The sequence below is a fragment of the Equus caballus genome, chromosome 15 (assembly GCF_041296265.1).
Source record: "Equus caballus isolate H_3958 breed thoroughbred chromosome 15, TB-T2T, whole genome shotgun sequence".
Taxonomy (NCBI): domain Eukaryota; kingdom Metazoa; phylum Chordata; class Mammalia; order Perissodactyla; family Equidae; genus Equus; species Equus caballus.
In genome coordinates, this window is record NC_091698.1 from 67992123 (window position 1) to 68136301 (window position 144179).

Sequence of the window (144179 nt, forward strand, 5' to 3'; positions counted from 1 at the left end):
CAAAGAAGAGCCAAGAGCAAAGAATAGATAAGACATTTCTAAAAAACAAGGAAGACTTACCCTACTGGATATCAAGACTTATGAAGCTATAGAAATTAGAACTGTTATTGGTGTAGGAATATATTAATAGACCAATGGAATAGAAGAAAGAATCCAGAAACAGACCCACGCACTATAAATATATGACAGAGAAGGCACTAAACAAAGGCAAAGGAGACGGTGATCTAGTCAATAAGTGGGACTGAAAAGTTGGCTTCCATTAATATATAGAGAAAGAGAATGGATCCCTATTACATACAGAAGTGAATTTCCGATAGAAGAAAGATTCAAATGTAAGGGGAACAATTTAAAAAATCTTTTAAAAGAAACTACAGAATAGCTTTATGAACTCAGATTAGGAAAGAGTCTCTCAAATAAGTCACAAAAAGCAGAAACCATAAAGGAAATTATTAATACATTTTTCTACATTAAAATTTTAAACTTCTACTCATCAGAATTCACCTTAAAGAGAGTGAAAAGACAAGCCACGGTTTGGGAAAAAATACTTGCAACATATGTCACTGGCAAAGGATTAGTGTCCAGAATTTATGAAGGACACTAATGAATCAAGAAGAAAGAGAAACATCCCAATAAAAAAAGAGACAAAAGACATAAACAGGCACTCGCAGAAAAGGAAACACAAATGGCTAATGAACAAATGAAAAGATGCTCAGCCTTTGAGCAAAGTGCAAATCAAATCTACGAGACACCTATTTCATACCCAACAGGTAGGCAAAAATTTAAAAGTCTAACAATAACAGATGCTAGAAAGAATGTGGAGCAACCTGAACTCTCACACCTTATCATTGTGAGTATAAACTGGTGCAAGTATTGGAAAACAATTTGTCATTTCCTGGTAAGGGACAAGATTGGCATGCCCTGCAACCCAGTAATTCTACATTCATGTATATACCCTAGAGATTATATCTATATCCATAGCCATATCCATGTCTATATCTACACCTGAAGACATGTACAAGAATGTTTCATGCCCCATGTTGAGAATAAGCAACCCAAATATCCATCAACACTAAATGAACATGCAAATTTTGATATGTTCATTCAATGCAACACTATACAGCAGTGAAAATGAACAATAGCCACACACATCACTATGGCTGAAGCTCACGAACAATACTGAGTGAGAAAAGCAAGACAAAGAAAAATATATTGTGTTCTCTCATTTATATAAAGATCAAAACCCTGTCCCTGTTTAGGGACACAGATATGTGTTAGTCAGTGCCCCGGCAAGAAAGAGATGGTACACTCGGTGGGGTTGAGGATATTTTATTAAATTGACTTTCCAAAAATGTGAGTTGGCTTAGGGCATGCATTCTCAAAGAAGGCGACGAAGAGGGCGAGAATTGGTTCTTGAAGGCAAAAAGAAAATTATTCACGGAGAAAGCACAGAGATATGTACAGTACGTAAACAGATTTACAGTATGCCTGTGGTATGAAAATTTTATAGTGGTGAAGATGCTTAGGAAAGAAAATATCTGAAAAGCCTACTTAGGAGGCTGATAATGAAAAAAAGACTGAGAAACGCTAGGTTCAGAAAACCAACAAAGATGGTGCAGTACCCGAGGGCTGGCAAAACAGTCAGGTGTTTTATGGTCCCCAGGTCTGAAGGGGCAAGGAGAGGCCAGGGAGGGAGGAGCTGTATGCAGAGGGCTGCCTGCCCTTTGGTGGAGGAATTTACAGTGGGTGGGTGGCCCCGTGGGGCAGGGACTGGGGAGCGAACACCCTGACCTCATCCTCTGATCTCCCATCACCACTTCACTTTGGCCAAACCCATTGGGAAACCAAAGATCAAGGGAGCCCCCAGGTGTAGCCCATCCATGGAAGCCTCAGGAGGGGCACAGGGCAAGAGGGAGAAGATTAGAGAATGGATCTAGAGGAGGAATGGAAATTACACAGCAAATACATGTGGTAAAATCATAAGGGACAGAGGTACCATTAGCACACATTTCAGGACTGTGGTTTCCTCTGGGACAGGGCAGGCGGGTGGTGCAGGGGGCTTCAATAATATTGGTAATATTCTATTACTTTGGTTGGCTGGTTGGTTCCCAGGTGCTTGCTTTATTCTTCTTCAACAATACATATATATTATTGACATTCCCTTGCATATACAATCTATTTCATATAATAGTTTTAGAAAGTTAACATGGTGGCAACTAGGAGGGTGAGGCAAAATGAACAGAAGCAATCACTGGACCGGGACACAGAAAAGGAGGATTGGAATCTAGGCTTTACCACTAACTAGCTGTTTGAGATTAAGCAAATAAGTTAGCTTCTTTGATGAACCCTGTTAGAGGCTGAGGAATCCTGGTCCTCCACCCCACATACTCCCAGGGATTTTAGGATTAAATAAAATTATATACAGTATGTGGAATCATGTGATACACTAACTGGTGCATAATATATATATTTTTTCCTTGTCCCTATCGTTCCTATCCAGTTCTATATCCTGGTGTTTACTCCCTTACAAGTTCCTGTGCTCCAGCCAACTGCATTCCCTTCCTGACCACCGACCCTGGCCCCCTGTCCAGACCCGGGTCCATGCCCTGTGTCTCCACCCCCCCCACCCCCCCCACCCCCCCCCCCCCCCCCCCCGAGCCTTCCTTGTGTCAATCAGCCTGGCTCAAGCCCCACCCCCAAACCCCATCCCCCCGGGACATCCTCTCTTAGGCTCCAGCACAGTGTCTCCCTAGTCCCTTACACATTGCAGCCATTAATAAAAACAGGAATTAAGATATTATCACAGAAGCTCTCATCAGATTCAATTGGGGCTATTATTGATCAATTTGGTCATTTCGAAAAATATTTGAAAAATTTGGTCACAGCAGATAAGACAGTGAAACACCCTAGCCTTAAACATCTTATTTTAACTTAAAACATACAGATATGGGTTTATTTGCCAGTCTTTTGATAAAGAGGCTAGGCTTTTCATTTGAGCACGAGTTCTTCATCATCTTTCTAGCATCGTTCCAGTTTCTCTAAGGTGGAGCAAGAACACAGTCACTTAAGAAGCCCAAGGTCACACAGCTTGCAACAGACCTGGTACCAGAATGACTTTGTGTATCCCTCAGCACAGTGCTGATCGGAGGAGTGTCCTATAAATTTAGTGGAACTGCACAGAGCAGCTTGGACTGGTGCCCGAGGAGGGTTGAGATGGCAACAAAGAGGATAAGCTGTGAGATGCAGGCAGGTGCCAAAGAAAACTAGACTTCAGTTAGAACACTGCCTCTGGTGGTCATCTCCAGATCATGTACTGGGCACAGCTGCACACACACACACACACACACACACACACACAGCCTCAACCAGTGCCTGTCTCTCTTACACCCGGTTGCTCATTCTGGGACTCAATGCTTTTTTGGTGTGTGTGCTAGGGGCCGGGTTCAGGAGGCCGGGGAGGAGAGAAGGACATAGACGGTGAGAGGGACAGGCTTTGGCTTCCTTCCTAAACACAGCTTCTCTGACATCTCCGGGCCCTTCTTTGTGCAATCTGGGCTCCAAGGTGAGAATCTAATCCATGGCTATTTACGTCTTGACTTGGCGCTGGGATGCGGACAAGCTCCAGCAGAATTAGAGTTCATAAATGTAGTTTCTTAGGACCATTGATGCTTCAGGTGAGAGGCTTAGCCAGTCCCAAGGAGACAGTCAGTATCCATGTGTGTATGTCTCTGTGTTCACATACGTGTATGCATGCGTGTGTACATGAGTCTTCCCCCGACCTAGGCCGGGCAAGCACAAGTTGTACAGGAAGCCCCTTCCAGTTCGTGGCTCTTAGAATGTCAAGGTGCACGTGCTGCTGTAGATTTTATTGTTTCCCACAAATAATACTTAATAAGATAAATAATAAGGTGAGCAGTATTTATTTATCTTATTTCCCCCACATGGGCGGTGTGCTCCCAGGGTGCAGGGGAGGCCAGATTTGTCTTGGCTGGGGCTGCCCAGGGGTAAAACATGGTCCCCGCTGGGCCTTCCCCGCCTCGGTGCTGGCAGCCGGCTGTGGGAGCACATGGGCTGCCGAGGGGACCATGGCAGGGCCGAGACACCCTTGCCAAAGCAACTGGGGCAGAGAGGTGGGGGGAGCAGTGCTGAAGAAACCCTTTGGCACTCCGTTTTCTCATCCTCCTGCCCACTCGCAGATCCTGATTCAGGAGAGTTGGAGCACAGCTTTACAACTGCTGCCCAGCAGGAAGAAGAATGGAAATTCCTGGAGTGCTCCTGATTAGTACTGCATGAGTATTAATCATTTATTTCCTGTTAGTATGATTTAGGTTCTTGAGAGATTTGGGCTGGGCAGCAAGAAGCCGTCTTTTGAGAACAAGGGTAATTCAAGCCTGGATCAGAAGCTCTTAGACGGTAGATCCCTCTAAAATAGCATCCTGATTTTATAGATGTTCAAACTATAGCCCAGAGAGGTTTGCTGACTAGCCGTAGGTCACACAGCTCATTGATGTGAAGCTTTTTTTCATGAAGCCTCTTTTTTCAAGGACTGAATCATTCAGAAAATTTTCATTCATTTTTACACTAAATAAAGAGCAAATTAGCAATTGGCTTCTCTATTTACTAGCTTGGGACTTTGTGCAAGTTATTACCTTCCCTTTCCTCCTCTGTAAATTGGGATAAATAACACCTCCCAAGATAACTGGAGGAAGAGAAAATTAATGTGTACAAGGCATGTATCTCAAGTGTTCTGAGGGCTTGGTAAATGCTGGTCTCTCTCCTTCCCTCAGTACTCATTTTCCCTCCCTGCCGTTTAAAATCACAATAAACAGAAATAAAATAAGTTCACACCCTCTTTCATAGACAGGCTCACCTCAAATCTGTATTGTAATGAAATGTAAATAGAAATGTCCCAGGCAGCCCAGATAAGTCCGAGGCATTGTGAAAGGCATTGTGGGAAGGACACTGGGAGCAGGGGCTGAGGCTGAGGGGTGGGGAGTGGACTTACTGAAGAAAGAAGTTTCCAGATGGAAGGTCAAAAGAGACTCTCTTCCCAGTTAAAAAAAGACATGTGCTCAAGGAGGAGAGGTTCCGAGCAGGAAGAGGGGATGACGGTGACCGCAAGAGAAGAGCAACAGTGCTCCCTTGCCCAGTGAGTACTTGGAATGCCATCCGTGGGAGTCAAAATAAGCAAGGAGGCCGGTGACGACTGAGCAGCCCACAGGTCCCGGGGGCAGCAAGCAGAGCACTCAATGTCAGTCCCCAGGGCAGGAATGGGAGCATCAGAAGGGTGGGGGCTGCCTGGGGATGAAGTCCAAGGAGAGACATCCCTCTCCAGCATCATGAGCTAAGGGAGGACATGCCCAACTGGGTCATCTTTGGCAGCGTGAGAAGAAAGAGGCTGGCCAGGTTTCTATACCAGCCACTGAATCAGTGATTCTAAAAACTCTTTCTTGTTCATTACGCTGCTTCTTACAGTTCTCGTGCCAGAGATGCTTGGCAGTGAAAAGCAGACGACTTGATTTGTGTAATAGATATTTTCACATACAGCATACATAAAAAACAAAAACAAAAGTGTCATAAAAATTTTAATCTGGTCTTTTCGTAGCAGAAATGGGAAGCACAAAGCTTTCATTATTGTGTTAACTCCTGCAGGGTCTGTAGAACAAAGCAGAACATTCATGGAAAAGAGTGTGTCACTGTTATGCAAAATTGGACTAGGGGACCACTTGGAGCAGAAATGCAGACCCAAACGCCCAATGTGGGTGGACCACCCTTCAAGCGCACTTGAAGCCCATTCCAGTCTCTTCTTGGGAGCTTTCCTAGCGGAGCCCCAGAGGCACATGATGACTTTAGCTGAGCCTCCCCAGGCATAGCGGTTTGTGGTAGACAATTCAATAGCCTTTGACCACCCAGGTTCCCAGGTACCCATTTCCTCCGGAAATCATTATAGGGGAATCTCCCCATGGCTGTGCTTCACTCTGCCACTTGGTGGCTCCGCTCTGTAGCTTCCTACCCACAACCCAAGACCCCAGAAAACTAGAGTTGAAATGCCAGGCACCAAGGTTGCTGCAGCCATCATTCAAATCCCCCACAGAGACTAGGGGCCCTGAGGCACCGGCACAGGGCAGAATGTAGCATCCATACAAAGGAGAGAAATGGAATTTACCAATCCTAGATGCCAATGATTTGATGAAGGCAGCATCCAGTGGAGAAATGGAAATGCAAAGCAGGTACTGTCCCATCCAGCCACCTGGCTGAAAGGACTTAGGAGAGATGGAGATCCTTCTGGAGGCAAAGTAATGCAGCCAGGAAGAATTCTCTGAGCCGAGAGCACAGCTCCAGCCACTTTTTAAGAGGTAGGAGAAGAAGAAAGGCATTGTGGCTTGGCTGGAGAATACGTGTTCATTCAGCGCTTACTGCTCTTGTCACTCACCCTGGTGAAGGCTTCTCATTCTCTCCCCGCTGCTGAGTACAACTCTTACTATGCTTCCAAAATGAAGTTTATGGCCTCCTCAGATGAAGAACTTGGGTGAGTTCCTAGGACTTTGCCAGGAGTCTGGAGCTATTCGTGAGTACCATTGCCACATCTCTTCTTAGACCACTTCTTCTCACTTCACCCATCTCTGGCCAATCCTCTTTGCCTTTAAGGTGCCCCTGCTTGGGGCAGATGGGTATGTGTCTTCTGTGGAATCAGGGGACCAAATGAAAAATAGAGCAGGTGAAGGGAGAGCACTGAGTTCCATGAACCAAAGATGAGAGTCTAGATGGATGAAGCCAGGGAGATAATGCCAGGACAACAGGGACTTCAAGCTGGCAGGCAGGAGGGTGGCCATGGAAGAAGCCAGCAACATGGGCTGGCTCCATGACCCTGCCCAGGCTTTCCACAGGAGGAGGCAAGAAAAGGCTGCATTTACAGGCCTCCCCAGCCATCCTGGCCCCCAGCACAGTTGTGGGGCTCTCTAGGTTCCTCAGCTCTATCTGGGGCTTCTGAGGACTTCTTCCCAGATGTGAGGGCTTGTCTGCTGTCCCTCTTAGTTCAAGAAAGTAAAGCCTAGAGTTTGGGGACCAACTGTCAATCTTTAAAGTCCTCTTTGCCATTTGTCTCCATTGGCCCACAAGGTCTCTCATGCAAATAGGATCTGTAGGCCTAAGTTCAAGCTATTTTATGTGCCCTGTCTCACCCCAGACTTTTACTACTTTACTCATTTGGCCATTTTCTTAAGCTGCCAGTTATATTTTTGATAATTGTAGCATATAATATAAGTATTGTTACTCCGATTAGGTAGTAAGGTGCTTTGTGTTTAAGAATGGAGCACTTACTCTGTTCTAAATGCTTGGCTAAGTGCTTTATATGGATTATCTCATCTAATCTGCATAACAACCCTGTGAGGGAGCTTTCATAATTTATTATCCCCACTTTTCTGGGGGAACTAGGGAACAGAAATGTCCACAAACTTGCCCAAGGCTCTGGCTCCTGTGTGAGTTTGAGCAAGTTATAACCTCTCTGCGCCTGTCTCCTCCGCAGTCGAATGGGATCAATAACAATACCTACCTGACAAGATTGCTGTGAGAATTATGAGCTGACATGTGTAAAGTGCTCAGAAGAGTGCCCGGCCCACATGTGTTTATTAAATAACAAATGATCTTCTAAATGGCGGAGCTGGATGTAACCCTGGTGTGATTGCAGAGTGCACATCCGTAACAGCGCACCGTCCATTTCCTTGTGTCCTGTGTCCTGTTCTGCTTTTTCTGAAAGCTGTGGTAGGGATTTGATTTCCTCTTTACAAAGACAGGGAGACTGAACTCTGGAAGTGAGCAGTCCAGGGCCACGCATGAGTTTCTCTCCCTGAGAATTCCTTGCTGACAGTTCATGTATTCTCATGGGCCGGGCGCTGCTCTGAGCACTTTACACACATTAACTCACATGGTTCACATACAGTCTTAGGAGGCAGGGGTTGTTATTCACCCCATTTTACAGATGAGGAAACTAAGGCACAGACCAGCCTTGCCCTGCTGTCATATTTATCCTCTACCTGAGCCCTCCCTCAGGCCTAAGGCCAACCAGTTCTGTCCTCAGGTCTGGAGCAGGAGCTCTGGGCTGGTGATCCAGGGACTCGGCATGAAGGCATCTTACTGAGGGACATCTGTGTCACCTGTTGTCCTACCTTTTCTGCCCTGGTCTGTGACCGAGCCCCCAACTGGACCCCAAGTTTTAATAACTGCCCTGGCCTAACTTCCATGCATGTGTCAGACCCTTCCAGTCTGGCCCATCTCTAGGGTGATCAACCATCATGGTTTGTCCAGGAATGTCCCAGTTTTAAAGCTGAAAGTCCTGTGTTACGGGAAAATTTTCAATCCTGGGCAAACCAGAATGATTGGTCACCCTGCACACTCGTAAGCCTGCAGCCATTTGCTGACTCAGTGAAGTTTTGCTCTTAGTCATCCTTGCATCTTCCTCTAGCTCTCCAGAGCATAAATCCCTTCTCCAAAAGATCCCCCAAATCATTTTAATTTAGCAGCAGTTGCATCACATCTTAAATCACAAGAGCATAAGGAACACGTTTAGGGAGACTTTCTTTCCTGATGAAGGAGATCTGTCGGGTTTACTTTTCCAAAACACACTGACGAAGCGTTACTAGTCAATCCAGCATCTCCTCTCAGCCCTTCACACGTGACCACCACCAAGCTATTATCTTATTTTCCTTTCACATGTTCTTGCTGCTGATGGTTTCCCTTCAGCCAAAGGCAAGAAGCATAACGCAGAATAAGGAGATTGGGACTTGGCATTAGGGAAACTGTGAGTAGAAGAAAGAACATAGACTTTGGAGGCAGAAAGACCTGGGTGTGAACCCTGCCTCTGATGTGCCATTGTATGTCTTTGTGCGAGTTACTTAACCTCTCTGAACTTTGTCTGTAAAAGGACAATAGGAGAAGATCAATGATGATGTGCGCACAGCGACTTGCATAGCGGGGATGTGATAGATCCTAAATGACTGATGAAAGAGGCCACAGCTCAAGAGCAGAGCTCCCAATGGACCGGCAGGATCCTGATCCTAAATGGGAGTTGGGAGAGATGCTGCTGGGTGGCTGGTACATACCAGATGGTCTCTTGGCCAACTTCTTCTCTTTACCTGCAGTATAACTTCTCTGGGGAAGACTTATTCCAAACTCCCAGGATTCTGTACTCCTTCATACTACTTTTCACAATCTGAATTCAAAATTTACTTGGGAAATTATTTAATTTCCATCTTTCCCACCTGACCACAATCTCCCTAAAGGCAGGGACCGTGTCTATCTTATTCATGGTTGTAGATTCAGGAGCCAAATCAGTGCCTGGCACACAGTAGGCATTCAACAAGTGCTTGTCAAATGAAATGAGTGAATCAATCAAATGACCATCAAAGGTACTAGGTACAGGTATTAACTCTGGAAAGAAGCTTAAGCAGTAGTAAGCCACTAGATGGTGCTAATATCCTGTCTGTAAACTCTGGTGGGCTTTCAAAACGAATTCTGGGTGGCAGACTCAATTTCCAATTTGAATTGGAAGCGATTCTGCTGAGATTATAACATCTATTTTTTTGTTGAGCACCATGCTCGGCAACTTACAATGCGAAATCTATAGTTCTTACAAGAACCACAGGGGAATGTACCCCATTTTACACATGAAGAAATAAATTCTCAGTAATTTTAAGTAAGTTTTCTAAAGATACACAACTTGTGGGTGACAGAATAAGACTCTGAACCCAGGTCTGTCGGCCTCCAAGCTTGTGTTCTTTCCAGTATAGCCCAGTGCTTCCACTTTAGTGGTCTGATGCAACCAACGAACGTGCTTCCTGCCGTGACAGTTTCCCTCCCCCTCCCCAATTTTTCCCCCTCACCACTGGTGGTTGTTTTATCACATACCCAATCAGAACTCTCCACACAGTCACTGACTTCTAAAAAGTCAGTTTACAGGGGAGGGGACATGGGAGGCAGAAGAGAGTCGATGCCTCTTAGACCAGATGTTTAAGTCTTCGGCTCATTGATACTCTAGGTGTAGCACTCTGAGGAAGGAGTTTATCAATCTCCAGTTTATCAATCAATCCTCCATAGCTCTTAGTTCAGCATCTGTGTTGCACACACAGGGCTGAGCAGACAGATGGGCTTACAATCTGGTCGGGGATGTGAGACACGCACATATGGGACATGATACGCTGCAGTGCCTGAGTGCCTCGTGGATGATGGATGTAATAAGAGCACTAGGAGTTCCGAGGCTGGAAAGATTGCTATGGCTGGAGTGGTCACACATCTGAAAGTCATGGTTCACCTTCACAGAAAATGCATTGAGGGAGATGCGTGGCAAGTAAACTAATCCCTTTCCACTAAAAGTGTGGATCAAGGACCAGTAGCTTTGACACTCCCCGAGAGCTTGTTAGAAATGCAGAATCTCGGGTCTCATCTCAGACCTCCTGAACCAGAATCTGCATTTTAATAAGCTCTCCAGACGATTCACACACTTTAAAGACTTTTGGGGACTAAGCATTTGTATTCATATGTCCCTTTAAAATGAAATAATAGTCTAACTAAAACACATTTTACTATCACTGTTTAGTTTTAACTTTGGGTTCTAAGTTGCTTTTAAAGGAATGGTACTGAGCACTCTAAATTTCTGCCATTCCTTTCTATACAAACCTATGGAGAGTCTGAATAGCTCCATTTTCTGTGGCCTCATTTATTATTTATTATTATTATTTATTAACTGGAAGGAAAGCTCTTATCCAAAGCCCTTTGTGTATATTTATGCAAGAAGAACTGTTGTCCAAGAAACTAGGCCTTGAAAAATCCTAAAGGCTATTTTTTAAATCATGGAAGGAAGTTTACCTTATGTTCAACATAATTTGGTACATTCTAATTCTTTGCAAATTGCTAACCTGTGTTTGGTACATGATGAATCCAGAATACTGGATCAAGTCTCCTCAGGTCACCCCCTACGCCTCCACACTGTCCTTCTGTCCATCATTCTGGGTAAATGGAAGTTGTTAGAATGTGGAATTGTGACAAGTCTGGTGGAGAAAGTTATACACTTAGACACTAGCATATGGAGAACACTTGACTTAACACCTCAACAAGAAGTGATAGTAACCCTATGTCTAATTGTGGTCCCATTTCTCTATCCACTCATGGGAACTGGGTGAGCCCATTGAGAAAGGCAGCATGGTGTAAAGAAAAGAGCGCAAGAAAACCAAGTCAGGAAACATGATCTCAGATCAGACACGTGTTAGCTGTGTAATGTCAGTTCTCTGCATCTCAGTGCCCCATCTATAAACCTGGGAGGTGGAACTAGATAATTGCTAAGCTCTCCTCCTGGTTTAGCATTATTTGAACCTAGTTAACTAGGCGTTAGAGCATGGGTAGTTATTCATCAAACCCAGATTATATACAACCAACTGGAAATGGCCTACACTATCCTTACTGACAGATAGAAAAGTTGAGAAGGCTGGTTACCATAGCAATTCACCTTCATGGAGTCATTTATAAATTCAGTTCTGTAAAGTGACGATATTATGTACTGGCACCTGCAAAACTCCTTAATATTTCCTTTGCTTCCATTCTTGCCCCAGGCTACGGTGCCAAGAGCTGTCCTAATCTGGAGAGGCAATCAGAGTTCTCAAGCTGCCTTTCGGTCTGCTGGAACAGAAGGTGCTGACAGGGGTGGGAGTGAAGGCAGGCCTCCTTTTAGTTTACTAATTCTGTAGCCGCCCTTCACAAACTCCAGCAAATATTTGCGATGTTGCAAGGTGTTACGAGAAGTGAAAGGCAAGCTGTGATTCAGCTGGTATGAAGACTCTGCAAACAAAAGCGAGTGATCTGCTTTTGCCGCAAATTATTATTTCTGCCAGAGCCCACAGACTGGAATACTAAGAGATATTTCTGCAAGACGTTGCTATCATACATACTGGATTTTCCCAATAAGACCAATTTCAAATTAATTGTCCCAACTTGTGGACCTTAGACCCCTGGGAGCTATGGAGTTACCTCAGAGGATCTACAAACCCATGTGCATGTTCTTCTGTTGACTGAATGAAAAATGTGCTCGTCCATGAGGATTACTTCTCAAATATGCATAAATGTTGCTAATGATTAATAAAAGAAATTAACTTACGTTACTGAATTTATCTTAGCTTTTTGTTACGTATTTTCTTAATCTACTGATTCTAAAGGTAGAGTAAATATCATGCTTGAGTTTAAGAAAAAAAATTTTTTTGATGTTGAAATTCAGTCTTGACACTTGTCAGTCATTTGACTTGATTCTTGGGTCAGAGAATATGGACCCCTTACCATTAGGAGAGAAACTTTCCCCCAGTTATTGGCTCCACTTTCATGGCATATCTTGAATAGTATACTCACCATTTCATTTCTAGAACCTTAAAACCTGTTAGAAAGACATTTAAGTGGCTAGTTGAGCATTGTCCCTCTATGAGAAATGTCATCCCTGAATAAAAAATATGAGCAGTGGATACATTTCCTTAGTCCACAAATTTATATAAGAAATAGAACCTAATTTTTATTTCAAGCTTCCATTTCTTTACATTGTCAGAAACTGAATATCAGTGAATTCGTAGATTTCAGCCTCCTCTTTCTCTGTGATTGTGTCTAGTTTCTGAGAGGGGCTTGTGGAGTACTAAGGTATGCAGTAGGGAGGGGGAGTGGAGGGAGTGAGGACTCTGGTCCTCAAGGTCATCCTTCCACACTGGTACTTATTGAGATGTCTTCACCCTGTCTGCATGACCCCTTCGGGTCCAGCAGCACCCTCCATTTCTCCAGCATTCTCTTGGGCTTAAGGAGACGAGCTTCCATGTGTCACTGGGACATGGAAAACTTTGTCAACCTGCCTAAGGCCTCTTCGGCAGGGACCCACCATGCACCCATTTCTTCTCTGAGGTCTTGCAACCTTCCGGGGGTTCCACTGAGGATGCAAAGAGCATGTCTTCTCTCTTCCCAGACTCCATAAAAACATCTGAGATTGTGCCCTGTTCCCAAGGTAAGCCTGGAGAGTAGCACATAGGACCTACCACATTTCTGCCCTTGGTGTTTCCCATGACTTTACTTCATCCCCCCAGGAATAGGGAACTCTTTTCTACTCTCATTATCTTTTCTTCCAAATATTTTGTCTATGCTGCTAGTTTTTTCTCCTCCTTCTTCTTCTTCTTCTTTCTCCTAAGGGCATCTTCTAAAACCAAAAGTCAGGAAGACCCTCTTACTTCTCTCCTCTTACTATCATACCCCTCGTCTGCAATAAGAAGCACAAACTAGACTAGCTCTCCGAATTGGGGGAAGGAAGGAGAGAGAATGTGGGGGAAAGGGATCAGCTGCTATTATTCTGCCACATATACAAATTAATGTAGATTTCATGCGTCCAGGGCCTGCGAGAAAGGAAGTCAGCCCCAAATGAAATCAGACACTCAGCAAAAAGTAAACTTTTATAGAATAATTAAATAAGCCCCCCCAGCAGTGGTGGAGTTTTCCTACAGATTCTTTACATTTTCTGCAGTGTGGCGTCCAGAGCTAAGTGACTTATAGACACAATGCTGAAATAAAGGGATCTTTTCTAAGGATGGTGCGAATGAGGGAAGCTCCCTCCGTGGTATATGTCGGCTCTTCAGCTAGTCAGACTTGGGTGTTGGGAGAGGAAGGGTGGGATGGGAAGAAAGGGGAGGCAGCTGCACACCTCGAGGCTCCCCTCTCACTCAGGCTCTCCCTGGAACTTCCCTGCCCCAGGGGCTGTTGGAAAGGCAGCTACCTCTAACGCAGTCTTCCTTCCCAGGGAGATCTGAAGTCACTTCATTCATTTATTTATTCTTTCATTCAAAACCATTGAATTCCTATGCTGGGCTACACACTAGGTGACAAGTAATCCTATTGTGATCTTGGTGAATTTATCTAAGAGTCTTGTTGAACAGAAAAGAAATGGTCCCTGGATTTAAGGATTTTATAGTTTCACCGGGGGAGAGAGGAGCCCACGGAAAGACAGGTGAAGGAGCAATCTCAACATTAGGGTGGGGAAAATGCAGGTTGCAGTGGAACACTGAGGCAGGACACCTAGCCAAGCCTTGAGGTGTCAGACAAGTCTTCCTGGGTAGGACAAGAGGAAACAAGTGGAATTTGAAAGAAGGAGTACCAGGGCTCCGGGGGCAGGGCAAGCTCTGACAGGCCAGGCCACAAGCTAGAACACCTCTTAAGTGGGAAAGGGCTCAGGTAGCAGCTGATCTGCCTCTGAACCAGCTCAAAATTTCTAGTAGCAGTGCTGCCTATTTGGTGATTATAGACACGCATCTTTCTCATTCAAAAGAGCTAATGGTTGCAGGCCTAGGCAAGAAGTTTCCATTTCCCTGTTTCTCAAGTTGTGTGGTTGAATCAGGAGCTTAGGGGAGGAACACGGGCTTGGAGGGTCCTTTCCAATGCAGAAGCCACAAACGCTCTCCTCCTTTGCTGCTTGGAGAGAGTAGCAGCTGACTTAAAAGATCCTATATTTCAGGCAAAGAAGAGTTTGTTGACAAACCACGTAGGAGGCACCAGAGTGCTAAATTAGAGCTTTTGCAAGCAATGTCTTTTTATCATTAAACTTGTGGTTCAACCTCATTTGTTGCAAACAGGCTGCCTTAGTTGAATAGGCTCACCTGAGTATGGGGTGAACCCCTTGAAATCCAGGTTTGTTGCCAATGATTCACAAAGAAACCAAATTAATATTTGTTTTACAAAGGAAGGATAGTGTAAGAAGGTAGGAAGCTCTTTGGCCCACTAAATCATGAAATGGGATTATGTTTCCCAGCTGTGAAGAGTGAGAATTAATATCCTGTGTGGGGAACCTCGACCACATCACCTATAGGCCAACTTTATGTCGTGGAAACAAATCAAAGGACTGCATTTGGAGAAAGGCCTTACCGTTCCAGATCACACAGGAAATAATTACGTATTATTATTCTTGAGTGAATGGAGTGAGAAAATAGAATCCTTGGGTAAATAACCAGAATAGACTAAAGACCTTTGTGTTAAACTGTAAACAATCATCTAGATCAAATTACTTAATAGTTTAGTCCATGAATGTAGAACAATATGTGTTTTAGCTTATGCCAATAAAGCAATCTTTAGAGATGTCTAAGTGACTTCTGGCCCTAAATTTAGTCCATAAAGTGATTAAGGAATTAAGAAACAATAAAAATGGCCTGGGAAGATATTGTAGACACTAACCTTTTACATCAACCCAAGGTTTTTCCAAAAATGCTGTCATTTCTAGAGATATCTAGAACACGGGTCAGCAAATTTTTTCTTAAAGGGCCAGGTAGTAAATATTTTAGGCTTTGCAACTCTGCCATTGTATATAAAAGCAACTCTAGACAAAATGTTAACGAATGGCCATCGCTGTGTTCCAATAAAACTTTATATAAAAAAATAGGCAACAGCCTTGTGGGTGGTAATTTGCTGACCCTTGATCTTGAACAATTGTGTAGATGTAGAAAGATGAGTTCTTTTGGAAAAATCATGATGAAAAGTCATAGAATGACTTTTCTCAGATGAAAAGTCCATAATGCTTTCCTATTGCCTTCTGGATCCAATCTAATTTCCGCAAACCAATATTTTAGGCTTTATAATCTGGTTGCAGCTTGCCTATTTATTATTCATATCTCCCATGACCCTTCAACATGAACTTCAATTTCAACCAGGTCAGTCTCCCATATCCTCCATTAACATCTCACTCTTCATTCCCACTTCTATGTCTTTGCTTGTTTCTGTCCCCATCACTTCTCCTATTAATTAAAATATCTCCTCCCTGTGTCAAAATCTAATTATAATATTATCTATAAGAAATAGAAATCTGGGGCCGGCCTGGTGGCACAGCGATTAAGTTCGCACGTTCCACTTCGTCAGCCCGGAGTTCACCAGTTCAGATCCCGGGTGTGGACATGGCACCACTTGACAAGCCATGCTGTGGCAGGTGTCCCACATATAAAGTAGAGGAAGATGGGCACGGATGTTAGCTCAGGGCCAGTCTTCCTCAGCAAAAAGAGGAGGATTGGCAGCAGATGTTAGCTCAGGGCTAATCTTCCTTGGACAAAAAAAAGAGAAATAGAAATCTAATATTATCTATAAGAAAGAGAAAGAGTGGGAGGGAAATGAAGGCTATATCTGTCCCCTTCCACCTGACAGCCTACATTCCAAAGTAATAGTCAATGTCTGGTGACCCTTAAAAACATGACAAAACTATCAAAATTCTATGAAATTGAAGCTTCTGGACAAAGATAGCAGAATGAAACACACATCTAATTTTCATCCTTTTCAACTTCCCCACATAAACTGCATTATAGGTATTTTTTGCAGGGTGGTGTAAATCCCAAGGATAAAGAGAGTGAAAGAGGATACCAAAGGGACCGAATTCTGGAGGATAGAGAGCAGACAGACGAATGGTAATGGACTTGGCAGACTTGAAAGATCAAACTGTAAACTGACAGTAAGTCAAGATAAAAACAAATCCAATATGCACTCCAGAATCCTCAAAAGACTCAAGGGTTGATGCTACCTCTGCAAGTGGGGTGGATTGGGGTGTTGAACTAAAAAAGACTAGTTGAATGAAGGCTGTTTGAGGAACTGGTGGATTCCTGGATTTCTCTGCTACCCTTCTTCCACACCACTGGCCGATTGCCCCTCACACACTCTGGCCAAAATCTAGAGGTTTAGGTTCCAGAGACAGGAAAACAGATTTTGTCTGGATGGAACACCAGGCACAGTCGAGGGCAGGTGTGAAGAATAAGTGAATGCATGTACATTGAATACTAAGGCTTTCTGCTCTCTTCCTCTACTTTATGCTTCAGGCAGAGAAACTAGAGGATTATTTTGTGGAGAATAAGACCATCTCAAGAGGAAATATCTAAAGATCCTGACTTCAAGAGTCCCCTCACAAATAGCCCAGAGAGATCATCCCGTATCAGCGATTCTCGACTGGAGGCATATGGCAATGTCTGGAGACATTTTTGATTGCCACAAACTTCGGGGCTGAGGACGGCAGAGGCCAGGAATGCTGCTAAATATCCTAAAATGCACAATAGAAGCCTCCTACAACTTATCCAGTCCAAAATGTCAGTGGTGAAACTGTTGATAAACTCTGCCTTACTTGAAATTCACGGTCAACTGGTTCCCCAACACAAGTAGAGTTTTCAGTAGTCTTCCCACTTTCCATGAGCAAGCAGAAAAGAAAAAATGACCAGATATCTGAGGAAAACTTCTAATAAGGAAGATAGAGATCTAAACAAACAGATAAAAGCAACTTGGAGGAAACAGAGACTCTATAGGAAGCACAAAACTCTAAATAACTATACTTGACTTCCACTTATGACCATGATGGACCACCAGGGACCAGATTTACCTTCCAGCTCTCAACTACTTTCGGAATCCACAAAATACTGGAATACGGCAAATAATGCCATTTTTGTTTCTTCCTTCTGATCTCTATACCTTTTCCCCTCTTTGTCTTGTTTTATTGCACTGGCTAGGATTGCCTATATAATATTGAATAGATGTGGTAAGAGCAGGCATGCTTGACTTGTTACAGATTTTAAAGGCAATGCTTTTAACATGTGATATGATATTTGTTCTGGGCTTTTGATGTTACCCTTTACTAGGCTGAGGAATTTATTTTTATTTTTATTTTTTTTTTGAGGAAGATTGGTCCGAGCTAAGTACTGCCAATCCTCCTCTTTTTGCTGAGGAAGACTTGGCCTGAGCTAACATCCATGCCTATCTTCCTCTACTTTATACGTGGGACGCCTACCACAGCATGGCTTTTGCCAAGTGGTGCCATGTCTGCACCCGGGATCGGAACCGGTGAACCCCAGGCCACCAAGAAGTGGAACGTGTGAACTTAACTGCTGCGCTACTGGGCCAGCCCCTAGGCTAAGGAATTTCTATTCTAGTTCACTGACGTTTCATTATGACTGGTTGTTGAATTTTATTAAAAAATGATCATAGTTTTTGTTTGTTTGTTTGTTTTTTTACTAATTTGTTAATGTGGGTAGTAAATTAATAGATTTTTCTAACGTTGGCTAATCTTGCATTCCTGGGATAAACCCACATTGGTCAAAAAATAATATTATTAACTGTTATGCATTGCTGAATTAGTTTTCTAATGTTTTTCATCTTTGCTTATGATTGACTACGGCCTGTAATTTTCTTTTCTTTACGGTACTTGCCTAGTCTGGATAACACGGTTATACTAGCCTTATAAATGAGTTGAGAAGTATTCCCATTTTTTCCTATTGTTTGAAAAAGTTTGCGTAAATTTGGAATTACTTGTTATTAGAATTTTGGCATAATTCGCCTATAAAACCATCTCATTCTGGTATTTAACTTCTGATAAAATTTCTTTAATGATTATATGATCTTTCAGATTTTTAATCTATGCTTGAGTCAGTTTCAATCATTGTTATTTTTATAGGAAACTATCCATTTCATCTAATACTTTTCAAATATATTGGCATAAGATTGTTCATAATATTCCTCTTCTCTTTTTAAATTTTTGCTGCATCTATAATTATGTTCCATTGTTTATTCCTAAAATTAACTATTCCTGACCTCTTTCTTCATTAGTCTTGCTAGAAGTTTTAGAATTTTACTAGTCTTTACAAAGAACTGACTTTTTGCTCTGTTGAGCTGTTTCTTCTATTGTATTTGTTTTACATGATTCATTTATAATCATACTTTTATTGAGTCATTCTTCCTACTGTCTTTGGATTTGTTTTTCTAACTTGTTTGATTTTTAAGTCATTAATTATCAGACTTTCTTCTGTTCCTATATAAACATTTAAAGTTACACATTTCCCTCTAAATTCCACGTTAGCTGTATCCCACAAGATTTGAAAACATATTTTCATTATTATTTGATCTTAAGTATCTTCTAATTTCACTATGATTTTTTGACTCATTATTTAGAAGGGTGTTTTAAATTTCCAAATATATGGTTTTAAAATTATCTTTCTGCTGTTAATTTCTAACCTAATTGTACTGTGATTAGACACTGGTTTTTCTGATAGCAAATTTCTGAAAATTTAGACCTTATGGCTTAGTACATAATTTTTTTTCTTTGTTTGCTTAAGAAGAATGTGTATTATTCAGTTATTGGGATGGTGTTTTATATATGTCCATTAGATGAAGATTGTTAATTGCATTCTTCAAATCTTACTAAATTATCTTTTGACTGCTTGTTTCATTAATTGCTGCAAGAAGCGTGTGAAATCTTCCACTACAATAGTTTTGTCAACTTTTGCTTTACATATTTTGAAGCTATATTATTAGGAGCACATAGATTAAGAATTTTTTTAATCCTCTTAGAAACTTGAAACTTTTATCTGTATGTAATATTTTTTTATTCTCTAGTAATTCTTTTTGCCTTAAAGGCTTTTTTTTTCTATATTAACGTAGCCACACCAACTTTCTTTTAGTATTTGACTGATATACTTTTCCACCTTTTTATATAAACTCTCATTTGGCATATAGCTGGAACTTAAAAAAAAAAGTGACAATATTTGTCTCCTTTAACTGGAAAATTTAGTATATTCACATTGATTGTGATTAGAGATATATTTAGATTAATTTCCTCCTTCTTTTCTCTGTATTTTTTTCCCCTTTCCTTTCTTGGCTTCTTTTGGATTAATATTTTTTCCTTCATTCTGCATACTTCTGGTTTAGAAATTATGTACTCTATTTTATTCTTTGTTATTTAAGAAATTTTAACATGTATTTTTAACTTGACCAAGTTTAAAGGTTGTCGATATCTTTTCCTTCTTGAATACTTAATCCAATCAATCAAACTATATTCTATTATTTTCTAGTATTTTAGTTCTTATTAACCTCACAAATGAGATATTATCACCTTACATAATCAATGTTTGTCTATAGACTATATACTTGCCATTTTCTGGGACTCATCGTTCTTTCTTACATTTCATGTTTTCCTTTGAGCTCATGTCTTTCTTCCTGAAGTCTGCTTTTGAAATGTTCTCTAGCAAGGATCTGTTGGTTGTAAACTTATCTGCTTGCCTAAAAATGTCTATTTCATGTCTGTTCTTACAAAACTATTACGAAAAAAATGAAATATTATCTGTTCTAAAACTTTGGATGTATGTCAGACCTTTTTCCTCTACCTTTCATGTCTCAATTTTTATTTCATATTTTTTGTCTCTGAATCTTTGCGCTGAAGTCTCTGGAAAGATTTAAATTTTTTCCCCATCTTCCCAGGGTTAAGGCCAAGATAAGAAAGTATCTCCACTGCCCTTCTCTGTGGATATGTGGGGGGATTCTAGCAAACCCACTGAAACCGTCACCTTGCAGGGCTCCATGCTTTATGCACATACCTCTCTTCTAACCTCCCCACTTTTCTCACGTCCTGGGCTTTGTCTTCCACGCATTCGATGTCTTTTACAATACAGGCTTTAGACTCTTGCAAGATTGGCAAATACTCCTTAAGACAAGCACTGGATTTGGTGCTAGTTTACCCTTTGAATTTATACTTTCCCTTTGTTTCTGGTCTCTGAGGATCATCATTACTTTCTTGCGAGTTTAACTATATCCATATTTTAAAACTACATACATATATCAGTTTTGTATACTTACATGAGATGTACATATGTAAATAAATATTTTCTAGGATTTTTATTGTAGGCTAAGTTTCTCTGGCTATCTTGTTCATAATGTTGTTGGAAACTTAAGTCCATCTATTTGATCTTTAAGTTGCTAAAATTGCAAATCTTTTAGCATGACGGAAAATTAAAAACCAAGAAAGAACACTATCGCCATCTGGTGGAGAAACCTACATCTAAATGAGACCCACGGTGACTCACCTCCTTCCCCTTGCCCCCCATATTTAGTCAACAAGTCCTGTCAAGTCTTCTTTTATCAGATCTTTCAAATTTGTCCCTTCATTTCCATTCTTCTAGTACCATCTTAGTCTACTTCCTAGGTTTTTTTTGCCAGAATCTTTGCTTTTGAACCAGCCTCTCTTTAGTCAATATTCTTTTAGTTTTTGCCTTGTTCCTATTGTCACACCTTACTTTTACAGTTTACAGTAATTTGATGGGTTGTGTATCAGGTTCTTGTTTATCAGCAAAGATTTTGGAACCAATAACAGCAGTATGACTAGAGATGAGAAAGAAGAGTTCCAATAAATGTTAGCTGAATTGAAAGAAGTATTTAGTACTATTTGCTCATTTGCAAAATTTATCTGGGAGGCAGCAGATACACAGAAGTTTCCAAGCTTTTTTATTCTGTAATAACAGACTGATGGATGACATTTATATGTGTAATTCTTCTGTGGACTAACCTAGATTTTTTTTAAAACTTAGAATTATTTTTAATTACAAAATACATGACCAATATTTAAAAAATGCAGAGTTTTGCAAATGAGTAATTATACTGATGATGTTAGGAGCCAGAGTTTTCACTGTGGAAGATCCAAATATGGAATGGGGAGAGGCAAGGAAGAACCCTGCAGGGTCGGACTGTAATTGGAGATATCAATAAACTTGTGATTTCTAAGATATATGTTTCCTACCTCTTTCTGTTAAAGGGGCCTAGAGGCAATGACAACCCAGCAGCCCTGGATCTTAGTATCTAAACACTGCTCTCCACTAAAAGAAACTAGAGATCTTTGGAGAAATGGCTGATTCAAGGGCTGGGTGGGGAAAAAAAAGAAACCCACGAGATAAACCAGAAACATCTTGTGCTAGAAAGTAAGGAATTTCTCAAAGAATGGTAATAACACGTCAAAAAGACCCAAGAGCCAGCTTGAAAGGTCTCCCACTGGCCAAATATGGGACAATTTGACATCAAAACAAGTGAGAGTAAAAGACTGAATAAAATAGGAATCCATGAGTTCACACTAAGATAAGCTGAAAAAAGAGAAAGCTTTTCCTTAAGGTAGAATGCCAATTAATAAATGTAAAAGGAATGACAGAATTGGAAAACCACCATCTGGTAACCATCAAAGTAACAATTAATTCAGTCAAGAAACATCACTGGATGCTAAAGTGACTGTGTGAAAGTTTGCTGAGAAACAGTGTATTTATAGTCTCAAAGTATCTCCCTACAAAATGCTTAATAGAAAAAAACTGAAACCACAGTGGAGAAATCTAGCAGAACCACCTAAAACAAGCGATCAAAACTAACATCTTGTAATGGGACAACCGACATCGTATGACACACTGAAAAGGACACAGCATCTCTTCTACCTGCCAAAAATGCTTAAATTCAATCTAATCATGAAGAAACACCAGAAAAACTCAGATTAGGAGATATTCTATAAAATAACCAACCTATGTGTTTCATGACCTTGACATTTTTGAAAGACAGATTTAAGAATTGTTCTAGATTAAAGGAGACTAGACACATGACAACTAAATGCAACGGGTTATTCTGGATTGGATCCTAGACCAGTCTTTTTTTTTTTTTTTTAAAACAAATGGCATTACTCGAAAAATTAGTGAAATATGTGAAAGGTTAGATAATAGTATCGTACTAACGTTAATTTTCTGGTTTTGATAATTACGCTGCAGTTACTTAAGAAAATACCTTTGTTTTGCGGAAATACACACAAGTATTTGGAGTAAAGAGGCATCATATCTGTAACTAACCCTCAAATGGTCAGAAAAAAAAGCATTTATTCTATACTGGTAAGTAGATAGAGAAACCTCTTACACAGATTAGAATGACAATTAATACAGAAAGAATGATCTAGTTAGAAACTTATAATTTTGCAAACATCAAAGCATGCTAAATCAAGGAGGGGCAGGTTTGATGAGGAATAGAATATCAACATAGTCTCAAAATTTCTCCTCACAAATTATCCACTAATCACAAAAGGAAAAACAGTAACTATACAGTGGAGAAATTGGACAAGATCTGACCCAAGCAATCAAAAGAACATCATCAATGAGAGGCAAAGGGACATTCTGTAAGTCTGGATTTGACACCAGGGCACACATCACTCATAGTATCTCAGCCCACAATGTATAACCCAAATCTAACCATAAGGAAACACTGGAAAAACCTAAACTGAGGAATATTCCTTAATTTAATTGCCCTATATTCTTTAAATATATCAATACTACAAAACACAAAGAAAGGCTGAAAAACTGTTCCAGATTAAAGTGTCATGCTAATGAAACATGTGAGCCTGGACTGGATCCTGTAGCTGAAAAAAACATTACCAATGGAGCAACAAATGAAATCGAAATAGGGACTATAAATTAGATGAAAGTATTGTACCAATGTTAAATTCCTGAATCTGATAACTCTATTTAGTATGCCTGAGCTTATGAAGTACATATATAGCATTAAAGGGTAAAGTGTATGTCTGCAACGTACTTGCAAATGGGACAAGGAAAAAATATATAACACGAGACAGAAAATGGTAAAGCAAATATGAGAAACATTTAAAAAGTCAAAGTGCAGAAAAATGTACGTATTTCTTCTGCTTAAAATTCTCAAAACAAATATATACACTTAAGTGAAAGTAACTATACATTTCTAGGATACTAAAATTATCAGTATTCCTGCTCCCCCAGATAAGGGAACTTGAAGCTAAAAAGTATTATGTGGCTGGCATAGGCTGTAAAGAGTTAAGTCTCTTTTCTCAACCCTCAGTTCCATTCCACAGAAAAAGACTACTAATAGCTTTCAGATGCTTTCTATATGTATATACATATATAATTCTTACTTCATTTTGATGGGTGCATATTCAAATGAATGCACTTAAGAAGCATTTTATTGGTATTTGTTTCTAACATACATATTTTATAAACACAGTTTGAGATTTAAAAAAGTTTATTTCATCACTTATACATTTAGTTTGATAAAAGCTGTTTGGCCTTAATTCTGTCATCTTTTGTTAGTTTGTTTTTATGCCTTCTTTTAAAAAATATGTTATGTTCATGTTTGTTTTGGGATTTTCTTTCTCATCTAATAACTTCCACTCAATTTATGGCAGTCATATCATTATTTCAACAATATGAAGATTTACAATAATTATATTCTGTTCTGAGGTGTAATACTAACAAAAATCTCCCCAGGAGAACTTGAGTCTGGCCACTGGATCACTTATGGAAGGAAGCTACTTAAGGCATGAACATGAAATATAAGCCAGGGAAGTCCAGGTCCCAGTTGATATCGAAGAAATGTACTCTTCCAAAGTTGACCAACCCAACTTTTACTGGTTCTGGGCCACTCTCTGACTGGGCCCTATTATAGGTTGTCCCCTGTGTTGATTTTAATTTAAAATCCCAAACTGATTAAAGCATGAGAAGATACTTCTTGCCCTTGGAGCTATTGTTGTTTATTATATTTTGTATTATCCTTGTGATCTTTCTGGATATGAATAACAATGTAACCTAGAAAAACACTATTTAAAAAACCTTATAAATGAAACTTGAAACTTTACTTTCATACTTTTAAAACAAATAAAAATCAATATCTATACTATGTATATCATCATGTTATCTACTCTATACGTTTTATTTGTTGTTAGTGCCGTCAAGTCATTTCCGACTCCTAGTGACCCTGTGTACAGGAGACCTGAACCCTGCCTGGTCTTTTTGTGCCATCCTCTCATCTTCCTGCGCTGTATCAGACAATGCTCCCCTGCTATTCATAGGGTTTTCATGGCCAATTTTTTTGGAAGAGGCTGGCCAGGTCCTTCTTCCTAGCCTTAGTCTGGAAGCTCTGTTGAAACCTGTCCACCATGGGTGACCCTGCTGGCATGTGAAATACCAGAAGCATAGCATTTAGCATCACAGCAACATGCAGCTACCACAGTATGGCAACCAACAGACGAGTGGTGTGGTTCCCTGACTAGGAAACAACCGGGGCCGCAGCAATGAGAGCACTGAATCTTAACCCCCAGACCACCAGGGCTGGCGCACATTTTATAGTGATATGTGTTTATACATACTGCACTTGGCAATAGGGAATACTTTTTTGGTCTCCCATAGTAGGATACAGGTTTCAAAAGCCCTGAACCTCTGAAGGCAGCACAAAGCACAAGGAGAATCTTTGAAACCTCAAGCAGTCTTTCAACAGTCTATATTACATTTATATATATATTTTAAAAAAAGTCAAAATGTTTGCTTTGTTCTATTTATTTCTTTTTTTTGGCAGGGGCAAGGGAAAAGGTAAAAAAAAAAGTTTGGTTTCTGCTTCAAAGAGCTTTCCCAAAGAGTGATGATTCATTTTCATTATACATCATCGTGGAGGAACAGTTCCCCTGGCTTTCATGACAGTTTGGACTCAAAGAAATGTGTGTAATATGTGTCTTTCTGAAATCCAGTGTATTCTTTTGGGCATATATGGGGTGTCCCTTGTGTTCTTGTCCTCATATGAAAGATACTGGCAATTTGGCTTCAAGAACAAATTTAAAAAAATCATAAATACAACTTGTGTTTGATTTGGGTCTGGGCTAATAACGAAGGAACAATTCAGTAACAATGGCCTCAGATATTTAAGTACTCAGTTAAACTGCAATTAATTAAGGGACTGCTGATTCTAAGAACTGTACAACCAACAAGGGAATGAAGGAAAAATTAAAAGTCTTGATGCCAAGATCAGAGTAAAATATCAATAATCTCCCTTTTGCAATATCTATAAAGTAGAAGAAGAGAATAATAAGAATCATATGAACAATAATAAATAAAAAGTGCATACAGTACTGGGAAAACATTTTTTTTGTTAAATTTGCCACTTATTCCAATTTGATAAGATGCTTGTAAGGAAAATAACAACTTATGGCAGAAAACTAATTATATTGTTGCTGTTCAGAACTTCTTGAGAGCAAAAGAATAATACCAATTAACTTCCGTGGTTTAAAGTTAATTGTCTTAAAACATGTTATTTTGTAACCTGAACAACTATGCTATGCCTTAAAAATTCAAAACAAAAAGTAAAATCATATAGAAAGGCAAAAACTTCATTAATACATCTAGACAGATGTTTGCTTATAGTTTTTGGTATCCAAAACTTTTTTTCCACACATCGCACAGATACCTAAAACAAAGAAACAAAAAAAAAAATGTGAGCAATCAAATCGTAATACCAACTAATAATACCAATCAAACATCTAATACCAATGGTTTGATTTACTTAAAGCACTCCTGAAGCTTAAAACATAATTTAACAGCATCAGAAAAGAGAAAAAGAAAACAAATATATAAACATATTTTTGTGTGTGAGGAAGATTCACCCTGAGCTAACAACTGTTGCCAATCCTCCTCTTCTTTCGCTTGAGGAAGATTAGCTCTGAGCTAACATCTGTGCCAGTCTTCCTCCACTTTGTATGTGGGATGCCTCCACAGCATGGCTAATGAGTGGAGTAGGTCTGCACTTGGGATCCAAACCTGTGAACCCTGGACCGTTGAAACGGAGCACATGGAACTTTACCCACTTGGCCACAGGGCCGGCCTCCAAAAACATATACTTTTTTTTTTTTTTTTTGAGGAAGATTAGCCCTCAGCTAACTACTGCCAGTCCTCCTCTTTTTTTTGCTGAGGAAGCCTGGCTCTGAGCTAACATCTGTGCCCATCTTCCTCTAGTTTATACGTGGGACGCCGACCACAGCATGGCTGCCAAGCAGTGCCATGTCTGCACCCGGGATCCGAACCAGCGAACCCTGGGCCGCCGAGAAGCGGAACGTGCGAACTTAACCGCTGCGCCACCGGGCCGGCCCCAAAAACATATACTTTTAACTATGAACAAATTCTAAGTTTTATTTTGCCTTACAAAAAAGAACGTTTGACTAACAGGACTTATGAAAGGCTACTCCTTTTCTATGTTATCCAAATCAGTACCAAAAGAAGTAGGTTTGAAATAAATAGAAAAATGGTATTAAAGGAAACTTACCCTTTTTGTAGGCACAGCCCTGGCAGTAATGAGAACCCGGTTGGTGCACAGAACTTTTACAAATTCTGCAAGTGGAGAACTTATTCTTTCCATATGGATCAAATCTAGAGATTTTTTTAAAGGAAGAAAAATGTATAATACGATAGAAACATTCTTAAATAATCTTTTAAGGAACAATAATAATAATAATAATCTATAATTATTTTATATATAAAAATATATAAAATATATATATTTATTATTATTAAAATATATAATCTTAAATAATAAACTTAAGCAACAAATGGGATTAATCCACGCTCTCTGTTCCCACTATCAAACTCTACAATTGATAGGCAGGGCATTCGTCTAGCTGGCTACTCTCTTAACATGCCTGCACACCTCTGCCCCTTCCACGTAAGCTGTATGTTTATAAAGAGTCAGTTGTACTTAATCCCCAACCTGTTTATATCAGTTGTATTTGGCATCTATTTGTGTGATAAATTAAATATCAAGGAAAGTGAAGAAATGTGGGTGCAAAAAGAGTGATTGATTCTATTAAAAACTAAGTGAATGCTTTAGGATGACTAGATAAGTATGAATCATTAAAATTGCTATTGAAATAGGTATGGGTAAGACAATTGTTAAAAATGGGGGGAAAATCCTAAGTGGAAACACTTGGCCCTTTGCAGCATCAGTTCTTGTTCCACTTTAAAGATACCGGAAATGTATATTCTGGTTATGATTTATGTGAGAAAATGATAACTCTTATCAGTAGGCTCATACTCAAAAGCCCTGTCTCAATGCCGAATGACCGATAAATGCATGAGCAGTTATGTGCTTTAACTCAAAATAAGGTATGAGTATCTTTCAATGATTGCCTACTTTCACTGACATTTTCAAATAGCTGATCCAATCCCTTTGGATAAAAGGGCTTCTACTACAAAACAATGCCAGCTTACAGTAACTGGAGGGCAAAATAACTTTAGCGGAAATACTTCCCCCTAAATTGGCAAGAAGTTTTTGTCATGATACTCACGTACTGAATACCAACACTATCCTACACCTGATTTCTTCTCTTGGGGTACGACAGCTCATTTTCAAAAGTTAACTTTTCTAAACCCAAAAGAATGTCACTTTACTCCCCACAAAAGAAGACAGACACTACTCTTCCTTTTAATAAGCTAATTTGTTTGGACCTGTATGTCTGGAGATTACTTTTTCTTAAAACCATATTTTATTCTAAGATGCACATCTTAATATCTCTGAACTCTTACAATTAATTGGCAGAGCTTTTTCTTTCTTAAAGTAATAATGCATCTTATAAATTTTGGTCTCTTAGATTCAACGCAATACAGTAGTACATTTTCCAAAGTGAGATATTTAGACTACTCAAAAGTAATAGCTACTTATTAATGATACCTGAATAAGTTTGAGAGCATAAAGGAACTGGAAGTATCTAAAACTGTACAATCTGTAAAAATAACTACTTAGTCAATAATAACTGAATGGTCTTAGAAGACATCAATAAATCAGTCAACAATACACAGTGTGATGCTGCACTGAAGATTAAGTCTACTGTGCTGTTTTATGTAACTATTTAACAAGCACTTTTATGTGCCAGGCACTGTATGTAGTAAAAGCTTTATCATTATTATTACTATTTCCAATCCTTGGGGTGATGTCATGAAACAGGTATTTATTTATTCAGCAAATACATACTGAGTGCCCACTCTGTGCTGGTTACTGTTCTAAATACCAAAGGTGAACGGGACAGACAGAGCCTCTGCTCTCATCAAGCTGACATTCTAGCCTGAGGAAACTGAGAATAAGAGGAAACAAGTACGCTTTTCAGATAGTAGTATGTGTTGTAGCGAAACTTTAAACAGGATACCGTGGCAGACATGAGGGGAAGGAAGAAAGACATTAGTTTAGATGCTGGTTAGGGACCCTCGCTGAGCAGGTGACATTTCAGTTGAGATCCAAGTAAGAAGAAGGAGCCAGCTACGTAAGCTCTGAGGGATGAGCTCCAGGAGGAGGGAGCAGCAAGCACAGACCTCTTCCAGTGGGAGTGGGTTTGGCATATCTGATGCAGGAGTTGGTATAATAGGAAGTCAGAGAGGTGGGAGGGGCCAGATCACAGAGGACCCTGTAAGAACATGCTAAGGGGCTTAGATTTTATACTATGTAAAAAAGAAAACCAGCGGAGGCTTTTGAGTAAAGAAGTTACATGTCATTTAAAAGACCACTCTGCTTACTATGAGATTGAACTACAAGGAACTAAAGAGGAAGCAAGGAGAGACAAAGTTATGACAGTATCCAAGTAAGAAATAACAGTGGTTTGGAATAGGTAATAGCGGCGAGATGGACAGAAGCAGGTGGATTCAGGTTATATTTTGGTGTTAGAGCCAAAGAACTTGCCGATGGAACGGGAACTGAGGGAGAGGGAGGAAGCAGTGAGGGATTCTAGCTTTTGGGCTCACACAACTGGACTGGACAGTGGAGCAATGATGAGAAGACTGTGATTAGACGACTGCAAGAAAAGGAGGCTGCCTGTTCAACATCAGATCGGAAAAGTCAGGTAGGTAGCTGCACATACGTTCGGAGCTCAGAGAAGTCAGGACTGGAGATATACATTTGGGAGTCATTAACATACTGTTTGAATTTAAAGCCAGTGGACTAAAGTCACTGGAGGAGAGATTATAAATTTATAAAGAGCAAAAAAAATGTCTAGGATTGAGTCCAGAGGCACTTGATTGAGAAGCAACCACCAGTGAGAAAGGAGAGTGTGGTGTCCTAGAGCCAAGAGAATAAAAGGGTGTAAAAAGAGTCGTGTTAAAAGGTTAAGTAAGGTAAGAATAGAGAAGTGGCCATCAGTTTTAAAGGTCGCACGTGATCTTGACAAGAGCAGTTTCAGGGTGTGGTGGGGATAAAGGCCTGACAGGAGTGGCTGAAGGAAAGAATGGGACTTAAGGACAGTAAGAATGTATGTAGATAAGGCTTTTGAAAACTTTTGCTGTGAAGGGAAGCAAGGAAATGGGGTGGCAGCTGGAAGGGTCCATGGAATCTTTACAACAGGATATAATAAAGCATAGTGTCAAAAATTATTTTTAAGGTGGGAAACATTTTTTTTGTTATTTTTTTTTGCTGAGGAAGATTAGTCCTGAGCTAAGATCTGTTGCCAATCTTCATCTTTTTTTGCTTGAGGAAGATTAGCCCTGGGCTAACATCTGCGCCAGTCTTCCTCCACTTTATATGTGGGTCACTGGCACAAGACAGCCGATGAGTGGTATAGGTCCACGCCTGGGATCCGAACCCATGAACCCAGGCCGCAGAAGTGGAGCTCGTCAAATTCAACCACTATGCCACAGGGCCGGCCCCAGGAAACATTTTTACTCCCATTCTCACATGAAAAAGTAAAGTTCAGAAAAGCTAAGAAACGGGCTTAACTTGCTTAAGGTCACAGAGCTAGACAGTGACTGAGTCTAGATTCAAATTTAGGTCTGATTCCAGAGCTTATGATCTTTCCACATTTCTCTCTGCCTCTGATTTATAGGATAATTAAGAACTAGAAAAATATAAGTCATGTTTTCTGGTGAAATTATAAAAAGAATAACACTAATATCCTCATATATTAATACAGTAAAGAGGAACAGGGTGAAACCAGCAGGTTATGACAGATACCCTGGTTTTGCTAACTAGGAACTACCTAATTCGGTTTCATCACAGTAGAATGATGCATGGCAAATTCACGCCAGTACGCTTAATATTAAAGAGTGGAAATTTATGACTGCTCTATAGATGCTCCTTTACCTACCTTGCTTTTTTTGAGGTCAAAGCTTTATTTTCGTTCAGCTTTCTTCCACCACTTTCTATATCAAAATACAATGTATTTTAGTAGGCTATTTCCACACATTTCACACATAATATATGCATATAACATTTATCAATTAGTTAAAAATGTAATTTTTTGACCTCCTACCAATAGACCAGCCTATATCAAAATTATCAAAGATCCTATTTAGCAGCCAGGTTCTTAAAACACTACTTAAGAAGAAAAGAATTATTTATTAGGAAAACAATAAAAAAATTGGATAAAATGCAATCATGTTATTTCCCAGACTCAAAGTAGGACTTTAGGAATGGATCTACATTTAATCTATCTAATGAAAATCTGGAGGTCACTACTTTGGTGCCATACACCTTGAAAAAGTATTTTTTTTCCTTCCCTTTGAAAACATCTTCACTGTATTTAATGATTATGAAGGTGAAAACATTTAAACAATTTCTTCAAGAATATAAAAATCAGGTGAGAAGAGGGGGAATTAAATACCAACTCCAATTAAGCTGAATCAAATTAATTACTATGATATACTCATTGCTTGAAAATCATTTAATTACTTTGCTGTCTCCCATCTACCAAATTAGGAACCCCAACATGTAACTGAGAGAACTAAACAGAAGATACTAAATTGTTGGGGGAATCCAGTATTCTTTAATGCTTAATAGATGAAATAGTTTGTACATATAACAACGTTTCATTTTACAAATAACATAAAAGCTAAAACATTTTCCCAAGAAGTATTTGATTCAATTTCTGTGTTCCAAAAGGAAAAAATACCTGTGGTATTCCTTGCACCATCTTTCCAGGTATCTGGAGTGATAACAGTACCAAGTTTCTTTTCACCTGTTACAATAAGACAGTAAAAGCAAAGGGAATTAGTATTTACTGTCTAATAAATACACTACATTGTGCTTAAAATTCACAATGGTAGCAGCAATCACATTACAGTAGGAGCCTGTTAACGCTGGGGTCAGGGCCAGTGAACCGAGACTTAAGATTAACTGTGGGCAATGGATGACTGACTCAGGAAAATTTGTAGGATAACAGTATGGTTTATAATAGGCTTCCATGTACATGCATACTTTAAACAAATCTGATAAATCTATTCATTCCATAAATATTTACTAAGCATCTATGATCTATAAACCATTGTGCAAAGTACAGAGAAAAGTAAAGTGATAAATCAGACAAAGCTCTAGACTTCAAGGAGTTTACAGTACACTGATATCTCTAACAGTAGTCCTGAGGAGGGACGTGAACAAGATGAAACTGCACACAAACCTTCTGTATATCCACTTTTTTACAGACTCTGGTAAGAGTCTACAGCTTTCATCAGATTCTCAAAGGGCTCAGAGAACCAAAAAACGTTAAGAACCGTTCAACTAAAACATAAGCTAGAAAATAAACAGTATAATTGAGAGCTGAAATAAACTGAGAGCTAAAGAGCTAGGAGAAATTCCAGGGAGGAAGAAATAACCTTGGCTAGGGAAATCTAGGAAAGCTTTGTGGAAAAGGCAAAAGAGAGGGTTTGTGGCAAGGGGACTGTGAAGAAAGAGGAGGAAAGAGGATGAAGACAAACTAGATAAAGGACACAGGCTGGGGAAAGGCATGGGAAGCTCAGGGTACACACGGGCATGCAAGATAGTTTGGTTTGGCTGAAGTGCGAAGAGGGTAAGGGTTAGCGACAATCAAGTTGGAAAGATAAATTGAGGCCTTATTGTGGAGGGTCATCCTGAATGCCAGTCTCCAAATACAGAAACCCCAAATTATTCCCTGCACACTGAGAATTTATTAAAGTAATTCAACCACGGTCATTTTTTTACCTAATATAAGAACTGTTATTCAAACTCATGGGTGTCTGTGTTCAAAGTTTTATCTAGTAGGGGGATAGAAACAAAATGGATCATGTTAATTAGACAGTAATTGGATCATGTTAATTAGACAGTAATCAGCATAAGAGTTCTTGAAACCTTGTCACAGAAGAGCCAGATATGTCTAGTCTGAGGAAAAAGAGACATGGGGACGTGACAGCTATTTTTAAACATATAAACGGTTTGTGAGATCAAAAAAATCATCAGATATTTTTCTAGAAATCTCAAGGGTTGGCGCTAGAATCACTGAATGGCAATCATAGGGAAGAAAGACTTTTCTAAAAGATAGTTAAGTCTACACAGACTCCCTTGAAGGTGGTGACTCTCCTGCCCTCACCTCCATAAGGTTGGTATTCATGCAAAAGGCATTTAAGCAAATGGATGGAATATTGACTTAGAGCTGTTCGATAAAGTACAAGATGACCAGTTAAAGTCAAATTTCAGATTGAAAAATGATTTTTTTTTTTTTAAGTAATGAATATCCTAAAAGTCCTCTGGGACAAAGTACTTTCGGTAGTAAGGAGCGGCAAACAGCCAAGTCTCAAATACTGCATGGGACATCCTTACACTAAAAGTTATTCGTTGTTTACCTGAAATCCAAATTTAACTGGGCGCCCGGTATCTTTGTCTGCTAAACCTGGCTACTCTAGATGCTGTAGAAGTGACGGTTCAGACCCATTCCCACCTAAGGGTCTGTGAGGCAAGGGAGCCAGTCAGAAGCTGTTTGGGATGAGATCCGGGGTTGGGGGAAAGCAAGGGAAATAGACAAAGAGGTACAAACTGAGACCAACCTGAATGCAAAACATACACGACTATATGGTCGTTGGGGAGGGGTAAGGATGGTCAAAGGGCAGAGTAGGAAGACAGACAGGCTAGAATCAGAGCACTGAGGCCGCAGGCAAAACAAACAACGGGCAAAGTTCCCGGAGAACTCTAGTTAGGTTCGTCTAGCCTCCTTCTCCCGCAGAAGCAGCCTATTAACTCACATTTTTCGCACACCATCCTTCCGCGACGCTTCCCTTAGCCACAGAAGGAGCAGCAGCTAGAAAACATCAAGAGGACAGCCAGAGAAGGAACCCCCTTCCGGGTTACGAGAACCCACTTCCGGTCCCTCCGCCCTCCGCCCCGCCTATCCTACACCTGGAAAGCCGCGGGAGGAATAAACAGGAGCGGGAAGGCGGGGCTGCTTCCTTTGCCCGCCCCTCCACTTCTGCGATTGGCTGTGCGGCCTTGGGTCTCCGCCCCACAGGGCTGCGCCTGCGCGAGTCTCAGGGCGGAGAGTCGCACCTAATGGTGGGAGGTAGTATCCCCCGTTTCCCTTCCGCGGGCGGGAGAGTTAGGTAAGCTCGGGCGAACGCTCCCTGCTCGCGAGCCTCCCGGGGGTACGAGCAATCCCTGCCAACTGCCCTAGTAGCCGCGAGCCTCTGTGCCCTGGCCCGCCGGCGCCCCCGGCCGCCACTCTTCCGGCGTGTCCCAGCGGCTGCCCTGATGGACCGGCTCTCTTTGGGATCGGACTTTCTGTGTCTGTCCCTCCGTTTCTGCTGGGCTCCATGCCTGTGCTCTTTGATTATGCCTCTCAGCTCGTCCCCTGCTGTCCCCACGCCCGCAGGCTGAGGCTGGGGTAGAGAGTCTCGAGCGGCCCAGTTTGGGGTGGGGCTGCAGGTCCAGGTCCCGCCATTCCCGCGACGGCTCCTCTGGGAGCCGCTCAGAAGGGCCTCCTCTCCCGCGGAATGCCTGTGGACCCGGGCCGGGTCAGACCGCGGATGCCGAGGCCGGGGCCGTCTCGCCGGGCGTCCTCGCGGGCTCGCCAGGGCCTGACCTGCTGGTTGCTCAGGATTCAACAGACATTTAAGTTTGGGTACGCTCACTCTGCTAAGTCCAGATCCGCTGATGTCAATTGGGATTCTGAGGATGGCCCAGAAAAATGTCCAGAGGGGTGTCTGTTGAGACGATGTACTCTGGATCCCCCTCCCCACCCCTCAGTCAGCCAAGGATAGGACCTGTGAAGAACTTTGCCTTTCTCCCTTGCCATTCATTCTCTTCTCCACCCTTTGTGTTTATCTTTACGTCAAAGAGACTGGGTTTTGAAATGGCTTTGGCACTCGGGAGCTTGGAACGTTTTACTTGTTTCCTAACCTGTTAGCCTCTTAGCCTGTTTCCTTATCAGTAAAATATTTGCGTTTGAAGATTGTGGTGTGAATTAAACGAGAGCTGTTAGGATAAGGTCTGGGCTTGCCCTTTGGCGTTAGTGGGCGCCCCCTCTCTGTGTGTGTAAAATATATGCTTTTTTTTTTTCTGGAGTATTCACCAGAATGTGAACTATAACTTTAATAAGGTCCTTAACACTACTCAGTACTATGTATGAGCTCTCTGTTTGGTAATTTATAATTAAATATATATAGAAAATATGTTTTTTGTCTATAGAGAGAAAGTTTTCTTCATTCTTCCATTCGTGCTTTACTTTTGATTGGAATATAGCACTTGTAACAGACATTGCCATTTTGGTATTTTTCTGGCACTGGGAAGCCTTAGTTTAGCATAATGTTCTTTGAACTCTGTTGATTACACCACCCATCATTTGAGTATTCAAGTGTGCACTTGGTGTCGCTTGACATTTGCTAGATGTGAACTACTGTGATGTTGGACAGGGGTCCACAATGGTAAGAGATGCCAACAGTTTAGCCATTCATGGGGTTTTTAGAATGCAGAGGTTATATTTCCAGCTGGGGGAGATCATTAATCCAGGCAGTTTGTTTTCACCTCTGTGATTTTGGCCAAAAAAAGGAAATTGAATTCCTTAATTGGTCGTAGCACATGACCCTGTTGCAGAAATGAGTCACAGGTATTTAAGAAATTAGTAAGTTTGTGTTTTTTAGGCCCCAAGAGCTATTTGTACCATATTAGTCTACATGCACATTTACACATATGCATCTTATTCTGAAACTAATACATTATTGCCCATAGAAAATTGACTTTGGTTCATGGCTTGTTTTTAGACGTTAGAGCATTTAGGATAATGGAAAAAGTCATTATTGCGTATCCTCTTTTCTTAATTTGTTTTTCATTAGATAGCCACTCAAGAAAACACCATGAAAGATACTGATATCAAGAGACTACTGTATACCCATTCTTTATGCATATTTTCAATTATCCTAAGCATCTTCATTCCATCATTCTTCTTGGAGAACTTCTCAATATTGGAAACACACTTGACATGGTTGTGCATCTGTTCTGTTTTTGTAACTGCCGTCAATCTAGTATTATATTTAGTAGTGAAACCAAATGCGTCCTCTAAAAGAAGTTCATTGTCATTCAAGGTAAGGCTTATTTCTTGATAATTGATTTTTAGATGGAGGTAGTGTTTCTTTTAATGGAAGAATATTAGTCAAGTAGTCGTTGGGTTATTTACAGTGAGTAAAGAGAACCTGTTTGTTTGTTTTTTTCTCCCAATCAATAGCCTTATATTTGCTGGAAGGCTGCCCACCACGTTCAATAGATCCTTGCCATGCATTAATTCTGGAATTAGGACGTCTTAAGTGGATGTTATAGTGTTGTGAACCCATATAGTCAAATTTTATATCTAACATACTACGACTTGGGGAATTATTTAGTAGTATACTTTTTTTGGTGCAGTTTTCCTAGAAATTTTGTCCTAAAATGAAAAAAATTATTGTAGTCATTATTTTCTGCAAATATTTCATGTATCACCACATAATAAGGACTGTGTTTGTGTGTTTTGTATCCTAGCACTCTGTTACTGGTAAATATTTTATAAATACTGATTAACAACGTAGCTCAATACATACCACACAACAGGGATGCTTTTTGACTCCAGTGTTGCTTGGGTGGGTGGATTATGGGAGTGATGCTTGCCTTGTAGGCCTTTTTACAGGGCTGTGTTGAGGGCTGTGTGTCTGACTGTGCACAGGACATGTGATCTGACTTCAGGATACCCAAATCCAGAGAACATGGGACTGTGTCACACATTGTGGGAATAAGTTGTGTTTGTAGGTAAAATGGAAGCATTTGCTGTTCTTTAGGCATTCTCTTGAGTCTTTAAATATTCATTTCTTTTTTAGGTAACCAGATTTGTGAAATGCTGTGTCTATTTTCTTATGTCTTGTTTCACCTTTCATGTAATTTTTGTTCTATATGGAGCACCACTAATAGAGTAAGTCTGAAATTTTTATCTTAAGGCAATTATATTTTAAAACACTCGTTTACTAAATGTGCTAATTCTGTGGGTGATTAGACAAAAAACCATGGTGTGTTTAATTAATGGGTCAAGTAAGGATACTGACACATTACCCTTCCTTAGCAGTGTTATTTTTTTAAAAAACAGTGGAATAATTAATCCATTAAATGCTCCTATTACCTAGCCTTCTGTTACCCAATCACATGCGGGGAGGAGGTAGATGAGCAACTGTACTATACCAGTAAATGTGAGGCCTTGGAACCTCTAAGGGAACTTATGTAGTGATATGTATTTAATTATAAGTAACATATCAGTTCTTAGTAAATATGATTCTGAAGTGCTTGAAAAGAGTTTGTTTTCTTAAGAAAAGTCTGTAGGCTCCTATATTTAATTACTCAATAAGCTAATATCTATAGTTTAAAGGTAAAATACAGTTTTATATGTATATATTTGTACATAGTTATATATATATATATATATATATATACACACTAATGTAACGGTTGTTCTTTTCTAGAGAGGGCAGGACAAGACCTTTGTAATGGGAAATGGTAGTTTCTGTTTAATTCATTTTAGAGTAGAATGAATCACTGGAGCAGTGGTCTTCCAAGTGTGGTTCTAAGACCAGCAGCATCAGCATTTTATCAAAATGCAAATTCTTCAGGCCTCACTCAGAAACTCTTGGGGTGGGACCCCACAATCTTCAGTTTATTCAGCTCTCCAAGTGATTCTGATATAAGCTAAAGTTGAACCACTGGTGTGTAAAGAAAGTTCCAGAGACTATTGTAGAAGAAGGTTAATTATCTAGAAATGGGGTTTCTTGCAATGGACAGTCTCAGTGTGCATCATAGGGTATTTAGCACTTCTGAAATCTATCATTAAAGCCAGATATTCGCTAGGTGGTTTTTTATAGCTTGCATTTCAGTAGTAAGATTATTTGTAGTCATCATTGTGGTAGGACTCAGGTTGCCTTTCAAAGTGAAGTATAAGAAAATATTTTTACATTTTTACTTTTTAAAAAATTAATAAGTTTTTTTTCCTAGGTTGGTGTTGGAAACATTTTTATTTGCAGTTACTTTGTCTACTTTTACTACTGTACCTTGTTTGTGTTTGTTGGGACCAAACATCAAAGCGTGGCTAAGAGTTTTCAGTAGAAATGGGTAAGTTTTAATTTTATATTCTAGTGATGTTTGAAATTTTAAAAACTTAATGAGGTATTTTTCTGTTCACACAGCTTGCTCATTGTTCCATGCGTGTTTCTCAGCCCTGTGTGGTTCTCGGAGGTGCCTTAAGTCCTCATTGCAATTGGGGTTTGGGGACAGGGACAATGGTGGTGTGTATCTGAGGGGGATTTAAGCGAGCAGGACTACAGGCACCTCCCTCTAGCAAGATCAGCTCTGCCTTTTGTTTGAAAAAAGGTTTCTGCTACCAAAAGAAAGCTTTGAAAACCACTCCTCGGGGTAATTTGTCACTGTGATAAAATTGCTCCCATACATCTTATAATGTAGAATTAGGGTCCACAATCTAAAAATGTTTAGTGTGACAACTATAATTTCTTGTTTAGCCTCTTTTGTGGTTAAAACAGCTGAATGCAGGCTTTACAGGATTTTATTTCCTTAGCAGTCATACGTATTTTCAGCTCAGCTAAGTTAAAATTTTAGCTTCTTGAAAGCTGTTGAAATGATTTGTGTCAGCAAACGTTGAGTCGTAACTAAGAAAACTAGAAGGTTATTTAGTGCTCATGATTTAGTACTATTTATCACCCAGCAGCAAAAACTTCTTGAGCATTACTCTATGCTCCGTGTTGTGCAAGATCTGTGTGGATTCTGAAGTGTTAGCCATGATTCTCTCCCTGAGGATTTTGCATGTTCAAGGGACAGGAATGAAATGAGTAAACAATATGAGACTAAAATTGTGTAAATCAAACAATAGGTGCTGTAGAACTCAGAAGAGTAGGAGACCACTGAAGCAATGGTGCTGGAGGGGGCATAATTTACAAAGGACTTGGATCAGGAGTATGAGATCTGTGAGACTAAGGGGAAAGGGAAAGACACCTTGTGCTGGGGGATGAATGAAAGCATAGAAGCTGAAATGAATGTGGTATTTTTGTTTGATCTGGAAGGGAACAGCCACAGTAGAGCAGAGGATGCATGCTGGGAGCTAGGCTCCATAAATTACTTTTTCTTTTTGAAAAGAGTACTGTTGGTTCCCCTTCAGAACCACCTTTGGATATTCATAAAGTCTCTAGAAAACAAAAGTATGATAATCATTGAAAGCTTTTTCCCACATTGTTACCGTGGTGTCCAAAATGGAATTATTTCTTTCAGCATTTTAGTTTGAAGAGTTTAAACAGTGAAAACTAGTTGATTTATCCAGCTTTGAATTCAGTTTCTGATAATAGCATTAATGGTATATTTGGGGGAGACACTGTCGTCTGATTCTACAGTTCTACTATTATATGGCATATTCATTCCTAAAAATCTCTGGAATATGCAAAATTGGGCAATAAAAACCATAGAGCCTATGGGAAAGATGGGATTGGGGCATAACACTCAAAAACTTCATCATTAGCACATAGAAAAGATAGGAACTCAATAAAAATGGTAGGACAGTTTTTATACATGTTAAATGGTTAAGGAATATATAAATATTGTAATACACATGGCACTTTTCCTTGGAAAAAACCTGAAATTTGCTTTTGGAAGCAGATGTGGGAAGGGTTACCTGTTGTGAGTTATTATGAAGTGGTAAAGGAGGGGTGTCTGAAATCTGATGGAAAGGTAAGGCCAAATGTGGAGGCTGTGGTTCATACACATGAGGGCAACTACGGCAGCTGGGAGATGGGTTTTTTAAATAGCATTGAGATATAATTCAAATACCGTACACTTCACATGTTTAAAGTGTACAATTCAGTGGTTTTTAGTATATTCACAGATATGTGCAACAATCACTACAGTCAGTGTTAGAACATTTTCATCACCTCAAAAAGGTATGGCCTCCTTCTCCTCCTTCCCCCAGCCCTAAGCAACTGCTAATCTACTCACTGTCTCTGTAGATTTGCCTGTTGTGGACGTTTCGTAAAAATGGAATCAGATAATAGGTGATCTTTTGTGATTGATTTCTTTCTCTTGGCATAATGTTTCCAAGGTTCATCCATGTTATGTGTATCGGTACTTCATTCCTTTTTATGGCTGAATAACATTTCATTATATGGTTGTATACCACATTTTGTTTATCCGTTTCTCAATTGATGGACTTCTGGGTGGTTTTCACTTTCTGCTATTATGAATAAACTGCTATAAACATTTGTGTGCAGGTTTTTGTGTGGATATATGTTTTCATTTCTCTTGGTTATATGCCTAGGAGTGGAATTGCTGGGTTGTAATAACTCCATGTTTAATCTTTTGAGGAACTGCCAGACTATTTTCTAAAGTGGTTGTACCATTTTACATTCCCTCAGTAGTGTATGAGGGCTCCAGTTCCCCCACATCCTGGCCAACAGTTGTTATCTGAGTTTTTATCCTAGTGGGTGTGAAGTGTTATCTCATTGTGTTTTTTATTTGTGTTTTCCTGCCAACAAATGATGTCAAGCATCTTTTCATGTGCCTTTTGGCCATTGCATATCTTCCTTGGAGGAATATCTCTTCAGATTCTTGGTTCGTTTTTTAATTGGGTTGTCTTTTTATTATTAAGTTGTAAGAGTTCTTTATATGTACTTGACAGAAGTCCCTTACCAGATACATCATTTGCAAATATCTTTTCCTTCTTTGTGGGTTGTCCTTTCACTTTCTTGATAGTGCCCTTTGAAGCACAAAAGATTTTAATTTTGATAAAATCCAATTTATCTATTTTTTTGTTGTTGTTGCTTCTGCTTTTAGGGTCATGTCTAAGAATCAATTGCCAAATTCAAGGTCATGAAGATTTATTCCTATGTTTTCCTCGAAGAGTTTTATAATTTTAGCACTTACATTTGGGTCTTTATCTGTTTTGTGTTAGCTTTTGTCTATAGTGTGAGGTAAGGGTCCAACTTCACTGGATAGCATGTGGCTATCCAGTTGTCCCAGCACCGTTTGCTGAAAAGGTTATTTTTTTCCTTTGAGTGATCTTGGCACCCTTGTTGAAAATCAGTTGATCTTAAAGACGTGATTTTATTTTTGGACTCTCAATTCTTGTGCCGTTGACGTATATGTCCATCCTTATGCCAGTACCACACTGTCTTGATTAGCTGGTAGATGTTTAAGGGGTGTGCATGTTTTGTGCATTCCTTGCCTGGTAGGTGCAACTGGATGTATTTTTTGTGTGTTCACTTAATGTTTCTCACAGAAGAAATCATTCATATTGTTCCCTAAAATACAAATCAAATTGGAACAAATTTGAATATTCAAAACAAGCCTTATAGCAGAACTGTGTATATAAATTCCTAATATTTTAAAATTAAAAATAATAAAACTTTAAAACTTAAGGGAAACAGAGAAACTATTCCTAGTTTCTCTTAGTAACTTACATGAATTTAATATGTAAGCATTTTTCTGGGCCTATGTTAACCCTGTTTCTAATTTAAGCCTGAACTATATCTGACAGTAATGCCTGTTAATTTCTGCTGGGTAAAAAAGAAAAATTTCATTTATTATAAAATTTGCCTTCTGAATCTTCTGAGATATGCAGAATAAATCTGTTGTCATCTTTTTTTCATACCTATCAGCATGTTATCCCTTCTCAGAAGGATCTATAACAAAAGTGAAACTAAAAATTATAGGAAGAAGAATACCAAATTCCAGCTAGCAGGCTGACAAAGATCCATTAGTTTGATAATACGTAGTGTAAAGGGTTTGGGTAGCTAAGTGCTAATGGGAATGCAAACTGGTTGAAACTCTATGAAGGGCAGTTTGCTAGTTATAAAAATTACAAATAGTCATCTTTGATCCAATGATCCTGCTTCTGGGATTTTATCTAAAAGATATACTTGCACACCTATAAAATGTTGAATACATAAGATTACTTGTTGAAGCATTGAAAATAGGCTAAATGTCGTTTAATAAAGGATGGATTAAGTTAACTTAATCCGCACTATGGAATACTATGCAGCTGTTTAAAAAAAAAACCAACTCTTTGTTTACTGATACGTTATTAAATGGAAGAAAGAAAAGTGAAGAAATGTGTATAGATGCAACCGTTTCTGTAAAAAGTTGGCCGGGGAGACTAGATATACCTGTATATCTTTGGAAAGATACATAAGAAACTGATAAAATATTGGTTGTCTCTGGAGAGGGGATCTGAGAAGCTAGGAGACAAGGTAAGGAGACTTTCCACTGACTACCCTTTGGTGTCTTTTGAAATGCAGACCGAATTAATGTACTCCCTAGTCAAAATGAAAATTATAATGAGTTGGATTTGGCCAATACTTAACTTACTTTCTGGCTTTTGAAAGTAAGGCCTGTGTTAAGAAGCTGTTAGATTTCTTTGGTCCTACCTAAAGTTCAGTAGACTGCAAAAATTATTCTAAAATTTCCAGCATACAACCAGAGAACAGTTCAGTTCCTAGAGGACTATGGCTAAAAATAGTCAATTTGTAATACAAAACATTTTATTTATACACACAGAGCACGGCATGAAATAGTAATAATGCAATAATATTTTAATAACTTTTAAAGCATTTTCCTATATGTTATAGCATTTAATTCTCACAGTAATCTGCTGCAATACTCCTATTTTCACCATTTTCAAGATGGAGATACTGGAAAGCTGACTGGTTAAGTGATTTGCCCTCTATACCCAGTAAGAGGTAGCGCTGGGACTTGAATCCAGGTCATCTGATGGTATAAAAGTTAGAAGACTCTAGTAATTGAGGATCAGAAAGTAAGTTATTGCCCTGTCTTCATTACTTAGTGGCCAAGTGATCTTAGACAAGCTATTTAACTTCACACATCCTCACATGTACAGTTGTCCCTTGGTATCCACAAGGGATTGGTTCTATGACCCCCTTTTCTCCCTAGATAGCAAAATCTGCTCAAGTCCCTTATATAAAATGGCATCGTATTTGCATATCACCTATGCACATTCCTCCCCATACTTTAAATCATCTCCAGATTACTTATAATACCTAATACAATGTAAATGCTTGTAAATAGTTGTTATACTGTATTGTTTAGGGAATCATGACAAGAAAAAAGTCTGTACGTGTTCAGTACAGATGCAACCACATAGGCCTTTTGATCTATTGTTGGTTGAATCCGGCGGTGCAGAACCCACAGATACAGAGTTTGCATGGTTATTGTCAGAACTGAGTAGGCTGATGAGTGAAATCAAATAGTAACTGCTCAAGAAACGTTTGTCAAATGGATTAGCAAATGTCAGGGAGCGTTTTCATATTTTATACTTCCAACCCTGACTGATGTTTGTCTTAGTACTTTTTCCTGGTTTCAGTAACAGACCAAGGAGTGTAGGGCATAGAGAGCCAAGGAGAAGGAGGACCAGTTTTTTCAGTTCATTTAGTGTAAAGTTAGCTTAAACTTTGTCATGAGAGGGGAACTTAAGTCTTCATATCTCCGCCATACATTAGTGATGTTTCGCTTTCTTCCCCAGCACTTTATCACACTTGAAGGATTTAGCATCTAAATCATGTCAAATTTTGAATGAGGTAAGAAATGATTAATTTGATAGATTAGCCTGTTTAATGTTAGGGTTGACCTTCTTAAATGTTCACTTTTATGGAATACTTGTTTAAAAACTCAAAGATCTGGTGGTTCTGCAGTGATAATATGAAATACGCACAAAAAAATAATTACTTGTATATTATTTCTGAAATTGTCCCAGTATACAGTTAGCATTATTTATATTGAGTCACAACTTTAATTTCATAGAATTCTATTATTATTTAAGGAGGTTGTACAAAACATGAATAATTTTAGGTTTTTTCCTATTCAATAATAATTTACAACAGAAATTGAAGTGCTTATGCTATGGTTCTAATCCACTAAAAGTGATTAAAATATCTTAAAAGTACTGATTGAAGATTTTAGAGCTTTAAATATTTTTATCATTCATCCTGTGTTTTAGTATATAAAGCACTGTAGAATTTTTTTGTTTTATTTATTTAAAGCTGGCCCTTTTAGTATTATGGAACTGTGACTAATTCAAATGTTTAGTGTGAATAAGCTAATTTTAAGTTGGGCTGACATCTTGCTCAGTGTTGAATCAATATAAATGTTTTATACTATAACAAAAATAAAGTGAAAAAATTATTATATCCTGATTTATAATGTATTTATTTGCATTTTTAATGTTGAGTAGATGATAATCAGATGAAGATTGAAAAACACAAAAGCTTTGATCTTGAGACTGTGTAGGAATAACAGCCAAGAGTAAAGGACCAATTCTGATGCTGAGATTTAATATATAATTAAAAGACACTATTTAAACAAGAATTCTCCTCAAAGTAAATGTAAAGTTATTCCAGATAAAAAAGCAAAACAAAAGAATGCTATTTTGAAGAAAAACTTGAAGATAGAAAAGTCATTCAGTTTCTTGGAAAATTCTGCCATCTTCTTTTTGGTATACTTATTACTGAATATACTCAATTCGTACTAGTTTAATTCTATTTGTTGCCTTATAAGTATTATTATAATTATAATTATTGTGAAGTTTTTTTAATTTGTAGACTTTGTTATAAAGAAAAGTAATAATCTATATTTTTCACTCAAGTTTGCTTTGTGATTTTTATCAGTTCTTTTTTCTTTCTTTGGGCGGGGATGGGAGGAAGATTAGCCCTGAGCTAACTGCTGCCAATCCTCCTCTTTTTGCTGAGGAAGACTGGCCCAGAGCTAACATCCCTGCCCACCTTCCTCTACTTTATACGTGGGACGCCTACCACAGCATGGCGTGCCAAGTGGTGCCATGTCTGCACCCGGTATCCAAACCACGAACCCCGGGCTGCCGAAGCGGAACATGTGAACTTAACTGCTGCGCCATGGGGCCGGCCCGATTTATCCGTTCTTTTATGCCGTTATTTGAATGTTTAAGTCAGAACCTGATCACTTTTAATGAACTAAAAAATTGAATTTCTGAATAAGTTCCTGAATCTGTGGTTATCTTGGTAAAGACAGTCAGTAAGACCAGTTTGTGTAGACAGACAAAGGCTGCTTTTTCTCATCTTTGTACTGAAATGGATTTTATATTGAAAAAGACGCTGTGGACATTAAGAGGGAAAAGATAGTGAATAACCAAAACTTTATACATATGAAAAATAGGTAATTTAGCTTTAATGTGGGTGCAAAAATTTAGTGGCAAAGAAGCATTGATTTTAATATTCAGTGGGGAAGGGGGAAGTTTATATAAGAATTCTGTAAAATATCTTTAGCCACTAGGAGGAGTGATGTGGTGTCTTTTAGATGAAGAGATCAACGGCTAAAAAGATCAACTCCATTTTAACAAGCAGTGTTTTGATGACAGCCCATCTACCTCAGGTGCCTGATACAGGGTCTGACCCATAGTAGCCATTCAGAATGGCCTATTTCTCTCCATTAATATTTGATATAATGAATTTCAGTGGAGTCAAATAATATAGACATTTACTTTCGGCTCATTGTCATGAAGATTGATCTGTAATATTGCTTTAGTCACTTTTTAAGATTGTTCACAGAACAGTGAGCCACTTATTCTGTTCTCAGCCCTACTGCCTGTGTTTATACATTCCTTAACTATGAAAAATTAGCCAATAATCATAGAATTCAGATGACTTTATTATGAGAATAAACCAATGTCAGTGCTGCTATAAATTAATAGGGAGGAATTTATGTTTTATTTCCTTTCTATCTTAATTGTTTATTACAAAAGAATACATATTGTAAAAATTCAAATAATAGACAAGTATAGAAAAGTTAAAGATCCTAGTAATTCTATCAAAGAATCAGTCATTTCTAACAGATTTTATATATTTTATTTTGACTATGCATATAACATATATGTAATTTTAAAACAAAAATAGTTATACTAGTCACTGCCAGTAACTTGCTTGTTTTTCACTTATTAAGAATGTCTTAAGCAGGGCTGGCCAAGTGGTGTAGTGGTTAAGCTCACGTGCTCTGCTTCAGCAGCCTGGAGTCACCGGTTTGGATCCCAGGCACAGACCCATGCACCGCTCATCAAGCCATGCTGTGGCGCATGCCACATACAAAGTAGGGAAAGATTGCCACAGATGTTAGCTCAGCAACAGTCTTCCTCGAGCAAAAAGAGGAAGACTGGCAACAGATGTTAGCTCAGGGCCAATCTTCCTCACCAAAAAAAAATAAAAAAGAATGTCTTTCGGGGCTGGCCCTGTTGCCTAGTGGTTAAGTACTCCACTTCAGCAGCCTCAGTTTGGTTCCCTAGGCTTGGACCTGCACCACTTGGCACATGTGTTGTGGCTGTGGCCCACGTACAAAATAGAGGAAGATTGGAACAACAGAAGTTAGCTCAGGGCAAATCTTCCTCACCAAAAAAAAAAAAAAAAAAAGGAATGTCTTTGTATTTACCTCTTCTTGCATAGTATCCTTAGTATATCTTCATCTATAAGGAATAGAAAACTTCAGCTTATATTGGTTTGAACAATAAGGAAACATTCTTTCGCATAACAAAGGTTGTGTGGTTCTAGATATAGATGGTCAAAGTGTGGCTGTGCTTCTTCTTGATTCTCCTGGTTCTTATCCTTGGGCTGGTAGTGAGAAGGCAGCAGCTTTTCCTTGAGTCTTCTAAACTAATCATCGGGAAAGAGAATGGAATCGCCATGATTCAATTAGTCTAATCATCAGTGATGAGGTGAATGTGGGGCAATTAATCATCATTACAAGTATACCATGTACCATGATTTATTTAACTAATTTCCTATTGAAGGTTATTATCAAATTTTCATAATTATAAATAATGTTGTTATGAATGTCTTTGTACCATGTAAAATCTTGTATACTTGTGCAAGGGTTTCTGTAAACTAGATTCCTGGTGTAGAATTCCTCGCTCACAAGTTGATAGACATTGCCTAACTAAAGTTCTAGTTTGAAGAATATGTATACACCTACATACTTAGAGGTTCATCTCTATCTGTAACTCTATATCTATATCTGTGTCTATCTCCCAGCAGAGTGCTGGTTTCCCTGAAGCCCCATCAGGGCTGTTTAGTTGTTATCAATCTACCAGGGCTGCTGCCTGCTGGGCTCTGCCAACGAGGCTGACTGCCACAGTAGCTTCATCCGATTTCTGATGGGACACATAAGCCCTGGTCAAACATTTTTAAAAGTTTGATTTATGGAACCACCAATTATTAAATTTAAGCTGAATATCACTGATTAAATCGCAGAGAGAGCATTTCCGTTACCCTGCCTCCGTTCTCTCCTGCCTCATTTTCAGAAAACTGGATGGAAAATAATATACAGTCCTCAAAATGCAGCTTCAAGACAGGAAAAATTGGTGCCAGTTAAGATGGGAAGACAGCTTCAAAGATAATTCACTCTTTGTCTCTGAGCAAACAGGTAGTCTGGGCAGCCTGCCTACGTGAAGTGTGGGCAAGATGAAAAGAAACGGCATGGCAGTCCTAAAAACACACTGGGGGTGGGGGGTGGGCGGGAGGAGAAATGCAGAAGACAGCCTGGGAGGAAATACCACCCAAGGAACAAAAACAAACTCCACAGTTTACCACAGAAAAATGTTATTAAGGTTATGAATTTAATAAAGTAAGAGCTCAAAGATAAGGAAGCAAAATGAGGTGGAGAAGGAGATTGCAGAATTAATGAAATAAATTGAGACTCCAGACCACACCATTACAGATCATAAATTAGAAACATAGACAAGTTGGAAAATCAATTTCTAACCTGGAGGAAAGGTTTGAGCTAATCAAAATGAATTAGGGGTAGAGGAGGGATTGGGAAGTATCAAACAATTAGGGAAGAAATGATAAATATAGAGAACAAAGGAGATCAACTTAAGACTAGTTAGCACCCCTAAAATACAAAACAAAACTAATTCAGAGATGTGTTAGAAGACAGTTTCCCCAAATAAAGGAATTACTCAGTTTATATATTAAGGAGGTTCACTATATCAAGAAAATAATTGAATGAATTAGGGTTTCAGAACAGAATATAAATACTATAAAAAATAAGCAATAGAAGTTACACAGTAGGGAAAGGGAAGATGGAGAAAATGTAATTGTATCCCCAGCTACTCTGGCTGTCCCCAGGTCCTGAGCCTAATTGGTACAGCCTCTTCGGGGAACAGGGATTAATGGAGGTCTGTGTGCTGAACAGTGAGTACGCCTAGTCCTTTTCACCCGCCGGCCCAGAATACTGACAGCTAGGCTTATACCATTTAGGCAGAATATTGAAACCTAGGGAAAATGATACAAAAGAAAAACCTACAGATACAGACATTTGGGGGTTCTCCAAAAGGCAGGGTTCCTACCCAATCCCTGGTACCGTGAAGCCCACCAGTTGAATTGTGCTTCTGCACAGTGAACATCCAGTCAGCTGTTTAGTGTTTCAGTTTTTTAAAAAATACCTTTATTGAGATAAACTTCATATCATAAAACTCACCCATTTAAAGTGTACAATTTAATGGTTTTTAGTAGGGACACAGTTTTGTAACCATCTCCACAATCTAGTTTTAGAACATTTCCTCACCCCCAAAAGAAACTATGCCTATTGGCATCATCCTCCATTCCCACCCTTCTCTCCTGCCCCCATCCTCCCATCCCAGGCAACTACTAAAATACTTTCTGTCTCTCTAGATTTGACTGTTCTGGATATTTCATATATAGTGTTTTAAGTAGAATGAGAAATAAACACTTAGACAGTTGAGAAACATCTCCAAAATGAAAACAACAAAAAAACTCAGTGGAAACAAAAGCAATATAAAAACCAGAAGATAACTTTAAAAAATGTCTACTTTTTACATCCATAAAACATGAACAGGAAGCTATCAAAAAGAATATTCACAGAACAAAAAAGCTCTTGGGAATTAAAAATATGATGAAAAAAAAATTCAACAGAAGTAGAGACAAAGTTGAAAAGATCCCTTAGTCAAAAAGGCAAAGATATGGGGGCTGGCCCCGTGGCCGAGTGGTTAAGTTTGCGTGCTCTGCTGCAGGCAGCCCAGTGTTTCGTTAGTTTGAATCCTGGGCGCGGACATGGCACTGCTCATCAGACCACGCTGAGGCAGCGTCCCACATGCCACAACTAGAAGAACCCACAACGAAGAATACACAACTATGTACCGAGGGGCTTTGGGGAGAAAAAGGAAAAAATAAAATCTTTAAAAAAAAAAAGAAAAAAAGAAAAAAGACTAAGATATGGAAAATGAGTTAAAAGGTAAGAAAATCAGAGACTAATTCATAATGATAGTATTCCAAGCCAAAGAGTAAGAAAAGTGGAAAATTCTTAAGGGATCTGGACAGAGAAAGTCTTTAAATAAAAGAAAATTTCAAGAACCAAAGACTTGAGATTCTAGATTAAGAGGCCCGTGTATCTCCAGCATGATGCATGAAAAGTCGTCCACTCCAGGGTGCGTTATTGTGACATTTTAGAGAGCCAGGAATAAAGAGGTGATTCTAAAGGCTCCCAGAGAGGGCGGGGGTGGGGTGGGGGTAGGGATGTGCTGCCTACAGAGCACTGGGGGCCAGAATGGCTCTAAACTTCTCAGCTGGGAGTCACAGAACAAAGGAGCAGTGCCTTCAAAATTCAGAGGCAAAATGATGTCCAACAATTATAGTAAAGTCATTTTCGGACTTTAAACATCGCTGAAATCTGTTTTCCATGTACCCTTTTCAGGATTCTGTTGCAGGAGGTGCTTTAAAAAAAAAGAAAAGAAAATAGAAGGAGGAAGTCTCGGAATGTAGGAAATGAGACCCCAAAGCAACGAGAGAGGCAGAGGGAGTTCCCGAGGCGATGGTGTAGGGAACTCGGTACAGCTGTGCCGTAGGCTTAGCGAGCGCCCAGCCCAGCCTGGAGCAGGTGAGGTGTCTCCAAGAAGAGAGAGAGCGCAGACAAGAGCTGATGTTTAGTTTCTTTGGAATACTTGAGGATGATTTAGTGACAGGTAGGTTCGCAAATGGGGGGTAAAAAAAGAGGAAGTTCTTAACATCCAAAGAAAATTAAAAATTTACTCGAAGAAGGGAAAGGTAATTGTGGTTTACTGTGTGGTTCAGCTGGGATGAATATTTTCATAATCATAATGTAGACACTGCTATTGATTCAGCTGAGAGGACATGTCACTGTGAAAGAGGATGATGAGTCAGAAATGTGTATGGAGATGGGAGCCTTGTGGCTAGAGCACCAAATCCTCCTCCATTGTAGAAAGCAGAAAGTAACTAAATCTTGAAAATTCTGTACATAATGTATGCTCTTTTAAATTAGCGGTATATAGAAGAAACAGTGAAGATTTGAAAGTGTCTGCCTCAGGAGCAGAAGTCAGGAATGGGGAGGACTGCAGGGAGGAATTATTATTGTTGTGATCTTTGAGTTTAAAGATACTTATATGTATTATTTTGATCAAATTTTAATTTTAAAGGGGCTAGAGAGTTTTTCTATTTTTTAAATTAGGTCTTGGTTCCATTTTCTCTACATTTATTATATGTAAGATCTAAACACTCTTGGATACATCAGAGGATACAAATAGAGGACCTCCTCTTGGATGTTAGCACTTTTTATTACAACAAATATGAGATGGCCACAAGTGTGCTGTAATGATAGAAAATATGAAGACATGGATCTTGCCCCTTAGCCTGAGGAACTTGGAGCTTAGAAGTTAGATAAGACATGTACATGAATCTCACTGAAACATAGCTCTGATCATAGCTGCCTTGATTTAAAACCTTCAGTGGCTCCTTTAGTCTGACTTTTAAGGCTGTTCTAAAATCCTAACCCTAAATCTACCACGATGAGATAACACTTGGTACCCACTACAGTGGCTATAATCAATAATAACAAGTGTTAGCAAGGATGTGGAAAAATGGAAACCACCAAACACTGCTGGGGGAATATAAAATGGCTTAGCTCTTTGACAAACTGTCTTGCAATTCCTCAAAAGGTTAAACATAGAGTTGCCATATGACCCAGCAATTCTATTCCTTAGTATACCCCCAAGAAAAATGGAAACATATCCACACAAAACTTGTTCATTAATGTTTATAGTAGCATTATGCACAATTGCCAGAAAGTCCAGACAACTCAAATGTCCATCAACTCATGCGTGGAAAAAATAAAATGTGGTATACCCATACAACAAAATATTATTTGGCAATAAAAAAGAATTTTTACATGGTACAAAATGGATGAATCTTGAGACATTATGCTAAGTGAAAGAAGCCAGTCACAAAAGACCACACAATATATGATTCCATTTATATGAAATGTTCAGAATAGGTAAATCCATAGAAACAAAAAGCAGATTAGTGGTTGCCTAGGGCTGGGCGGGGAGGGGAAATGGGGAGTGACTGCTAATGCGTAAAGGGTTTCATTTTGGGGTGATGGTTGCACAACTTTGTAAATATACTAAGAAACATTGAACTGTGCACTTTAAATGAGTGAATTGTATGGCTCGAAAAAGATTTTCTGGGGCAAGTTTTTACTATACTCAATAAAGTAATTTTTAGAAATCCTAACTCTGACCTACTTTTCTAGTTGTCCACTTGGCCTCAACCAGTTTTACTGATGTCCCTTTTACCTGCATTCCAGCTCTTTTTCCAGTTCTTCACGACCAAATGCTACCCATTCTTCCAAATCCAGCTGAACTTCCTGCTCATCCATAAAATGGAAAAAGTAAACTCTTTCCAGCAGAAAGTAAACTCTGCTCTCGGCCTCTACCAGACTTGGTGTCTCCGGGCACATCACTTTCCGTATTGCAACATAGAGGAGTTGCGTGTTGAGTGAAAGCTAGTCAACATTTGTCAGTCACATATAGTCAAAAATTACCCTGGAAAATCCTTTAAATTGCCCAACGGCACAGTTCTCTCTTTGCATTCAACTTGCCAGTTTTTTCCTAAGGTTGGAACGGAACACTCTTCTGTTAAATGCTGGTTGAAGACATTGACTTGCATTTATAGGTGTTATGTAAAATAAAAAAAGATAAAACCCAGCAAATAACAGAAATTTGGATATATGGTGATTGGCTCCAACCTTCTTCCAGCCTCCATTTTCAGTAGAAACAAGTCAAAGCTCTTACCTTGTGTGGGTGGTGGAGGGGGAATAATGAGAAGGTGATAGAGGGGTTGATTTATGACTGACTGGTCATCTGGGACTTCTTTAATTCAGTGTACATTTTGTGTGTAATAATTGGCCTACTTCTAATGAAAGAAATCTTCTAACAAAGCAGATGTTTTCCCCTTTTTCCACACCAGCTGGAAGGAACTGCTTTTCATAAAACTTCATAATAACTCAACCTTGTATTTTAAACAATTGAATATTTGGAGCCTCCCCTTACTGTGTTGTGGTGGGATTTTGCTCTACTGTAACCAAACTCACGTTCTACACGGCTAAGTGGTCACACTATGAGGGGCGGCCTGAAACCAAGATTTACTGAAAGAATGGCAGAATTAGGTCTTTACACTGTAAGATGTGCACTTAAATAAGAATGGTGGGCAAAATCACTGGATCTTTTGAAATACTTTGTTTTCAGTCTCTACTCCTTCCCCACCAAATAGAGTTGATTTGTTTTAGTGAAATGTGCCATACAAAGGACTAGTGGAGTAAATGATGCTCCCTCCGTACGATGGAATCTAGTATAACCGTTAAAGGAAAACACAGCAGCAAAACTGGGCTTATAACATGATGCATTAGAGTTTTGTTTTGAAGGATATATAAATATATGTGTGCATATATGCAAATATGCTTATATTATTCTAAACAAAATTGTATGTGTATTTGTGCATGCATAAAATATTTCTGCAAGGGTATGTATTAAATTGGTAGTAGCACTTGCTTCTGGGGAAAGGGTGAGAGGAAGACTTAACTTTCATTGCATATGCTCTTTTGTATTGTTTGACTTTCACCATGTGTATATGTTACCTTTCCAACTGAAAATTGGAATTAATTGTTAATAGTTCATGATAAATTTTTATATGTCAATTTGAGATGCTAAATTTAAATGAACAGAACATAGATATATAGTGTTAATTTGTGCTACTGTTTTGTTTGATTCTCCAGCAGCTAAGATAGATACCAACAGTGATTTACGTATTTGTGTTTTACAGAGTTACGTCTGTTTGGGAGAACAGCCTCCAGATCACTACAATTTCTAGTTTCGTAGGAGCATGGCTTGGAGCCTTTCCTATTCCACTCGATTGGGAAAGACCGTGGCAGGTTGGTTTCAGCTATTTAAAGCAACAAAATAAATGTTTGTACAATGAGAGTAAAACTGGTGAAGTTAACTAGTATGTATATGTAAATTGTTTTGTTGTTCAGTTAACTAGGGAAGTTATCTAGGCCACTTCTTCTTGGGACCTGTCTCAGTGCCACAGGCATCCAGATCAGTCTGGTTCTATCTTCCATCACTACTTTTTCTACTTATATAAGCTTAGTTTGCGAATATGTATAGGGGTTTTTTAAAAATAGGCTAGAAGTTGCAGGAATTTCCTGTTTTCCATTTTGGTATTCATTGCCTTTGTGGTCTTAGATTCATGTTTTCTTAACTTGATTGACAGCCAAATTGAATGTTGATCTTGCAATATTTTTTAAAAGCATATAGCAAAGTAGGTTTTGAAATGGGGTATGTGATATTGAAGGAAGCTCATAAACTCAGGTTTTTCATTTCCTATCACAATAGGGCATAGCTAAGAAGTTAGGTAAAGCACTATGAGATAAGTGTTCTTTTTATCACCATTTTACAGGTAAGAAAACTGATACCTAGAGGGTATGTAATATTTCCAAAGTAACTGAGCTAGTAATGGATATATCTTTGTCTTAATTTTTAATGGCTTCATAGTATGCCACTCTATAGCTATTCCAAAGTTTATTTAACAAATTCACTATTGATATTTAGGTTATTGCCAATATTTTACTGTTAAAAACAGTGCTGTGATAAACATCTTAGAATCTATATCTTTCTGGATTTTCCCAATTATTTTCTTGAGGTCATTTCTCCCAAATGGAATTGTGGTATTAAAAATAAATATACTTTTCTTTTTCCAACATGAAGAGAATTTTTTTCTGATTACAAAGACAGTATACATTTATTTAGAAAATTTAAGCTACATTAATAATTATAAAGAAGGAAAAATTATCAAATATCCAACTACCCAGAGGCAACCTCCATTTGCATTTTGATGATAATTTTTGCAGTTCTCGCTCCATGTGTGTAACTATTCATAATAGATGTTATTTTTAATCTTTTTTCCCCTTCAACAGCATATTATGGAGCTCATTCCATGTCAGTGAGAATTTACTTATATGTATATTCCATTATTTGGGTAAATCATATGCCAATTTCTTATTAATGAACATTTAAATTGTTTACACTTTTAACTAATATTAATTTATTATTGTTATCAATTATAGTGATTATCATACTTAAACATACATCTTTGCATATTTGTCCAGTTTGCTCTTTAGTGTAAATTCCTAGGTAATGAATGACTGGGTTAAATCTTTGATACATATCTCACTTTCCAAAGGCCCTTGAGGGATCCAGATTGTATGTCTTGCACTTAACTGCCTACTTTTAAGTCTGTTCTTTGTGCTTTCTGTTAGATGTTGTGTCTCCCAAACAGACGAGTTGCTCGTTTACTTTCACTAAGGATGGTGGGTTTGCCTTTTCCTATTGGTTCTTCATCTACTGTATGTTATAGATATCCCTGGGCCTGGGATGTGTGGTGTCACTGATACCCTTCCCGAGGTTTTAGTGCTAATAAAGGTTTTCTTTCTATTTCCTTGGCCATCTCAGTGATCATTGGGAGGTGGGGATTCATTTGTACTCAAGTTACCATCTTATGGAACTGAATTTCATGCAGTGGTGTCAGTGATATCTAAATTGGAGCACAACCAAAATCATTGAAACATATACATAGAAAATTGTGTTTTCCTCTGTAGTGGATTACTTTCAGATGTATGCAATTAAATCTAAATACAAAGTATTGATATGTAAAAGCACCATGAGCCATCAGCTTTAATGAGTTGGTAAGGTAATATGTAATTAACATGTCAGTTTGCATATAGATGGAATTTGATATCTTGTTAAAATCGTCTGTTTACAAGACCATGTGGAAGTAGAAACTGAATCATGGGGCGTAGATGTGCCTTTGTAAAATCTGGGATTAGTCTTTCATAGAAGGTGTGTATGTTAATTACTTACAATCCAGTTATCCATTTTGGATTGTTCTTTTCTACCTCTTGTTTACAGTAAGAGGTGAGCTGGATCTAAATTGATGGTATCAGACTTTTAAAATCAACATAAAGTTTCCATTTGAATTACTGACTTTTAAAAAATATTTTCTAGCTGGCTAATTTAAATATATAACAAGTGTCGGTCTTCATTAAGAGTGTTTCATTTGATTGGAATATTACTGGTTGTTTAATTATCTTTACTCTTGTGTTGTTTTTATACTGTCCCAAGGTAATGACCCACTTCTTCACTATAATCTTTTAAAATTATGATATATACTGTTGGTGGCATGATAGAATGATGTATAGTTAATCATCTTTTATTCACATAATAATAACCTGCCTCTCTCCCTTTTAGCAGTTTTTTTTAAATGCAGGTTTTTATTTATTTATTTTTTTATTTTGAGGAAGATTAGCCGTGAGCTAACTACTGCCAATCCTCCTCTTTTTGCTGAGGAAGACTAGCCCTGAGCTAACATCCATGCCCATCTTCCTCTACTTTATATGTGGGACACCTACCACAGCATGGCTTTTGCCAAGCGGTGCCACGTCCGCACCCGGGACCCAAACTGGCGAACCCCGGGCCACCGAGAAGCGAAACGTGCAAACTTAAACACTGCACCACCAGGCCGGCCCCCAGCTTTTAGCAGTTATTTACTGATAAACTAGAGAAATGATGAGGTTTCATTTTTTATTTCACTTTTTATTTTCAGCAAACAAGGTTTTTCGTTTTGTTCTGTTTTTTTTTTTATAAGTCTACACAGAATAAGTACTCAGTGTGGCTCATGATGCTGACAGAATCTGCCAGAAAAACAATAAATCAAATAAAGGAATATGGAGATTTTTCTAGAGCAAAATTTCATGAGAAGATACTACTGTATACACTTTATTATCTAAAATATAACATGTAGTAAGAAGAGATTTTAGTTCTTTGTTCCTTGTAGCCCGATACAGATTTGATAGGTTTGTGGTAAAACAAGTTTTTCTGGATCATGATCTGGTTTTATTTATATTCTAGTCAGAGAAACAAGAGTATCTGGCTAAGCAATTATACCTTCGTTAAAAATGCACACACACAAACAACCCCTCAAAAACTTTTACGTGTTTTAGTTCAATTTTCTCTACTTTGAACTCAAATCTGACTTTGTATAAAGTTCCAGAGGCCAAACATAAGATTATAATGATGTAAGTTCTGTATTGAGCAATTTCAAACATATTTATATTTTTTTAATTGTTTCATCACTAAATGACTGGAAAGGCCCATTGAAAATATGTAATCTCAACAGAAGAGTTTTTCACGTACTAATATGAATTTTAAATAATTTTAAGTAGTGACAAGTGCTGAAAGGTGTGCCGGGGCATCTTTACAGTTGGAGGAAGCCTTCCCACTGTAGGAGCAGCAAGAGGATTTGGCAGGGTGGCCACCTACTACATTGCTGGTCATCTTTGCTGTTGTTTAAGAAATGATTTGAAAGTCATCTTACTTCTCTTCCCTGCCTAATTATTTGCCTTTAAATATCAGCAAGAAAATAAATACTTGAATTGCCCATAACCCAGACAGCTTTCTTCACTCCCAGAGAAAGCCTACAGTCACTGACAAAATAAAGACTTTGGGGAAAAACTTTGTACATTATTATTTGATCCTTTATCTGCTGTAACTAAATAGCTAGTCAGTAAGTATTTGTTGAATTCTTACTGTGTACAAAGCATATAGTCTACGTAAGTGTAACAGATAATTAAATATTACACAGGACTGGAATTTAATGATTTGGTAACATTAATTTAGATTCAGATTGTGATTTAGATTCAGATTCAGATTTAATATGCTCTAATATTTTGTAGAATAGATAGTTATGAGCTTTTCATCTGGAAAATGTCTTAATTCTTTCCTTTATCAAAAATGGGCATTTCATGTTACAAAAAAAATTTCATGGGAGGTTAAGTAAATGTTGGTTATTCTCAGCAGAGGAAATCTGCCACGTTTCATTACTACGTAGACAGATAACACGATTATTAAGAGCTTTGGCATCAGATTACTGAGTTCAAATCCTGGCTCTGTCACTTGGTAGTGAGGATTAAATAATATAATTCTTCTAAAGTACTTAGTTCAGAACCCGTCACATAGTTACTGCTTAATTAACATTGTAGGCATTTGTGATCTATAATGACTATATTTTTAGCCTTACAAAAAAATGCAAATTCCATTATTTGAGTTCTCAGAGTGTTAGAGAGTGCGTTAATTGTCTCAGTTGGTTATTTTATTCATTCTGCCCAGCAGTGCTTCAGTTGGTCATGTGGGTTGTTAATTCATCTTTTTGTTTCTCTGGTATTTAGATATTTAGGGTAATTGGAGTTCACATAATTTTCAATCCTGTCTGACAGGCAATAGAAAGAAAACATAACATTTCTGATCTATGTATGTACCAGGCAGGGGGCTTGGCACTATCACAGAAGTAACTTAATCCTGACAATCATGGTGCAAAGTGTGTTTCATTCCCATTTCTACACAGAAGAAAGTCAGTGTGGGGAGAGGAGGACACATCTTGCTCAACATTACCTGGCTGATGAGAGGAGGACTTACTATCCAAACCAGAGCCCCAGGACACGATTCTCCTCATTGCTGGAGACTCTGAAACGTGGCTTTTCTTTTTCAAAAATGGCTGTAGCTTGGATCTCTTTGGGAAAGCTTGAGTAGTTAATTATATCGCATTTCTTTCCCACATAAGACTTTCACTTAAAAGACACTTCACTTAAATACACCACACTCTGCTGGTGTATTTTAGACCATAACATTTAATACCTTCGTAGGAGAGTGTTTGAAGCTAATATGCAAAGCTTTTGTGCCTAGAAAACCCACAAATGCCTTTAAATTCTGGACCTCAATGCTACTCTCCCAAAATGGAATGCAACCAAATAATGACATCTCTTCGGAGCATACTTACTTCTTACAAAGTTAAAAAGCAAAATTGATTGAGATTGTCTTTAAAACAATTTAAAATCTTTAAAAAATATTAGTGTTTATTCCCATCAGAGACCAGATAAATGAGGCATTGTTATATTTAAAAATCCTTTTTTGTTTTCTCTAGTTGTATCAGGTTAAAAATTTAATATTTGTGAAACATATATTGATTTTCTAAAGTCACAGATGGCACAGCTAATTCCTTCATAAATCAAAGCTAGAGATCATAAGGATTATAACTAAATGGATTACTGCAAATAGTGCTAGAGTGAGGGATAAAACTACAATTATGGATTTAATTATTGAAGAGTTTATGTTTTTAGGTTAACTGGTGTTTCTGTTACCACAGGTATTATACTGTTTTACATGGACCAAAATAAAATATTAATTTATATGATTTATATGGTTCAAGCATGGAAAAAAAACGATAATACTTAACTGACAGAAAATGGTTTTGATTTGAAAGGTGGGCTCACTCTAGGGTGATCGTGTTGCTAATGCTCAGCTAGCAGGACTTTCGTGTGGGAGAGAAAGTGCTGGCCAAGTTACCTCATTTGCATGATCTTGGCAAGGACCATTTAGTGTTTTGACAAGAAGTTCCAGACCAGGGACTACACACAAGAGCTGTTCCTAAATCTGTGCTCTCAGTCATAGCAGAGTGGTGGAATATACAGGGATCAGTGCAGATTTACAACCCGAGAAATGTATCCAGATGAGTGGATTCATCTGTCCCTGTATCAGACAATGGCATTTGCTGTAAGAACATCTGGAAAACACATCACTTACAACCAAATTCAGAGGAAAATATAAATGATCATTTAAAACCAGTAGAAGTGTCAGCAGGCTTTGAAAGATGAATTCTGTCAGTCATGCAAATTTGTGATAAGCACAATAAACAAAACAAACATATTAAAAAGTAGCTTGTGAGAAATTTAGAACTAGCTGCCTGGGTTTTATCTTCCCTTATTTATCTGAAAGAGCCAGTAATCCTAAATGGTTCTGAGTTGTTCTGAGAGTTTCTGGGTGTTCTGATCTGCAGATATGTCAGTGTCCCCATGGTATCTGGGACAGCATATACCTCTCCAAAATTATAACTAGATTCCAACACATTTTTTAAGAATTTATGTTATTAAAATGTTTCCAAAATTAAGTAATCTTAGTTTGCTCCTTAATTGCTTGGTTCATGTAGGAACTCAATGGATAGTTTTGAATGATTAGAATCATTCAAATGGAGACTAATTGTACAAATGTCTACCAGTGGTAGGTTTTAGCAATTTCTGTACTTATGCTTCTTAAAATTTATGAAAAACAACAGCTAAGAGCAGGAATCACCCTTCTATTTCTGAGATGAGGCTACATATGGTTAATATAATGCAGTCTGTTGTATAGCTCTTGAGCATTTTCTCTTGTGAGCTTTATACTCCCCAGACATTCATGCAAAGAATAGCATGTATTAAACATGATTATATTACAAGGGCAAGGGAATAGTGCCTATAGCTCAGTATAACATTGCTCATGAACTGTTTTATTTGTTCTAAACTGCTGGTTCTAATTATTACCTAGCAGGTAATACCTAGCAGTTATTACCTAGCTTATACTTATGTAAGTATTTGCTTACATAAGTGATCATGTAAGTTTAAGGTTTTTTTTTTTGAGGAAGATTAGCCCTGAGCTAACATCTGCCGCCAATCCTCCTCCTTTTGCTGAGGAAGGCTGGCCCTGAGCTAACATCCGTGCCCATCTTCCTCTACTTTATATGTGGGACGCCTACCACAGCATGGCTTGACAAGTGGTGCCATGTCTGCACCCGGGATCTGAACCGGTGAACCCTGGGCCGCCGAAGTGGAATGTGCGCACTTAACCGCTGCGCCACTGGGCCAGCCCCAAAGTTTAATTTTTAAGTTATATCATGTAATATACAAAATGATACTGATGGGTGGTACTATACAGCTTTTGTGACAGAATTTAAAATATTACTTCGTTTAGTACAGTAGCTCCATGTTTTAAGTACCAGAGGTACATTATCCCTGTTTTGCACATTGGGAAACTGAGGCTCAGATGTTAAGTGACCTGGCCAAGGTCATACGGCCAGTAAGTGACTGACCTGGCCCTGCAGCTCAGATTGTTCTCCCTCCACTGTCCCATGCTGCTTCTCAGAAAAGCAAAGTAAAGCTCCCAAGGAAAATATGATGTATTTTTTAAAGTCGCCTAATGTTTTTACATAATTTTAAGCTTTTTGTTGGATATTTTAAACTAATTTTCAAAAAAATCATCATCATTAATTATTTGGGAAAACCTGCAGCAGCTCATAAACTGCTACAGTCAGTAACATAACCAAACTAGCTGTTATAGGAGTATCAAAAACTTGCGGATATCGTTTTTTTTTTAAAGATTGGCACATGGCCTAACATCTGTTGCCAATCTTCTTTTTCTTTTCTTTTTTTTTCTTCTTCTCCCCAAAGCCCCCCAGTACATAGTTGTATATTCTAGTTGTGAGTGCCTCTGGTTGTACTGTGTGGGATGCCACCTCATCATGGCCTGACCAGCGGTGCTGAGTCCACGCCCAGGATCCGAACCCGTGAAACCCTGGGCTGCCGAAGCAGAGCGCACCAACTTAACCACTTGGCCACGGGGCCAGGCCCTGCGGATGTCATTTTAATGACATTACAAGGTTACAAATCTATTTGCACTTAATATATATTAAAGGAACCTAAATAATATTGTACATATTATAATTAAGTAAAATGTATTTAAACTGTTTATTCTCAAATCACATAACAACAAACAAATGCCATCTACCTCATTGAAATTGATCCTTAAAACTCTGAAACCAAAATGTAAAGGGTCACTGTATGTCTTTGGCCGACTAGAGCTGTTAGTAAAAATACTTGTTAGGGTACAGTGATAAAGAGTACAGGGATTCTTAACCAGGACTCCATCGATGGACTTCAGAGCTCTGTGAACCCCTGAAATTATATGAAATATATATGGATCATGTTTGACAAGAAGGAAACATGAATTCTGTTGGATGTAGTTTTTTAAAAATATTTTTAAAGTTCTTAAAGAAAATTTGGGCAGGATTTTAATAGCAGCTTTAGATGTGGTGTATTTGGGGAATGATAATATTCTAGATTATAACAACTTCTATGTGCTTATTAGGAATATGAACTAAAAGATTATCATCAGTTATAGCTCACATGGATTGGTCACTTGTACTGCGTACCAGATACTATTATAGGTATGGTTATAAGTACATGGTACATTATATCATTTAATCATTACAGCATCCCCATGAGGTGAGTTTTATGATGATCCTCATTTTGCAGATGAGAAACCAGGGCACAGAAAGGTTAGGTGACTTGCCCAGAGTCATATATTAATAAATGGCAGAGCTAAGACTCAAATCCAGTCTAATACAAAAATCAGTGGTCTTAATCACTATTCTGTACTATTTAAAACATGCTTTGAAAAATATCAAACACTCCATACGTCTATGAGTGCATTTTCCTTTCCTAAAGTGTAAGCAGAGTTCTGTAGTAACGCCTGATCAGGAGAGAGCAGTATGGGCTTCAGGTGCAAATAAGCTTGAATAATTTTGAAATGTCTTTCAACCAGCAATAATACTGATTTTTTTAACAGAGAAAAAAGTACAGTTATGTCTATATTATTAAGGTTTTTATTTTTGAGGAAGATTAGCCCTGAGCTAACATCCATGCTCATCTCCCTCTACTTTCTATGCGGGATGCCTGCTACAGCATGGCTTGATAAGCAGTGCATAGGTCCGCACCCGGGATCCGAACCAGTGAACCCTGGGCCGCTGAAGCTGAACATGCAAAGTTAAACCACTACGCCACTGGGCCGGCCCCTGAAATGTTTTTATTTCTGAGAGAAAAATAACTTATTGCTGGTACCACATACCCAGACCCTATATTAGGCCTTCGTTAATGCTGATTATTTTACGAGAACACTGACCCTTTTTTTGGTTTAAGTGATGAAAAATACATTAAAAGGAGTCATTTGATTTAGAGAAAGAATAATAGTACTTTAAGCAAGATAGTTTCTTCACATTTAGCTACTCATTTTTTAAAATAGGTTTTTCCTTTTAACAGTAATCTTAATAATTTTACCCACCTGCACTGTATTCTTTATTTATACAACAGGGTTTTGTTTCTTCTGTTTAGTGATTTTTAAAAAATTTAAATTTATAAAAAGCTGGATAGAAAGATTGTCATTTTGGTGCAAATGCTTGTGAAGGACCTCCTGTACACGAATGTGTATTTTGAGTTTTCTATTTTCCTAAAACAAAATAAGATGATTATATATAGCCATCTCAGATTACCATAATTTGGAGAAATGTTTAGAGTGATGCAGTTGTTCAATAGATGATACCATGTGGGTTGTTTTTAATCCTATTTGTGGCATAAAGAATGTTAAATAGAAACATCTCTGTATGTGAGACAATAGTTTTGAATGGAAAACTGTAAAATCTAATTATGAAAATACATAATTAAGCTAGGATTGGTTGACAAGTCAGTATGAATTCTGTTGCCATAGTATAGTTTTAAATTTTTTTAAGCAATTATAAGGTTAGTAGGAAATTGCTTGAGGAAAGTTATTAGTGGGCACCCTCCCCCAGCTCCCTTCAGCTGCTCCTTTGCCGTTTCCTATCTGGGTCTACAAAAATGAGGAAAGTTGCCCTATATAAAGAAATTCTTTTAAAAAAAAATGACTGTGTTACATTTAAGGACAACTTATTTCAGGAAAGTCAAGCAGGAAACCCCGAGCCATCACTAGCAAACAGTCTTCAAAGCCAGTCCAACATTTTAATTTGCTGATGACATGGATTTCTTGAGACGCTGATAACAGCAAGTGTTCCAAGCCTTAACCCCTTGTTAAACAAAACTTGTGAACGAATATTTACTTCATTTTTGTTGGAGGTGAAGTATGGCAGCTATTTAAAGAATGTGTGTGTGAATGTGTATGTGTGTGTTTGGAAACAAAGAGCCAGACTGAAATTAGAAGTGCTTAAAATAGAATTTAGTAACCCAATTTGGGATTTGGCTGGGATTCCCGAGGGATTATTATTCTCCTACACTTTGACAATGTGCTCTTTAACAAAGTGCAGGTGCTCACAGGTGGCCAGTGATGAGTAGACTCAGCATGAGAAACAGAGGAAAGAGTATCACCCCGAATGTTCACATAGGTATTAAATAAAAACTACTACGGTAAGAAGTTCAGTGCTTTACATAGATAGTAAACTATGCATATTATTTTATTTGTAACCCCACGTGTTAAAATGGGACACTGTTAAAGTAACAATCACTTAAAAAGCAACAACCAACAAACCAGTATTTAATTTGGTACTTAATAATTAAAAATAAAATGGAAGCAGTGCCTAAAGTAACTAAGCTAATTCACAATAAAAACCATTAATTCAGGCTCTCCTTATGGAAATATGGTAATTCAATATGGGCTAACCTAAAATGTACCTTTAGAGATAGAATAAGGGTATAAGTTAGCAAAGTATTGAATAAGATTTCAGGGAGCCCCTAAAATTATTTTTAAGAACTTTAGAACTGATTATATGCAAAAAAAAAAAAAAAAAAAAGAACTTTCTTTTAAGTTTATTCATACATGACCTTATTTGAAGCAATGTATTTGCATTCACTAGCAAAATTCACATCAGTAAGGTATTTTTGAAATATTTTATTTCCCAGATATTTCACTACTTTGAATTAGTCGTTCCAGTGATTAGTCTGAATTTCTACTGAAACCTAAGTCTTTAATGAAGACGTGCTTCTGAAAATAAGGCAATTTTTCTACAATCTGCTTATGAATAGAAAACAAATCTTTGGTTTTAGTTAAAGTGGCAGGAAGGATTTTGCAAAAAGAAATACTAAAAAACCAAAGCAATGAAAAGGCTCTTAATAAGCAATGGGAAACTCCAAACCCCATCAAGGTCAATAGAGTACCTAAGGCACCTCAGGTTCAGATGATACAATCATCTCTGCTTAGAGTTCTAATAATCTATATACAGGATTCTTACCATCTTAAGAATGTGAAGCCGAAAGATAATGTCCAACAATGATTACTGTGACCAAGAAAGAAAAGAATTGTAAGAATTGATAAATGGGAGAGAGATTGGAGATCATCTGTTCTACCTCCCATGTTTATGGATGAGGATCTGAGGCTCAATCAAGAAACAGGTGACACTAGAGTTTGTGTTTCCAGATTCCTAGGCCATTTCTCTTAGGGCAGGACAAAATCTAGATACTAACTTTCATTGGCTAGTAAACCAAGCATGAAGAGTTTCAGAGATGTGAATTTGAGAGAAAAAGAATCCCCATCAAATCCCCAAAGGCAAGTTGGAAATGTGTAATACTTTACTGTCTTAATTCCTTTATACCATGTGTTGGACAATTTAGCTAATATACTAACTGACTTATACAATTCCTTTCAATTCTATCTAAAAATAGCAGACCAAAATTAAATGAGAAAGTTACATAAGATTCCACTTGAGCACACATGAGGCCATGATTACTTCATGTGATCACCACTTCTTGGGAGAAGGAAGACATCCACTGTCCAGTTCAGAGAGGAAGCTCCTGACTAGTTATCCAGTAGACTCTCCACTCTTCAATGGGGAAGATGATGCTTACACTTTAAAAAATCTCTACAAAGCTCACATACAAGACAGTACATCCTAGATTTGTGACTGATATGAGCATTTAAGGCTGTCATTTTCAAGTATAAAAGTTTAGTGTTCCATTACCCAATCTGTGCAATAGACATAGGTATAAGCTCAAGTCATGGAAATTAACAGAAACTCACCAAAGACATAAAGAAATCATAATTTAGGCAACAGCAAGTTTAAATGTAGGAAAGGCTGGAAAAAAAATTATGGATTAGATTATGCTTCTCTGAACAGCATTAGTTTGTGCACAATGAAACTCTGTCTAACGCTATTGTTTGTTGCATGGCATTTGGAATAAGGCAGATCCACAGCAGACCAAACAAGGAAGCTTGAGTAGGTAATAGAACTAGTAATTAAGATGGTTCACCTCTAACATGGTTCTGTGGCCTGATCCCCCAGAGAAAGATTAGAAATGGCTCCAGTATACCAAATAAGCTTCACAGATGAACATGAAAATTTTTTTTAAAGCAAGGCCTTTCACCTAGGGACCAACATGCACTGCTTGTGGATGAAATTATATCAACATTATTTACTTCTGGCTTGATATAATATTGTGAAACGTAATATGGCTGGAGAAAATGGGTATTTGGAAGCCAGGATTTCGTTTAACTTACACCCTAGGTGTGTACTTAAGTTGTAGCTCTATAATTTCTGCTATGGTTCCAATATCTATATCTGAAAGGTGGCATCAGTTTTATTATGGAAGCAGTTGCTTTGTTATGAATTCCATAACATGCTTGAATTCTAGGTCTTTCTCTTTAACATAATTTAAAGTTTCTTATGGTTTGGTCAGCGTACACACTTCTCATTTCATTTGATATACAAGCCAATGTGGAAATTAAAAAACAAAATTACCAACTAGTTGAGAGAGCTAAACTGAGTCCAGGATTATGGCAAAGTCTGACCCAAAATTTTAATCAGTAACTTCAGCATGTATCTCATGCAGTTTGGGGAGCATCAAACTAAGTCTGCAGTCGCCAGAAGCCTTGTTACAGCTGAATGCACAGTAACTCAAACGTGTCCACTCTTAGTGTTCATGATAAACGCGGTTACGACCTTCGTACACTTTTGGCATTAAGAAAGCACATTAAGCTTTAATATAGAAATATTTAGGTTACACTTAACTTGTGCTCAAGTAATAATAAAATGTCTCTTCTTTTTTGATATCATACATTCTCTCCTCAGGTCTGGCCCATCTCCTGTACTCTTGGAGCGACCTTTGGCTATGTGGCTGGCCTTTTTATCTCACCACTCTGGATATACTGGAATAGAAAGCAACTTACATACAAGAACAATTAATTGGAGCAAAGGGAGAAGATACTTCTTTGTGCAGATTCCATAAAGACTGTGCAGAAATGTATACGGTCTAAGCCAGGCAGTTCCATTTACAGCACTGTTTTTTATGTAGTTACAACATGATGTGATTGTAGCTTTTTAAACTATGAAACCCCTGAGAGATTGTACCTTCTAGTTGAAATAAAGTATTTATATTAGATTGTGGCTTCAGATGCTTTTTGCTGCTTCTTGGACCTTTAAGAAACATTCTTAATGAACTTTATAGAATTCTGAGGACAGGGTTGGGTTTTTTTCCTTTCAAGTTTTAAACTGCTTCCTTATTTCTAAGAGGTCTGGGTATAGCTGTAGCATTTCATATGCTTTCTGACAGAAATGGACAGTTTCCTTGGCCACTGAAGATGTTTTCACGTAATCAAACAACAGTTTATACATCTCGATCCTATTCTTTTTTTTACTGTGTGTTTCTTTGGAGTTAAAATGGCTATGATAGCCTCATCAAAAACAGTCTTCAGTCCCTTCTGGGTTAAAGCTGAACATTCCACATAGCAGCACGCTCCTATCTGGGAGGGAGAAAAAAAAAGTCACAAATATATAAAATCTCTTTTATACAATTGGTATCACACAACCCACCTTTATAAGGAAAATTATAAGATATAGCTATGCAAAAAGAATGAAATCATCCATATTCATAATACCCAGAGATAGCTAACTTAAAATACTAGTGTATATCCTTCCAGACTTTTTCTATGAAAAATTCTTTCATTCATCAAATACTTACTGGGTACCTGCTATATGCCAAGCACTGTTTTAGGTGCTGGGGATAATGTCGATGAACTGAACAAAAGAGCCAAGTCTCTGCTGTGTGACGCTTACACTTGCTGAAGCTCTACTGGGGGAGAGAACACTGAGCAGATGGTGGTCCCTGCCATGAGAAAACGACAGCAGAGTGAGGGAGATGGGGCGTGCAGAGGACAGCGGTGGTGGTCAGGGAAGGCTGCTCAACGAGGTGAAGTTGAGCAGTGAGAGACACCTAGGGGCAGACAGAGCCACAGACGCAAAGACCCTGATGCAGCAGCATGTGTGGAGCGGTCAGGGCACGATAAAGAAGCCAGAGTGGCAGGAGAGAGCGAGCAAGGGGGAAAGGGCAAGAGACGAGGTCAGTGAGGTAGCCTCGAGGCCACTCTAAGGACTTTGGCTTCTACGTTGAGAGGGGACCTATTTGTTCATTCACTGAAAATTTACTGAGCACTCTTATTGCCAAATGCGAGAATACAGCAAGGAACAAAATTAAGTTCCTACCTTACTCTCCATAAAGCTTACATTTTAGAGGGAGAAGACCAAGAACTAATAAACACAGAGGTAGAATGTCAACAGGTAACATGTGGGAAGGGAGACAAGTAGGGAGTGGGGACAAGATCAGGCAAGGTCTCATTGAGAAAGTGATACTTGAGCAGACCTGAAAGGAGTAAAAGAACGAATCATGTCTACCTAGGGAAGAACATTCCAGGCAGAGGGGGCAGCAAAAGTACAAAGGCCCCAAGGTAGAGGACTTTGAGGAAACAGCAAGGAGGCTGCGTGCCTGGAGTACGATGAGTGGGGCGGAGAGGTAGCAGGGGCCTGTGGGCCACGGGAAAGACCGTGGCTTCTATTTACTCTGACTGAGCTGGGAGCCGCTGGAGGATTCTGAGCAGAGCGGCGGCCTGATGGAGCTTATATTTTAAAAGACTCCCTCCGGCTGCTGTATTGAGAACAGATGAACATGAGACACAGACAGAAGCAGAAAGGCAAGTTAGAAGCTGTTCCTGTAATCCAAGCCAGAGAGGGAGGGGGCCTGAGCCAGGCTGGCAGAGGAGGGGCTAGTGAGGAGTGGCTCGATTCTGGATATATTCTGAAGGTAGAACAATGCGTTTCTGCTGAAGGGTTGGCTGTATGGTATGAGAGAAAGAGCAAGATCAAGTGTGACTTAAAGGTTTTTGACTCGAGTAACTGGGAGGACAGGCTTGAAGTGTCAAATCAGGAATTCTGTTGTGGACATGTTAATTTTGAGATGCTTCGCCACCCAGATAGACTTGTTGCATGAACAGTTGGATGACCAAGTCTAGAGTTTATGAAAGAGGTCAAGCCTGGAGATAGAAATTTGGGAATCTTCAGTAGTAGATCGTTCAAACCATAAGACTGATAGAAGCTCACCTAAGCCTAGAGAGTTGTGTGTGGATATAGAGGAAAAGATGTCCAAGAAGATGATCCCTGGGCCCCCAACATTCACAGACAGGGAGATGAGGAGATGGAGGAGAGGCCAACAAGAGGGGAGAAGACCTGAGAGAGGGCGTTCAGGGACGCCAAGTGAGAGTGTTTCAAGGAGCCAGCTGTGCCAGATGCTGCTGACAGGTCTAGAAATGGGATCATATTGTTTTGCAACCACTTTTTTCCCTTAAACTATATAATAAAGATGAACATCTCAATAGATAAATTAGTATAAAGTCTTAATAGATGCAGGGGCTTTCTTTGCCATTATAAACAATGTAGCAACTTTGTGGCCATCTCTTAAAGCACATCCCTAATAATTTTCTTAGGATGAATTCCTACATATGGAATTCCTTGAACAAAAGTGTGCATGACTTCAAGCCTTTTGCATATTATCAAGATTACTTTTACTCAATGAGTAACAGTATAACAGAGTGCCCATTCCCGTATACCCCTGGAACAGTGGCTACTATAATTAGTTTCTCATTTTTTGGCCAATCTTATGGAAGGAAATTGAACTTAGATTTGACGACTAAGGAGTCTGAATATATTTCCTATTTTCAAAGGCAATCTGCATTTTTTGGTGAATTTGCAATTGATGTTCTTAGCCCATTTTTCTCTTGGGGTTATATGTTTTTTTCTGATTAATTCCTATGCAAGGGATTCCTGTATACTAAGGATATTAACCCATTTTTCTGCCATACATGTCAAGTTTGTTATATGACTTTTAATTTTATTTCCGGCAGTTGATGTGGTGTTAAATTTTTATATAGTTAAATCATCAGTATTTTCACTTATGACTTATACCTTTATGACATTTAGAAATTCCTTCTCTCCCAAGATTACAAAATTTAATACATGGAATTTCTAAAGTGATTTGTTAGTGGTGCCATTTATCTTTTGCTATAGGAAAAAAACTGTGCTCTCAAAAGTTTTCTTGCTTTCTTCTGCCTCCTAATAGTACATTTAAAAAGACCTTATTGGGTTCTGTTTCCACAAAAGTCCTATTAAAGTCACAACATCTAAAAAATAGGAATCCAATAATATTAGAGCCAAATGGAGAAAAAAGTAAGCCTAGCTTTGGGGTGAGGGAGAATATAAGTTAAAAGGTATTATGTGCACCACAGTTATATATTTTTTAGAATGCTAACATTTTCTATCTTTCATAAAAAGATTGGAAGAATATTCAACACAGTTCTTTTCAAACTTAGCTGTAATTTTTTGTTTTTAAATTCATATTTAAACTGTTATCCTATGCCACTCCACTACCTACCCCATGAGTCTTAAGTGAAGACAGAGCACCTGTTTTGACACAGGACAAATGGTTAAGTGATTGAGAAGGGCTTAAAGACCAGCACCTTCTTCTGATGCCTCTCATCAGCAGCATCCTGCTGGCAGTGCAGCAAGGTGTAAGAGCCTGGGCTCGGAGTCAGGCCTGACCGAAACCCAGCTCTGCCATTGACTACCTGCAGGACCTTACAAGTTACCTGACATCTCTAAGCCTCTGTTTTCTCTTCCGTAAAACAGGGGAACTAGTCAGACCACCTCAGTGAGTTGTGCAAGGATTAAATGCGATAATGCATGTACAGCACTCAGCACAGCGCCTGGCATACAGAAAAGGCATGACCAATGTTAGCTTCTGTTAGTACCTTGGCTACTTTTACATTTATTTTCAAATTCTGTAAGTGTTCCATTACCTCTTTTGCTAGTTTCTGTCCTTGTTCCACACATATAGGTTTTTCTTTCATATCATTCAGTCTTGCTAAAGTTTTGGGGTCGTCTCGGAGATCAATCTAATTAAGAAAGGTCAATAATGTCCCATAATATTATAAGTCTTTAAAGAGAAATCAGAGCATGTAGTCCCATTTAATCCCCACATATCAAAAAAAAAAGATTAAACAAAAGAACTTAACTTTTAAACCAACTAATATAATTGCTTTCTTTTGACACTACTTTTTCCAAAAAACGTGACAAAATTTATGTTAACTAACAACTGAGATGAAACACATATATCATTTGCTAAACCTTAGGACCATCTGTCTGAAAGGAACACCACACAAGATAAGCCAGAGATTATTCTTAAATGAGTAAAATCAAAGCAGACATACCTGAGTTCCTATTAGTAAAAAGGGTACATTTGGTGCGTATTCCTTAAGTTCTGGTACCCACTCCTCTTTCACATTTTGAAACGAGGCTGGATTTACCACAGAGAAGCATATAAGGAAGACGTCAGTCATTGGATAAGATAAAGGCCTCAGACGATCATAGTCTTCCTAAGGAAGAAACAAAAACTTCATTGTTTCTCTTTCCATTTCTATGGTTTACTAATAATATGTACATTAAATTACACGGTCAGAGAAGCAAAGTCAGGACTATTCGACAAATGGAATCTATGGCATTCTACATAAAACAAGATAATTCCATTTGTTTTTGTGTGTTCTTCCTTTTGAAGTTCTGTGCACCAGTGGGGTTAAAATATGAGACAATATCATTAACAACTACAATGCAACTTTGAGAAAATGCATTGTGATTATGAAAGCTGTCACTGGAAACATTTTTGCCTGAAACTTTGCACAGAGAATTGATTATAGCTAGTTGTTGTCTGAGTGTTATCATTTATAGTAACTAATATATACTGAGTGTTTCCTGTCTGTCAGTCACGTCCTGATCCATGTGTTCCCCCAGGTGTTACTTATTTAGTCCTCCTAACAATATATGACATAAGTAGCATTATCCCTGTCTTCCAATTGAATAAAGTGAGGCACAGAAGTTGACTAACTTGTGTTAGGATGTGTAGCCAGTAAACAAAGGAGATGGGATTCAAACCCTGGCAGTTTTATTCCAGAAGCTACACCTTCACCACTATACATCTTCACTGAGACCTGAAACCTTTGCTTTCCCTGTTTATATGGTTTTCTTAATTAACGTGTGTCTGAAAATTTAAAGATAGAAACATATAGAGTAAATCCACAAAAATCTCCCTTTCCTCCCCAATTTCCATTCCCTTCCCAAAATGGAGATGTTTTCATATGTATCTTTCCAGTTCTTTTTCTATGCATGTACATACCTACAACCGTACACAGTCAAACACCTGTAAATAAAAGAGATTGTGCTCTCTTATGTACATAAAAGAGATCCTGGAGATCTTTCCAGACCAATACATAAGATTACCATATAATTTTAATCTGCTGCCTCATATTCCAGAGAAGGGCTGTGCTCTCTATGGATGGCTGTTGTAGCATCTCTCCCTATCACAAAAGGCAGTGAAGATCCTGTTCTGCTTAGATCATTTTCTATGACACAAAATTCCGCTTATTTACATTCTAGTGAGTGAACGGTGTCAGGATTCCATTTATGATGGGGCTTGCCTCTCATCTGGTTTCAAGGAAACTTTATTTTTGGCCTCGGCCACCACTCCTCTTAAATGACCCGTTTCCCTACCAGAACTGCATGAATGTAGAACTAAGGGAGTATTAAAAGCATCTTCCACTCGGAGTTTTAGCACTAGCATTTCTCTCATGGAAAAATTTTCTTTTCATGTCTTCTTCTGATATTTTTCTTAATATAATGTTCAATTCAAGCATATTAACGTCTCAAACTCGTGACTTTGGAGTTAACCCTTCTCTTTTTCCTCGATGCTTTCAAAGGGCAAATCTACAGGCTGGGGGGGGGGGGGGGGTGTGGGGTGCCTGAAGGATTTCTCAGGTGTTGGCTATTACAGGACATTCCCAATCTTCTTTACCCTTTAATTTTAAATGTGGAGGCCCCTAAATGGTTTTGAATAAAGCAGTACTCTAGTGTTAAGAAATTATTAATGAAGAAATCAAGTAGACTGGGCATGAGACAAGTTGCACCCCAGCCAGTTACTATAAGAGGACTACTATCAAAAATATAACATGTTTTTAAAAATCAGTTTGAGCGTTAAATAGCACGCCTGGGTGCATTAAATATACTTCCTGTACTCTACTGCCTATTTCAAACTGCATGTCCATACGGGGAAAAAAGGGACAATATTAATCTTAGCATTCCACCGAGCAACTCCATGTTCCCGAGCCAAATGACACGTGCTACGGTCAGGGAAAGGGATGTCTTGTTAAAAACCTCTCTTCATCCATAGTTAGATGTCCAATTTTCACAGAATTAGAAATGAGGATACCATCTCATAGGATTAAGAGGAATAAATGAAATAATGCAACTAAGACATCCAGCATAGTGCCAGGCACACAAAGGAACTCTTCCAACACTTGCATGCAAATTCCTCAACCCATGGGAAACTGATTTTCCCATCTCTTTGCAAAAACACAGGGTCCCATGAGCCCCACAGCAGTCCTGGCTTTGCATCTCTCTCCAATCACAGAGAAGAAACTCCTTCAGTGAAAAGTAAAATTTTCTACACTGGCATGAAAACACACAAATCTAACTGAGGTCTCTGGAGGACAGTATAATTTTCAGATTAATAAAAGAGAATGATAGATTATTACTGTACTAATTAGTCATTTGGGGACTCAAGAGCCTTATGACTATTTAAAATGTAACCAGAAAAAAGATTTATATTGTTTTAAGAAAATCAAATTAGATTGTCTAATAAAAATTTTACTTTTCAAGCAAGTTTACCTCATCAGGGAAATAGAATGTGCACTCTTCTCTAGAATCATATTACGAGGAATAAAAAGTAAGGGAATGCAAACTTCTCTAGAAATGCTTAATAACATTAATCTAAATATTCTACAGAGCCTAAGTCTGTTGTACAGGTTTCTTTCATCACCATAGTGAATACGGACTTTCCTCAATGAACATATGGGCACAAAGGATGGAAATTAGACTAATCATTTCCAGATACTTGTTAAATTGCAGATTTTGTTGGCATAAGTAAAATGTGAAGGATTGGGGTTATGAAAAAACAAAACAAAGACAAGTATGTTCAGAACTCCTTGGAAAGAAACGTTACCTCTTAAGTCTGAACTATCTAAAATGAACGCCTTCTGCCTGTAATCTCCAGCTAAATAATTGGCAGTTATTATAAGAATGAGACCTTTCTGCCTCCATCCAGCCTAAGTAATTAGAAGTCTAATAATAGATCGCAAATTAAAAAAATAAATGATCTCCTATACGTACCATAGCCTGCATCATATAAAATTGTTTATATACACCGTGCAGAGTCTTGAGTGAACTCAATGTGAAATTTTAGATTTCGAGATAAATAAATTGAAACATGCAGAATCTTTCATCTTCAACTATATATTTTAAATTTGACAACACAAAGAAAGTTAAATGTGGAACAACTGCTGTTACTTTTATTTTTTTTCTGTTTTCTTTTTTCTTTTGAGGAAGCTTAGCCCTGAGCTAACTGCTGCCAATCCTCCTCTTTTTGCTGAGGAAGACTGGCCTGAGCTACCATCCGTGCCCATCTTCCTCTACTTTGTATGTGGGATGCCTACCACAGCATGGCTTGCCAAGCGGTGCCATGTCCGCACCCGGGATCTGAACCAGTGAACCCTGGGCCGCCGAAGCGGAACATGCACACTTAACCACTGTGCCACCAGGCCAGCCCCAACTGCTGTTACGTTTAAACGGCCACTTATCAAAGTCAGAAATTCTCAAAGCCAACTCTCTAGTGTCCTTCTAATTAACAAATAAATTTTATTTTAGTTCAAATATTTTAATACCTATTTTATTTAATACTATTTAATACCTATTTTCAATAGGTATTTACACATTTCACCCTGGTAACTGGAACGTTCTCAGGAGTAGAGAAAAATGTATTAAAGATAACTGACATTAAAAGCATGAAAAACAATGGTGAGTTAAGTCAATAGGATTGTTGGACTGCTTAGTAAAGTCTTTAGCTTCTTACCAACCAGCTAAGTACTAGGGGTATCAACAACTTCTTCTTCTTCTTCTTCTTTTTGCTGAGGAAGATTGGCCCTGAGCTAACATCTGTTGCCAATCTTCCTCTGTTTTGCATGTGGGTTGGCACCACAGCATGGCAACCCGTGAATAGTGTAGGTCCACACCCAGGAACCAAACCCAGGTCGCTGAAGCAGGGTGCACCGAACTTAACCACTAGGCCACGTGGCCAGCCCAAGGAGTATCAACTTTATAAAAGTGTGTTCCGGTAGCCTGGTGATTAGATTCTCCAGTCTTGTCAAGAGTCCTTGATCTGTGATGATGACAACCTTAACCCTTGAAAGATATCACACATTTATAACCTGACAAGAATCTGCAGACAGTAAGAGACCAAAGAAATGGGCTCTGAGAGGAAACAAAGGAACTTTAGGTGCAAGGGAGAGCTGCTGCAAATGAGGATCAACTGGGAGACCCCTGTTTACCACAGCTCAGCCAGAAGCGTCCAGGAGCATCCCGACCTACTTCTGCACTAAAATACATTTGTCCCCTTCATGGGGACCTGGGTGCTCCCTCCTACTTTGGTGAGTTCTGTTTAAAATACATGTTTTTAGGATGTGCATGCCTATTTTAAAAATATATCCAAAACATGTATTTTAAGCAAAACCACTCACATGGGACAGTATAGGCCTTGCCATGCTTTGTGAGCTGGGATGCTATCACACACTGGTCATTTAAAACCAGTCAGCAGGGAAGACGTTCTAAGGATACATACACATGAATACAAGAGATGTGTCCCCTCTGGAGCTCAGAGTTCAATTGGAAATTAAGACATATATATGTCAAAAGATAGTCACATACGACAACAACAGGAGAAAGAAAAGTGTAAACTGGAGCAGGTGAATATATAAATGCTTAATCCAACAAACCTTACTAAGCACCCACTCTGCCCAGAACGGCACGAACTGCAATAGCAGGATGACCTTCAGATCAAATCTGATTTGTAAAACATCTTACAAACATTTGCAAAGCTCACTCATAAGATATCTGTATGCTAAAAATAAGGCAACAAGCTCAAATGAGCAGCAGCACCCACAATGCGCCCGAGCACCTCACCAGGACTTTGCAGAACTGAAAGCCACACCTAGAAGAGAGGAAAGTGCAGTGCTGGTGTGCGAACACACGTCAGGTTAGCACCCAGGAGGACGAACCTGATGGATGGGGAGACACACAAACATTGCCAACAGTCTCTGCTCTCAGGGAGCCCACGGTAAGGGAGACACGTGCATGCAAACACTGTAACGTAAGTCAGAGCGTGGGAAATACCCAGAGTGGAAATTAGGGGACGCTAAGAAAAGACTTCTTAGAAGAGGTGGCATTTAGGCCTTACAGAATGGAGGGAACTGGCACACAGATGACCTAGTAGCAATGTGGCTTTGGTCAAGTCACTTATTTCTTAGAGGCTTAGTTTCTCTGTCTGTAAAATGGGAGAACGTCAGTGACAGATGCTTTGAAGACTATAAAGTGCCATAAGGATGTATTACACCACCAAAGAATCCAGGATGTTACTTTGATTTAGGAAATAGTTATTTATCAAAACTGACAAGAGTTTTCCTCTGCAATAACCTAGAATGAGAAAAAGTGAGACTACAATTGACTAATTTTTTAACAGACAAGCCCCAGACTTGTAAAGTCCGGAACAGCTTCTGACCACTTTAAGAGACATATAAAATGTAAGACAAGTAAGAATGCCCCTGACAACGGGTGGCTTGTGGTCTAAGAAGGAGCAACTCTGTCACTTTCAGCGCGCACAGCAGTAATCTCCCCCAAAACATCTGTTTCTAGTAAGAAGCCCAAAATAGGTCCAGGCATCGTTCCTGAAACACGTGAACTCCCAAAGGGTGCCATGCTGCAGTCAAGAGGACACACAGGCTGCACAAGCTTCTGAAGACGATGAGCCTTTTGTCATAAATCGAACTGGTAAACATTTCTACAGTAACTCTTGCTAAGAGGAGTCTATGAAACCTCATTTCCTTTGTGAAGTCCTTTTGTCACTTTTGAGTTCATTTTGCATTTAACTTTGTGACACGAAAATATCACTTTTCACCCTCTTAAAAATAACCGTTTCTCAAGGAAGCTGGATTGGGTTCCTTTTGGTTGCATTTTGGTAAGTTTGGTTCCACATGCCTCGGTGAGGAGTTTATTGAATTTGCCCATCACCTCCCACTACTGTTGGACTAAAGAAAATTTGAGGAAGAGAAAGAATTTTTTAAAAGTGCTACAAATTCCTACAAGTTATTGTTTTTTCAGAAACTTTCCAAATAATTGGCTTTTTCTTTTCTTTTTTTTTTTATTTTCAGTTCGGTTGTGAAATGGTATTTACATAGCCCTGGCCTGATTAGCTCGTAGCAAAAGATTTCTTGAAATTGAAGGTTTAGTTTTTAACTTTCAGCAACCGTCATCTGCATATATTCTGATATATAAGTCTGTCTCCCAATTAATTTAGCAATTATGAGGTGCTGGTGAACCAGATCTTTGGCTTCTTTTCCATTACTCTCTTCCTTTTGGCTGCCTGACTGTTCACAACTCCTGCTTAGGTTAGTGGGAGAAAAAGGAGAGAAACTGTAAACGTGGTGAGCAGAAAGCAACCAGCCAGAGAAGGGGCTCCGCTGTTATCTAACCATGTCGTTAAGACCCAGCACTTCCTCATCTCTAAAAGGAGAGGCGTGGACTAGATTGCCACATCATAGGATTAAAAATGCCCAAACTAACACTTTTTACCCTCGTGTGCCCTAGGAACAGATTTAATGTGGGAGGAGGTTTAAACTGCCACATGAAAATCAGGTTTTAGGATTCTGTTTTATCTAAGCTGACCCCACAAGGCAGAGGATCAAGACTTAGCTAAATATGGCCCTGAGGCGAGCTTCCTTTCCCCATCTGCGAGGGGAGAATAAATATAGCATACACATGTTAAGATAGATGAGAGAGCTGGTCAAGTGTTCTGAGCTCTTCAACAGACGAGCCTGACTTTCCAAAAAAAGACAAACCACAACTTCAGAGCCGGTGCAATTTCTTTCGTGCATGGTGATGACTTCCCTCATTGTGAAGGATTTAGAGCTGAAACTCTACATTGTCTGGAGCTATAATGACAAGTCTCTTTCACTAAAACAGAGGTCAGCTGGGCTAAGGCATGCAGAAAGAAGGGAAATGTCAGGTCAGACTTCCTGCGGTATATCCCTTTTCTAACTTTCTTGGCACAATTTCATGTTGATGGACCATTCATTCATTCTTTCATTCCGACAAATGTCTGCCAGCTAGGAGCTGAGCACCGTGCACGCGCTAGTGAAAACAGACACGGACGCTGCCCTCGGGAGCTCACAGTTTAACAGCGCGGGGGGCACGTGACTCTCAACTAGGGCAGTTCTACTATGTCCAGGGACATTCTGGAAATGCGGGAGTCACACGAATGGGGGAACTCTCCTGGCATTTATGTGGGAGCCAGGGTGCTACACAACTTGTGTAATGAAAACCAGTCCCTGGTCCCACAGGCACTGGCGAATATGAACAACCCTTTCATAATTACCTGAATCTAGGACCTGACCCTGTTGTCTATGAAAGCACAAAGTATTTTTAATTTTTGCACAGTTTTAATGAATTTTCTAGGAAGATGACTTCAGTGCACACTGAAGCAGAAAGGTAGAACTTTATTTTGTTCAAAACATTACAGAAGTTGCTTACCACAGTAGACAATTGCCTGCCACTGGCAAAACTGCTGTTAGTCTCCAAATCACCAATAAACCACAACGACGTTAGTCAGTGTCTGTAGCTGTCGCGTTCACGGTAATTCTACATACAGGTGTAGGCACCTGACTACTTCATTATCATTTCTGGGGAACTCAGCCTGGCAACTTGGGAATTTAATACTGAAACAAATATTTTTATTATGAATTACTTTCCTTTTATATTACTTCAGATTACTGTTAGGATGTTACATTGATTTAAAGTTATGTGTATAGAGAGGTTATATTATCTATAGATTTCATTTGAGGATAAAGAGAAACATTTGTTATAACAAGGGGGGATGGGTCTGATATGGTAGAGGCACTGAGCCAGGCATGTAACAAACTGGAACAAAAATGACTATAAACGAGAAGTGGAACAGGTGCCATGAAGGAAAAGCGCCAGGTTCTAGGACAGAGAATAGCCAGGACGACCAGCTTCGGTCTGGGTGGTCAGAAAAGACCTCTCAGAGCGAGCGACATCTAAGCTGAGATCTGAGGGATGGGTTAGGAGCCTGATACAGGACAGGGTGTGCAAAAGCCCTGAGGCACCAAAGCCCCGAGAGACACTAAAGGGCCTGGGAAAAGCCAGAGTGACAAGAAGGGGTGGAGAGGTAGCCATCCCAGACCATCAGAGCCTACTACAATGGCAAGTCATTGAAAAGCTGAGAAAAGGAAGTCACATCACTTGCTTTTTTGAAAAGGCAACTCAGGAAGCTTTGTGGAGAATGAATTAGAGGCGGCAGGAGTGCAGGAGAGAGATTATCACAGTAATTCAGGTGAGAGGAGATGGTGGCCTGGACTAAGTGGTACCAGTTGACACCTAGAGAAATGGTGGATTCTAGATATATTCTGGACACAGATTCAGGCTTGAGTGACGGGCTGGATGTGGGGCGAAGGGTCAGGGAGGTCTGGAACAATCCAAGGTCCTACTTGTGCAGCTGGATGGATCACGTCTTTTACAGGGATGAGGAGGATGGAGGGTGGAGAAGCACATGGGGGTGAAACTCCAGAGGCCTATCTTGGACATGCCGAGCATGACAGGCGAGGACACAGCCGGAGATGTGGATCTGGAGGAGCTCCCTGACTGTGAGGTCCAGACCCCGTTCCAGGCGCCTCCTTCTAGCTGGATCAGAAGCATTTCAAATTTGACATTTCTAAACTAAACTCTTTTCTTCCCCCTCAAATCTGCAACTCCTCCTCTGTTTAACATCTCAGTAAAAGCATCACCACCCAATCAGGCCCAAGCCAGACCCCTGGAAGTCCTCTTCATCAACCCAAACACAGAGCAAAGCCCACACGCGCCCAGCCAGGCTCCCTGCCCTTTCCCTCCCAGACTTCTGTATCTGGTGGCTCCTGCTCATCTTTCAGGTTTAGGTCTAAAAATCTCTTCATCCAACAAATCTTCTCTGAGCCCCCAATTCAGATGAAGCGTCCTCTGCTCTGTGCTCACTGTGCTTCTCCCACCATCTCATTTCTCACAATGTAGTAGATTTGCCTCTTTTTCTATCCGTATCCTACACAGGACTCCCTGAGGGCAGGGGACAATCCTTCAAAGCCTGGCTCATAGCAGCTGCTCATTGAATTCTTGCTGCATGAATGAGGGAAGTGCGTGGCAAGGTGGAGTCGAGAAGGTGAACTGCAGCCAGATGCTGGGGGGCTGGCACTGGGCTGGCCTGCACCCCCTTCCCAGCTACAAAGCGGGAGCCAGTGGAGCAGGGGTCTGGATTCTCCAGGAACAGACTAATCTCTCGGGTTGCTGCCACCACTTTCAGCCAAGAATCGAACTGCCTCCTCCGATGAGGGCAGTTTTCCTGTGGTGCACGGATGGGTCCAACCCACCTGCCTGAATAACGTGAGCTCTAAAGAGGACAGCCCTGGACACGGCAGTACTTTCGGCATTTGGTCCCTGCGCTGTTTTTCCACCGCAGCCTGTTTTTCACTGTCTTGATGTTTATTTCACCGAGGCACGGAGGGCCTTGTTGACTGTCTTCCCAGCATCCTTCTCCTACTTCCTCCTTTCCAAAACAGCTATCGTTCAGGACCCATCTCTCCTCCACCCAGACACATGCCCCTGGGGGCCCTGACCCCATACTTAGCTAAAAGAATTCCTGGTTGGATTAAGCCAATCATCGAGTTTCATTTCCCACCTCTTGGCCAAAGTGAGTGGTTCTTGGATGGACACGTGACCTCAGCCATCCAATCAGAAGGAAGCGTTCCCTAGGTTATCCAAGCCAGCTCCTCCCTCACCCCTTCTCCTCCTGCTGTTCCTCTTCTTCTGTCTCTCCTCCAGCCCCACCCCCACTCAGGATACAAGGATTTGCCACTCACTGGCCCCATCTCTGCAGCTCCTGGAGACAGTTCAGGGACCCTGCCTACATCAGCCAGGGCTGTGGTCCCCACACCACCCCAGAGTAGATGCTACCCCAGGACTAGCTACTTAGAGGGGGGCTTATCCAAGCACTTCCACGGGAGCAGCCCTCTCACCCTTTCCAACACCTGGGCTACAGAGGACCCCGGCACTGTGGACGCAGGTCACCCGGGCCTCCCATGGTGGGGGGCAGGGGACGGGGACAGCCAACACAGAACTGGGAGTCATGGAGGGGCCAAACCCAGAGGAAACAGCATTTTCCTCAGCTGTGGACTAACACTGACCCTTGTCTGCCTCTGAGGCCAGGGAAGAAGCTTACAAAGACTGAAGTCTCCCACTGACATACATCCTCACACCTGGCCTGTTAATATACTATGACAAGCAGCCAAGCAGCAAGAGAAGACCCTGGAACTACACGCTGCTTAAGCCTGAAATGCTCGTTTTTTCCACACCCACACGAACACGAAGCAGCCAAACTGCACGGAGGAGTTAAACCACGTCTAACAAACCCGCTAGGATTGGAGTATTTGAACCCCACTCCTTGGCCCAACCGTGCAACCTGCCACGTGAGGACCAAGAGGGCGTCAGGGCAGGCAGAGAAAATCGGGACGACCTAACGCAGCTCACAAATACGCTTCCACGGGACAGAGCCTGCAGAAAATACACACAGTTTCTGCGGGGTTGATGAAAATGTTTTAGAACTAGACAGAGGTGGTGGTTGTGCGATATTGCGAATAGACTAAATGCCACTGAATTGTACACTTCAAAATGATTAATTTTATGTTGTGTGAATTTCACTTTAACTTAAGAAAAACATACAAGACTGCAAGCGTGCAAAGCTGGAGCCTTGTGGGTACGCACACACGTACACGTACATACACACACATGTTCACAGAGATTTCTTTGAAATTCAGAGAGGGGCTGCATACGGCAGAAATACCCAGCACACACACTCCTTGGGACCTGCGTTAATCACCATGACACGCCTCCACACCGCTGAGCCCGAGATCTCCTCCTTCGTGCATGTTTTACAGCCCCGCTCTGCCTGTTCTGCATTACCTCCTTTCCTCTCCTCCCCTCCAGCTCTGTACCACACGAGGCTCCCAGCAGAGCTCTTCCAGGCCTGTGATAAGTAACTACCTCACAGCACTCCAGTCGTATTTCACTTCACGGCCCCGAGAATGGCATTTTGTTCCCGCTTTCACACTAACCCCAACTATCCTACTCAACTTTCACCATCAGCCTATAAGACAGGGAAGTTCCCACTTCCCTGATGAGGAAACTGAGGCTCAAAGAAGCTCATCACTTGTGCAAAGTCACGGGAGAGTCAGGCAGAAGTGACGTGGGAATACAGTTCTCCTAACAACTAGTTTAGGACCCCCGTGGCCCCTTTGTTTAAACCAGGCAGTAGATCATAAGGTTTGGACACAGACCTTTTGAGTCTTTGAATCATAGGCTTATTAGCTGTGTGGCCTTGGGCAAGTCACTTACCTTTTCTGTTTCATTTATCTATAAAGTGGACTAAACTGTTGGGAAAATTAAATGAGCTAAGGTATGAAAAGCACTGAGCGTTCGTGGTGGCTGCTAGCTTTAACCACGCCCAGCAGCTCTCCTTCTCCATTCAGTTTCAGAGATTTGGGGCAGAGGAATAAACAGGTGGAAAATGAGGACTGAGGGTACAGTTGATTTTGTGAAAAACACACCGAGAAGTTTTGCTGGTTTAATGAGTGCAAGAGTTTACATGGTAGGCGAGGACTGAGTCAGGTGTTTGATTAAAAGACCTGAAAATAGCTAAACTAATATACCTCAAATATGTTTTTGTGAAACAATGGTTAATGACACTGAGAAGTGAACAGGAGTCAAGATGCACGTGGACTCTGCTGTGGCTGCCAGTGCTCGCTGGCTCATGCTGCACACAGCCCCAGGCGGTTTTCAGTGGCTGGCTATCAAATGTTAATTGGACACACGTATGCACCAGCCTCTTTGTGCTCCAAGAAGCTCAGCCAATCCGGGAGCTGGGTTTCCCACCATCCAAGACCTGGCTAGGGAGACGTGGCATTTACTGAAGCAAATTGAGAGCCACTGAAACAAAATCAGAGAAGCAATGCCCCAGGCAGATGAGGAAACCAGCAACCACAACAGCACTTTACAGGAAAAACACTAGGTTTCAAGTGTCCGTTCTCTTTTGTGTATCCTCATAAAACCCCTGGAGGCAGCGAGGGGCCAGGCTCTGTCATCCTTCCCTCCAGGGCAGCAAGGGCAGCAGCTGGCCCAGGGCACTGGGTGAAGTGGTGGCGAAACTCCCACTGGAGCAACTGGGCGGGTCGGGGTGGGAGGAGGGGTGGTTTTCAAACTTGGAGGTGTGGGGCCCATGGTCTGGTCAAAGTGCACAGACACCTGCCGGTTCCTGCTCTTAGCCTGCCCTGTGTTACCCACTGAGGGGAGTCCTGTCAGAGCCTGCAGTCCACTGTGTCCACTCCTTTATGGAGTCTGCGTTACGTGCTACGTGGGAAATCAAACAGCATAGATCTCCCTCCAGAGAACCACTAGCTTAGTTAAGCAACCTAGTAAGACACCAACAGCAGGGGGAAGTCACCAGAACAGTAATGAATTACAGATCTGGACCCAGAGGGCCTGGTCCGGTGTTGCCTCTCACAGGCTGTGCGTGTAACCTGTCTGAGTCATTTCAGTGTCTGAGTCTGATTTCTCATCCATTTAAAAAAGAAAAAAGGCAGGGGGAGGGGGTGGATAAAATCACCTACCTCATAAGGTCATTGTTATGATTAAATGGGATAAACAGGCCCAAAGAAGGCCTCAGATGTAGGCACGAGATTAATGACAAGAGACGTATATGCTAAGTGCCACAGGAATTCAGAGGGGAGAGAATATGTCCACTCTTGAGGACTAGAAAAGGCTGCAGGGAATAGCTTGTCCCACTGGTGCACCCCACCTCCCACCCGAGCCCATACACACATGCCATCTCCTCACCTAGGAATCCGGTCCAGACCCTCCCCCATCATCCTCAGAGCGGGAAGTGCCTCTTCCCACCTCCCAATGTCATTAATACCTGTAGGTATAGTTAATAAACGTAAAAGAACGATAGTAGGACACCCTCATAATCTGACATAAGGCTACACTTTTAGAATTAAATTAATGAAAATCAAACCATTATAGTTATTAGTCGTCTGCAGTGTGGGTCACAGACACTCAAATCTCATCAAGGCGACTAATACATAACTAAAGACAGCTGGAACCCAATAGAGTAAGTTTTGGTCAGTCTGGAAAGTCATGGTCTATACAGACTTCACAGAGTCTAGCAAAAAAGAAACTGCACAGTGAGAATATTAGTGTCCATCCAGCTCTGCCTGGCGGTAAGACGCTGGACCTGGTGGACACACAGATCCTGGTCACTAGAGAGCCATGCTCTCAGGGAGAAGGGACAGTTCATCATGTGGTTCCAGGACCTAAAAGAAACATAAATTTCCTCTAAGGCTTCTAAATCCTCTTGCTCCAAAGCCTCAATCCGAAGCAAGCCTCTTATGAATCATTTTCCAGGTACCTTGAGGCTAAGGAAAGATACACGGGATAACAGGCACTGGAAAGAACATCCAGCACGATAATTTTGCTTTCATATTTATGTTTTCTAAATATACAAAAATTGGGGAAGACTTCAGTTAAATCCCAGCCGGCTGAACCCATGCATTTATCTCTGATCTCACCAAAATCTCTAACATGTACAATAATTTAAAAAAAAAAAAAAGGCATAAAGCCACAAGGACAAAGCAAATACGCAAAGAGACAACAGCAACACAATTTTAGAAGCTGGAAGGCAAAAGAACCAGTAGGAACTGATCAGCAGGCCCAGGGAGCCAAATCCTGGCCCAGCAATGAGGGGAAAGCGAGGAAGCACCTTATTCTGCACAACAGAACCCTGGGGAGGTGTGGGAACTGGAGCAGTGCGTTCTCCAGGTGGGTTGAAGATGGAGCCACAAACAAGGGGGCGGATCGACAGTCTGCTCACGAAGCAGTTAAGTCTCAGATCCTGTTCTCTATCACGGTAAACACTCTCCCAAGTCTGACGAAAGGCAGAGGATATTTATTCCCTGGGAAGGGTAGAACAGAGGGATACCTGGATGAGAGGACACAGGCCCAGTTGAATATACCAGACACACCGGCCGGGATACACACGGAAAACTGAGATCCCTACTCTGCTTCCTCCACTCACCTCCCAGCACACTGGCAGCCCAGCGGAACCCCTCAGGCAGGAGAGTGGAAGGTGCTTTTCTGGGGAATATGACCAGCCCAAGAGGAAAGACCAAAATCTGACATTACTGACAAAATCTGACATTCCCAATGAAAAGGCCCAGACAGATCACCCTACAACAGTGGTTCTCAACTGGGGGCAGGAGCAGTAAGGGTGATGTTGCCCCAAGGAAACATTTGGCAATGTCTGGAGGTATTTCTGATTGCCATGGCTGGGGTACAGGTGCTACAGGCATCTAGTGGGAAGAGGCCAGGGATGCTGCTAAACATCCTACAACACACAGCACGGTCCATGCAACAAAGAATTATCCAGCCCAAAATATCAATGGTGCTGAGATTGAGGAACCCCAACCAACAGTCAAGGCCAGAGTCAGCAAGCCCTATGCATACACAGAACTTCCCACATGCTCCAGTGACACTCTCGTAAATATGAGCAGACACTTGAGGAACCACCATGAAAGACAGAGATCAAAACGAGCCACCATGCAGGGAGGCAAAAGCTTCAAAATACTATCATTAATTTCCTCAAGGAAATTAGACAAGAAATTCACTCAAAAAGCAAGCTAAACCAAACTCAGAAGATGCTAAAGAAGAAAAAGGAACATCCAGAGAACAGGAAGTCTCTTGAAAATTAAAAAAAGGACCGCATTTGAAAAAACAATAGAAGGGGTAGATGATAAAATTGAGAAACTCTCCCCAAAATAGGTCCAAAAGACAAAGTGAGGGGCTGGGCTGGTGGCATGGTGGTTGAGTTTGTGTGCTCTGCTTCAGTGGCCCGGAGTTCACGGGTTTGTATCCCAGGTGCAGACCTGCACACTGCTCGTCAGGCTGTGCTGTGGCAGCATCCCACATACAAAATAGAGGAAGACCGGCACAGACGTTGGCTCAGGGACTATCTTCCTCAAGCAAAAAAAGAGGAAGATTGGCAACCAATGTTAGCTCAGGGCCAATCTTCCTTGCCAAAGAAAACCAAAAAAAAAAAAAAAAAAAAAAAAAAACAGAGAGCAGGCAAATATAAGAAAATTAGAAGACCATCCCAGGAATTCCAGCATCAAATGCTGTGGGTTCTAGTGTAACAGAAGAGATTAACTGGAAGTGAAGAAATCAAAGAAATAAACCGAGAAAATTTCTCAGAATTGAAGGACATGAGTTTCCAGATTGTAGGGCCCATGACAGCCAGCTAGCTACCCAAGCCCATGACTGTGAAATTTCAGGAGGATGAAATGGCAGATCCTAAAAGTTTCCCGACAGGAAAACCAGGTTCCTGACAATGAATCAAGGATCAAACTGGCATCCAACTTTTTAAGAGCATAAATTGAAGCTAGAAGACAATAGAGCAATGTCTTCAAAGTTCTGAAGAAAAAAGATGATTTCCAATCTATTTTCAAACTGTCGATCAGGTATAAAGGAAATAAACACATTTTCAAACACACCCAGGTGTCAAAAGTTTTGCCTATAATGCATCTTTCCTCAGGAAATTAATAAAATACATGCTCCACCAAAATGAGGGAATAAACCAAGAAGACATGACAAATGAAAACAGGGATCTAACATAAGAGAGAGAGAGAAAGGGAGTCCCAATAATGATGACAGGAAATCCTAGGATGACAGCTGTGCAGCAGGCTAAAGGCAACCAGCCCAGACTAGAGCAGGTTAGAAGGCTCGTGATGGATGCTTCCAAGAAGAAACTGACAGAATACCTGATATGCTGGATAGCATGAAAAGGAGAGTTGGGGTGAAATAGTGAGACATGCAGTGAAAACTAAGCAACGGGAGAAGCAACACAATTATTAGCTCCAGGGAAACAAAAAGTGGTACAAGGGAAAAGTAATTATAGTACACTATGTGGCTCAGCTGTGATAACACAGTAACAAAAATATAACCACTGATCAGTGATCAAATGGAAATTACAATATAGCTACTGAGAAAGGGTGGATGGGAAGTGGAAGGTATGTGTGAAAGAGAGCTAAAGCCTCATAATTCATGGTAGGAAGTCAATAGAGGATTTTTTTTTTTTTTTTTACCAAAATAAACCGCTAAGAATTGAAAGTGGTCACCTCAAGAGAGTAGGAAATGGCTTTTCTGGAAGGCAGATGGAGAGGGATCTTTTGTTTTTCCATAATAGGATCTTATAGACTTGTTGACTCTTTAAACCATCTGCATATATAACTTTAATAAAAATTTTAAAACACTTTTTTCAATTTGAGGAAAACAGAATAAAGGATAAAAAAGTAAATTTCTAAAAATATTCAATATCACCACCTAGAGCCAACCACTTCAACATTTTGACAATTTTGTTCCAATTTTTTCCTTGCATATTGTACATATACATATTCTTCAAAGTTGTAATCACTCTAGTATAGTTTTGAGTCTTGCTTTTTCACACTTAACACATTATTAGCCTTTTCACATATCTTTAAATATTTGTTGAAAGCAGTTTTTAATGGCTGTGATTATTCTAATACACATCATGCTAACATTTAACAAATCCCTTTTTACTATGCATTAATGTGTTTGTAATTTATCACTATTATAAATATTGCTGTGAAGAATATTGTTTTATGTAAATCTGTGTGTACTCTGAATTTCTCCTTGGTATAAATTCATAAAAATGCATCACTGATAATTTAAGGGTCTTTGCCAAATTAAACTGTGTGATATTGTGACCTCTAATAATAAATATCTATTTGGTCTTTGTCCAGTTGCTGGCACAGAGCTCCTAAAACCCTTGATATTTCTTAAGCGGCGAGAGCCATAAAGATGTCTTTTGTTATGTTAATGAGGTGACTTTTGGACCCCATCTAAAGATGAGGGCTGGTTGCCAGGAGACCCAACCATGTGATTAGAGAGTTGGAGCTTGCAGTCCCACCTCCTCCCCCCTTACCTCTGGGAAGGGAGAAGAGCTGGAAGTTGAACCAATTACCAATGACCAATGATTTAATCAATCATGACTAAGTAATGAGGCCTCTTGTAAAAGCCCAAAAGGACAGGATTTGGAGAGCTTCCAGGTGGGTGAACACGTGGAGATGTGGGGAGAGCAGCATGCCTGAAGAGGGCACGGAAGCTCCACGCCCCTTCCCACATACCTTGCTCTATGCAGCTCCACATTTGGCTGTTCCTGAGTTACAGCAGTGCCCCCTTATCTGCGGGGGGATATGTTCCAAGACCCTTAGTGGATGCCTGAGACCGAGGATAGTACCGGACCCTACATATACTATGTTTTTTCCTACACATACATACCTATGATAAAGTTACTTTATAAATTAGGCACAGTAAGAGATTAACAATAACTAATAATAAAATTGAACAATGATAATAATATACTGTAATAAAATTTACTGTAGCTCTTAGCAACCTCAGCATACGATTTTTTTTCTTTCCTTCTTGAGAACTTTCACGTTTTCCCTTAAGGGAAGCACTTTATGGCTTCTCTGTGGCATATCCAAACCGCCAGCATCACTACTCTTGTGCTTTGGGGCCACTATTAAGTAAAATAAGGGTTACCTGGACATACGCACTGTGATTCCACAACAGTCGACCTGCTAATCGAGATGGCTACCAAGCGACTAACGGGCAGGTAGCATATACAGCATGGACACGCTGGACAAAGGGATTATTCACATCCCAGGTGGGATGGAGGGGGGACGGCGAGAGATTTCATCATGCTACTCAGAACAGTGCATGATTTAAAATTTATGAATTGTTTACTTCTGGAATTTTCCATTTAATATTTTTGGACTATGGTTGACTGCAGGTAACTGAAACCATGGATAAGAGGGGTCTACTCTAGATCCTGTTACAAAAACTGGTGTTCTACTAAGTACTATGTTTCTCTGAATTTTGTGAGCTGCCCTAGCTAATTAATTGAACCCAAGGAGGGGGTCATGGAACCTCTGATTTATAGCCAGTTGGTCAGAAGTACAGGTAACAACCTGGGCTTGGACTGGCATCTGAAGGGAGGGGGAGGGTGGTGAGAAGTGGGGAGTCTTATAGGACTGAATCCTTAACCTGTGGAATCTGATGCTGTCTCTGGGTAGATAGTGTCAGAACTGAGCTGAATTCTCAGACACCCTGCTGGTGTCCAAGAATTGCTTGTTGTATGTGTGAGGACCACCCCCACCATACGTTGAAATTGAGTCCGAAGGCTCAAGGAACCTCTATATGTCAGTTTCTACTCCCAACAACTCAGTTTTTCTCACGAAGAACATCCACTTCTTGACTCCTGAGTTAACAACTTTTTCCCATCCTGTCTAATTTGATAAGTGAAAAAAAAGTTTTTATTTGCCTATCTTTGCATATTGGACATTCATTTGCTATTTTCTTCTCTTCTTTTGCGAGCTGTTGGTTTGTGTCTCATGTCCATTTTTCCACTGAGACTATACGGTAAATTAATCCTTCGGCGACCTCATATATATCTGGATCTCTCACGAGTTACCACAGATCAGACCCGGGGACCTGATGGTCTGTGAGTGCCTTAGTAAGATCCAGTTCCTGATTCCTGATGGCCCCACCGAGACCTGGCTCTCTGTGAGGCTCCAGGCGAGCAGCCAGGCAGGTAGGTACTTCCACGACACTCCTCACACTGTACCATGTTTACCTTCTCACGGTACGTCCCATTTTCTACTTGCATTTTGGTCACCTGTACACATCTTCCCTTCCCACTGGACTCTGCATTCCTACCGGGGAAGAACCGTATCTGAAGGATGTTTCTGTTCCTCATCTCACCTGTGTTTACCAGGGACTCATACGTTTGAATAAAGATATAAGGGTGTGGATGGGGGTCGGGGAAACTATGAAGAGGCACAGAGAGAACTAGAACACTGGAAAGGTAGAGGGGAGACCACCCCACCCCTCACGGAGGCAGGGGTAAAGACAGCACCAGAAGTACATGGCCAGCAGAAAGAACTTGACTTTCTGCCTCACAACCTGGAAAGGACTTTCCAGAGCCTGGGGTAGAATGCCCATGTAATAAAGACTGACAAAAAGGAAGAAGAAGCAAAGACAAGGATTATTCAGCCATAAAAAGGAAAAAAGTATGATACTTTCTACAACATGGATGAACCTGGAAAATATTATGTTAAGTGAAAGAAACCAGACACAAAAGGCCACATATCACATGATTCCATTGATATGAAATGTCCAGAATAGGCAAATCCAGAGACAAAAAATAGATTAGTGGTTGCTAGGAGTTGGGGGAAAGGAAGAATGGAGAATGACTGCTAATGGGTACAGGGTTTCTTTTGGGGGTGATGAGAATGTTCTGGAATTACATGGTGGTGATGGGTCCATAACTTTGTGAATATATAAAATCCACTGAATGTGAATTATATCTCAATTTAGAAAAAGGAAAGAGAAGTACACTTATACATCAAGCAGTTTGGTCCACCAGGAATTTCTGAGTAACCCCTTTCATCCTAACACCGGCTTACCTAGACTCTGATGCTTCCCCACTGCCCTGTTAGGTCAGGATGTTGCAGCTCCCCCCAAGGCAGGAGGCAGCAATGGGGTCTCCCCTCCTATCAAGGTAGAGCTGAGCAAGTCAGCCCATTCTCTGTGCCCTCTCTCCCCGTGCTTCAAACAGAGGGCCACAGGACACTCTGGAGGGATACTCGACATAAAACAAAAAAGGATTCCTAAAGATCCAGACTTGCTGGAGAAGAGTACATATCCTGGCCAATATTTCATCCAAATAGACCAGGCAGCCTTTCTGCTAATGGGCTCCATGAGTTAAGAAATGAGTTCTGTTGTCTTTAAATGAGCAACGCATTAAAACAACCACCTATAACTTGATTTCAAAGACCTTCGATAATGTCCAGACAGATTGGGATCCCCTTTAAAATGAGCTGATAAGAAAGCCAATATGGAGGTGACGTAAAGTCAGAGGAAAAGTTCTTTCCATAGGAATCTTCCCAACAGATTTCCTCAAATCCAGTCCACATCTGGTTCCTGCTGGGCGCTCCCAAACCTTGTGCTAAGCGCCACATTCCAATCTGGGTGCCAAGTAAAGATTCACACATGAATAAAACCAAATGCTAGACTTTAGCCTGGAGACTATTGGCTCAGCTGAAACTCAAAGTAGGGGTTCAACCTTAAGAGGGCTGGAGTCACAGGGGACGGGGTCCCAGGACGCCTCAGCCTCAGAACGCCCTTCTCCCTTTCTGTGGGCTGGTGAAGACCTGAAGCTCCTCCTGCCAGACAAAGCCCCTGTCTGAAGACAGCAGGGGCTCGCCTCCCTCTTCCGTTCCGCCTCACATCCAGCCCCTTCCTCGCCCCTCCAGAGCCAAGGAGCCACTAGAAACACCTTAAGGTAGTAACTGCGAGCCCTGAACCAGCTCGCCCGGAGGAAAGCCCTTCGAAAATTAAGCCGGGGTAAATGAAACTTTCATTCAACTGGACAATCAGAATCAAATGCTCTCTCTCAATGGCAACTCTTAGAGGGGGCATACTTTGAGCCAACTCATTTATAATCTCAACCATTATGCCAGTTGAAAGAGGATGGTTTTTCTACACTGGAACAAGTTTGGAAAAAAGGAAAAAAAGAAAGAAAGAAAAAGAGCAAGAGGAGGAAGGAAGGGAGGAAGAACGAATTTTAAAGCAGGGGGGACAGGGTGCAGGCGAAGGGAAGAATGGAGGAGGAAAACACTACCCAGAAAGCTGCAGGCAGCCAGAGAAGTAATTACTGCCGAGAGGGGTGTCTGAGAACAGACCCTCCTCCACCCACTCCCGGTGACCTCCCGGGGAGTTTTAATACAAAAGGACGTCATGGCCCATCTGTTGCTCTGGAACTAAGTTAGCACAAACCAAACTGGCATCCTCCTCAAGGGCAGGCCTGTCACCACCCAGAGTGCTAACCTCAGCTACAGTGGACAGAGCAGAGCCTGGGCCCCAATTTATCTGGCTGCTTAATGGACAGGAGAGAAAATGGCTTGGCACTGAGGTCTCATCAAGAAATACCCATGGAGCCTACTGTGTGCACGACCCTGGGCCACACAGCATACCAGTGGGGCCAAGGGAAGCCTAGGAAGTTCTGCTTCCATTTTCTCCTGATAGTGTCCTGGCCCCATAGCAGCACCGGTGGCTGAATGGTTCAATTCATTCCAACAAATGCGGAGAATCCACACCATGGGTAAAGAACTAGAAAGGACGTGTGTCTGTGGGTCAGGGGTTAAAAAATGAATAAATTATGTTCCCCACACTCTGGGGAAGTGTGTAAGTGTGCGGGGTGAGAGGGTGTGTGTGTGTGTGTGTGTGTGTGTGTGTGTTGGGGGAGGGGGAGGGAAGGTGGCTTGCTAAGAGGAGTCACATGAGTACACAAGTATTCATTAAGTCACTCAGTGGCTCTGACATTTCAGCCTGCGTCAGAACCATCCGGAAGGCTTGTCATACCAGAGACATCCCAGAGCTTCTGACTCAGGAGGTCTGTGGTGGACCCTAAGAATCTGGATTTCTAACCAGTTCCTGGAGATGCACGTCAGTTCGAGGAGCACATATGAGAACAGGGCAGTGATTCAAACCCTTGTTGAGCATCTAGTACATGTAAGAATCCAATTGGAGCTCCAATTCTCCACCACAATTTGACCTGGAGAACCCCTTTAGTCAGCTGAGCTCTTGGGGGCAGTTCCTCTCCTTGGAAGGACAGAACCCAGCCTCCTCTGTGTCACCAAAGAACAGCCACCGGCTCCCCTCCCATCGCTCCTTCTCGGCCCAACCTCTTCACTGAACTGTGAGCTCCTGGGGGCAGGGCCTGTGCCTGACCTGTCCTGTAAGCCCAGCCCCTGGCACAAGTCCCAGCCCAGATTTGGTGCTCGAGGAATGTTTGCTGACTGGCTGCATGAATGTTTCCACCTAGTCCTCACAGCCAGCCCAGGCAAGAGGATATGGGAGCCCATGCAGAGGTAGTGTCAATGGGCACAGCCCAGAGGCAAGCAAAATGAATAGCGGGTGGCAGAGGATGTCTTTGGTTGCATCCAGGGCACATACAAATGGAAGAGGGACAAACAGATTTGAAATGGCAGTTTTCACCTAAATAAAACTCTTGGGGAAAAGAAAGGCTTGGGGTAGCCTCTGGGGACGGAAAAGACACCTGTCATCTGCAGGCTGAAGCGCCCTGCCCAGCAGCCCCCAAACAGCAAGCTAATGTGAGTCAAGCCTGGCAGAACGGCAGGGAGAGCGCCGAGGCGCAGGGAAGGAATCCTCCTTCCCGACCGAGGACAGTCAGCTTCCATCAACACAGAGCAGTCCCTGTTCCTCCTTCCCCACAGGAGGCCACACCTGTACACGAAGGGCACTGAGCTGCTTCCACACCCTCACCAGCAAGGCGGCCTCCTGTGCCACCCAGGGGAAGGCCTCTTCTTAAGCAAGAGTGGAGGTTAATGAACAAATGGACAAAACTCCCTTAACTTCCCGGGGCGGGGGTGAGGAGGGGGGGGCTGGTTTTTAGGAGCCATTTGAGCAGCAGCCCCTACCATTCCATCTATAGACACCATTCCACCAAGTCTTCTCTCTAGAGAAGCGATGTGCTCGGAATGTCCTTTTTACATGAAATATTCAACAACGGAATAGATGCGATGTAAAGAAGACACTGCACACTGTCCAGCTGACTAGCATGAGTTATTCAACATAAAGAACCCGGACCTGCAGCTGGACAGCCTGCCCTGCAATCTTGGCGTGGCCTTTTCCCAGCTAGCTGTGTGGCCTGGAGCAACTCACTCACCCTCCCTGAACCTGCAAAATGAGACAAAACACCGCTTGCTTCCTTTACTTACGAGCAGGTGAGAGGCCTCAAGGAGGTACCAATCGCAACACGCTTTGCACTCTGTAAAAATGTCACTCAACGACGACTGTGTCATTATTAAACCCCCAATTCTACCCAGTGTCTGGGTAGCACTGGCAAGTCTGGGGCTCAGGAGAGAGGCGGCTGGTTCACTATTCCCACCAGTCACTTGAAAACAAACAGTGACAACAATAAAGGCCCCTTCCCCCACTTTCTGTTCTTTCTATTACAATCAACAAGCAACACAGCACCAGATTAATAACTCTCTAATTACTAAGTTGTCAGTCACGGGGTGAAAAACTCCATAATTTCGTTATCAACCCTACTCCACATACTGACACTGATAGCACGGATCTGCAGTCCACAAATAGACACATTTGGGACTCCCCCCATGCCTGTCCTCCCCCATCTGCTCCTCCCCACCCAGAATACAGGCTCTCTGGGCCTCTTGCCTGCGTGACCTCATTTAGTCCAACACTTCCCAAGCTTTTACTCCCTGGTACAGAGAAAAGAGTTTATGTGTTCAGCACACAGCAGGTGGGGTGGAGGAGTCCTGGGGTGACTGAGGTTAGACTGCTCCAACTGGAAGGGACAACCTGTGCTGGAGGCCGTCCACCCCAGGCTCCACCAGCCACTCGGAGGCTGAGGAAATCTGTTATGTGGGAGCTGGGAAGCTCTGATTTGATCCAATGACCCTACAAGGTACTATTATAATCCCCATTTTACAGATAAGGACACAGGTTTTGAGAGGTCAAGCCACTTGCTGGGAAGTGGAGCCTGGCAGTCCAATGTGGGGGCCCACAGTGGTACCTAGTCTGTTCTATTGCCTCCCATCTCTTCCTGTAAGTCTAGGTCTTCCAAAAGGCTCATCCCGGCCACCTCTTCTCCATGGGGACCGTGCAGCACTCAATTTCATATGAGGAACTTTCCCGGTTGCATAGGTGGACCTTTCTGTAATCTGATCCCCACTTCCTTCTCCCACAGGAGGTTGGAACAGAGAGGCACTGAATCAACAGCCACTGAAAGGAACTGGTGTGGAGCCCCCTAAAGTTGGCCTGGGCCATCACTCTCAGTTACCACTGACTGAGTGCCAGGCCATTTGGGACAACTACATACATCATCTCCAATCCTTACAGCAACCCTGCAAGGTGGACAGCATCTCCCCATTTCACAGGGAGGAAAGAAGCCAGCTGGCCCATGGTCTCACAGCTACAAAGAGGAGGAGCTGGGATTCCAGGTTAGTCCGGAGAACCCAGAACCTACACTTGCACAGCCAAGCTGCCTCCTCCTTAGGAGACCTGGGAGGGAAAGGTCTCAGGAAAGATGCACAGGCCTGAGCTTGAGAGACAGTATTGGGGTCCGCCCTCTGGGGACCACTAAGCCCCCAGGTTCTGGGTGGGGATAAATTGATGCTCGCCACATACCTGCACACCTGTCACTCCTTTGAACCTTGGAGACTCATATTGTATTAACGACGCTGTTTTCCAAGAAAGCAGTTGTGCCTGAAGCTATCATTTAACAACCATAACCTTAGTCTTTGGTTAACCTTTTAGCAGAAACAAGTTGACAGCCAAATGAGAATCAACTCAGTTTAAGAAATAGTCGTGTATGCCTACCACACACCAGGCACTGGGCTAAGAGCTGGAAACGTGGTGGAGAAAAAGACAGACACAGTCGTCTGTCCTCATGGAGCTTAGGGAGAGCGAGAGCTGGCCCAGGAGGTACCAGCAGGCCGTGGATCTGGGACGACTCTACTGGGGAGCCGGGAGTCCCGGGAACGCTCTGATGACCCGGCCACGGCCATCCTGCGGCCCCGTGCAGCCTCCCTGGCTGGGTTCCCCCTCGCTTCCTTGTGCAAAGCAGCTGCCTGCCAGAAACTAAAAGAGGAACAGCAAACTGCTGAGGGCAAGGAAAGCTGCTCCTTGGCCCAAGCATGCCAAATAAAGGCAAAACCAAGCCCCTCCAAGCGAAAGGAAAATCAGCTGAGGCTCAAGAATTTTAGTTGTTAGAGACAGGTGTGGTCTCCGGCTTTGTTTCTTTGTAACCGCTTCTCTCTCCCCCTCCTTCCTGTATTGCTATTCTGTATCTGAGGCTTCTTGGTAGTACCCACTGCTGCCAACACGTGTCATTGCTAGAAACTGATACCCCCGTGGAGGGCTGCTTTGTTTTGTTTTGTTTTAATACCATTAGGTCTCATCTCCTGAAACCCCAAATTCCACAAGAAAACCACAAACACCCAGTTCTCCAAGGCTCCTGACCCATGAGCTTTAAAGCAACACTTCCCACCTTGTTCACACCCTGGCACACACAGAAATGACAACATATGCTCAGCCGCCCCTACCCCCAATCCCCACCCCCCCAGCTGAGAGCACACCTGTATCGCCCATTTCTGATACACCTGCCGGGAAGCTTTGGTTCCCAGAGTGTAAATGTCACCAAACCTCAAGAGAATCATAACGGAAGTGGAGAAACCAGCTGGATCAGAAGGCCAGGAAGGGAACGGGGCCTATCTGAGGCACAAACAGAAACCAATGAGAGCTGACGGGGACCGCCCCCACCCCGAGGTCCCTGCCTGCTGGACCACAGTCAGAGCTGACACATCCAAACCCACATTAGAGTGTCAAGGGGAGAACACAGGGCATTCAGTCACTGCAAAGGCTTTGGAGCCAACAAAGGCCATCCACCTTGCCAGCACAGAGGAGGAAACCAGTACTCCGTGTGATGCGGTGCAGGCTGAAGATATAAATAGCTTCTAAAAAGGTTAGCAAAATGCGCAGACGACAGTAACAGTAGGTTACTAAGGGAAACCAGGATGCTCAGTGCCAGCATCTCACCTGTTGCAGCTGATGTCTGGAAGGAACCCCGTGGCTCCTCCCAAACTCTGTTCCCTGGGCCCCTCAGGGATGCAAGGTGGGGCTGCAGGGACCTAGAGCCTGGGGGAAGTGAGTGGGCGCTTCCTAAGCTTTCCTGCTGTTCCCTGCAGGCCCCCTTCAAAGTAAGAAAACCTTCTTCCTAATCATACCGGTCTGATTTCTCTAAGTCCACTCATTCCCAGCTGCCTCATCTACGAAAAGCTGACCTGGGAAGGTCCTGTGAGGATGCCTGCCTGCAGGTAGGAGGAGCTTGATGAGTGGCAACATCCTGGCCTTTCCCCTTCCCCTTCTCATTGTACTGGGCCCTTGGGTGCTGCCCCAGGGAACGCAGAAGGCAGAGCATCCCCAGGCTGCCTCCCCTGGAGATTCCCTTCTGGAAGGGAAGTGCTCGCCTGGACACCCAGAGAGCCTGCAGGGAGGCCACACCTGCTGGGCTATGTCAAGTGAGAGACAGACTTCCCTTGTCACTGAAACCAACCCCAGGAGACACCTGAGTGAAGGATATTTATAGCTCTCATGTATGCATCCCTGAACTTGTGTGTGTTTAAGTTAACAGACACATCAACAGCATGCCCAAAAGCAGACGTATGCACTTCCACACACTGAGGCAGGGGCTAAATCTGGAACTCTAGGGAACCCAAATCACCCCCAAACCACACCCTCCTGAGCGTGGGCATTCCGGACCCTGGGATAAAGTGGCCGTCAGTCTTTCCCTCTTGAGAATATCAAGTTCTGCCTTCCTGCCAAGGATTAAGAGATCAGCCTGGAGCCCGCAGCTCGAGAGCAGCTTGTCAGCCAGCTCCCCGCTGGCTCATCTGCACAGTGAGCGAGAGCTCTTCCCACTTCCAAACAGTACGGAGGCAGGAGGGAAAATCTCGCCTCTCCAGTGCCTCCCTGAGCAGACAATGGGGCTGCTGCAGAGCCTGAGCTGAAGTCCTGAAAGGAGAAGAAAGGAGAAGCTCCACAGAGGCCCAGGCCGGAAGCCAGACCCCTCCACAAGGCCCCAGGGAGGATGACGGCGCCGCCCTCAACTTCCACTCCGAAAGGCTTGGCAGTCAAAACGTCAGCAAATGCTGCTCCTGGGCCAACCAGGGGCTCGGCCAAGAAAGGGGGCTTCCGTCTGGCAGTAATGCTAGTGAGTGTATTAGGGATATTGAGGAATGTGGGAGGCAGAGCACATGATGGGGACTAACACTGCTCAACACACTCACATTCCTATATTCTTCCCCACCCACCCCACCAAGAGCAGCAGAGATCAAGGAGGAAGCAGCCTGCTCTGGAAGGCAAAGGTCATCTACTACAGTCATCTCTTGAGTTTCCTAATATGTAAACTGGGCAAATGTTGTCTATGGCTTTGAACTTGACTGGGGTCAAAGAGGAGACCAAGAGTAAGCACACAGACTAGAAGCTCCAACCTGAGGGAGGCGCTGTTGCTGGCGTTCAAATAGAGTGAGCGCCCAAGTGCATGAGCCAATGTTGTAGAGAGAAAGAGACTGCTTTCCAGTGCTGTGAGCCTCCGTCCTCCCCCGGCATCCTACCTCCCACGGTAGAATCACCTACCTACCCGACTTGTTTCTCAAATTCTACACTGAACTCTCAGTTTTTGTAAGAGTTTCTCTTACATCACTGGGGATGCAGGCTCTGATTAAGGCTGGAAACCACCTGACACAACAGGGCATTCAGAGCAGGGGACACTGGACTACGTCCATAGCTCCAGTGATGGGGACTGCAGGATTAAGAAGTGCAAAGCTGGCTCCACACCTCCACTGAAAAGGTTCTAGGATCTGGCATCCCAGTGGAATTTCTATCAACTCCAGGTATAATACACTGTCCTCTTCCACCTGCAACCCTTTCCCCCAACAAAGCTGCCCACAGGAGAGTACAATAATTTCTCATAACATTTATTATACATCTACTATGAATGAAGAACAGTGTCAGCTGCGTTTACATGCATTCAACAATTTAAGCCAGCCTACAAGACTGTGGTACAGATTCTAATTATCCATATTTTTACTAGATCACAAAGAAGGTACGTAACTTAGCTAGAATCACATGATAAGTACAACAAGGTGGAGAGCTGAGCCTAAGCCTGTTCGGCTCCAAAGCCCATGGGCTTTCCTCTGCTGCCCATCAGGCTCGAAAGTTTCTCTCTCTATATATATGCATGTGTGTGCACGTAAATATGTTTATTTATCATTAATTCTATTGTAAGATTAATGTGATACCGATTCATAGAGGCATGAGGTCTTAGTGACCAAGTACAACACAGGAATCTCCCACATAACACAACAGGAATCTGATTCAGACACTTCCACCTATCCCATCACAAGCTGTGGCAGATCCCCATGTTGAATTTATTCTTCTGTACCCCCAGATGCTTAGCACAGTGCTAGGTACACAGTGGGCACTTCTCATTTAATCTCATTGATGAATACATTGCTAAGACTGTTTATTAGTAATAAACTCTTAAATGCTGAAAGATGAAGTATCACTAACTTTGATCCAAAAAGAAAATCTTAAATACTGGGAGAAACACTAAAGGGGCCTAACACACATTTTGGCCAACAAAGTAGGTGTCCCACCATTGGGTAAAAATAGTAATATTTGAACCTTACTTATAGGTTGATCCCACTTGGTATACATCTTACAATCTCCACTGGAAGCCCTGACTTTGTGAGCAGGCCCAACTTTGGGTGATTCCTGGAGTATGGGTTCTGTCCTCTCTAGGGGTGGTATACAACCCCCCCACTCAAAGAATGGCTATGAAGACTGCAGGAACCATGTCTACAGACACACAAGCAATCCAACCAACCCAGGTGGCATCTCAGGACCTCCCATGGCTTCCAGTGTATATAACCACCTCAAACTAGGGCAAACTCAGACCCATGTCCCAGCCTCAGCGACACCGCTCAGTAGCTGTGTGACCTTAGGTCAGCAACTTAGCTTCTGTGAGCCCCAGTTTCCTTATCTGCAAAGACAGAATATCACTTATCTCACAGGGTTGTTTTGTGGAGAAAATGTTATTTGCATGTGGCTGCCCCATGCCTGATCTGTAGGAGGAACTCAGAAAGCTGGGTTTGAATGTGCACAGAACAGCTCTGAGATATACATGTCCTGTTGAATAGGGCTCGTGGTCAAAACACGGTCATGGTGACATGCAAAAGAAAAGAAGGAAGGGCAGTAGTGAGAGAAGTTACAGTTGGAGACAATTGTTAAAAACCTCTCTCCTTTCAACCAATAAATCCAACCTGTTGTTTATCAACTGCACCGCTTCAAAGTTGGTCTTATTGGATTGAATGAGTTCTGCCTCTTGACTTTCCTACGTTCTGATAAAGACAGAAGGACTAACAACTACAAGGCAGGCCACCAAAAGGGCCCCGGAAAGCCAGGAACCAGTTGGATTGACTTGCGTCAGTTTGGTGAAAGAGGGCAGCCTCAGGCATCGCAGGGCCAACAGTTTCTCTATCCGCAGATGCTCCTCTAACTTAACAGTTGAGAAACCACAGGCCACATCAAGGCCCCCACCCCCAACAAGGCATTTTTCAGAACCTACCCTGGTACCACAATTCCAAAATCCAAATCTACAGGAGCTACAAAGCACAGTTCCCCTTTACTGAGCAGCGACCTCGGGTGTGCCAGACTCAGAGGGAGGCATCTGGCACATCATCTATGCACAGGGAATGCTCTGAATTTTTTAAACCACATTTTACAGATAAGGAAACTGTACTATTGGACATGCCCCAAAGATACTCTTAAGCCCCTCAGCTGCTCACATGTCCTCAAGGACTCAAGTCTGCATGACATGTGAAAACTTCTGCCCAAGTCTTCAGGTCTGATCACAGGGCTGGATTCTGCAAAACTTCATCACACACAATCATCTTAACCCCACAGCAAAAGTGGGTCTGGGAAGAGGGAGGAGCTGGGACAGAGACAGAGAAGAGACCTTAATCCTTTAGGAGCCACTTCCAATTTGCAAATAATGGCCAGAGGCTGGCTGCCTGGAGGAGCGTGCATCTTCTTTCTGCACAATAATCTCTCCCAAAGAAAACCCAGACAAAGTCACCTGGCCTTCCTAGGGGAGAAAAAGCTCTTCCTCCAAGATCACTCTGAACTCCTAACCCTTCCTCCCCCACCCCGCCCCAGGGAGTGGCTGGATGGTTGTTGTTTCTTTTCTTTTTTCCCTGTGGTCCTCTGGTAACACCACAAATTACGTTTTCAGGGACTCGAGTCCCAGAGTGCAATGATGTTGTAATAAACATAACCAGGACCAAATGCCTTCCCATCATATTAGATGATGCCATTTCCCACCAATCAGGCTCCTCCGGCAGGCAGACCACTCACCAATGAGGGACCAGACAGAGGCTGTGAGGGGAGACCTGGTCATCTGCAACTAAAAATAAGGGCGCTTCACGATTGGCCGCTGCCACTTTGCAACAGGAGTTGGGACCTGCACATCAGGCACCATGCAGAAGGCACACACAGGCAAAAACTTTCACAGCCCAGGGGTTCACATGGGGTGGGCTGGGCTGCGTTTGTTGTTGGGTTTTTTTTTTTTTTTTTAATCCTTTTCCTGATTTGCTGACTTGAAAAAAGAAATAAAGACTTGAGCCAGAGGGGCCTCTCGCAGACACACCCTCCCTCCTAGATGCCTCAGTTTCCAAAGGCCCGTTGCAGCCAGTTTCCAAAGGCCCCTTGCAGCCGCCCGGTATTGGCGAAAGGGAGAAGGGGTCGGCCAGGGGTCAAGACACTCACCTGTCCGGCCGTGTCATAGAGTCCCAGGAGGTACTGCTTGCCCCCTACGGTGACGCTGACTGCAAGGGCAGAAGTGGGGGCGGGGAGAGAAGCTCACAATTATCCAGGCTCTGAGGCAATTTCGCTCCCTACCAGGACCCTCCTGCCCCAACCCAGCCGGAGGCAGACAGGCGCTCCCCAGGACATGTCACCCCTTTTCCCTTGCGCCGAGCTCACCGTGAAGTGGCGTGAGGTCGGGGTGCGAGGTGGCCCCCACTTGCCCACTCCCCTCTCCCGAGTCCCGTAGCCACGTTTCGCCCGGTCCCACTACATGCTTCCCCCGGGGACTTGGGGCAGTAGGGGAAGCGGCTGTGGGAAGGTCAAGGAGGTCGGCCCAGGGCGCCGAGGGGGTTGGGAAGTGCGGGGAGCCGGGACTGGGCGCAGGCGGGGAAGGGGGATAGGAAGAGGGGTCGGATCTGCAGGCGAAGGGGATGGCCAGAGGCAGAGCCTGGGGGTAGAACCGGCGCCTGGCGGAGGGTGCGGCCGGGGAGGGGTGGGGAGCGCGCTCCGGGAAGGCGGAGAGGGGGCTCCGCCAAAGTTGCTCTAAAGTTCCCGGCCCGGGGAGCGGCCCCTTAGTCAGCAGTTCCGAGGCTTACCTGCGTAGTGGTCGAAGACGGTGGGCACGTACTCCTCCGGGAAGGCGTCGTTGGCATAGCTCATGAGTAGGCACGTCTTGCCCACCGCCCCGTCGCCGACCACCACGCACTTGAGCATCAGCGCGCCGGGCCCGTGAGCCATGCTGCAGCCGGCCGGCCTCCGGGCATGGTCCCCCCGGAGCCCCCGCCCCGGCCCCGGGCTCAGCCCCAGCCCGCCTGGGGGGTCCGCCGCCGCCGCTCCGCGCAGCAGGGCCGGCCCCCCGGCCCCATGCAGCGGTGACCCCCGCCCGAGGGGAGGGGGCGGCAGGCCCGGGGCGCTGCCGCCGCCTCGGTCGCTGCCCGGATCCCCGCCCAGGCCCGGGTCGCCGCGCCCGCCCGCTGCCCCCGCCGCTCTGCGCCCGCGCCCTCTCCCCGGCCCAGCCTCCCCAGGAGGATCCGCTGGATCATAAGACCGTCCGGCCCCGGGGGAGACGGCAACTTTGGGGAGGGCAGCAGAGGGGAGGGGCCAGGCGGCTCTCCCCGCCCCGCGCCCGCCGGGGCCCCCTCCCGGCTCCGCTCCGGAGGAGGGCAGGCCCAGGCGCCTCCCCCGAGCCGGCCGCCCGCCCCGCGCCCCCGCCCGCCCGCCCGCCGGCTCCTGCGCCCGGCTCCCCGCCCGCGGCCGCCGCTCGGCCCGGCCGGCTCGCCCTGGCTCGACTCCCCGCGAGGGCAGGGGAGGGGGCGAGGAGGAGGAGCCGAGGAGGAGGGGGGAGGAGGAAGAGGAGGCTGGGGGAGGGGGCCGCCAGGGAAGCGGTCGGGAGGAGCCGAGGGCTCCTCGCGAAAGTACCCGCAGCGGCCGGAAGCGTCCAAAGGCCCCGATGCTGTGAGAAGACGAGGAGGCCTCTTGGGGAACCACGACGACTCCAACGATGACGCAATAGTCATGCAAAATTATACATATGTATTTAAACTCCACCCGGAAGGCAGGATCCATCCTATCGGCCTTTAAGTGCACAACAGAACTAGAAATCGGAAAGGAAAAAAGGCCAAGGGTTAAAAAAGAAAAATTTTTTAAGGCGCGCGGGGTGATGGGGGAGGGATGGTGGTGGTCCCTGAGCTGGAAAGTGGGGACTTCTGCCGTATTACTTGGTCCCCCCTCCCACCACCACCAACCAATGCCGTGCACAGCACGAGCTTGAATCATTTACTATGAACTGGTGACTAAGGGAGTTACAACATCTCGAACCACTGAAGCACCCCCCAACCAAGCAGAAACGAGAGACTCTGCCGGCTCTGGTGCAGCCAGTGTACCTGTGCTCCCCCTGGAGGCGACATTCTCTGAGACCCCCTTGTAGTCCTGTGTGCCCCTCGAAGATGTTAGGTTGTGATCTCTGAGGAGTGGTACATTCTCCCTCTAGGACTTGGCCTGCGATCCAGGTGGCAACCCCTGCCCCCTGCCCGGGCAAAGCTTGAAACAGCGTCTGGCCAAGTCGCGTTCACTGGCCAACAGTGCTGTTTTGAACATTAGGCACTGGGGCAGAGGGGCAGGAGAGAATGGGTACACTCCACGCTGACACCTCAAGCCTCCCCCCAACCTCCGCTTTGCTGCCATGAGATAAAGCGCTTCCTGTCATCGATTCTCAGGATTAGAAAATGCTGTGTTGAGAAGCAGCGCAGAGGTCAACTGGACCATCGCCTTAGATCCCCCTTACGTTGTAAGTAAGCAAACAGACACAGCGAGGTGAAGTGGTTATCAGGCATTCAAGGCCTTGAAGTGCGCTTTGGGAAATGCTCAGTGTTGTGTCCCCATGCCTCACTTCCCAGGCTTCAACTCTCAAACCCGAAATCAATTTCCATTGTCTTGGGAAGACTTCCCGGATTATCGGAAGTTCTTTGTGGCGTCGCCCGGAACATCTCACCAGACCGCTCCATTTGGGTCTGAGTGTGGGTGTTTGCATTGCCCGCTGCTTTAGATTATGCAGTGAAGCTGGAAGATACTTTGTATGTACTGAATGACAGGTTTAAGAAGGCAATACAGTGCCTTGAAGTCAGATCTTGGTTCAAGGCCAGTCTCTGCCCCTTTCTCTTAGAGAGGAAGAAAGGAAGACTGCCTCCTTTGTCTACTGGACCATTTCTTCAGGTAGCATTTGCTGGGACTAATATTCTGAAAGGAGAGTCTATCAGAAGAGGCTAAGGAGCTCCCGGAATGCACTCAGCTAGGAGAGGGCATTACCTTGAGCCCGCCACTTCTCTTCTCTGGCCCCCAGCTTTCTCCTCTGTGAACTGAGCTCATTGGTAAGGGTGAGATGAGGTCTCAGCCTTGAAGACTCTAGGGCCTTTTGGAATATGTCCTGAGAGATCCTGGTAAAAGCTTTGGGACGAGGGGAGAGGCAGTTGCTGGAGACATGGGCAAGGCCTTTAGGAAGGATGATGAGGTCTGTCCCAGGCCTGGAGGATGGAGGATTCTCTGAGGCTTCCCCTCTTCAGGACTCAGCTCTCCCAGTTCTTACACTACTTCCCAGAGGGGCAGACATTTACTTGGGACCCAGGCAGCTGGAGGATCAGCTCCAGAACCCTGAAAAATGACAAAGACCCCAAGTTCTGGGTACTCTGGGAGAAGCTCTGGGAATGTCAGAGCAGTCCAAGTGGGGAACTGACGTTGGATGAATCATGCAGTAGTGACTTCATTGATGATGGTGACCTCATCCCTTTGGCCCATAGAGAAGCCGAAATGGACTGCCAGGATTACTTAGAGCTCTGGGCTGATTCCACCAGCGTGCATGTGGAATGGGAGGGGGAAATTATCCTGGGTGGCCCAGGTCAGCCCATGCTCACTTTCCTATGGGCAAAGAAGATAATGCCTCAACTGGTAAAAAACAAAGCAAAAAAACCCCCAGAGTTCTCAAATTTCAGAGATTTGAGGTACAGGAAGTAACTTTGTTTCTAAGCATCCTATAAGCTCTGTGCTTGCTTTTCTCCTTTTGTGTCAACTGCAAATGTCAAAACACACACAGGTCTGTGTCAGAACAGAGAAATCTCTACTTAGCCTTCTCCTCTTTTTCCTCTCCTTCCTACTCTTCATTGATTCATCCAGTATTTCATTTAAGAAGCACTATTGATGTCTACCAGATGCCAGCCTTTATTCCTGCGTAGGGCGCAAAGAGTTGGAAAGTCGCAGCCGCTGGAGGGGGAGGTGGAAAGGAACTGGTGAGCAAACAGGTAATTACTACATAATGTGATCAGTGCTGTGGTAGAGGATAAAGAACAGGCTTCTGGAAGTGTAGAGGAGGCTGTCAGTACCTACTCTGGGTGTGCTGAGGAAGGACTTGTAGAAGGATGTCATCGGCCTGGGGCTTAAGAGGCTGAAGGAATAAGATAAGAATGCCTGAGAAAGAGCCCCACACCAGGGCAAAAGGACAGCACACAAATCCTTGGGAAGGGCGAGCCATTTGGGTGGACATAGTGCGGGATTAGTGGTGCGAGGGAACTGATTTGTATTTAATTGGGAACTGTGTAATGCAGCCAGGTGGTGGGCCTCTGAAAGCCTTGTTAAGAAGCGTGCAGGACCCCTCCCAGGCTGGGCAGTCTGTGCACTGTACAAAGTTGAAGGGAGAAATCTTGGGCTCATGTGATACCCACAAAGTCATGACCCTGGCTCAAGGCAGTGTTCATTGGAAGAAGGGGCACTTTTTTCTTATTACAGATGTGACTTCTTTTTGTCAAACCTGTGCCCATAGGGCTGCATCCACTCAGAGAGGGGGCCCTTTTTCTACTTCGCAAAAGACAACGGCAATATCTAGGTAAACAGAGGCTCTGGAAGTGAGGATGTGATGAAGGGAGGACATAAGACTTGCAGAGCAGCTGCTGTGTATTGTGGAATATACTGTGCTCAGGCCCTGTCCTGGGTGCTTGACGCTCATATTTTGTAGGCCGTCTTATTTCACCCCAAGAACAACCATCCAAGATAAAATTTGTGGAGAATATCTATTGGTTTGTCTAAGCAGAGCAGTACCATTTGCTTCTGCTAGATGTTCTTTCTAACTTAATCTCTGTGGTCATGTGGTTTAGATGGAAGCTGCCATCTTCTTACTCAGCCTGCCCCTGACTCCTGTTGATTAGCCCTGGGTGGGCACCTGATCCAAGATGGGACAGTCAGAGCCCTTCCTGAAAGCTTTGAATTTGGGGTTCAAAACAGGATTCTCCCCTCTTTTACTAACTGACCTGGAAGATGTGAGGCTGGAAGCTGTTGGCCATTCATGTTTCATGTTTCTGCCATTGATGAAATAGCCAATCCAAGAAAATGAAGCTAAAATGCAGAGTGAAGCAAAAATGGAGTGATAAACCCCCCAACCCACCTCCCCCCAAAAGGCAGAGATAACACAGGCTATTTGTGAGTTCTTGCTTGTCGCTAGCCCTGAGACCCTGTTGTGCTACTGTTTTTCAGTTGGTCACTTGTGTTAATAAGTCCCCCCTCCTTTTTGCATAGCGGGTTTTGGTTAGTTTTCTGTCACTGGTAACCAAAGGAATCCTAACTATTGCAGTATTCTCACTAAAGTTGAGATAGGTGATATGCAGAGAGATTAAGAAATTTGCCCTATTTTGGGCAGGTAAGTGGCAGAGCCAGGTCTCAGAATGATCTGTCTTCAAAGCTTATGGTATTTCCCGTGTTCCACATAGAGGAGGCACCAGAAGTTTTTCAGTAGGAAAGTGACAAGTTTGGGGCTGTCGTTTGAGATCACTCCGGGAGCAGTGCAGAAGATGGATTTGGAGGGGATGACAGTGAAGGCAGAGAGAGTGAAGAGGCAGGAGGTCATGAAGGTCTGAAGCAAGCGTGATGGTGAACACAAAGAGGAGGCTGGGTGTTAGGGATGTTTCGATGACAGACTCCACAGGACTTGGTCGCACAGCCTGGGGAAGATCTGCGGTGACCCTGAGGATTCTACGTTATGATTCACAGACCTTCTCCCTCTTTTTTCCCTCTTAATCTCTTCTATTTTTATCCTCCCTACTTTTTCTTTGGACTTCTTCCTCACTTTTTAAATCTTTCCCATCTCCTGTTGGTTCCTAACCATGCAACCAACTGTCTAAATCAAGCTGAGAGTAGAACTCCAGAAGGACAGTACGGTTCTAAAATCTATTTATTTTTATGTCATTTTGTTTGTGTCTTCCCACATCTACCCTAGAAATGTAGAAATGGATTCCAATAGATCACTTGTTGTCATGGCTAGGAGGCTTTGGGTTGCAAGTAATAGAAAAGTCAACCCGAACTGTCTTCAGCAGCAAAGGAAGTATATGGGCTTCTTTAATGGAAACATCCAGAAGTAGATCAAGCTTCAGGCATGGCTTGATCAAAACTCTGGCTGTATTTTTTCTGCACTTCTCTTGGTTTTTCTCTTCTCTCTGGGTCAACTTCTTACTTAGGTTGCCTTCTCTCCTGAAAGAAAATGGTTTTACCAGGTCTAGGCATCACCACCCATACACCACACTGCCCAAGAGGAGAGGGAGTTTCTCTTGACCCACTCATTGAACAAAAATCTTGGACTTCCTCTGATCAGATCAATTTTGTTTATCCCTGAACCAATCATGGTGGCCAGCAGAATGCCAAATGATTGTGGCCTTAGGCCTGGGCTATTCCCCGTCTCTGAAACCATCACTGTGACTAGGAGTTGGGACTATCCAGATTGGGCCAATCAGGGCACACTCCAAGACCAGAATTTTACTCCTACTCAGATTCTATGGTTCCTACACAGTGGCTGATAGGTCTCGGGGGAGTGTACGCTGGGGAGGCAACCAGCAATATCCATTACATTTAGGTTGTTGCTCACCAGTCAAAGTTCCTAGGCCGCCCCACTTCAGGAGAGAAGCAAATTTCAAGGGAAGAGGGAGGTGAGAAGGATCCAGGTCAAATCCATGATTTGTTCCAAGTTTCCGTCAGTTGGTTTGTCAATACATGAATCCACGCTCACTCTGAATCCCTAATTCCTGGCCTGTAGTAGGCACCCTTCTCCCCCACCTAACCACGTGCTTAGAATTACAGGTAAGGAGGTAAAATGGTTATCATCCTTTCACCTGGTCCGCCCTGCTCTTCTGTTTTGCTTCTTTCCTCCACACATGCAGGACCTTCAGACCACAGCCTCTTCACTCCCCAGAGCTCTCCTCCTTCCCAGACTCCACCTGGCCCACCCTCATAGCATCATGCCATATGCCATACTGATTCCTCTTTCCCTTCCCACCAGTGAAACCTTCCCTCTGCATCCTTTTCTCCTAAGGCTCCGATGTAATGTACATTGCACAATTTTTTTTGGCTAAGGTATTAACGGCTTAAAAACTGCAGCAATTTCTTAAAGGTCAATGATCCTTAATGATCAGAATGATAAATAAATCCAATAAGATTGATTCACTTGGTTTTCATTTCTGGTTATGGTTCTAGAATGCATCTAAATCCCTTTTTCCAGTTCATTACATTCCAGAAAGTCAGAAGTATGCCCGAGCCTTTGAGAATTTTGGCTCAAGCACCTTTAATAATGTTTTCCCATCTACATTTCTAACTGTTTTCAACTGCCACCTGAGGTCAGGAGATCAATCATCATACTGAAGGCATTGCCACCCATTGCTGAACTATAGAAAAAGACACTTCCTTAGAGGTTGCTGGTATGAAATACTCATGTGATCTGGGAGTGGCTCCCTCCCATAAGCTCTGAAGAAGGCTGGATCATAGATCCCTCTTCCAGAAATGAAATTAGTGATTTTACTCCGAGCTTCAGTACTAAGAGTGCCAGAAAACCATCCAAGATTCACTCATGGTTGTTCCTGCATAGTGGATGTTTTGGCCACTGAGCATCACAACCACGTTTTGAATTTGAGGAATCTTCCACTTTGTGAGTCTTGCTGGGAAGAAAAGGTCATCCCTTACAGAAGCTGAAAATTGCAGACTTAACATAATGGCAGGGAAGAGGGGAATGGAAAATAGAAAAAAGAACCAAATTAAACTTCTAGAGTTGAAGAATACGATGCCTGAAATGAGAAACTCCCTGGCTGGGCTTAACAGCAGATTGGACATTGTAGAAGAAAATGTCTGAGACATTGAAGATATAGCAACAAAAACTGCTCAAACTAAAGCACAGAGAGAAAAAGACTAATGAAATAACACAAAAGAAGAAACACAGTAAGTGTATCCTAAACTGTGCCTTCCTGAGACCCTCAGTTAAAGGTGGGAACTTTCAGCAGATGCCATAGGGCTAAACTTCACAAGCCCATTGCAATAATGTGGCCAAACAGATTGTAAAAATACTGAAATAATTTCATATTGGCTGGTAAATGCTCCCTGCCCTGAACCTCCCTGGGTGACCCCGTCATCCCAGGCCTTTCCTTGGCTCCATCTGACCTCCTATTCAAGATCTAAAGGGTTGATGCCTGGCAGAGCTAGGGGCCTTCAGGACCCTGTTCCAACTGAGGCAGGACTGCTCTGATTGGTTAGCCATTCATTATGCTGAGTGTCATCCCTGATTGGGGGTTGTGTTAGGATCTTGGGACCCTGCCTGCACCTTCAAGTCACCTCTCTGAGTAGAACAGATTCAACCAGAGGAGCCTTGGCAAATTCATTTAATAACTTACATTTTTAAAGTTTTTATTGAGCTCTGTGTTCCAGGAATGTAGGCAGGACAGGAGGAGGTGTCCCTCTGAGGCAGCACATTCCTCTCTCTTTCCACGGATAGAGGGTTGCAAATCCCTAAATTTGTGACAGCCTGTAGGGGAAATAATTTCCTCACCACTCATCCACTCATGCATAGGTCCAACAAATTATTATTATTAAGCAACTGCTTTGTACTGGACTCTGTGGGAAGTGTTAAGATGAGTGCACAGGGAGAGTCAGAAATAGTACTTTCCCCAATGAGGTCATCATGGAAGTCCCTAGCATGATGAGGGACAGAGTTGGATTGATACATTCTCTTCCTTGCAAACAGAACCTTCCCCGTGTCAGGGATTGAGCTATGTCTCTCAGCAGAAGTGAGGTCAGCCAGGACCTATCACAGTGAGAGTTAAGTCAATATTAAAGCAGCATTTGGCATCTGAATGCATCCCCTGAGCTGAGAACTGTGTGTTCCCGAGCAAGCAGAGCATCTGTGCTCTCTTGGGGCTGTCCCTGCCCACGGCTCACAGGCTGGAGGCTTGGCCGGCCAGCTCTTTCTGAAGAGCTTGTGTCCTGGGGCTCCTCACTGACCTCATACCCACCCTCAGTCCCGCTGGAGGCTTCCTGGGGTTCTGACCTCTATCCTGGGTCTGTCTCCACATGGGCAGCTCCAGAAGTGTGGTTCTAGGAAGGGCAGGATGAGAGGCAGTGTGTTTTGTGCACGACAACGTCTGACATTCACCTAGCACTTTACAAAGCTTGTTCACTCTTTGGCTTTCAAAGCTCCACTGAGAGGGCTGCGGAACTCCTCATTAACATCCCTGTTTTACAGATGAGGCTTTGTGTCTTTATCCTGATGGAATTCAGGCAGATTTTGAGCCTTATGCAGATTGCCCAGCCTGTGATTGACATCAGGACTGAAACCTGAACCTCTGATGCCAAGTGCAACGCTTTTCTCAGCACACCAAGCTGCTGCCCAAGGAGACATCCGAGGCCAAGAGAGAGACTTCCTATTTCAGGGACAGCCTGGTTCCTACCCTCAGGGGCCCCCTGGCATGAAGGGGGAAAAGTGAGTCCTGCCTCGGCGGAATACTTACCTTCCCATGACATCCCGTTACAACCCAGCACATGGGGCACAGTCAATGAATATTAGCCATATAAACTGCTTATACATCATGTAGCCAGAATCTCAGACCACTCCCATCCACCCCCATCCCTACCTTAGAAGAGGTCTATTTTTCAGGTGAATACTTTGATAAGTGGATTGAGTGAGATCTTCCAAGGGTCTGCTTGAGTAACAATAGTTGTTTGCTTACTTGCTTTCTGAGGAAGGTGGATTCAGTTAATTTGCGGGCAGTGCTTCTCAGATGTTTCTCACCGCAAATCACAGTTACAAACACATTTTTCCTTGTGAATCAGAATGTATGCATATGTACGTACATACATGTTATATGTATTATACATATATATACATGTGTACATGTATATATAACAAAGAAGAGTTTGACAACACAATACTCAACCTTACTACCCATAATGAACTCTGCATTTTCTATTCCATTTGGTTTCATGACTCACTCTTTGAAAAACCCCACTGTAGGATTCTGTTTGCTGGGTGGCTACCTGGCTTGCAGTTGGAGGTGAGTGCTCAGGACCACAGAGGGATAAAGAACACCTACAATTCAACAACAATAAAGAAGGAACAACCTGATTAAAACAGGAGCAAAGGACCTGAATAGGCATTTCTCTAAAGAAGATATGCAAATGGCCAATAGGCACATGAAAAAGATGCTTAACATCACTAATTGTAAGGGAAATGCAAATCAAAACCACAATGAGATCCCACTTCATGCCCATTAGGATGGCTATTATCAGAAAAACCCAGAAAATAACAAGAATTGATGATGATGTGGAGAAATTGGAGCTGTTGTACACTGCTAGTGAAATTGCAAAATGGTGTAGGCGCTGTGGAAAATGGTATGGCAGTTCCTCAAAAATTTATTGCCATATGATCTAGCAATTCCACTTCTAGGTATACACCCACAAGAAATGAAAGCAGGTACTCCAACAGATATTTGTACCCCTGCTTTCATAGCAGCATTATTTGCAATAGCCAAAGATGGAAACAACCCAAATGTCCATCAATAAATGAACAAAATATGATATATACATTCAACAAAATGTTATTCAGCCTTATAAAGGAAGGAAATTCTGACACATGCTACAACATGGATGAATCTTTTTTTTTTTTTTGGTGCTTTTTCTCCCCAAATCCTCCCAGTACATAGTTGTATATTTTAGGTGTGGGTCCTTCTAGTTGTGGCATGTGGAATGCCGCCTCAGCGTGGCCTGATGAGTGGTGCCATGTCCGCGCCCAGGATCCAAACTAGCGAAACCCTGGGCCGCCAAAGCTGAGTGAACTTAACCACTTGGCCACGGGGCTGGCCCCTGGATGAATCTTGAAGACATCATGCTAAGTGAAATCAGCCAGTCACAAAGGACAAATATTGAATGAGTCCACTTCTCTGAGATTCTTAGAATAGTCCAACTCATAGAGACACAAAGTAGAACAGTGGTTGCCAGGGGCTGGGGGGAGGGGGAATGGGGAGTTAGTGTTTAATGGGTACAGATTTCAGTTGGGGAAGATGAAAAAGTTCTAGAGATGGATGTTGGTGATGGTTGCACAACAGTGTAAATGTACTTAATGCCACTGAACATTACTTAGTGGTTAAAATTTATGTTATGTATATTTTACCACAATAAAACTAGCAAAGAAAAATAATAGATGGATTTTACTTTTAAAATGGGTTTTCCAGCTTCTCTAAAATATGGAATTTTATGACCCCAAGTCCACATTTCCTATGGCGGCAGAGGCCTGGGCCTTGGACAAGGACAGAGCCAAAGGGCTTTTCTTTTTGGGGAAACCACCACTGAAAATCTTTTAGCATGCAACTTTGAAGGAAATTGCTCTTGAGAAGAACCTGATCGCTTTCAAGTGACTTTCCTGCAGATGTTTGAGAAGAATTTAAGATGTGAATTCTTAATGTAAATTATTTGGGGAGAAACGTTTCTTACTCTGCCTGGTTCTCTCTTTTACATGACCTGCCTGGCCCCTGTAGCATTCACTTTCTCCTGCTCTGTCCCAAGCCTGCTTTGCCACTCGGGGTGGAGTTCTTGGAATAAAACTGTATGTGGCCCCTTACTCATCAGCACTGAAACAGAGAGAAAGCTTTATGAGCACTTCTGATTTTCTCTTTGGGTGTCTCCTTTCACTTCCAGACCAAATGAACCCTCTGGCTCTTGCTTCTCTCTCACTAGCTTGCTCTGCAGGGAGCAGGGTGCGTAGTGTGCCTGCTTTGCCACATCCTCTCCGTGGGCTGAGCTGCTGGGCCTTGTGATCGGAGCTGCAGCAGGTGCTGCCAGGGTCAGACCCTGAGTCATCAAACCTGCTGCCTCTTGTGCCACATCTCCTTCCATCCCAAAGCCTCCGTTCTTCTGTTCTTGTCCAGGCCCTCAGCCATGCACAGTCTCGACCTGGCATTTGGCTTATAGCCAGACTCTCTTGCCTCTGCCATCACCAGGGTAATCTTCCTAATCCCAGGTTTGGCCAAGTTACAACCCTGCTCAGACGCCTTTGATGGGTGTCCTTTGCCTGTTGCCCCAATCTCAGTCTGACATTTTCAACCTTCCCCAGTTCAACTCCAACCATCTTTCTAGACAGTGCTCATGCCCACTGCCACTGCAGGCCTGTCTGCTGCTGCCAGCCCAGTCACCTCCCTGCACCCAGACCTCCTGCACATGCCCACCACTATGCCTTGCCCACAGCATTCCCCCATCTGGACTGTTTCACTTCCTGTCTGCTTATCGAAATGGTCCACCCTTCAGTGCCCATCTTTCCTCCTCCCTCCCAGAGTGACCCCTTGCCCACAGGACACTTCTCCAGTGAAGCCTGCAGCCGCTCAGCTGGTGGCCTTTCCTGGTTCTTACCCCATCCCATTTGGGGTTCCAGGTACCTTTCCACATTTCTGAACCAAGGTCCTCTCTGGAAACACTAAGGCGTTGCTTAGCGAGTCTGGTGTCCATAAAGACGTGATCGATTCTTGTCTGTTTGGATAAATTCTCCTTAATGAATACTACCAACTTGCTACCTTTTCCAAGTGACCTGTCTCCAAGTGAAGACAGCTGTTGTCACTGATGGTATGTCTCAAACGCCCCACTACACGGTTTACCTGTCTGCAGGACAATACATTATAAGAGTTCACGACAAGTCTGGAAGGGGCTGAGGGATTGGATCCCTTCATTTACGTAGCTTCCTTGAAACTGCTGCTTCCTAACACACCACACTCGAGTGTGATTACCTGCTCACCGGTTCCTCTCCCCCATTGCATCGCGGGTTTGGGCGGCGGGGCTGGTGTCTGCCTCATTCCTGCTCTATCTCCAGTGCATATACAGTGCCTGGCACATGGTAGGTGTTCAACAAATACTTGTTGAAAGATGAAAAAGGGGATGCCCCCTTCCCGCATTTCAGTATTTGAAATCCCCCAAAGGAGTCATTATTATTCTAAATTTCCTCACCCACTTCCTGGGCCCTGCCAGTTCCCCCATGCTCCAAGCTCTGGAAAACCCCTTCCCTTCCTCGTTCTGCAATCTGTAAGAGTCTGGAGGCCCAGGTTTGGGGTTGCTTCTCTTTTAGCTACCAGTAGGGAGCCCACACCCAGACACGTCTGCCCTCAGACTTGCTCACAAATCCTAGCTGGAGTGAAAAACAGTTGCTTCAGGGTCTGGTCCAGGCTCCAGTCTGACAGACACATTTTGCCCATCAAGCACTCCTGCACCACCCCACGCCCCTTGCCCCCACCGTGGCACTGTGGATCCTGCACTTCCCTGGGGTTCACACAGGCTCACAGAGGCGAGGGCCCCAGAAGAGAGATGTTGAAGCTCACACTTCGTCTAAGGACCCCTCCCATGCCGACAAATACAAAGTCATCAGTGTTGAAACATCTGTGTCCCCAAGGTCATCAGGAGGGGCTTCTGGGGTGCTGGTAATGTTCTCTGCTTGACTTGGGTGGTGGTTACACGTTATTTGCCTCATAATAATTCATTAAGCCACACATTTCCATTCTATACACTTTTCTGAGTTGTATTTCACAATAAAAAAGACAAGAAAAGAGAGCCCTCTCCCCCTCCCCCAAGCCCTTAATCCAGTCAGTCCGTGTTTAACCAATGTCTGTCTGCGTCCAGCCTCTGCTAGAGAGGGAGATTCTTGTCCTCAAGGAATTTCCTGGAGAAAGCAAAGTAACTGGAGCAACAAAAGACACCGACTCCAGCTCTAAATTATATCTGGAAAATAGGCCACGCTGTCATGATTTTGAAGAGGAGTCCAGAGGTCAAGGAGGTGGTAGGACTCAAACGGAGCCTGAAAATATGGGCAGGGTAAGTGCGGAGAAGCAGAGGAGGGCATTTTAGCCGAGAGAACAGTATGAGCAGAAACTGTTAGGTGGGCTGAGCCTGATGTGTTTTGGGGGCAATGAAGAGACCCTGGCACTGCATAGTTTATGGCAGTAAGACTGGCTTGGAAAACCCCAGATGCTGCCCCCAGCCCCAAACGTGGGCAAGGTGGACGCCACTTATAGCACAAGCCTGCCTCATCGGAATGGAGGGGTCTGCACCCTTGTGCAAGAGCAGATGTGTGCGTTTCACATTTCTAGGTTGATTTTGTTGTTTTGCTCAAGCCACAGGCCCATGTGGGCTCATAATCCCCATTCCAGACAGACTGGAAGTTACATCTGCGAGACACATTACACAGGCACCCGCATTCCTGCAGAGACACTTGCTCAATCCCTGACTTCTAACCCTGCCCCGCCCTGCAGCTGCCTTCCAGTCCCTGCACCGAGAAGCTGTTTAGGCGTGGGTGCGCATGGAGGGGGCACGAGAACCCAGGACTGGAGATTCAGGGACAGTGAAGTGTGACCGGCTGTGAGATGACTCCACCCCTCTTCCTCAAGGGCCTTAGAATTTGAGGATGTCACCCACGGTCACAAAGGATGTGGCTGGCCATCCGAGACTGTGTAAAGGTGCCCTGAAGGGCCAGGAGGTGCCGCAATTCCAGGCAGGTCACTAAGTTTAACACAAGGAGGCAAGATTGGGATGCATTTCCACTTACTTTAGGGAGCGGAAATCAAATCAGTTCTAAATACTCTGTACACACAGAGAGTGACTATGATGAGGAATGAGGCCTATAGCAGGAGAGAGCTGCTAATAATCATAACAGTAGTAGTAATGATGATAGTGATAAGTACGAAGCATGAAGATGAGCTGTGTGCCTAGCTTATGCTAAACATTTACTACTTTCACTTAATCCTCACAATAATCCTATAACGTGGATGCTATTATTATTTCCATTATACAGTGAAGAAACTGAGGCCTCGAGGGGCGAGCTGCTTTCCCAAAGTCATACAAATGATAAAAGCAGAAGTAGGATCTGAATTCCAGCAGTCTGCCTCCAGAGCCCATAGCCCTGTCTGGGCCTGGAGAGGATGTCCTCCCTCACCGACCAGAGCACACCAGCCCCTGTGGTCATTGTGACCCTTTTCTTAAAGACCATCTGGCAAATTTTGCTTGCTCTGGTTTCTCATTAAACAATATTTGGGCTTGGCTTCTCATACGACTCACATACAGGGAAAGAAGGCCATGATCTGCCAAGCTGACAGCTGTATTTTTCATTCGTAAATTAATAAACTGGCTGCCTGGGTTCACACATGTATCCACTTCTGATGACTTGGTTAAGGTGCGCCCACCCTGGAGCTAAAGCCCACCATGTGCCAACTTAATTGAGATTCCGAGCATGCAAGGGTAGCCCCCGGCCACAGCCTGTGTGCCAAGGAAATCCCTCTTGGCCTCCTCCCACAGACTTGGCCAGCCTTCCCCAGTGACAGCCTGGCTCTTTGGATTCAAGCTGCCTGGTCAGACTGCAAGGGTCGTCTGCGGAGAGAAGGAAGCAGCAGTGCCAGGTTCCAGCGTGCGTTCCAAGTTCCACATTCCGTGTGCAGACACCCGGCGCCAGAGCAAAGGCCAGCCCTTGGCAGGGGACTGGTAAGAGTTCATCTGGTACATTTTTCCCTCTACACACAGAACCTGGGGCTTCCTGGATTTCCCAGTCTCTCTGCTTTCATTCACAGTGGCTCCTGAAGCTGGCGACCAGCTGGGTTACCTAGGGAACATTTTTTCCTTAATCATTTAATTGACTCGTCTTATTTAGGAGCAGAGAATGTTTTGCTCTATATACAAAAGTGCAGTTTTAAAAACATTACATCCTAAAATAATGGGGAATAGGTGGGCTAAATAATTTTCTTTTTAATTTCCAATGACAGTTTGTAAGGTTGAAGCCAAAGACTTGGTCTTTGTCACAAACACGGGGCTGTTTTTCCACCAAGCCTGGTGAGCGGTACATCTTTCTAGACAGCATTCTATCTTTTTTTTTTTTAATTATGGTAAAAAAAAATATAACATGAAATCTACCCTCTTAACAAATTTTTTGATTGTACAGGACAGTATTGTTAACTATATGCACATTGTTCCACCGCCGATTTCTAGAACTTTTTCATCTTGCATGACAGAAACTCTAAACCCATTGTATAGCAACTCCCCATTTCCCCCTTTCCTTAGCCCCTGGCAGCCACCATTCTACTTTCTGCTGCAATGAATTTTAGACAGCTCATTTAAGTGTAATCACGCAGTATTTGTCCTGTGACTGATTTTTTTCATTTAGCATACTGTCCTCTAGGTTCATCCATGATGAAGCATGGGACGGGATTTCCTTGTCATATTTAAGGCAGAATAATATTCCCTTGTATGTATATACAAAATTTTCTTTATCCACTCAACAATCAATGGACACGGGTTGTTTTTGCCTCTTGGCTATAGTGAATAATGATGCAGTGAACATGGGAGAGAAAATATCTCTTTGAGATCCTTTTTTCAATTCTTTTAGATAAATACCCAGAGGTGGGATTGCTGGGTAATGTGGTAGTTCTAGTTTTGATTTTTTGAAGAATCTCCATACTGTTTTCCGTAGCTGCTACACCATTCTACAGTCTCACAGTGTACAAGGTTCCAAGTTCTCCACATCCTCACTGACATTTGTTATTTTTTGCTTCTTTTTTTCTTTTTTTGGATAATGGCCATCCCAACAGGTGTAAGGTGATATCTCATTATGATTTTGATTTGCAGTTCCCTGCGGCTTAGTGATGTTGAGCATTTTTTCATCTGTATGTCTTTTCATTTGTATGCCATTTTTTCATTTGTATGTCTTCTTTAGAGAAACGTCTATTTAAATCCTTTGTTCATTTTTAATTGTTTTTTCTTTTTCTTTTCTTTTTCTTTTTTTTACTGTTGAGTTGTGGGAGTTCCTTACGTATTTTGGATATTAACCCCTTATCAGGTATATGATTTGCAAATATTCTCTCCCATTCCGTAGGCTGTCTTATCACTGTACTGATTGTTTCCTTTGCTGTGCAGATTTTGAGTTTGATATAGTCCCATTTGTCTATTTCGCTTGTGTTGCTTGTGCTTTTTCCTGCCGAGAAATCATTGCCAAGACCAATACCATGAAGCCTTTCTCCTACATGTTTTTCTAGGAGTTTTATAGTTTTAGGTCTTAAGTTTAAGTCTAATCCATTTTGAGTTGATTTCTGTGTATGGTCTAAGATAAGGGTCCAATTTCATCCTTTTGCATGTGGATATTCAGTTTTCCCAACACCATTTGTTGAAGAGACTATCTTTTCCCCATTGTGTAGTGTTGGCACCCTTGTTGAAGATCATGTTATTGTGTATGTGTGGATTTATTTCTAGGCTCTCTATTCTGTTCCATTAGTCTATATGCCTCTCCTTATGCCAGTACCATACTGTTTTGATTACTGTAGCTTTGTAATATGTTTTGAAGCCAGGAGTATGAGGCCTCTAGCTTTCTTCTCTTTCAAGATTGTTTTGGCTATTCCAGCCCTTTTGTGGTTCCCTATGAATTTTTGCATTTTTTTTTCTATTTCTTAAAAAAATACCTTTGGGACTTTTATAGGGAGAGCGTTGAATTTTAGATCTTTAGGATCTTTGTCTTCCAATTCATGATCATGGGATATTTTCCCATTTATTTGTGTCTTTAATTTCTTTCAGCAGTGCTTTATAGTTTTTAATATACAAGTATTTAGCTTCCTTGGTCAAGTTTATTCCTAGTATTTTGTTCTTTCTGATGATATTGTAAATGGGATTGTTTTCTTAATTTGCTTTTCCTATTGTTCATTGTTAGTGTATAGAAGAGCAACTGATTTTTAGATACTTGATTTTGTATCCTGCAACTTTGCTGAATTCGTTTATCTAAGTTTTTTGTGGAATTGTTAGGGTTTTCTAGATATAAAATTATGTCATCTTGGAATAAAGATAATTTTACTTCTTTCTTTCCAATTTGATTGCCTTTTCTTTCTTCCTTTTTTTTTTTACTAATTGCCATAGCTAGGACTTCCAATATTATGTTGACTAAAAGTGGCAGGAGTGGGCGTCCTTGCCTTGTTCCTGATCTTAGAGGAAAAGCTTTCAGTTTTTCACTGCTGAGTATGATGTCAGCTGTGGGCTTTTCATATATGGCCTCTCTCTTCACCTTTTGGGACTCCCATAATGCAGATGTTGATCCACTTGATGGTATCCCATATGTCCCTTAGGTTTTCTTCACTCTTTTTCTTATTTGCTTTTCTGACTGGATAATTTCAAATGACCTGTCACTGAGTTTGCTGATTCTTTTTTCTCCATAATCACATCTGCTTTGGAACCCCCTCTAGAGAATTTTTCATTTCAGTGATTATATTCTTTAGCTCCAAAATTTCTGTTTGCTTCTTTTTAATATTTCATATCTCTTTGTTGCTAGTCTTATTTTGTTCATGTATTATTTTCTTGAGCTTGTGAGGCATTGCAGGGAGCCCTTTTAAGATATGGATTCCAAGACCATACTGGCAGAGATTCTAACTCAATAGTCTGGAGTGGGGCCTGGGAAGTTATATTTCTGAAAGTTTCCCCAGATGGTTCAGATATGCATCTAGGTTTGGAAACCACTTCCAGTGAAGAGACTACCTTCAACCCCTCCTACCTCCCAGTTCTTTCCAAGATGCCACTATCTGCCTACCAGTATTCTGCCTGTTTGTATCACCTGAGGTCTCTTGAAATCTCTCTGCCTCCAGGTAGTCTTCCTGGATTGAATCCTGTCTGATCACGAGTTTCTTATGACTCTCCCCAGCCCTCTTCAACCCAAAATGTGCCTCCGTTTTTCATTTCTTTATTAATTTGGCATTTCCATTTCATCAGCTTGCTATCTGAGTATTAAGCCATCACCAACTAGAAAACTTCTTGACTAGGTCTGTCCTAATTGTCTCAATATTATTTGGTGACAAAAAGGTGATGAGTGTAGTAGAGGTGGAACTCCAGGAACCTGGGCTCAAGTCTCTGTTCTTCCAGGGTATGACCTTGGACAGGTTGCTTTCCCGCTCTGGGCCTCCGTTTCTTCATCTGTGAAATGAACAGTGGATAGATGGTCTCCATGAGCCTTCCCTTTGGCTCTGACTCTCTCTTTCCTCCCCTTATCACTCCACAGCTAAGGAAGTGGAGCTCTGGAGACACTCCTGAAACTCTGCCCTAAATCAAGGGAACCAGAGGGTCCACCAGTTCTCGCTCCAACTCCCTTTCCAGAAGCAGCCATGGCCCTGAGTGATGTCGATGTGCAGAAGCAGATTAAGCACATGATGGCTTTCATTGAGCAGGAAGCCAATGAGAAGGCAGAAGAAATAGATGCCAAGGCAGAGGAAGAGTTCAACATTGAGAAAGGACGCCTCGTGCAAACCCAACGACTGAAGATTATGGAGTATTATGAGAAGAAGGAGAAGCAGATAGAGCAGCAGAAGAAAATCCAGATGTCTACCATAAAGAATCAGGCAAGGCTGAAAGTCCTGAGGGCTCGAGATGACCTCATCTCAGAGTTGCTGAATGAGGCGAAGCTGAGACTCAGCAGGGTTGTAGCAGACCCAGAAATCTATCAGGGGCTGCTCGATCAGCTAGTGCTCCAGGGACTGCTCCGGCTGCTGGAGCCCGTGGTGATTGTACGCTGCAGGCCACAGGACCTCCTCCTGGTGGAGGCTGCGGTGCAAAAAGCCATCCCTGATTACATATCAGTCTCCCAAAAACGTGTGGAAGTCCGAGTTGATCAAGAGGTGCACCTGGCCATGATGGCAGCTGGAGGTGTGGAGGTCTACAGTGGCAATCAGAGAATAAAGGTTTCCAATACCCTGGAAAGTCGGCTGGACCTCTTAGCCCAGCAAAAGATGCCGGAAATACGAAAGGCCTTGTTTGGAGCCAACGCCAACAGGAAGTTTTTTATCTAACCCTCTGGGAAGTGCAGCTCTTGTTGAACTGCTTAAGCCATAAAAGCATAAGTTATTAGGGCAAAGGAAACTAGTAATGTTTCCTCCTCTTTGTTGCTCTGATATTAGTCTATCTACTTTCATTAAATACCCTTTGAACAGCTAAAGTCACTTTGGAATAAAGCCTAACTTAATGCTCAGAAATCCAATTCCAGTTCATCCATATATACCCCAGCTTCTGGTCAGCTTTGCAGCCTGGGAGGAAAGATGTCTGCTCTTTAACTCGTCCTCCGGGTGAGATGTGAATGGTATCCTTGGCCTCTGGGTCTGAGTGCTCAAATTTCTTTAATATGTATGTGAAGTATGTTTTCCTTCTTTTGTTTCAGCTTCCTGTTACTTATGTCATTTAATGAGGTTTAGAGATCTTCCTCATGTGTATAGGGCCAACTTCATGGGCATATGACTGGAGCAGTCACACAGGGCTTCACCTTCAGAGGAACCCGGTGCTTAGGATCTAATGCTCTGTAGCCACGGCCCCATAATTCTTAATTTCGTCTTTGGATGTATTTCGTAAGTGAAGCCCAATAGGACTTTGGAGCGTGCACCAGGAGCTTGAGCCTTGGCTCATGCATGGTACCAACTCCCAAAGCCTACCCACCTCCTTGCAGTGGGTTCCTGGTCACCCACTTCCCAGCTCCCTGGTGCCCAAAGACTCAGCCTTCCCCTCCCTCACCCTGTGAACATTGCTGCCCTCTGGCCCTGGGAAAGCCTGGTGTGCATGCAGGGAGAGGCAGGGTCGGGTGTGCCTGCTCTGCACTCTCAGGGCTGGGCATAATGGTGACCATCTCTGCCCCAGGCTGGCAGCTTCATGGCATATTCAGCAGATGACTCTCTCACCCACCAGGTATTGAGCACATCCCAGTGTGGAGGTTTAAAGACCCTGGGGATCACCTGTCTGCTGTGAGTTGGATCGTGCAGGCTACTAAAATGGGAGAGGCCTGGCTTGACTTCCTTGACCCCAGCCAGGGCTTAACACATTGATCTGGGGGCTGGTGGGAAGGAGGACCCAGCAGTTATCATGCTTGCTGGGACTGAGTCTCAGGGCGAGAACTTCAGGAACTCATGAGGGTCTGCACTTGTTCTGTAAAGTGTCCCGGTCCCTGACAGAGTTGTCCATCTGACAGCTCAGTGCCTGGGCGGACTTGGGTTCCTCACTTCCGGCCAGCTTGATACATTTTTCTAGGAAAAGCAAGAAATACAGATTGTGTAATTTCAGTGATTCTCCATATGGGCATTACACAATATAAAGATAAGTGATAAAATTCATGCTAATGACTTAAATTTTACTTAGACATTAAATAGGAAATAAACACCGTGACAAGTAAAAAGAGAGACTGTAGAAGAAAGGAAAAACCTTTATAGTTTAGTACCTTTAATTGTACTTTTTGAACAAAAGATGCCACATTTTCATTTTTCATTGGGCCCTGTAAATTACGTAGCCGGTTCTGCATATGTATGGTGATTTAAGGTCTAATCTATGCCTGAATGTCATTTATGTATTAAAATAAAAGGTTTTTGAAGAAAAGAAACCACAAGCAACTCTGCCAAAAGCAAAGGCCTGACCTGCGTGGTCCAGACTGTGTAAGGAACAGAAATCCTGTGAAGCTCAGCTACAAAGTAGAGGATAGGTTATTAGTAAACAGAGATGTCTCCCAGAAGCAGGGACAGGAATCTTTCATGCTCCCAGGAGAGGGCTGGACTTGGGGATCAGAAAGCCATCTGAAATCCTCTACCTGGCCACCTTATTTTCTTTCTTTAAGGAGTGACTTTCTCTACTGTCCAGTTTGAATGGTGGCATATGCATGCCCCGCAAAGTTTACACTCCAAAGTTTACGTGTTGCAGTTCCAGAAACAAACTTGCTTCTCTTCGAACCAATTCCACTTTCCTGAGAGGGAATCTATTTGGCCCAGCTCAGCTCAGATGTCCACCTATGGTCCAGTTGGCATCTGGGGCAGTTCTCAGAGAAACGAGGTTCTTTGTCAGCTAGACAGACTCCCCAACAGGGCGTCTTTTATGTGGGCCCTTTTGAGTTGCAAATTCAGTCATTCAGTGAACATTTTCTGAATGCCAGCAATGAGCTAGGCCCTGTGCTAGGTGCTGGGCTGCAAAGAATACAGCCGGGTCCTGTCCTTTCACTAGGCATAGACACATATGCAGATGACGATCATGGTAATGACACAACGTGGGTGTACAGCCTAGTGTTGTACACAGGGTACTGTGGAAATACAGTAACAGGAAGAGAAGGTCACAGTGGGCTTCTGGAATGTTGGAAGTTGAGCTGGGGAAAGCACTCCAGGCAAAGTGGAGGATGTATATGCAAAGGCCCTGAGGTGTGAAAAGCAAGTTGTGTTAGACTATGTGTAGTTCAGTGTGACAGAGTGTGAGGGTCGAGGGGGAAGTGACTACGGATCATGCTGGAAAGATGTACAGGGCCTGATTACGTGCTGTGTGCCCTGCTTAGGAGTTAGACTAGTTCTGGTGGGTGGGTGATGAGGAGTCATTGAAGGACTTTAAATAAAAATGAAACTATGAGAGCGGGGCTTTTATAGGATTATTCTAGTGTCAGTGTATGTGGAAGACACATTGAAGGGAGGGAGGGACTGGAGGCAGGAGCCCTGTCAAGGTTAGGGGTGGGGTGCTATTTATCAGCCTAAGTGAGACATGATAAATAATCTACCCTGCTCTTTTGTGAGGTAGGTCAAATTCACTGATACAGGGGCTGGAAGACATTAGAATCAGGGACCCATGTCCTAGCCACTCTCGCCTCCCCCCACCCCCAATAAATCCTTTCACTTGACCAGGGTTTGAGGCTTTCCGTAAGTTTCACATCATCTTACACTTTTTCTTGGGGTCTCCCTACCCTCAGAGCCTTCCCCTTCTCTCCAAGCCATGATTCCAGGCCCAGCAAAGCACCCCCTTCCCAGCTGACAGAGCCGCCAGCCACAGCCCCATCTGGGAACTTGGGCACCACTTCCTGCTGTAACCTGGGAGTGTATGAACCCCTTCGGCCACCCCAGCCCTGCCAGCTGAGCCAGCCTCAATCCATTACTGGGGCCCCGACATTAATTCATCTCCAAAAAAATGGACAGCCATGTGGGTGTTAGGAAAGGTTTTATGGGAAGTTGAGGACAGCTTGACATAGTGCCTGTGGGACAAAATTTCCCCTAAGTCCCATTTCAACATCTCTCTGTTTTCCCAGACTTTTCCTTCTTCCCAATCTTTTCCTCCTCGGCCTCTCAACCGGTGAGTTCCAGTCTCCTCCCTTATCATGTCCCCTCAGCAAAACAAAAACCGGTGGCTAACCAAGCCCTCCCTCCCACCGTCCCTGGCTGCAAGGACCACCGCTGCCAGTGAGGACTTCTCAGGCATTGCCTTTATTACTCTTAGCTGCTTTTTCTACTTGGCTCACACAGCTCCTTATGGGCAGGGCCTATGACTTTATTCTTCTCTGCATTCTCTGCTGCCTTGTTATTTTAGTGCTGACACTGGGTCTGCACGTAGTAGGTTCTGAACAAGCATTTATGGCTCTGCTTTCTGGAAGGGGGCCTCCAGGATCTCTCTCCTCTTCTGCCCACAGAATGTGCCATAGGAAAGGGCAGGTATGTGACACGGGAGTCAGGGGAAGGGTGCCTGCACCGGATTCCAGGGGTGGAGCTGGACAAGGAAATCCTTCTCTCTGCTCCTGGGGAAGGCTGTGGATGGCCGGAGCCTCTGCCTCTCTTCGGTCCAGGGCTTGGTCACCTCCTGAGCAAGCCAGGGGGTTTATTGCATCCCTTCCCACTTGGGGAAACAAGTGGGAGGCGCTTTGCTTTGGACCTGAATGCAAAGGCAGGGGCTGGCTCCTCCTTAGGGGTGAGGCAAACCTTAGCCCTCCAGTTTCTGTAGCACCAAGGCTAGCCTTGACCTGTGGGGCAGGGTGTTTGTCGCCATTCTGACAACTGCACTCCTGGAGGGGTCTTTGCTATAGAAATGCTTGCACTGGGCACTTTCTGTTAGTTGCCCGGTACAAACTTATATGCATTCTTTATTAGCGTTAACCGCCTTACCCTGGAGCAGGCGTGTTCCTCCATAAGCTCCTCAGTCCCCCGAGCCAAAAGGAGCAAACTGTTACAACCGCAGGCAGGCGCAACCCCTCCCCACCCCTCTCCTCATTAACACTTCCTCTCGAGGTGTGAGGGAAGCTGTTTGTGGCTGATGCAGACAGAGGCTGTGCTCAGGGCGAAGCTTCTTCAGTAGGCTCACTCCCTGCTGGGGGAGGGCTGGGGAATCTGAACACCCACACAGCCGCCTGCCCCTCACTGAGCTGCCGTCCCACGAATCCTATTGGCAGGGATAACTTGGTGGAGAGAGAATGTAGAGTTAGTTTTGATCCTGAACTGCCTGGAGAGCCAGAAATGGAGGGGATGATTTGAGCATGTGCTGGAAACTCATAGAAGGCAGGGAGAACAGAACAGCAGAAGAGAAAATGCTGCAGGGCTTCCTCTCTGGCCCTGGAGTCCCAGGACCCCCACAAGTGGGTCAGCAGATCTACTCTGGGTGAACCATAACCCCCCGCACCTCTGAGGAAGAAGAGCAGGCCCAGGGAAATTGCTCAAGTCTTCGCCCCTTCCTATGCTCTCCTCTGCATCCAACTCATTACCTCATCTCTGAAATCACGCTTATGACTGACAGTGCTGGGAAGGGATCCAGTCTCTCCTCCCACCCCCACCTTCCTAAACTTTGTTCTCAAGCATGATAAACCCTCACTCTCTCATAGTACCCCAAAGCTTTCTCGCACAATCTCACAGCTCACCCTGTGGTTTTTTCCTGCAAAACAGCACCCGTTTCACTAGGAGGCAGTCCACTCCACTTCTCTCTGCAGACTCAGCAAAAGGGATCCCTCGCTCGCAGAGACAGTCCTGGCAGACCCTGGCTCAGCTGGACCACACCCTCCCCCCTACCCTTGGAGTGACGGACTTGAGGACATTCTTTTGTCGCTGGGAGATGAGCCCCAAGGGGTGAGGTTTGATTCATTATGGCGGCTACCGAGCCTGAGTGGATTCATGTCCTGGAGGTTACAGAAAGTTTAGAACTGGAAGGGATCTTGAGGACCAAATGTTCATTTGAATCTGAAGCTCAGAGGAAGCGAGGAAGGAGTCCAGGGTCATAATCAGCTTATGAGACTCCTGTGACTACAAACAAAAAACCTGAAAAGACCAGGTTGTTGTCATTCATTTTATGAAAAACTTACTGTATAGAAGAACTCTAGAACTTTGGCTCCTAGCAGGACAAATGTGTTAGCCAATGTGTGACCTTGGCTGAATCCTTCATTTCTCTTTCCCAGGGCATTCTGGCCTCAGGGCTCAGTCACAACGAAGGCCCACAGAGAAGGGGTGCTGGTGGGTGACTGCAAGATCGATGTGACTTGAGGGCGACCAAGGAAAGACTGGGGCCCTGTGTGAGGTCAGGGCACTGGGGGTGCATTGGGGAGCAGAGTGGGTGGGAATGTGACCCATCATGCAGTACCCAGCCCAGAGCTGGCACAGAGCAGGTGCCAGTGAACCTCCCTGAAAACAGGACAAAAGGAGGAAGGATGGGAGGCAGAGAGGGAGGGACGAAGTGGAAGCAAGACGTGCTAGGGCTCAGTTGAAGGAAGTGGAACAATGGGGAGTGTTTGGAGTCTTGTGTTTCCTCACTTTGGAATTTGAGCCCTGGGTTTTCCCTCAGTTAAATCCCAGTCAGCAGACTTCTTATTCATTCATTTATCTCACAGATATTTATTGGATGGTTACCAAATGTCAGGCACTCTGCCAGGCACTGAATCCCCTGCAGTGAACAAGACAGTTCAGGCCCTGCTTTCACAAGGGGACATTCTAATGTGGATGGTGGGGCCACAAGTGGGAGGGATCAGGGCTTCGAGGGGACCACAAACAAGCAGACAACTGGTGACTTCGGGTTGATCTCAGCCCTATGGAGAAGTCAAGGTTTATGGGCAGCAGGGCTTCCTGTGACCCCTGCTCAAGTAGGCCAGTGCACCTGAAGGATGAGAAGGAGCCTGCCATCCCAACAGCAGAGGGGGAGGAGGGGCGTGGGCAGAAAGGAGGTGCCCGCTGAGCAGAGGTAACCACAGGTGTAAGGCACCAGGCAGAAACAGCTCTGCAGGTTTCGGAGCAGAGAGGAGGCCAATGGGCTTCACTAAGGAGCGAAGGGGAGGCAGAGGGGCAGGGCCAAGCCATACAGGGTCTTATGGTGGCGTTTAGGGAGTTTGGGTTTATTCTAAGTACAATGGGAAACTACTAAGGGCTTGCATGTGTGGAAGGGATGTGACCTCACTTCACTGTGTGCCATCTTCTCTGCTAGGTCCTTAATAAGGCACTTGCCCTCCCCCTTCTTTGCTGAAAGAAACCGCACTGACGCTACAGAAACAGGAAAACCAGGACCCAGTCATCAGCCAGCTCAGACCAATGGACAGGTCTCTTTATAGGCAACACTTTTTTTTTTTTTTCAGAAAAACCCCCTATAAATAGCATTCAGGGCCAATGACATCCTCTTTCCTTATCATTAACTTCACCTTTGTCTTCAGTAGCAGAAACAGCTAACATTCAGGAATTCCCTGGTTTCCACTCCAAAGTGGGAACAAACACTTAAATGCACCATTAAGAGAAATATCCTACCCAAGCAGTCCCACCTCCATTCTCCTTATTAGGGGCCCTCCCCATCCATTGGGATTGGTAAACTGAGGCTTAGCTCCCCCTCTTAACCTTTTGTGCCATTACCATACCTGTGGAATCTTTCGGCTCTCTGTTAACTCTTTATAGCATGCCCATCTTCCTGGACCACTTAAGCCCTGCCTCTTCCTGACTCCATCAGCTTCTGTAACCTTTCCCCACTGGGCTCTGGAATCCTTGGACTTGGACACACCCCTGGACCCTCAGCCCATTGGTTTGTTTCCCTGGAGAGGGAGCTGCCCCCTTGCCTGTGACATCACAGGTTTTTCCTACCTTGGGTCACGGAGGTCATTTGATTCCCAAGGTGAGTGAAATTGGGAATAGGGTACAAGTAAGCAGGGATGGCACTGGCCCCATAAGAACAGAAGGACCTGGTAAGCAAGGATGGCAGTGGTATATCTTGAATGCATCAAGGTAGCCTGGCTCTGTGGAATCATGGCCTGGCTTTTGACTCATTCTTTTGGGCTTCGAATTAGGTTAACCCCTATTCTCTCTGGCTGTTGTGTGACCCTGGCAAGTCACATCTCTGTCTGTTAAGTTAGGGACCAGGGCCTGATGACCAAATTCTCTGGGCTCCCCAGTCCCCCAGCTCCCCACTGCTGGCTTCACCCACTGTTGCTGACCCTTGACCTCTTCTGATCTCTCTTTCCAGGGCTTTTTCTCGGGTGCCTGCCTGGTTTGCAACCTGCCTTTGACACGTGTTGGCCTGCGGGGTCCCAGCCCCTCCTGTGAGGGGTGAGGGAAGGGTTGTACCCTAAGGATGTGGAGAAGGATAAGCTGCAAATCTACCGGCCTCTCTCTCTATCGAAGGGCAAGGCATGTTCCCAGGGATCCTGCTTCTGGTGACAATGGTGGCTGAGGGGAGGAAGGGGCTGTGGAGGGGCTGGATGGTGGTGGGTCTTAGGTGTTTGCTCTTTGAAAACAAAGCATAACTAGGGCATGCCTCCTGCCTCTAGGCTTTTCCCATTGGAGAGAATCCCCACTTGGATCTCAGAGTTTGGGGTCTTAATAACAGTAGTTTGTATTCTCCAGGCAGCGCCATGCAGCCCTTCACATGAGTGAATCAGTGTGGTATATAGGCCTGAGCCCTGGGCTGGGAGATTGCAGGCCTGGGTTCTAGTCTCACGGTTGCTAGTTTACTCCAACTAACCACCTTCTCTATGCCCTAACTTTCCTATTGGTAAAATGGGAGAGAAACACTTTGGAGTGTTTGGGCAATGAAATGAGATAAAAGAGAAAGGCAGAAGAGATTCCCATGTGTTCCACGCTAATTTTGGTAACTGAACTTTAACTCAGTAAAAATATTTTTATTATTACGTAAGAAATGGAAAAACATTATAGAAGTTCAAAAAAGTTTTTTAAAATCACACATAATTTTACCATCCTGATGCAGTTATTTTCTCTTTCCTTTCAGATTTCACAGTGATATCCTCAAATAATTTTGCATAATATGAGTACTATTTTGTACTTTAATTTTTCACATAAATGTGTCGCTTGGTATCTGTAACCTTCATTTTCAATGCCTGCAAATTATGGGATCTAACATGTTTTTATGCTTTATTTAACTATTCAAACAGTACTTGACATTTGAGCTACTTTCAAGTTTTCATTATAATAAATAATGTTACAATTAGCAAATTTTTTTTAGTGGAATCAATCTGTGTATAACGTTTTGTCCACTTGTTAAATGAATACACACATTGTAGAAAAATTTAAAGATCCAGAATAGTAAGTAGAATACAGAAAATTTAAATCACTAGTAATTGTACCACTGAGAGATACCATAGTGACAATGTGGGATCTGTCCTTCCATTCTTTTCCTATGCATATATGTAGGGGCACACGTGTGCATACACCTTACTGTCTGATGGGGCAGTGTTGCATCCTGATTTCTTACTAGCTACTATTGTGGCAGGCACTTAAGAACATGGGAGTTAAGAGGCTGGACCCTAGATTCAGATGCTGAGTTCAAATTCTGCTCTGCCAGTTCCTCAGTTAAGCCCTTTCGATAAACTCTATGCCTCAACTTTCACACTTTATTAGCTAGTCAATCTTTGGCAACTTCCTTCTCCAGGCTACAGCGCTGGGAAGAAGGATAATAACCGTAACTGTCTCTTAAAGTGTAAGAATCAATCCATATAAATCATTTAGTAGAGCATCTGACAGATAGTAAGTGCCCAGCAAATTCTCCCTATGGTCATATTTTCATGCATTTTCCATGTCATGAAAAATTCTTGGAAATCACCATTTGTAATGATTGAATAGTATTATATTGTCCTTTTATACCCTAATCTATTCAATTTCATCATATACATTTTTAATTTCAATAACAAGGCAGTGAATTTTGTGTACCTAAACCTTTGCCCTAGTTTGGATTATTTCCATAGCGAGCATCCTAGAACCGGAATTGACGGGTTAAAGAGAATGATGATTTTTAAAAGACTATTTAATACATATGCCAAATTGCTTTGGCAGAAACGATTTTAAAGAACCGGGGCTTAAGCATGGTTTCCAAACTGCAGCAACAAGAAGTACAATCTTGGATTTTTTTTTTCTCTCCTTCCTCCTTTCTTTTTTTTCCAGCCTTTAAATTGTAGCGTTTGGAACCATAACCTTCAGGGTCCTAGACTTTTGAGACGGTCCCTTGGTGTGAAAGGGGCCAGCGCACCGGAGAGGGAGGAGGGAGAGAGAACTGGTTTGAATGTCACACGCTCCGACTGTCTTAGTACTCGTTCCACAGTTGACAGATGCAGCAGCGGTCACGTGACCCGAGCATGACCTCATAGCTCCTGGCTCCCCCTGCTCGGGCTCCCTCGGCGCCCGGAGCGGACCGGCGGCGGCGGCGGCGGCGGCAGGAGGGGGAGGACGTTTTCTTCACCCCTACTTGACAAGTTACCCAAAGGAGACCTGGGGATTTGGGAATTCTCTGCCTTCCCTGGGTAAAGAAGGGGGACGCTAGGAAGCCCAGGCTTCCGTAATCGCTGGCCAGCGAGCAAATGTACCCGTCCGATTAGCAAGTATATGCTGAAAGGAACTGGGTGCCCAGTTCTGGCTGCAGGCCAGGCTTGGTGCCAGGCGCTGCATGCATTTCATCTCGCTTAATTCGTATCATCCACATCTTACTGGTGAGGAAAGAGGCTTGGATGAGAAAACTTAGGACCTAGCTGGAGAGTGAGGACTAGCCCAAAGCAACAGAAGACTGGAGGAACCAGTGGGTGCCACGCGTGCAAAAGGGGTGTCAGAGAGCGGCCAGCCAGGCTGGGGGCGAGTAGGTGGGGGCTCTGCCTGCCGAGAGCTTCCGGAAGAAAGGGAAGGTTGAGGCAGCGTGGGGAACGCTGGCCAGAACTCGCACTGACCTGACGGGACATCTGCAGTGGAGAGAATAGGATTTTAGAGGAATGCTTAAAATAAAACAAGGAAACAAAAAAGACTGGAGGAAAGTGTTGCTACGATGAAGGGGGAGCTCCTTGGCCCATTTCCCGCCAACCCAGCACCAGAGAGTCCCTCCCCCACTTTGAGGGTGCCGTCAGGTCCCCCAAGATTTAGGAGAATATTCCAAGCTGTCCGATTTTGCTTTCAATCTAAGCACACTGCCCAGGCGGACAAGAGCCAGCCTCAGTGACGCTGGTGCTCTGAACATTTTTCTTGCAACATCCTAGAAGAATTTTGAAAATCTATGTACCCCCTTGCACATTTTTAGGAGCAAACATTCAAATGTTTTTCATGGTATAAGTTTCTACTAGGGTGTGCTTTCTGGTGTATGCAAATATTGACATTTAAAAATAAAACTGTTTTAGTACTCTGAAAAGTGTTTCTAAATGAAATACTATGGTGGCTGGTATCCATCATCCTTTTAAAAAATATATGAAATTCTTCCTTAACAGTGGGAAAATGTTCCTGTTTCTTTTTTCTCCTCGAATTTACATATTTCCATTCTACTTCTCCTACAGAATTTTATCCTAATACGTTTTTATGATTGAATGTCCTTTGCGTATCACCCTATCACACTGCTCTCCAACAAAGCTATGTATATAAAATGAATTTATTTTTTAAATTCCCTATGACCATAGACTCTAAATGTTAAAGAATATTTTGTCTGGATTTGTACCATGAGGACTAGTACACAATTAATCAAAACAAATGCTATTAGAAATTTTAATAGATACTAAGGGAGCGTAAAAAATAAAGCTTAATTGGAAATGCATCTCTTAATGAGATGAAGCTTTTTTTCCCATCCTCATTAGCTGATATATCCATGGATGAATAATACTCATTGCTAGAAAGGATCAGGGTTCAGCATTAATTGTATTTCTGTTGTTTTTTTTTAATAGATGCAAGAGCTGAGCTCAGAAACATTTTCACATACATAAATACAAAGAAATGTAAGGAGTTTTGTGGGGCTGGCCCTGTGGCCGAGTGGTTAAGTTCGCACGCTCTGCTTTGGCAGCCCAGGGTTTCACCGGTTCGGATCCTGGGTGCAGACCTAGCACTGCTCACCAAGCCATGCTGAGGCGGCGTCCCACATAGTAGAACTAGAAGGACCTACAGCTGGAATACACAACTATGTACTGGGGGCTTTTGGGGAGAAGAAGGAAAAAAAAGATCGGCAACAGATGTTAACTCAGGCGCCAATCTTTAAAAAAAAAGAAAAGAGTTACAGCAATGTCACTGAATTTTATAAACTCCTTTTGAGTTATATGCCAAAGATCATATGGGTAGATCATTAAAAATCTGTCAGCTGACAGCTAGAATAGATTCTCCTTCATTTTGAATGAAAGCAGAGACTTGGAAGCCAGTTGATTTGTCCAGTCATTAGTTACTCCTTTTCTCAACATGGATACTAGGATTTAGATTCTCCCTTTGTTGCATCACGTATTAAGTGAAAGCACCGTGGAAAGATTGGGCTGGATAAGACATGCGCCTTTCTTTTGGGAGAAAGAATGATGATGATGGTGATGATGGGAGAAGGATGGTGGTGAAAGAGGAGGGAGGAAGGAGATGGAGCGGCGTCCCTGGTCCAAGTGCTCAGACAGGACACCTGGAGAAGGAGGCGCTTGTGCAAGTGGAGGACTTGTGGTGCGAGGCTTTTAAAATGACCAACCCCAAAATACATACCCCCCAGAGAACCTTCGTGTATCCCTAAGAGTGCCCGTACCTTAGTTCGTACAGGCCCGTCGCCTGCAGGCTCTGAAGGCCTGCTTTAGGAGGGAAGGTGCTCGGGCAGAGGAGACCTCCCTGAGGGGTGGCCACCTCTCTGTAGGGCCTTTCTGTGGAGGGAGTAGAAGCAACAGTGATTTGAACCCCGGGCACAACTGGCTGCTATCGGTTTCCAGATCCAGACTCTTCTCTCAGAGCCTTCCTTCTCCTTTTGCTTCAGCCTACTTTGAGCTCTTGAAAGAATTTCCTTCTCATTCTTTCACGTGAGCTTCTGCAGGGCAGGGTGAGGTCCCTGCAGATCAGTCAGAGTGGAAAGGAGCATAGTGGGGCCAACGAAGGCTGGAGAAAGCTAGAGTCCCCATCAGACCCTGACAGAGTGCTGGCTTCTTCGCTGGCTTGCCTCTCCTCTCCATTCCAGGGCGTGCTCATTCAGAGGGCCTTGGCTGGCCTCTGTGGCACCTTTGTGTCATTAGGAAAAGGCCCCTTCTGGGCAGACACAGCACCATGAACCCGTGATGGGGGGAGCACAAGACATGTTTTTACTAAGAAAAAGTCTCCCCCTCTGGACTCATGCAGCCCAGTGCCAAGGGGCAAGGGGCACGGCTTGGCCAGAGGAAGGTGGGCTGCATTTGAGCTCCCCTTGTCCCCTCAGCTGGGCACCTTTTGGCATCGCACAACTGCACAACCATGTGGGGTATGCTGCTTGTCCCAGCTGCTCTGCCTTTGAGTACACAGTCTCCCCTATCTGGAGGGCTGTCCTTCTAGCTAGATTAGCCCAGTTCAGATGCCACCCGCTCCTCCAAGAACCAGGCTCCTTCTGTCCACAATCCCCTCCCCTTCCCCGGCTTCCTGCAGTATTTTCAGTTTATAGACATTAATTACACTGGGAATGATGAGGGTGGGGTGGGGTGGGGGAAATGTTACACTAGAGCAGTAGTTTTCAACCGGGGGCAATTTTGACCCCCAGGGGATGTTTGGCAGTGTCTGGATACATTTTTCATTGCCATAACTGGGGCAGGGGGCCTGTTACTGTCATCTAGTGGGTAGAGGCCAGTGATGCTACTAAGTATCCTATAATGCACACGATAGCATCCCCCCACCCCCAAGCAAAAAATTATCTGGTCCCAAATGTCAACAGTGTCAAGGAGAAACTCTGGACAAGATGATCTCTAGTCTTGAAAATACTTTATGTCACAGCCTAAATTACATTGTGGGTTTTTTTAATGTTGTGTTTTAATGACTTCAGTTTCAGTGTTCTTTTCTCAACCAGATGGTGACTTCTTGGAGGACAAAGACCATGTGTCTTACAGGTCTCTACCTCAAGGGCATGAGCACAGGATCCCCCAGGGTTTTTGGCCATGAGATAGAGAAGGACGAACAAATGCTCTCTGGCCTGGCCCAGCCCTGCTCTCAGATGTTTTTCATGAACTTCTGCTAGAATTGCCTTGCCAATTTGGCTCTATTACATTATATCTTTTTTAAAAACCCCAAAAAACAAGAGAGCCAGACAGACACAGAATTCCTTGGTATGGCTCACAGAACCACGCATCTCCAGCCCGCACCTCAATATATGCCTAAGCCGTGGGCTCAGCTGAGAAGACGTTCAGAGAAATCATCAAACTTTAAGGCTGTGGGCAGGCATGTGGCAGCTTTCTCTCTAGCCTGGAGCAAGGAATCTATGAACTGTGTTTCCCAAATCCGTAAATGCAGCCTGGGAAAACCCCACACCAGGATTCATCAGGAAGAAAAGCTCTGATCGATTTCTCTCTTAAATGGAGCATCTCCCAGCAGGTCAGATCTTTCTATTAGCAAGAGGACAAGTAGAGGTCCACAAACCATGTGTTTAAATATCTTACAACTGTGAAGGAAGCTAACAAATTGATAAATGTTCTAGCCTCCTATCTTAAAAAAGATATCTTCGTAATGACCTGGAAGGTCAAGTTCGAATTGAGAATTCTCATACTCCTCAGATGACCACGCAGGAATATGGTGGTTGTGGGGAGAGCGGGCCACAGGCCTCCCCCGACTCTGTATTCATGGCCTATGGCCTGCCCCCCTTCTCTGCTCACCCCCACCTCTGCCTCACCTTTTGAGGGGCCTGATATGGGCATTCCAGTCTACATATCCAAGTTCCAATCACACCTCTTATATGCTCACCACCAATTCAGTCTACCCTAAGGAGGATGGACCTGTGGAAGAGGCCAGCAGGCTCTGGAAACATGTTTGGGACCTTTTGGGCAAGGAGTTCCCGGGTCCTGTATACCCAGGGTATGGTCTAGGAAGCACAGTGGACATGTCCACTTGGCCCCACAGACACCTTACGCCATGGAGAGGGATGAGGTGGATGAGAACCAGCGTGGAGCCCTCTTAAAGTGCCAGCCCAGAGCAAGGTCCCTCTTGTTGGGTCTAAGAGCAGGACTGCCTCGCAGGTAGCAGCAGCTACATGATGTGCCCTAGGCCTTCTGGAGGCCGAGCCTCACCCTTGCCCCGCCACCCACAGACTGGGCAAGAACCTCAAGAGCCTTTCTTTGGTAACAGCTTTACTGAGACATAATTCATATACCATACAGTTCAGTCATTTAAAGTGTACAATTCAATGGCTTTTAGTATATTCAGAGTTGGGCAGCCACCACTACAATCAATTATAGAATATTTCATCACCCCAAAAGAAACCCTGCAACCCTTAGCTGTCACCCCCCAATCCCTCTACTCCCCAAGACCTAGGCAACCACGAATCTACTTTGTGTCTCTATAGATTTGCCTATTCTGGACATTTCATGTAAACAGAATCATACAGTATGTGGTCCTTTGTGATGGGCCTCTTTCACTTAGTATGTTTTCAAGATTCATTCATGTTGTAGCATGTATCAGTGCTCCATTCCTTTTTCTTGCCAAATGATATTCCAGGGTATGGATATTCCACTTTTGTTATCTACCCGTCAGTTGATGGATGTTTGGGTTGCTCCCAGACCTTTCGTGGATCCTCTTGTGAGCACAGAGCTCTGTCTATTGGCAGTGTACAGCATATGCTTGTCTGTGGAGTTTCCCCTGGGCATCCCCTCTCAGCTAGGCCCTGCTGCCATTTCCCTTGGCACTGTCATCAACGTCTCAGCCCCTCACAATGCCAGAACAGGGCTGTTTTCCCTCAAGAAGGGGGGAAATGGCTCCCTTTCCTGCTGAGGGGCACACGTGAGAACGCCACTTCTCCCCATGTCTCCCAGACTCCCTTGTTTAGGTTCGTTCCCACATCTTTCTCGATAGGACAGGCTGGGAACAGATGCCAGGATATCTCCTCCATTAGCTATTGCTGAGCCCAGGTTCCAACTCATTTAAGCCTCTTTTCTTTAGCCAAATAGGAAAGCCCTTGCATGATTCAGAACCCTTGGTTCCAAGTGACAGAAACCCAATTCAAATCAAAGTTAATAGCAACTGAAAAGCTTATGGATGTCTCTTATTCCAGGTGGATCCAGGGGCTCAAATCATGCCAACAAGGGAAGTCACTTTCTCGCTCCTTCTCCCTCTCTCCCTCTCTCTCCCTATGTGTGTCTTCTTGGCTCTGCTTTTCCCTTTATTGGCTTTATTCTCAGGCAGGCTTTCCCTGAGTGGAACAAGATGGCCACCAGTAGCTCTGAACGTCTATGCTACCTGCACAGTACCCAGTGGAAAGAGAGTTTATCTTTCCCAGGAGTTCTAACAAAAGCCCTGGGTTTGAGACTCATTGGTCAGGTTTGGATCATGTGTCCACACATGAACTAATCATTTTGACCAGGACTTGAAATGCCCTGGTTGGCCAGGTCTGGGTCTTGGGCCCACCCTTGACTAGAAGTCAGCCCAATTGAACCTCATGGACTAATATTAAGGAACACAGAATTCCTCAAAAGAAAATAAAAGGGAAACAAATGCTGGACACACACAGCAGATGTCACTGGAACCATCCTATGAAGCGGCCTCTCTGGGGTCTGACCTACCAGTTTGTCATACAAGTTCAGATATGCCTGACCCCTGCTAGTGGACTTTCCTAGGCTGAAGCTGAGATCCCCGCTACATGTGATAAATTAAGTCCTGATGAGATTCTAGAAATTGATATCCAAGATGTTATCCTTCTTAATGAGCATTTGTAATTGAACATGAGCAAAGCTTTAGCTGAAGAGATTTTGCCCCAATGGTGGAAGTATAGGCTTTATGGCAGGATAGTGGAGAAAACAGTTTTAATTCTAGAGGACTTTTGGAGACGCAGAGGCACAGTAAGTAGGTATCCATCCAGCCCACCATGTTTAGGATCTAAATGTCCTTGATATAATTTCATAGTAGTTCATGCCAGTGGGAAGCAGAGTCAGGTGGGGGAGGTATCAGAGGGACCAGGGAGTCACAGTCAAGGCGGCTGGGTGGAGAGGGGAGAGCTGGTTGTAGGCAGCAGCACAACTTAGCTCTTCTCTGAGATCCTCCCTCACTCTTTCCCCCTCTTTCTGTATTCCTTCGTTGCCATGACAACTAATGATGCTCCCTCCTCCTCTTCCCCTCTCTGCCTGGCTCTGGTCCCCAGGCCCCAGCACTCTGTCTCACCAACTTTACAGGGCTGTTGCCAGCCTCTCTGCACATCACTCAGCCTGGGCACCCTGCTTCACCCTCCACCCCAACACTCTCTCCCGCCTCATTTCCCAGCTTCCAGACCCCTGCCTTGCCCCCTTTTTAATCCTGATCCAGGCCAAATTCCCATTTTCCATCAAGAAGTTGTATGAAAATTACATTTCTGCCCCTCTAACCTGATTTAAAATGCATTAAGAGATCTGTCTCTTGAAACACCTCAAGGTGAGGCAATTTGTGAAGAGAAGGAGCATCCCTGATTGCCGCTTCTGTGCTTGAACACTGCGCTAGAATGAATCACATTCTATTTTTGTACAAGGAGTGTTTTCTGTTTGAAGAGATCCCCCAGCATGTCTCTGAGTGAAACAGAGATTCTATCACAAGGAAATCACATCTCAAGTTCCAACACTGTGAGCCGGTGTGAGACTGGATTCCTGGCTGCTCTTGAACCACTGGACACAGGGCCTGCATCCTCACTGGTGAAGGCGAGAGGGAAGTGAGGCGGGGTTGCCGCGTTATGCTGGCTCCTCCTTTCCTGTTAGCTATACCTGGCCAGCTTCCCGCTTTTACCTGTGCCTGCTGGGTCCTCCTGGCATCCCAGTTTTTGACTCTTGCCTTTGCTGATCTGTTTTGGGAATCAGGATTGCTCTGCAGTGTGTGGTTTGCTTACGAGAGTCATCTGGAGCTTCACTGAACTTAGCCTGACAGCTGAGAGCAAGTGAGCTTTCTATACTTTGCTGTGCTTCCGGAGTCTTCCAATCAAAGCTCACTGTTTTCTAGGAACCCACTCAGGCCAGCTCTGATACCAGGAGGGCTCTGTGTATGGGAGGATACAGAAATTGCCCAGAAGTGAAAGTCATTGAGCATGAACTGTAAGATTTCTCTCTGGGTCTGACCACCTCCCTCTTCTTTCATACCCGTGCCATAGCATCTCGTCTTCAGAAAGAGAGTCAGGCATGGCTGATTCAGGAGGGAAGACCCTCAGGCCCGATCCAGACCCCCTCACCACACTTGAGAGACCCAGGAGAGGATGATGGGTGGGGTCCAGAGGAAGCTATCCAGGGCTTTGAGTATGGATCTGCCACTTGCCAGTCAAGAAAACGGGAGGCATGTGGAATGGGAGGGCCAGTGAGTGAGGGGACATCCTTATCAAATCCAAAGACATTTCCTCCACAGCCCTCGGTGGGAGGAAATGAGAGAATGGTAGAATAAAAGGATAAGTTTTTAAGCCGAATACCTTTGAAGTTGCTACCCCTACGTGCACACATATAGAGACACACAGTGGGATGGCACGATACCATTTGATATACATAACAGTACTCTTCTCACACGTTGTCAAAGCAGCTCTGAATCTTCATCTACAAACCCAAATAGACAAGGCATATATTTCTCTGTTTTCTTTAAATCATTGTTCAGCTGTTTGCCACACTTGGTCTCTGCCACCTTCCAGCTGAGTAAGCTCAAGCACTCTTAAGCCTCTCTGAGTCTGTTTTCTCATCTGCAAAGTGAGGATGTTAATAGCGCTCGCTCAGGGGGTGGCCGCGGGATGACATGAGATGACAGAAAGTGCATTGGACAAGGGCAGAACAGACCGCAGAAATTGGGTAATATGCGCTGCCTTCTCTCCTCTGCAGGAAGCCTTCACAAATACGTCAGCTCACAGAGCCATTCCTAGGTTGCTGAGTGCATCCTTTTGTTCGGTGGATTGTTTGTTCATTGGCTCCTCAAGCACTGATTGGGCCCCTGGCAGTGGGGTGGTCCCTGCAGCCACACCATTAGCTGCTCTAGCATCTCCTAGGGAGGCAGAGCTGGGTGCTGGGAGAAGAGCTGCCTTGTGGTCGGGAGCGTCTGGCACCAGCCCTTTCTGGGGTGGAGGGCAGCTCCGGAGACACCCCACCCCCACCCCCACCTCCTCGACCAAGTGTTGCCTTGCTCAGCATTTTCCCCACAGCTTCCTGGTGGCTGTCTTCCAGGCCCAGCTTTCTGCCCCAGGACCTTACAAAGGCTCCTTTGAGGAAAAGTTTGAGGCAAAGTGACTGTGTCATTTGCTACAAGTGAGGCTCACGGGGGTAAAAAGTGTAGCTTTATTCTCCTATTTTGGTATTTTCTAGCCCAGAGAAAAATGATCAGCTGAATGGGGCTACGGGCGGAAGCCAGGAGGGAGGGGAAATGCCCAAGAGCTGGAGAACTTGAGGCTCCTGTTAGCCCTGCAACTAGCAGCTGCAGGCCTGGGGCGTGACCTGCATGCCTAGAGGTGCCTCCTGCCTCCAGAGCTGGTGGGTGTACCAGGGGCCCCACTCTGCCCAGGAGGGGGCCTTTCCTCCCCCAGAGCACCAGGCTCAGCATGCTCCAGCCCTGGGCCTGGGCCAGTGGTCCCCACCCCCTTTCAAAACGTTCAGCCCCTCCTCCCCTTGCCCCAGGCTGATGAGGTGGCCAAGGACCCGTCTCTCTCAGGGTGGGATTTGAGAGGCACCACAAAAGCCCCTTACCCCAGAGGGTCTCCTTTATCCACCTCATGGACTACCATCAGGGCAGCGGCACCGGCCGCCATGCTCAGGGGGAGCCCCGCACTCAGGCAAGCCCCTCATTTGATTTCAGGCTCTGCTGTCACTGCCTTGAAGTTTCTTAATAGTTTTTGAACAAGGGGCCCTGCACTGTCATCTGCGCTGGGCCCCACAGCTTCCGGAGCTGATCTCTCCACTTCTCTGGGTTCTCGAAATCAGGGCGGCAGTCACTATGTATTCCCTGCTCATCTCTTCCCACACTGCTTGTTTGCATAGCTCCACATTTACCATGAACTTGCATCGTATACTCACGGTCACTAGAGCCCTGTGAGGTGGCTGAGGAGAAGGACTTTGTGGGGATCTGTCCCACGACCCCAGACCCTTTGATGCCACCCCTTTGTTCTCCTTGAGAAGCAGAAGTGCCTGCCTCCTGACACCATGTGTAGTCCCCTCCTGCTTTACGTAGGGAATTTGCGAGTCCGAAGCTGATCCTCCTCTTTGCTCTTACGAGCCAAGCCCTCCGAGGGTGCTTAATGAACACTGACTAATGAACCTGCAGCTGCTGCTCCTTTGGCTAATTAAATCTAAATAAGTCACAGACTTTAAATTATGAAACAAGGCTCGGCCAAAACAGCTTAAAAATATGGGAGCCCTGGCTTTTCTGCTGTGCCCTGTGGAAAAATCCCATCTTTTAATCATGCTTAACCTTCCTGTAGGAACAGTGGCAACCTTTAAATAATGAATGAATGCATATTAGCAAGATTTTCCCAAAGCTACACACATTGGAGCCAGATCAAAAAAGGGACAGAGGCAGAGACAGGCCTGGGGGCATTCTGGAACTGTCTGGTGAATTCCAGGGGTACCAGGAGAAATCGCTTTGTTCGTCAGAAGCCTAGAACAAGGACAGGTGACAGAGGACAGAGAGGATGGGCAGATGCACTGTTACCAGCTATGCTACAGGTCAGCGGAGGTTGCCACAGCACAGCTGGGGCTGAGCGCCCGCTTATCCTCTCTCTTCTTCCCATCCTGCCTCTGCATCTCTGCTGGAAGACCCTCCAGGCCAACAGCAGTGTCTTCACAACAGAGAATAGGTTGAATTGAGTCACATCGCATAGAGCAGCGCTTCTCAGACGTGCACGAGTCTCTGGGGATATTGTCAAAATGCACCTGTACAGTGGGCCTGGGGAGGGCTCCGGGATGCTGCATTTCTGAGATGCCTCCAGGCAGTGCTGATGCTGGGGGGTCCTCAGATCACATGTTGAGCAGCGAGGATTTAGGTTTTGTAATGTGGCTGCACATTACAATCCACTGGGGCACTTTTAAGGTTACCCAAACCCCTGGACACCATCTCAGATAAATTAAGTCAGAATGTCTGAAATCACACCGTAAGCTTTGGTCCTTTTTGTGTGTTTGTTACTGAGTTAGAGTCTAGATAATTTACAGGCCACCCAAATGCAGCCTAGGAAGCTTAATCAACTTGCTTGCAGTCACCTGCTAAAGTGGGATTAGAAACAGACACAGCAGGGAAGTGTCCTTTGAAAGCGAGCCTGCCCTCTTCCCTCCTGCAGATTTCAGCGTCTCCAGGACCCCAGTCTTGTCCTTGGGCTCCGGTTGCAATCTATGTGATTCCATTTGGGCAGCAGGGAAGACTCTTCCATCTTTCCCTCCCTAGGCCTGCCCGAAAGGTTACTATTAGTGTTTGCTTGTTTGGGCTAACGCTGAGTGTAATGTGTAGGTTCTGTTACACACCCAGTCTTTAGCAGCCGGTGTGAGTGTGCTGGCAGGGGAGATGCCAGGGGCACTAGGCTCTGTTCTGCAGGATCAGGGACTCCAGAGGCAAACTGGCCTCCTCTTGCAGCTTTGCTGAGGGCACTCAGCACAGAGGGGCATGTCCTTCTAAGTCCCCAGGCAAGGCTGCTGCCCTGGTTGTGTAAGGTCATGGTGCCTCAGGCAGAGGTCAACAGGATGAAGGCAGAGATGCTCCAGTCGTGTGCCCAGAGAAAACCATGACCTTCCTGCAGTGGTATGTGAATGGGGCCTTAGAGAGAAGTGCAGCAGCAGTGGGCCAGGCCCAGATTCCCTACAGCTGTGTTCTGCCCAATTGTATGCACCCCCACAATGACTCTCGCCCAGCACTGGGGCAGGGAGTGGAAGCCCGGCTGAAGAGGGCAGGGTGTGGTAGACAAACGGTTATTTGCTTATCCAGTATCTATCCCTCCCTCCCCTGATACTATCAGAATCCTAATTTTGTTCAAGGCTGTAACAGTGTCTAGGCAAAAACTTAGCACCTCAGACTCCCTGAAGCTAGGAGCAGCACATGACCAGTCTGACCAATGAGATATAAGCAGAAGTCTCTAGGTGGGTCCTTTTGGAAAGCTTTAAACGGTGGCCCCTTTTCTCCCTTTTCTGACCTGGAGTTGTGGACCTGATATCTGGAGCTGCAGCAGCTATCTTGAGATCATGAGGCTGACAGCCATAGGGTGAGGAGGATAAAAGCCATGTGGTAAGGATGTTGGAGTAAAAGGAAGCCTAGGTCCTGTCGACTTTCTAGGGCAGTTTCACCAGCCATCGGACTGCCATACCTGGGGCTTGTTAGTATGTGAGAAACAGAAACCTCTATTTGGTTAAGCCACTGTGTCTGGGTTTCTTTTACAGCTGAACACCATCCTCACACTCAGGACCTTAGAAACCACAGGACCATTTCCTGGATTGGAAATGGGAAGAGAAGGTCAAAGCAAGAACACGGTCACCAGAAGAGAGGAGAAAGGAGGGTTTTCCCCCACTTTGCAGAGGAGAGGTACCATCTCACCCTATAATCTTCAGGGAGTGATTGAGAAATTAAGTTCATATTCCTCAGACCAACATTCAAGATTATAAAATTTGGCCCCAAATCAATTTTCCAGGCCTGTTTCTGTTCACTGGAGAAGGATGAGACTTCTCTTTCTCCTGACACAGATTATACACTCCCACCCCGATCTTAATTCGTGTAAGTCCTCCCTCCTCCTTTCCACCTGTCCCAGGCTACGGGCCCTTGCGGGCTACTCTTTCCAGAAGCCTTCCTATCACCCTGGGCTCCAGGGACCTCTCCCTCTTTGATCTCCTTCTTCGCTGAAGTCTGTGTACTGACAGCTTCTTTACATTTTCATGTGTGTTCACCTCCTCTCCCTTGCAAGGCTGGGAGATCCTCCAAGGCACAATCTTGGGGGCATGGTAGTGTAGAAAGAGCATGTGCTTTGGAGTCAGACTTGAGGTCTAAGATGATCCTGGGTAAGTTACTTAACCTCTCTGAGCCCATCTCACAGATGGGGATGCTATACATTTCTACCTCCCAGGCTTTTGCTGAAGATAACCTCCATAAAGCATTGAGCCAAGTGCCTGGCACATTGGAGGTGCTCAAGAAGTGCTTGTATGTGGGCTTGTTGGCTGCTTGGTAACCCCTCAGCTGTGCCTTTTTTCTGTCCTTTGATCACTCTCCACTTCTGTCTCTCTCTTCTGATTTTCTGCTCTGCATTTGAATCGGGAGACTTGTACCAAGTTTGGGGAGTGACCACGAGCTGTTCTCATTTTCCCAGAGGGCAGACCTTAGGTTTCAGCCGTCAATCACAGTAGCAGGGCCAGAGGGGAGATTTCATGCCCATTGCTAAGGATGTGAGACGAGATGCTAACAACTGCCCAAGGGAGTTAACCAAATCTTTCTCTGAAGATTTGTAAGGAAAATGGATGGATTTAAGTCCAGTTTTACCTGGCAACAGGGGGATGGACTAAATGGCCCTATAATACTTTGTACTTTTTACAAACTCCCAATTCTGTTTGCTATAATAAGTTAAACATCTGGGCCTTAATCGACTCGATATCCTGATTTCCTCCTTTTGCCTCAATCCCACCCCAGACCCCCAGCTCAAATAAGATGATTGAAAAGTGACCCATAGCAAAAAATCCTGCCACTGAAAGTTTAATGAGAAATGACGGTTTTATTACTTCCAAGTAAATACCTGTCACATGCAGCGACACATGGGGGTAGATGCCTTGAATTCGGTGGGAAATGAGAAGTCACTGTGGACTTACCTGGCATGATCATGTGCACTGACATCAAATCCCCGAGACGTCTTCTTGTTTTCATGTCTTGTCACTGAGCAGCATTTAGAGAACCCAATGAGACAGAAACTTATTCTTTTGTCCCATAAGGCAGAGCCCTATGCTGGGGAGGGGGAGAGGTCAATAAAGGCTTGATTGATTACCCAGCTGTGTCCAGCCTCATTCCGTTTGCTACATTAGCCCTAAAGGCTCCTAAGCCATTGGCCCGCCATTATTCCTGGGTGGGGCCGGTGGGGTCAGAGCAGTTGACAACTGCCAGCGGTGTGTGTGTTAGAGAAGGGATGGGGAGCTGGCTGTGGGGGAGTGGAACTCCTTTTCCTTGTTAAATACACACTGGCAGCTTCATTTTGTGCCTCCTGCGAGCCCCTAGTCCTTTGGTTATTGTTCAAAGTCTAGTCCCTTTGGTTGTGGCTGCCTGTTTATCTATGGGACTGTGTACATCTCCGTAGTAGACAACT

At 43.2% G+C, this 144179-nt stretch overlaps 4 protein-coding genes and 2 long non-coding RNA genes across 8 annotated transcripts; 4 read left to right on the forward strand and 2 right to left on the reverse strand.

The window, feature by feature from the left end:
* Positions 1–23826: 23826 nt before the first annotated feature.
* CRIPT (CXXC repeat containing interactor of PDZ3 domain) lies at positions 23827–33979 on the reverse strand. The gene is made up of 5 exons (XM_003362995.5): positions 33588–33979; positions 31508–31573; positions 30704–30758; positions 26908–27011; positions 23827–26055 (listed from the first exon to the last, which is right to left on the reverse strand). Exons 1-5 carry the CDS (start codon positions 33601–33603, stop codon positions 25991–25993), a joined length of 306 nt encoding a protein of 101 aa, XP_003363043.1. The 5' UTR covers positions 33604–33979; the 3' UTR covers positions 23827–25990.
* On the forward strand, positions 33816–66276 carry PIGF (phosphatidylinositol glycan anchor biosynthesis class F). 2 transcript variants are annotated; one of them, XM_001498796.5, is made up of 6 exons: positions 33816–33941; positions 35670–35918; positions 36681–36772; positions 37840–37956; positions 53004–53112; positions 65967–66276. In XM_001498796.5, exons 2-6 carry the CDS (start codon positions 35691–35693, stop codon positions 66078–66080), a joined length of 660 nt encoding a protein of 219 aa, XP_001498846.1. In that variant the 5' UTR covers positions 33816–33941; positions 35670–35690; the 3' UTR covers positions 66081–66276. The 2 variants fall into 2 exon arrangements, with proteins under 2 accessions (XP_001498846.1, XP_005600060.1); XM_005600003.4 differs by having other exon boundaries at positions 33863–34459.
* LOC138917868 (uncharacterized) lies at positions 42484–49626 on the forward strand. Its single transcript, XR_011426458.1, has 4 exons — positions 42484–42652; positions 43379–43433; positions 47174–47295; positions 49585–49626. It is a non-coding gene; the product is annotated as an uncharacterized lncRNA (long non-coding RNA).
* Positions 63341–102181, reverse strand: RHOQ (ras homolog family member Q). 2 transcript variants are annotated; one of them, XM_023619138.2, is made up of 5 exons: positions 101612–102181; positions 100977–101035; positions 70430–70594; positions 70019–70114; positions 63341–66637 (listed from the first exon to the last, which is right to left on the reverse strand). In XM_023619138.2, the coding sequence occupies exons 1-5, from the start codon at positions 101751–101753 to the stop codon at positions 66482–66484; spliced, it is 618 nt and encodes a 205-aa protein (XP_023474906.1). In that variant the 5' UTR covers positions 101754–102181; the 3' UTR covers positions 63341–66481. The 2 variants fall into 2 exon arrangements, with proteins under 2 accessions (XP_023474906.1, XP_070092489.1); XM_070236388.1 differs by lacking the exon at positions 63341–66637 and adding an exon at positions 66851–66999 and having other exon boundaries at positions 101612–102150.
* Positions 102182–114500: 12319 nt separating this feature from the next.
* Positions 114501–120817, forward strand: ATP6V1E2 (ATPase H+ transporting V1 subunit E2). The gene is made up of 3 exons (XM_005600004.4): positions 114501–114650; positions 116127–116309; positions 119851–120817. Exon 3 carries the CDS (start codon positions 119954–119956, stop codon positions 120632–120634), a length of 681 nt encoding a protein of 226 aa, XP_005600061.1. The 5' UTR covers positions 114501–114650; positions 116127–116309; positions 119851–119953; the 3' UTR covers positions 120635–120817.
* A 6874-nt stretch (positions 120818–127691) lies between these two features.
* On the forward strand, positions 127692–129019 carry LOC138917869 (uncharacterized). Its single transcript, XR_011426459.1, has 3 exons — positions 127692–127755; positions 128034–128197; positions 128796–129019. It is a non-coding gene; the product is annotated as an uncharacterized lncRNA (long non-coding RNA).
* Positions 129020–144179: the final 15160 nt, after the last annotated feature.

Coding starts and splice junctions, on each gene's coding strand:
- CRIPT (XM_003362995.5), bottom strand. Junction 27,012..30,703: donor TTGACCTCAAAAAAAGCAAG/GTAGGTAAAGGA, acceptor AAAAATCTCTAG/ATTTGATCCATATGGAAAGA. Junction 26,056..26,907: donor GGGCTGTGCCTACAAAAAGG/GTAAGTTTCCTT, acceptor TCTTTGTTTTAG/GTATCTGTGCGATGTGTGGA.
- PIGF (XM_001498796.5), top strand. CDS start 35,691: ATGAAAGATACTGATATCAAGAGACTACTGTATACCCATTCTTTATGC. Junction 36,773..37,839: donor TATGGAGCACCACTAATAGA/GTAAGTCTGAAA, acceptor TTTTTTTCCTAG/GTTGGTGTTGGAAACATTTT. Junction 53,113..65,966: donor ATTGGGAAAGACCGTGGCAG/GTTGGTTTCAGC, acceptor TTCTCTCCTCAG/GTCTGGCCCATCTCCTGTAC.
- RHOQ (XM_023619138.2), bottom strand. CDS start 101,753: ATGGCTCACGGGCCCGGCGCGCTGATGCTCAAGTGCGTGGTGGTCGGC. Junction 101,036..101,611: donor CGTCTTCGACCACTACGCAG/GTAAGCCTCGGA, acceptor CTGCCCTTGCAG/TCAGCGTCACCGTAGGGGGC. Junction 70,595..100,976: donor TCTATGACACGGCCGGACAG/GTGAGTGTCTTG, acceptor TTTCTTCCTTAG/GAAGACTATGATCGTCTGAG.
- ATP6V1E2 (XM_005600004.4), top strand. CDS start 119,954: ATGGCCCTGAGTGATGTCGATGTGCAGAAGCAGATTAAGCACATGATG.